The sequence below is a fragment of the Rhinichthys klamathensis genome, unplaced genomic scaffold (genome assembly GCF_029890125.1).
Source record: "Rhinichthys klamathensis goyatoka isolate OS25496 unplaced genomic scaffold, OSU_Roscu_1.1 h1tg000338l_1, whole genome shotgun sequence".
In the NCBI taxonomy this organism is placed as follows: domain Eukaryota; kingdom Metazoa; phylum Chordata; class Actinopteri; order Cypriniformes; family Leuciscidae; genus Rhinichthys; species Rhinichthys klamathensis.
The window spans coordinates 1,775,907-1,920,085 of NW_026606852.1; the positions used below are offsets into that span (position 1 = coordinate 1,775,907).

A 144,179-nucleotide genomic window follows, 5' to 3' on the forward strand; every position below is an offset into this window, starting at 1 on the left:
GATCAAATCTGTACGTTTTATAGATGAGGTCCCTGAACTTTACAATCATGCACCTCTAAAAGTGCGACTGCATGTTTTAAAGAACAAAGGAACAGCCTGAAGTAGTGTTGTGTTGTCGAGAATGAATTGGACCGAGTTGAATTGTTCTGCCACTGAGGGCATCATAGCACACCGCTTTACAGAACAGTTCACCCAAAAGTTAAAATATCATTTACTCACCCTCACGTCACTTCAACTCATCTGTGAGAAGGTGAATAAATAGGACAGAATTTCTATATTTGGATCAAAATAATAAATTTAACAGAACAAACATTTCAGATGTATAAAAGACAGCTGAAGATCATGTGAGGATACAGGGAGTGTCTAAAACAGTCGCTTTATTGTGTAAAAAAAAGAACTAGACAGATGGACAGCAGCGGGCTGAAGGGATCGTACTCTGACATGCAGCATGAGGAGCGTAGCAGAATGCCAATGATTTAAGGCACTAATACTGTTCATGATCTGACACGGCTGAATCTCTGGACAAATCAGGATTATGTTGTACCTGCAGTCGAATTAGCCAGGTTTAAGAAATGGCCATAAAAGGAAAACCAATCCCAGGTCCGTTCCTGTTTAAAATCTGGCCGTTCACAGTGGTCAGTACTTACCTCATCATTATTATAAATCTGAGACAATAAATACAGTACACCATCAGTGGAGCTATGAATTCGAGGCACATCATTTCATGGGATACGTTTGAGACCCAGCGCTGGGCTCAGAATATCATAACCTGTAATGGCCAACTGGCACAACAATAAATTAACAGCAAAGAGAGGCGAGAAGATGCGTCTATAATGTCTGTGTTTGAAGAGGGTGAAACTGAGTCTTATGATTGACGTATTATGATACACTTTAGCGATAAACCGATAAATGTGAGGAACGCCAGCGTACGTGTGAGTTTTTCGGTGTAGTGATATTAAGCTGTTATGTACATGTGCTAAAAGGAATGAGTATTACTTTAAGAGCAACATTCAGGTCTGACGGGACTCCTGCGACATACAGTGTGGTCTTCTTTAGAGTAGTCTGCACACGGATTGATGAAGAGTTTACAGCCAATCAGGGAGAAGAACAAATCACTGAGGTCACAGCCTTTTCCCTAAATGGACTGTCTCCTCGGTTATCTCACAGTAAAGGTGGTTATTAAGGGTCAAAGGTGAACACGCACACAGACACGCTCGCGCAAGACATTCACTTTTTGTCTCCGGGTCTTGAGTCACTTCAATTCATGATGTAATAAAATCCATCTTCCTCTTCTCCCTCAGTCCGTTTGGTAGGTCAGCATGTGTATCCCAGGCCGACGTTGTGTGTCTGTGTCTGTGTATGTGTGCACGTGTGTTTGGGCCTGTTTAGAAGTCTATATCCCAGCCTGAATTATCATCAGGCGGTGGGTCTTCATTGTCCTCTGGGAAGCTGTCAAAGTTACTGGTGTCCGTGGATGATGTTAGCTGCATGTGCACAAAAAATGGGAGAACCGGTTAGCTTGTGAGTTATACAGAACATAATAGTCCACATGGACCAAAACAATAGAGTACAATTGCCTTTAGATTGTTTTTGAAAAGTCTCATGCTCACCAAGGCTGGATTTATTTGGTCAAAAATACAATAAAACAGCAATATCGTGAAACATTAAATATATTTTAACATCAAACAGTTTGTTATTAATGTTAAAGGGACTTTTTTTTTTTTTTTTTACAGAATTCAAATGAGTCAATACATCATTAATCCTTCCAGAATGTATTTACCCTGATTCACCATGGTAAGCCTATTATAAGCAGGGCCTCAAACTAACTTTATGCCACATCTGCCAATGGCCGGTGACTTAAGAAAATTTACCAGCGAATGCGATAACTATTTTTTTTTTACCAGCCATGAAAGTTATGACACCAAAATTTTAGATACAAGTGAAAATTCACAATTCTCTATTCCAATTGCGATACCACAGCTAAAACTACCATCCTAATATAAATGTAAAACATTATTTAAGACAAGTAAACAGTCAAATAATCAAATTACAAGTAATAGCACAAATAAATACAGCAGAACAAAGACACAAATGAAATAAACAGTGCTTTTAGGTTTTAGGTAGATCTACATTTAAATAAAATTTAAATTTCTGTACCTGAAAACTACTGTTAAAGTAACGCTGCATATAATCTTCACTGTATAAATTTACAAAAGTTGTATAAAAGTTATTCATTCAAGAGGAGTGTGTTTTTTTTCTTGGTCCTTTGTGGTTTTATTAACATTAAAAACACAGACAGCATGAATATTGGTGCTGTCATTTTAAGACACAAGGCAGAGAGCCAATATACTTATACAATACATATGCGTTTTCTTTTTTAAACTGTTTACATTCACTTAAGACATAACCAACTATGTTTACTAGGAAAATCGCAGAGATGGGCATTTTTGTGTGAATTTGTCTACTCAAGCGCTGGAAGACGTGAAGGGGTGCTTAATCCAGTATCCGTGCGTAGTCTGAGAACAGGCTTTCTGGGCGCGCGCTTCAATGTGAGTAATTGTGTTCCCTTAAGCGTGTCTTGCGCTTGAATATTTTAATTGACATGCATGTAACGATGCAGCACTGGCCCGTCATCTGTTTGGAGCGGCGTTCATGTTCTTACAACATTGCATTGTTAGAATTCATAAAAATATGACCGGCTGTGGCGGATGTTGATGAGCCTGGGTCAGGTCAGTTTGTCTTTTTATTCAGTGGAATTTTTGTTTACAGTAAAGGCGGCACAACAACATTATTTTAGTTAGGGCTGCACGATTTGGGGAAAATGTCATTTGCGATTAATGAGGTCAATATTGCGACATTAAAGTAAAATGCACACACAGATTAGTGATCATTCTGTGTATTAATGTGTATTTCTCAACTCAAACTAGCAACAACAACTAAATGATTGATAACACCTATAATGATCAATAAACCATTGATGTCTGGATAAAAATGACGACACCCCCCACATTTTAAACGTTAATTATAGCCATCCAACATTACAGTGATTCCATCAATACAATTGAAAGCTATCAACTTTTAAAATATTTATTAGGCTTAAAAAAATAATAACAGCTTTTAAATTAAGTGAGCTTCAAACAATCCTCACATAAACCCATAATAAATGCCATATTTACCTGTGCCCTTCCTGTCTTAACAGGTAGGATTGAGGATTTATATACAGAAATTGAATAAAGTTATCAAACAGTCTGCGCTGCATGAATTATAAATTATATATAGACTAATCCTTATTAAAGCTACAAAACTTCTTTAGTCAAGAGCAGTGAGTAATTTTCTGTTCCCTTTATTCTTTGATTAACTTTACTGACAGAACGCTTTATTCGCTGCTGGCCCTTTAAGAGCAGCCGTTGCCGAGACGGGGATCTCACACGCGCCTCATTCTCTCACAAGCACAACTCTTCACGGCCATCATAAGACTGCTCTTATGTTATGAAGATAATCGACAAAACGGCATTTTGGCATAATTGTGTGTGTTATTGTTCGTTCAAGCTCGAAAGAGAACTGTATTCTGGCACGCGGTCTGTGCATGCGCATGAATCTTGCGCGCGTCTTTCTGTGAGTCACAGTCAGGACATTCACAGGCAGCGCGCTCTCTTTTGACTTCTTGTCGTGCAAAATGGTTTTAAGGCATTTGCACGAATAAGAGCGGGATAAAGTAAAACACTAGTCAAAGGATGACAAAAAAGAAGAGATGTTGTGTTCATATAAAATCGCGGCATTTTGCGTTATATAATCGCATAGGTTTGACATCGCGATTGCGATTCGATTAATCGTGCAGCACTAATTTTAGTTTAATAAACTTTATTTAAACTTTCGTTTTGAGTTAACTGCGAGTTTGAGTTAACTCTTTAGTTTATTCTTACTGTTCTTTTTGGGTTTGCTTGTTTGTTACGTCTGAGTCCTGTTTGCTGGTGCACAGTCTACTTCGGACGTGTATATATATATGGTTGCAACCATTCGGGTTTCTGCCCCGGGGGACTCCAAGGACTATTTCGCTTCCTTTTCTTTTATTTATATATAGGAAGTACATTTATAAAGTGAAGTCATTTGACAGTATTATTTGAAGTGTTTGTGTATATTTGATGTTTCATATTTGTTTATTTTGTGTAATGACCATTATGTGTCTGCGTTTCCCCCTTTTTGTGTTAATTGGTACTGGCCACCAATGTATAAATTTGTTAACTGTTTCTGTATGAGTTAGTGGTGTTCTGTGAGAAAACCGGTGAGAGAACAGGCCTGTAGTAAACCTCTGTAATAGTTTGAGAGGCAAATGCAGTGACTCGTATTTATTGTAAAAGTGATTTTATTTCTTTTTTTCTCTTTATAAATACTTTGGTTTACCTCAGTTGGGTTAACATTTGCTTTACTTGTGTAACCCCATTCTGTGGAAATAAACCCCCAAGCATTTGCAGTAGCCTGCTGCCTTCATATTCTTTTTCCCTTTACTGGTCACATCTATCACACCGGCCAACTGGGGATTGATTCATATACTCACCAATGCAGATTTTTATTGTCATTTGGTGCTTGGAAAATGTTAATTTTAGGCCCTGATTGTAAGTGTTGTGATGGTTTTCATGTGAAAAATGGCACCCGCGCATTACTCATCATATCCGTAATTAGAGAAAAGTTGCTACGGCTACTTTGTGTATGGTCTGGGAGTGGCAGAGGTTAGTTGTCGCAATGAGCGAGAAAGGCAAGTCTGCTTGAGATCCTTTCCATCTAAACTGGTTATCTCTTAAGCCTAGTGAAATGAGGCTCTATTTTGGGTCCACTTTTATTTATTTTCTTTCTATGTAAATGACTTGCCAAATGTTTGTCCTAATGCCAACACCCAAATGTATGCAGATGACACAGTAATCTTTGTACATGCTAACAGTGCAGCTCAAGCTGCTGATCTGCTATCAAACTCGATGCAAAAGATTACAGAATGGTTAAATCACAATTGCCTTCAACTGAATGTATCCAAAACTGTATGTATGTTTTTTAGTAAATCTAAAAGCCGCTGTGCAGAACCGGATGTAGTACTCAAAACAGAACACCACAATCACTTAGACGCCATTCTGCTCCAGCGCATCAACAATAGCGGACTATGATGACAGCTCGCTCAGTGCTGGTCTGTGTTGAAACGCTGTTGTCAATCAACAATTGTGGGAGGGGCGTCCGATTTAGTGATGTCACAAAATCGAACGGCTCAATTTGAGACAGAGGAAAACATATAAGGAGATTAAAACAAAAACACTGGATGGATTTTTATCATTATAGGATGGTTGTGTACAGGCACTGCCAACACACATTTCAGTACAATCAACTTGAAAAAGTGCATGTACCATTATATGTGACATATCAAGATGCTGATTAGACAGCATGATTATTGCACAGGTGTGCCTTAGGCTGGACACAATAAAAGGCCACTCTAAAATGTGCAGTTTTACTGTATTGGGGGGGGGGGGGGTCCGAAAACCAGTCACCATTTGACTCAAGCAGTGCAACACATCTCCTTCGCATAGTTGTTCAGGTTGTTGATTGTGGGCTGGGGAATGTTGGTCCACTCCTCTTTAATGGCTGTGTGAAGTTGCTGGATATTGGCAGGACCTGGAACACGCTGTCGTATACGCCGATCCAGAGCATCCCAACTAGTGATGCACGATATATCGGCCGCCGATATAATATCGGCCGATATGGTCAATTTTTTACACATCGGTATCGTTCCGATGTCAAAATAGGGCCGATGTGAACAGGCCGATAATCATTCCTGTGTATTTGACGTGCGTGTAGATGTGAGTGCGGGGGCGGGGATGTTTGTTTTTGCACGAGCGCACGTCACATAATGTGCTGGAGGCGGCAAAAAAAGTCCGTTTAACTTTGCCTTTGGTGAGGGAGCAACGATGTCGTCTGTCTGGTCGTTCTTCAAAGTGTCTGAAGAGGATCCTCGATATGACGAAGGCTTCAGAGAGATGCTTGAGGTCGCTGAGCCCCGCTATGACAAGCCAAGTCGTCGTTACTTTGCGGATGTCGCCCTGCCTGCCTTACATGATATCGTAGCCACCCACGTCCACAAGTTACTCGACAGCGATGCTAATGACATCAGTTTTACAACAGATATCTGGAGTTCCGACCTTAACCAAACAAGCATGTTGAGCCTCACAGCTCAGTGGATTAATAACAACTTCGAGATGAAGAGAGCCGTGTTACATGCCCAAGAATTCCCTGGCTCGCATACAGGTAGGCCTGGCTATTTTTTTGGACAGATGCTAATTAAATTAACCTGTTAACCGTTGCCAGTGCGGGCGCACTGAAGCGTTTTTGTTTGTTTAAATAGTTCAAAGATACTATCAGATTTAACATTAATGTTATTACCTTGACAAACAAGAACTTTACATCATAAAACGAAACGATATAAGACTCAAGTTTTAGTATTTGACCACTATTGTATTCTGAGAAACTTATCGCGACAGTTATGTCTTTATTTGTGTCAGGATGTAATGAAAAAATGTGTCGATAACTTTAATATGAATTGTGAGCGTCAGCCGCTCTCATTCAGAAAAAAAACCCTCCTGTGCTGTCGTCATGACAGCGCTTGACAAAACAACGTCCCTCAGGGCTTTTAGCTAAAAAAGAAATATAATATGGAGAAACATTTATAGATTCTCATAGGTTTACATTAGATTTCTATAGACCGGAATAATATTTATTGAATTTATACCCAAATGCAGATAAAGATCTTTTGAAGACAGTAAACATGATTGCAATGATATTTGATTTACCTGTGTTCTTTGAGCCATAACAGGTATTTTCATAATAATAGATTATTGTGTTTATAATGTAATGCTAATCGATATAGACTTTATAGATAGCCAATATATACACCCAACCCACTTCTGCCGTGACTGATCAGAATGCGGGAATGGCAGAAGTTGGTTGGGAAAAAAGACGCATTGTATCATGTGCCAGCTAGCTAACATGTCTTTGATTAAACTTTTTTTTTTAAATCCTTTTATTCCAGGTACCGCCATAGCCAGTGCGTTTGAGGGCATGTTTACAGAATGGAGAATCCGGAAAGAAAATGTGCACGTTGTCCTTCGAGACAACGCACGAAATATGGTGAAGGCGATGGAGGAGTGTGGTGTTAAAAGCCTGGGCTGTATGGCTCATCTGGGGCAGTTAGCAGTGCACGATGCAGTACTAAGCCAGCGAAGCGTTGTTGACTCTTTGGCTATAGCGAGAAAAATAGTCGGACATTTTAAAAGCTCCCCCCTTGGTACCTCTCGGCTGAGAGACATCCAGAGAGAGATGGGAATGAAGACCAAGATGCTACAACAGGACGTCCCAACGCGCTGGAACAGTACATTCCTGATGATGACAACTCTCCTGGAACAAAAGCGCGCACTGGTTATGTACGAGGCTTACCACGGACTGCCTGTATAGAGTTGACGAGAGAGATTAGCTCGCATACAGCTACAGCTGCTGACGTGATCCCGTCTGTTGTGGCACTCAAGCGTTTTCTGAACAAGACAGCCGAAACCGACAGTGGGGTCAAAACGACCAAGTCTGCACTGCTTGAAGCCATGAACAAGAGATTTGAAACCACTTTCTCCGAGCAACTCTACTACTTGGCAACAATCCTGGACCCCAGATACAAAGATCGCTACTTTGATGAAGATCTCAAGCAAGTGGCAAAAAACAAGCTAGAGAAAGAAGTGGACAAGATGACAGTGTCAGCGACAACCAGCGCCAGTGCCACATTTGGGCCTACACCAGACACAGAAGACACTGAGCCAGAAGAAGGTGAACCACAAGAAAAGAGGATGTGTACACCAAGTGAAGGGCATTCGTTCCTGGACATGTTCGATGAAATTCTGGAGGAAAAGGAGCAGGATGAACAGGCAACAGGTTCAACGAGTGTGCAGGTAGGCTAGGTTACTATACTATTTGAATCAGATAATCTTTTAATAGTCTTTCATTCAAATTAAGTTTTTCACATTTCTTTGTGTGATCAGATCATTTATTGACAGTAAAATCTCATGAAAAACTGAATGAACAGTTATTTTATTTCATTTGGTGTCATGAATACAAATGTTGAATAATAATTTCCTGATGATTTGCCAGAGATGTATATTTACACTTGTCTATATTTCTTGTAGGTGCATGGTTACCTGAGTGAGCCCACCATCCCCAGAAATGTGAGCCCGCTGCAGTACTGGCAAAGCAACATGACCCGCTTCCCTGCCCTCGCCCCAATGGCACGCAAGTACCTTTCAGCTCCCTGTACAAGCGTGGAAAGTGAACGTCTCTTCTCCGGCGCTTCAAATGTTGTCAGTGAAAAGAGAAATAGGATCGGTACAGAGAGAGCAGAAATGCTCCTGTTTGTTAAGCACAACATTTGTCTGCTTCCAAAGCCCGGGAAGGCCAAGGGTTAGGCCTAACCCTAAAGTACTTGGTAGTTACAGTACTTAGTTACTGTACTTACAGTTCAGAAGACTGCAAAAGCCAGTGTCTGTTCAGTCCAGTTTGTTCTGGCTCCATTTTCACATTTTACCTTTCAATACTTTTGGCTTTGGCCATTTAAGGCCTACTACTGTACTTTAAAGTTTTGAACTGTTGTACAATGTTCACAGAATACAGTAACTTTGTCTCAAGTGAGTTAGATGTTTATTGAGATTTGAGAATACTCAGGGTTGGCATATTTATAGTGTGAATTCAGGACTTGTATCCTTTATTAAAAAAAATGTTTATATAAATATTTATTTTTTCTTTTGAAAATCTGATGACATATTTTGCACACAGGTAAAGGTGCCCAATATCAGTCATTTCTGAAAATAAAAAATAAAAATGTGTTTTGGAAAAAAGCTCTTTATTTAATTATCATCAAAATTTGTTTTCTATATAGAGATATCGACATCGGTAAATATCGGTATCGGCCATAACAGCAATATTAATATCGGTTATCGGTATCGGCCAAAATTTTCACATCGGTGCATCCCTAATCCCAACCATGCTCAATGGGTGACATGTCCGGTGAGTATGCTGGCCATGCAAGAACTGGGATGTTTTCAGATTCCAGGAATTGTGTACAGATCCATGCAACATGGGGCCGTGCATTATCCTGCTGTAACATGAGGTGATGGTTGTGGATGAATGGCACAACAATGGGCCTCAGGATCTCGTCATGGTATCTCTGTGCATTCAAAATGCCATCAATAAAATGCACCTGTGTTCGTTGTCCATAACATACGCCTGCCCATACCATAACCCCACCACCACCATGGGGCACTCGATCCACAACGTTGACATCAGCAAACCGCTCACCCACACGACGCCATACACGCTGTCTGCCATCTGCCCTGTACAGTAAAAAAACTGGGATTCATCCGTGAAGAGAACACCTCTCCAAAGTGCCAGACGCCATTGAATGTGAGCATTTGCCCACTCAAGTCGGTTACGACGACGAACTGCAGTCAAGTCGAGACCCAGATGAGGACGATGAGCATGCAGATGAGCTTCCCTGAGACGGTTTCTGACGATTTGTGCAAAAATTCTTTGGTTATGCAAACCGATTGTTGCAGCAGCTGTCCGGTTGGCTGGTCTCAAACGATCTTGGTGGTGAAGATGCTGGATGTGGAGGTCCTGGGCTGGTGTGGTTACACGTGGTCTGTGGTTGTGAGGCCGGTTGGATGTATTGACAAATTCTCTGAAACTCCTTTGGAGACGGCTCATGGTAGAGAAATGAACATTCAATTCATGGGCAACAGCTCTGGTGGACATTCCTGCAGTCAGCATGCCAATTGCACGCTCCCTCAAAACTTGCGACATCTGTGGCATTGTGCTGTGTGATAAAACTGAGTGGCCTTTTATTGTGGCCAGCCTAAGGCACACCTGTGCAATAATCACTGTCTAATCAGCATCTTGATATGCCACATCTGTGAGGTGGATGAATTATCTCGGCAAAGGAGAAGTGCTCACTAACACAGATTTAGACAGATTTGTGAACAATATTTGAGAGAAGTAGGCCTTTTGTTTACATAGAAAAAGTCTTAGATATTTGAGTTCAGCTCATGAAAAAGTGTTGCGTTTATAATTTTGTTCAGTGTATATTAAATGTAATGGTAACACTTTACAATAAAGTCCCATTAGTTAATGTTAGTTAATGCATTACCTAATATTAACTAACATTGAAAAATACATTTGCTACAGTATTTATTAATCGTTAATGTGTTACCAGAATTGGTTTAACTAACGTTAAAAGTATACAGTAATACAGTACTTACAAATCATTTGTAAACTATTAGTTTATAGTTAATATGTATTGTAGTGTCTACATTAATAGGCTATATACAAACAGTGAGTTCTTCATTCATTGTCACTGTAATTAACACAATTATTAATGTTTAATTATTAGCTCATATGTAAATAGTTAAATGTTATTAATGCTTTGTTAACAACTAATAACCATTACCAGCTCCTTTACTACTGGTTTAAAATGTGCATTACTTGTATGGTTAAGGAGGAGTAAATAGTTCACTTCAGATTAGGTCACGAAAAAGTGGAAAATGTCCTTAAGTGCTTCAAACCAACCTTTATTGGACATTAATTGCATTCATATTAAATGTTCTTTTTAATGTTTACAAATACATTAAGCGCGCACACACACTCACACTCTCTCCCTCTCTCTCTCTGAGAGATAATACACAAGGCAACTTTTTGAGCAATGTTGCTGGGCACTTTCCCATTGAAAATGGGCAATACATTTCTATCTGGATAATTTAGATCGGTCGTGGGCCCTGTGTCTCATCTGGTTGCCCGTTGACGGCAACATTGCCCGGCAACATTACTCAAAAAGTTGCCTTGTCTATCATCACCTTCACACTCTCTATCTCTCTCTCACACACACACACACACACACACACACATTGGGTTTCCATGTTTTATAGGGACTATATATTTTGTACAGTATAAAAAAATCTTAGATTTCTCATTATTCTATTCCCTTACCCTAGCTGATGCATTTTAACGTGATCTCATGAGTATTTGTATGCATGTTTCTACCTCACAAATGTTTACTTATATTTGCATAGATGATTAAAAAAATACAGTATTGACAAATTGACAGCATTGTTACTTATTGTATATATTGTACTTATTATTGTATACACATTATTATTTTTAACAGTGGTTATGTTTAGCTTTGGGGGTAAGGTTATGGGATCATATATACTGTGTGTGTGTACACGGTGAATGCAACCTGAATGCACACAGACTCATGGGGACTTGTCACTGTGAGGAAACAAGCTTATAAGTCACACTTTTTTTATTATGTAAAAATGCAGAATTTTTTCTTTGATGGGTAGGATTATGGCTAAGGTTAGTGTAAGGGGATAGAATATACAGTTTGTACAGTATAAAAACCATTACGTCTATGAAGAGTCCCCACAAAGATAGTAAACCAGACGTGTGTGTGTGTTTGACAACAGACAACGGATCTCTTTTGAAATCAAAGACGTGGTTTGTTCTGTCTGTTTAATCCCTTAAGACAAAACTGACTGTTTACACATTAATTTCGCATCATAAAACCATTTTGAGATGAATCTGAAAGTACATTTAACCACGAAGTCGTTGTCGCACACACACAGCTGCATGCGCGTGGCGTGAGTATTTGAAATTGAAAGACATCCTTCTGTCTGCGAGTTTCATATTTTTAATATATAAGCCCACTGCATTCTAAACAACATAAATAATGCCTTCGAACAGTATTTGTAAGGAAAATACCATATTTCACCAATATGATATTACAGTATCGACTGAGACTGCTCTTGCTTTCATTTGAGGATGCCTGGAAAACTGCCTTGACATACTCTAGGTAAATGGAATGTCAAGTCACCATAATTTATATAATGGCTAGCACTTTATACAATACAGATTGTTTCAAAGCAGCTTTACAGTGATAACAGGAAAATTATGCTATTGTACAGTCAGCAGCGTCAGTACATTATAGATCAATAATATTGTCCCCAACAAAGCAAGCCAGAGGCAACAGTGGCGAGAAACGCAAACTCCATCAGGTGACAGAATGGCGGAAAATACCTTGGGAGAAACCAGGCTCAAAGTGATTAATTATCATTCTATACGTGACACAGTGGATTAGTCTACTAATATGCTAACGATGAAAGCATTGGACATAGCATAAATCGTTATTCGTCCTGTTGGCTAGTTGTGAGATAGTATATATGCTCAATCTAATACTGCCAGAAATGCAGCTGCTTGCTGCTTATTGTAATTAAAGTGAATACATTTGTTTGCATATTAAATGATAATGTTCACATTGCATGATCAACGTTAGCCAGCTGATGATGACCTCACTCAATTCAAGCTTTTTTTTAATACTTCACCGCAACATCTGCTAGCGTCCTGTTAATATATTTACTAACATTGTTCAGCATGTATAGCAAATTCAAGTCCAAAGTACTAAGAGCTGCTGTAAGCTCCATTGATGCGATACGAAACAGAATGCCTATTTCACTTCAACGAATGCATGTGCCAGCAAAGCTTTGTCACTGTATCCTCATAGCAACTACACTGTCTGCTTGCTGCTGCTGTATAAACACAATATTACATATACACTAGCTGCTAATATGTTTAGTAATTCACTCTAAGCATTAAAACAGGACTGTTAACATGACACGTGATTTTAAGCCTTGTGTATGGTTACTTCATAGGGAATTAATAAGGCAGACCACGCAATAATGCATAGTGATATAGCATAAGAAAGACCGTTCACTTATCTTAGATGTTGAATTTCAGAGGAATTCTGAAAGTGCACTGCAACTGCTACAGCAAATACTGACCAAGTATTTGAGGATTGAGCAGCAAGCTCATTGGCTACTGATACAGCAAGAACCAATCAGCTGTGCCCTATAGAGAATGATGTGATTGCAAGCAGATTGAATTAAGGACCTATCAGCCTGCACCATCTAGTGGTTCATGACAGAACTTTGTATATAATGTCAGGACTCAGGAGTATGTTTAGTTTCATTGTGTTTTTTTCGTTCTTTTTTTCCCCGTTCCCATTTTGCCTGTGTCCTGGTCGTTATTAGTTTCTAATCTATCACGCACCTGTTTCTTTTCCAGTTAATGACCTCACTGTATTTAAGGGCTGTATTCAAGCCCTTGGATCCTCTCAGTTCTTTGTTCAGTCTTGTTTTGTCTACACATGACATATATGCTTAATGTATTTTGTAAACATTTTAATGAACACTTAATACTAATGCAATTAATGTCCAATAAAGGTTGATTTAAAGCACATTTTCCATGACCTGATCTAAAGTGAGAACTATTTACGGTTAAGAAGTTGTTAAAGCATTAAAAAAAACAATCTAACTTTAAATATTTTGTTAATTACAGTGACAATGAATGAAGAACTCATTATTTGTATATAGCCTATTAACTATAGTTTGCAAATGATTTGTAAAGTATTATATTACTGTGTACTTAAGTTAGTATTAAGTGTTACCATGCTAGCTGTCATTTATTCCTGTAATGTCAAAGCTGAATTTTCAGCATCATTACTCCAGTCTTCAGTGTCACATGATCCTTCAGAAATCATTCTAATATGCTGCTCAAGACACATTTCTTATTATTTTCAATGTTTAAACTGCTTAATATTTCAGTAAAAACCGTGATATTTTTAAGGATTCCTTTGTTTATATTACTTTGTCAATTTAATGCATCCATGCTGAATAAAAGCATTAATTACTTTTTAAAAAAATCTATTTTAAACAGTAATGTACTATAGCATAGTAATTCAACCATGTGTCTATGTAGCATGTTTATCAGTGCAAATATTCGAGCAGTATGTGTAACCAAACGCTAGCTTGTTTTCACACACTGAAGCTTTTCAAAATGAGTCAAAACAATTCAAATGTCATTTTTCAATGCTATTGTGGGCTGCCTATTTTCTCTTTCAGAACAACTATTGTCAGGACAAAGCAATGTTCGAAGAGAGCAAAGCAAGTTTGCTAAAGTTAGACATGTTTATAACTAGCTATCTGAATAACATTTTCAGTTAAATGTCAGAGACATTTTGAGATTTGTAAGCAGCATAGTAAGAATGCACTTGTGCATACAGTACACTCTTTAAAAAAAGGGTTAAATATGGTTCTATATGGAACCCTTTCAACTCAATTTTAAAGAATCATGTCAAAATGCCAGGTTCTAAATAAGGATAAATTGTTTAAATGATTGCTTAATACTTTCATGCGTTTCATGTGATAAAGTATGTTTACAAGCTGCTTAATTCATAATATTCAATTACAATTAAAAATGAATTAAAACCAATTCTATATATGAAGCACCTGACAGAACCCTTTAAGATTCTATATACAACCTTTTTTCTAAAAGTGTACTTGCATAGAATATGTTTCTGGCCTTATATTAGTGTAAAATCTATCTAGCATGAGGGTAAGCACTTACATTAGGAATGATAGGGGGCGTCAGTGTCCCCTTCCTCAATCCGTCCCAGTTAAACCCTTCAAACCATCTGTGGACACATTCATTACATGAGATTATTCATGAAACTGTATTAGCTCATTCTTCAAGATCATGTTTTAAAGCGAATGTCAAACTTGCTTGTGCTTCTGGATGTCTTTAACACCGTTTTTCAAGTTTCCTAGTCTTTCAGAAGGTGTGTCTCTGAGAAGAAAAAAAAAAAATCTGCATTGGAAAACAGCTGATTGACAGTGAATGTGTTTTATAGTGTGATGGATACATACCTGCATAGCTTTTTGATTAGATTGGCAGCATTTTTGGTTATTTTTTTGGGGAATTCTATCATGTCAATGCCTCTTAGAATGATGTTGTATGTTTTCATTGGATCTGGTCCTGAAAAAGGAGGACTGAAAAATAGAGGAAATGAAAAGATTTAAAGAAAACATTGCTTTTGCATGTGTAGTATGAATTAAAAATCATAATATAAAAAATAAAATAAAATGTTTAAATGAACCAGTGTTTTCAAACACGTAGAGCTCTGTGTCTTACCTGCCGGTCAGTAGCTCGTACATGAGGATGCCGAGGGACCAGTAATCTGCGGAGATGTCATGTCCTTTATTCAAGATGATCTCTGGTGCCACATACTCTGGAGTACCACAGAATGTCCATGTCTTCTTCCCAAAGCCGATCTTCTTAGCAAAGCCAAAATCCACCTTTAAAAGATTTACACAAGATTTTAGGTTTCATGCTCGAGTCTTCTTTAACAGAAGCAACGTCTGAACTCTTTAAAGGATACTTCATCCAAAAATGAATGTTCTCTCGTCATTTACTCACCCTCATGTTGTTTCCAAAACTGAATGACTTCCTTTCTTTTGCAGAACACAAAAGAAAATATTTTGAAGAATGCTGACATTTCTCAAAATATATTTTATATTCCTCAGAAGAAAGCAGTTTGGGACATGAGGGAGAGTAAATGATGACATAATTTCAATTTTTGGTTGAACTATAGCTTTAAGTGGACCAAAAAGTGAACGGAAAAAGCATCCAGTAGACTTTGTATTCACCCTGTCCCTGAAAGTCCCTTTGGTCCACTTTGAGTGTGTGCAGTTGACATTTTTTTACTATCCCTCTTATTCTGTCATATCTTTTATTCAAAGATTACAAAGTGAACGTAGAACATTTTGTGTTCAAAATGCAAATTGGTAAACTTTCAAATTACTTTTTGTCCTAATTTTAAACGGTGTATCTGTTCTCCTTAAACGTATTTTTCTGAAATTTTGCTTAAAATGCAAGTGGTGCTCACTGCAGAGCCAAACAACGTCCAGACCTAATTGGTGGAGTTATGTTTAGCGATAGGGTTATAGGTGAGCAGCCTTGTGAAAAATGTGTTTGTTTTTTTTTTTTAAATACCAATTGGTTTGATATTGTGTTTTCTAATGCATTGACATTAAAACACTCTTAAGTGTAGCTTCAGTTTACAAAATATTTGTTTAATTACTGTATACTTTAAAGAAGCGCAATGTTCTAGATGGTTATTATTGTCCTTTCATCATCATGAAACTACTAGAAGATGAATACTGGGTGTCTTTATGGCATCCTATATTCACCAGTTTGGCGTAGCCTCTGTGGTCTAGTATCAGGTTCTCTGGTTTGAGGTCTCTGTATATGATGCCTTTGGAATGCAGGTAAGCGAACGCCTCCACCACACATGCCGTGTAAAACCGTGTGGTTGAATCATCAAAGTTTCCTCTGTGATTATGAAAGAAACAGGACTGTTTTGTTGTTGAAATCCAGACAGCAACCATACAAGAAAACAAAGTGAATAGATAAGTGTCACCTGTCTCTGAGGATAGTCCACAGTTCTCCACCTAAACACGCCTCCATTAACATGTAGAGGTATTTACTGTCCTTAAACGTCCTATAGAGTCTACGAAAACAAGAGGAACAGTGTCAAAATGCGATTTTACAAATGCAAGGGTTGAAATACATCTACATGTTGTCACATGTCGGATCTCAAAGCAAAAACTACCAACATTATATTTGATATAGACAGGGTTATTATTGTTAATTACAATTAAAACCATAAAAAAAAATAAAAAAATATTACTTGAAATAAACAAGCCAATGCAACATTTCTCATTTTTGCTTAAAGCTGAGGTACTAAAATAAACTAAAACTTAATTAAAACTATATATTGGCATATTCACAAAAATAAAACTAATACAAATCACAAGAACGTACAACAAAATTACTTAAAATTAAAATGAAAGCAGAAAATATAAAATTAATTATTTTCAAAATATTAACAAAAACTATAATAGTATATCAATGATAGTAAAATGGCACTGCATATAAACCACTTTAGTCATTAAAAACTGCAGTTTAATGTAGTATGTGCCTGGCCACTGGAGGTACCTGACTATAAAATCTGAATGCGCCTCCTGCATAATTAGTTTCTCTGATCGGATGTGCTCCTGCTGTCTCGTGTCCACGATGTGGCGCTTCTTTAGGATCTTCATTGCAAATGTCTTCACCTCATCACTCTTGAGCTGCACCTAAGAATAAAACAAGCAGAGATAGTGTATTGTCACACGCACACACACACAAATCGAATCTGAATGAATGACTATGATGAACTATTATAATGAAATACTCTATATGATCAAAAAACATTTGGAGAAAAAAAAGTGCACACTTTTACATAATAAACATAAATATTGCATTGAAAACATGATGTTCTGTTACCAGTTCAACACGCCCAAATCCTCCAACTCCAAGAGTGTCGATGATGTTGAAGTCAGACAGGTTGAGGTTGGAGAAGAAAGCGTTCTCTGCCTCATATCTGCATTTCAAAATCAGAAAAAGGAGGATGAATGGAAGAAAAGATGTACAGTTATTCCCTCTTGTCAGTCTAGCAGGACAACTTGCAAATCAAAACTCAAGTCCCATGTCATTTTCAAAGTCGTCATCCTCTGTCTGGAAACAGCTAAGATCATGATCAATGTTTCAACAACATGTATAAGGGGAGGGTGAAAATGAACCTGATTGTGACTTTCCATAAATTTGCTGGTTTTAACTGGTAAGAGATCAAGGACGAGTTTGTATCAGTTCACTTTCATAAAAATGTTTTTGTTCACCACTGATATTTGCATTCTAATTCATTAGATGTCCAAATGGCATACGGATACTGTAACATTGTAAATAAAACTGATATGGCCATATTTTCCTCCTTACGAGTGCTTATGATACAGAACTGGCCAATCAAATCCCTTTGCTTGAGCCTTGGCCATTGACACGATTGAGCTGCTATTTGGCTTGGCAAAAACTGCTTTGTAATGTCACAGAGAGGTTAAGATTTTCCATGCAGACTGCCAAGGGTCCTAAAAACCAGCGTGTGCACACAAAGTGTGCTTCAGTTATCATTCAATCCCTTTCACATGATCAGTTATTAGGCTGGCAGGGTCAGAGATGTGCATGCAGGCTGCAAAACACAGGCATATATCAATGGGTAACGCTTCCTTTTACAGTACAGTACTTACGTGTACTTACAGTGTACTTACCTAGAAAGTACTGGCTAATATAAGGTAAGTACATGGGTTAGGGGTAGGTTCAGGGTTAGTACCTAGTTATTACCCAGTAATTGTAATTACTATAATAAGTACCTAGTATGTACATGGGTAACAGGACTGTAAAAGGAAGCGTTACCGATCAATGCACAAACAAGAGTAACACCTTGTAAGACTGCAGTGTGGGAAAGAGGCATGGATACAAGCCAAAAATTCTTGCTAAAACTGTTAACAGAAGAAATTCATTCCTAAGCTGAAAGCTAGAGATGTTTAATATTTCTCACACCACTTTCATAGAGAGAACAGCAGGAGAATCAGACATGGCTTGTAAAATATATGGAATGGAAAGAAGTTTCTAAACAAGTTAATTGATGAAACAGGTTTTGCTCTGAATATAGAGAATCAGATTAATTTAAATCATATCTACTGATTTGACGTGTACTATGGCAAAATCATCTCGTCATACACAAAAGCTTGCCCTCTGAAAGTGACATTGGCGCTAGCTTCCAGTCATCTTTTTGCTCATGCACACTGATAAAAGCAACATTGTCATGGATTTCACATTTCTGCTGGACAATTTACTGATATTTATGCCCCAGGAATCAACTAAATCAATTTTAAAATGTCTTTGATTTAAATGTAAACCTTCGAGGCACTGCTGATTAAGCACGTGTGATGCTGCTCATGGTTCCTGGAATTCATTACAGGTCAACTACAGAGTGGATTGTTGATTGACAACAAGGTGGCAATTAGGAGCTTTATAGGTTCTCTAAGGCCAGCATCTATTTTGCAATGCCTTGATTTCCAGTGAACATGCATTACTGAAACATTTAAATGAAAATGTATTTTTTTAACTGAAGGATAAGTACAAATTATTTATATTATGGTTAATAATAATAATGTTCCTGTGTGTGTTTGTGTATGTATGTATGTGTTATTTATGTATACAACAGTTCTAGTTTTTGATTCTGATTGGCTGAGAAACTTTTCCAGCCATACAATATTCTACCAGTATCACTACAGGAACCGTTTCACCTTTGGTATCACTCCGATTGCAGCATTTCTCTCACAGCGAGTGTCATGGCGGATGAGCAAACACTCGTGCCTATGGCCGAATCACAGACTTTCAGCTCTTTGCAATGAACAAATCAAACAAAAGTAATTGAAATAACTCAACACAACAAATGTTTCAAGTGGTTTCCGCAAATTCAACTGAAAATGCAACTTTTAATAAATTCTGAGAAATCTTGTTTGATAGCTTCCTTTTTCTGCCCCATCCAGGTAGTGTAACCACTGTTTCTTTAACTTTGAACTTGCAAACTATGCTTCCAACGGTCTCTAGGAACATTTAGTGCCTTCGCTATCTTTTTGTATCCTGCTACTTGTTTGTGAAGGGCAATGATATCTGCTCTTAACTTTTTGGACCATTCTTTTGACTTTGATTAGTTGCATCAGGTGTGCTTGAGACAAAACCTGTTTTGCAGATTTGTGCGGTTGTGAGGGATTCTATTCAGGGGGTTGAATAATTTTGAGACTGCAGAATCGTTAAAAGTGGCATTTTTATTTGAATTTGGGGAAACCACTTGAAACATTTGTTGTGTTGAGTTATTTCAATTACCTTTGTTTGATTTGTTCATTGCAAACAGCTGAAAGTCTGTAAATGTTGCCAACAAACCTGATTTGCAATGGGGTCTTAATCATTTTGATTACAACTGTATACACAGGGGTTGGACAATGAAACTGAAACACTGGCCAATATAGTTTTAAAGGATTAGTTTACCCAAAAAATGAAAATTCTGTCAGTAATTACTCACCCTCATGTTGTTCCAACCCCGTAAGATCTTCGGAACACAAATTAAGATATTTTTGATTAAATCTGAGAGCTGGATGGCTTCTTAAGGGATCGAAACTGACCGGCCCAAAAGTTATGAAAGACATCGTTAAAATAGTCCGAGTGACTACAGTGGCTCAACCTCAAGTTTATCAAGCGACGAGAATACTTTTTGTGCGCAAAAAAACAAACAAAAATAACGACTTTATTCAACTAATCATTTCCTTCTCTGTACGGCCGTGATATTTTACGTAGTGATATTGCGCAAAGCTTCTAGGTTGCACGTCACACGTAGGCTCACTATTGGCCGACGCTGGTCATGTGTGTGATGCATGACGTACAACCTAGAAGCTTTGCGTAGTTTCACTACGTGAAATATCACGGCCCACAGAGAAGGAAATGATTAGTTGAATAAAGTCGTTATTTTTGTTTGTTTTTTGCGCACAAAAAGTATTCTCGTCGCTTGATAAACTTAAGATTGAGCCACTGTAGTCACTCGGACTATTTTAACGATGTCTTTCATAACTTTTGGGCCGGTCAGCTTCGATCCCTTAAGAAGCCATCCAGCTCTCAGATTTAATCAAAAATATCTTAATTTGTGTACCGAAGATCTTACGGGGTTGGAACAACATGAGGGTGAGTAATTACTGACAGAATTTTCATTTTTGGGTGAACTAACCCTTTAAGGTTTCACACATATATATGCACATCCTGGTGGCCAATCCTCACAGATTTGACATTCCATCAGTAAGAGTGAAGGTTGAATTAGCTGAGCAATAGCATAGTTGTGCACACAATATTGCAATCCAAACAACATAATGGGAGACATATCAGAGTTCAAAAGGGGACAATTTGTTGGCGTGCATCTCGCTGGCTCATCTGACCAGGACAGCAAACCTTTGTGGTGTATCGAGAGCTATAGTATATATCAAACTAACCATATCCATCAGGAGTAACTGTCGATGCCAGAGGAAGCTATCTGAAAGGATGTCCAGGTACTAACCCGGATTGTATCCAAAAAAACCTAAAACCACAGCTGCCCAACTCACTACAGAACTAAATGTGCACCTCGACTGGTTTCCACCAAAACTGCTCGTCGGGAGCACCACAGAATCAATATACTATGATTGGGCTGCTATAGCCAAACCTTTGGTCACTCATGCCAATGCCAAATGTCGGTTTTATTGGTACCAACTATGCACATCTGTGGGAGATACAGTGTGGTAAAGCCCCAAAGAGGCTTAACACCCAGATTGTTGCGTGTCCAGAGTAAAGCACTGGGGTTTATCAGTGATGCAATATCATGGCATTCCCTACTGTGCATGTCACTGCAAAGGACTACCGAGCCATTCTGGAGGACCATGTGCACCTAGACTTTGAAATTTACAGAAATTTACAGACTTGGTTCAAATATTGTACACTGAAGGGGGTGCCGTGTCTCAGCATGATAATGCACCTATACACAGAGCAAGACTTTTGACAGAATGGTTTGACGAACATGAAAGTGAAGTTGAACATGCACAGTCACCAGATCTAAATATTTGTGAGCCACTTTGGGGTGTTTTGAAGGAGCAAATCAGAAAACGCATTCCTCCACCAGCATCACATGACCACTGTTCTGGAAGAGGAATCCCTCTGGCCGCTGTGCAGGACTTGTATTGTATTATGGTCTAAAACCAGCTGTTTCAGTTGCATTGGCCAACCCCTATATAAATGTATGCATGTGTGTGTATATTATATATATATATATATATATATATATATATATATATATACACACACATACATACTGTATACACACACACACGAAAACGGGTACACTGATTTTATACTATAAATATGGATTGCATGGAGAGGTGGAGTTTGTCATTTTATGCCATTGGCAGCACCAAATAAAAACGCAATCTGTTTGGTTTTAGTGGTCCAAATGGGTCAAACATAACATTAGCTCAGGCACCTGTACCTGTTTAGCTGAATAATGAAGGACAGGGAGTGTCTTGATTAGGGCTGGGGCGGTATGGATTTTTTCTAACCGCGGTTGAAAAGCAAGATATTCCCGCGGTATAGCGCCCAACCCCCCCACCCCCCCGACAGACTTCCGCGCACTCACCAGAAGGTGTTTTTGCTAGACAGACTTTGTTAAATATTTTCACCTACATCCGAAAAAAAACGAGCACAATTTGAAAGAGTCCAATTTTCATTAAGCTGTAATTTGGCATGAACCAATCACTGAATAGATTTCCTTATTTAAGAATATTCTCAGATACATTCGCACTGAATTCATCATTTTCAGGAGAATACATTATGATGTTGAACGAAATGAAAGATGAACACCTTTTCCAACATGTCTTAATTACAAAAATTATATTCCATATTTATGTTAACATAATATAATGTTATTTTTTATTTAATCTATGTCGATTATATGAAAAGTGAACACCATGAGTAAGATAGGATCATAAGATGGGTCAGACATGATTTCAACCACTTTATTAAGTTTTGTTTTGTAGAAAGCCTTTCTTTAAATTAAATTTCGTTTTGTGTAAATTGTATCTTAATTTTAATCACTGTTTCATTAACTAATTGCCTGGAATTATACAAATATAGCAGACATATAATCAGGACGATGTGGAAGCGACGGTGCGATCTCTTGCGCGTGAACTGGAGCTCGTCTCATAAATGAACCGAAACTCGTGCGCCCATCGGAGACGGAGTTCACTGCTGATATTCTGAGGATACAACATAGCCAATAGGCTATACTAGGGACTTTAGCCTTTAATTATCTTTGCTGCATGCGCAGTCTCCTTTCTAGAACAGCCAAGAGCTTTCTAGCCTCGCGGGAGCAGCGCCTTGCATCGCTCATAGACCTTAAAACTGATAAAAAAAAATTCAAAAAACGAAAATTGATCAAAAAACGTTGGTGCGGATGGATGGCGGACAGATGATGAGTTTTGTGCTGCGGTTCCGTTGCGGATGAAATAATAGCCCATCCGCGCATCTCTAATACGAATGTAATGCTATGTGTCATGGAACATTGCGCTCCCCAACTCGCGAAAGGGATTTGCTCCATCTTTTGTAACACACACTATCATTAGAAAAAATCCATGTCATTAGAATCAATGAATCCATATCATTAGACACAACATGCACACATGTGCAGGCCAATGTTTTTTTTTTTTTTTTTTGCGGTGATGACGGTGACGAGCTCAGACCCGCGGTTGGAGTCACGTGACCGCGGTAATGCGGTAACCGTCCCAGCCCTATAGTCTTGATTGATGAGTGATGATTGTAAACAGTTATCATTTTCGCAATTCCATTTGGTGCCACTGGTGATGCAGAAATGACACGTGTATAAGAGAGTTGAACGCACTCGTCTCATTAGAGTGTTCGCTATCTGTCAGTGTGGCAGCTGGAGATTTATTTACAGGTTTGTAGTTTAGATTATTGGGGATGCAGTGCAGGAGGTGACAGTTGTAGATGTGTCTTAAAAACTTTAATCTATGACAGTCACACACACTACAGGCACCTCTTCATTATTCATCAGCAATCATTTACATTGCAGATGAGCAGATAAGAGGAAGAAAAGTTTCTATTTCGGTTCAGATATGACACTGAATGAATTTAAGTGGGAAATTAGTTTCTGAGCTAACCCAGAATCCCTCTTTCTCTCTCTGTATGATATTCTCTCTGATATGTGATAAGGTTTCACATTTTTCTGAGCAGATTATTTTCTCTTCGCCACACAATGATTGCATCACTTTCTCACCATGTTTCTTCTGTTTATGAACAGTTGCTGGTTCTTATATAACATGTCTTCTGCATACTAGCACAGTGTAGTGAACAGCACATTCCAGGGCCCAATTTACGGTCGAGCCCCTCTCTGTCTGTAACAGTGGACAAAGGTTTGCTACATTTTTAATGTTTCTTGGTGGACTAACACAAACAAACTGTCCAACGCCATCAGATAAAGATGCTAGGACAACAGCCAGACAAGTAAACAACAGACTTCTTACTTTACAGTTCTAGAGTTACAGCAAATATCCTTGAGCTGCCCTTTGACAATTGCATTGTTATGGTTGCCATACTTCACTCACTTAGAGAAGAAGGGGCTATTTCACATGTGATGTGAATTGACCTACCACTTTTCACTGTTCAATGTTGTTTGAAATGAATGCTGCGTTTTTAACTTCCTATTCATCAAAGAAGGAATATTTTACTTTGTGTACATTCCTTTTTCCAGAATTATTTTGTAAAATGCAATAAAATCAACGATCTGCGATTTGTTAGTTCTCTTGAACCTTTAAGTAAATATACAGGTCCTTCTCAAAAAAATAGCATATTGTGATAAAGTTCATTATTTTCCATAATGTAATGATAAAAATTAAACTTTCATATATTTTAGATTCATTGCACACCAACTGAAATATTTCAGGTCTTTTATTGTTTTAATACTGATTATTTTGGCATGCAGCTCATGAAAACCCAAAATTCCTGTCTCAAAAAATTAGCATATTTCATCCGACCAATAAAATAAGTGTTTTTAATAAAAATAAAAAAAGTCAACCTTCAAATAATTATGTTCAGTTATGCTCTCAATAGTCAATACTTGGTCGGGAATCCTTTTGCAGAAATGACTGCTTCAATGCGGCGTGGCATGGAGGCAATCAGTCTGTGGCACTGCTGAGGTGTTATGGAGGCCCAGGATGCTTCGATAGCGGCGTTAAGCTCATCCAGAGTGTTGGGTCTTTCGTCTCTCAACTTTCTTTTCACAATATCCCACAGATTCTCTATGGGGTTCAAGTCAGGAGAGCTGGCAGGCCAATTGAGCACAGTAATACCATGGTCAGTAAACCATTTACCAGTGGTTTTGGCACTGTGAGCAGATGCCAGGTCGTGCTGAAAAATTTAATCTTCATCTCCATAAAGCTTTTCAGCAGATGGAAGCATGAAGTGCTCCAAACTCTCCTGATAGCTAGCTGCATTGACCCTGCCCTTGATAAAACACAGAGCACCAACACCAGCAGCTGACATGGCACCCCAGACCATCACTGACTGTGGGTACTTGACACTGGACTTCAGGCATTTTGGCATTTCCTTCTCCCCAGTCTTCCTCCAGACTCTGGCACCTTGATTTCCGAATGACATGCAAAACTGAGCAACAGTCCAGTGCTGCTTCTCTGTAGCCCAGGTCAGGCGCTTCTGCCGCTGTTTCTGGTTCAAAAGTGGCTTGACCTGGGGAATGCGGCACCTGTAGCCCATTTCCTGCACACGCCTGTGCACGGTGGCTCTGGATGTTTCTACTCCAGACTCAGTCCACTGCTTCCGCTGGTCCCCCAAGGTCTGGAATCGGTCCTTCTCCACAATCTTCCACAGGGTCCGGCACCTCTTCTCGTTGTGCAGCATTTTTTGCCACACTTTTTCCTTCCCACAGACTTCCCACTGAGGTGCCTTGATACAGCACTCTGGGAACAGCCTATTTGTTCAGAAATTTCTTTCTGTCTTACCCTCTTGCTTGAGGGTGTCAATGATGGCCTTCTGGACAGCAGTCAGGTCGGCAGTCTTACATATGATTGTGGTTTTGAGTAATGAAACAGGCTGGGGTTTTTTAAAAGCCTCAGGAATCTTTTGCAGATGTTTAGAGTTAATTAGTTGATTCAGATGATTAGGTTAATAGCTTGTTTAGAGACCCTTTTCATGATATGCTAATTTTTTGACACAGGAATTTTGGGTTTTCATGAGCTGTATGCCAAAATCATCAGTATTAAAACAATAAAAGACCTGAAATATTTCAGTTGGTGTGCAATGAATCTAAAATATATGAAAGTTTAATTTTTATCATTACATTATGGAAAATAATGAACTTTATCACAATATGCCAATTTTTTGAGAAGGACCTGTAGATACATTTTTATTTTGATGGCTGCAACACACATCCCATGTTGATGGCTTCAAAAAAAAAAAAAAAAAAAAAAAAAAAAAAAAAAAAAAAAAAAACGTGATACAGAGGCATGTTTACCACTGTGTCATATCACCTTTCCGTTTGATTAAACTTTTTAATCAGTTGGGAGTTTTGTCCAATCTTGCCTGACACAAGACTTCAGCTGCTCAGCAGTCTGTGGTCATTGTTGACTGATTCTCCTTTTCATGATGGGCTACAGATTCTGAATAAGAGACAGATCTGGACTGCATGTGTAGAGTGTCTTCGAAACCACTCTGTTGTAGCACGTGCAGAATGAGGCCTGGCATTGTCTTGCTTCCCAGGAAAGATGTCATCTTGATGACAGTATAAGTCTCTGTACAATCCCAATATCTGCCTCCACTTCAATGGTACATTCACACGTATGCAAGTCACCCATGCCGTTTGCACTCTCATACCATTACAGATGTTTGATTTTGTACCTGTCACTGATGAAAGTCTGGATCGTCCCTTTCGTCTTTGGGACTGAGAACTCAATGTTGAAATGTGGGCTCATCTGACTACAGCTTACACTGTCTTTTGGATCATCTGAGTTGAGCTCAGGCCCAGAGAACTCTGTGGCATCTGTGCATAGAACTGATGTATAGATTTCTCCTTGCGTAGCATAGATTTGCGTTTCATTTCTTGATGTAGCGTCAGACTGTGTTAAAGGTAGGGTATGGGATTTGCAAAACGGCCGGCAGATTTTGAAAATACACAACTCAAAAGGTCCTACCTTCTTTCCTCCAACGCTGGCCCTGACTCCACCCATTCGAAGAACATGGACGTGCAATCATGCATCTGCAAAACCCAGATGCGCGAGATTGCACTTACTCTCTCTCTCTCTCTCTCTGTACCGGGGCGACTTGCACTTACTGTGACTGGGTCACGAGCTTTGAGTATGCGCACGAAGGGGACACGTGCGCGAGGGGGATGGGGGTATGGTACGACCGTTTGATTGACGCATTTTCTGTCCGATGATTCTAGGTGGTCTTGGAAATGATTGGCTGGAGTTTTTCGAGTCCTGCCCGTTCCACAGATGATTAAATTGCTTAAATTTTCATTTCAGTGCTTCTAACTCAGTGACTGTAAGTGGGTTAGGAATAGGATTTCAAGTGATTTTGAAAAAATGGTCAAAAAATAAAATCACATACCCCACCTTTAAGTGACAACAATTTCCCAAAGTTCTCCTGAGCCCATGTAGCAATATTTAACACAGTAGCATTATGGTTACTCATGCAGTGCCATCTGAGGGCTCAAAGGTCAAGCACATTCATCAGAGGTTTCCAGCCTTGCCCTCTGGAATCCCTGAATCTTTCCACAATATTATGTATTTTAGATGATGAAAAAACAAATTTCTTTGCAATCTTGCATTGAGAACTGTGATTTTTTTTTTTTTTTTTTTTTGACAATTCTTTAATGATATTTGGCACAAAGTGGTGAGCCATGACCCATCTTTGTTACCAAAGACTGAGATGCTCCTTTTATACCCAATCATGATACCTTTGCCTATTACCATTTCACCTACTTATTGTGGACTGTTTCAAAACAGTTTAATTGAGATTTTCTGTAATCTTTTCACTTTTATTTAACATCTGTCCCAACTTTTCTGGAGAGTTTTGCAGCCATCAAAATCAAAATTTGTTCATAATTACAAAAAAAAACATTAAGTTGGTCAGTGAAAACACTTTATAGACATAATTTTCTAAACCATAGTGGTGATTAAAAAAAAAGGTTGCTAATGTTTTACATGCAAGAAACCTTGATTAATATTATAAACTGACCTCAGAAAAGAAAATATATAAAAAGGTCTACTCTTCAGAGATGATTTCACCTACTTTGCTTTTGCCTCTGCATCTTCACAGCCTTTGTTGGATACGTCTTCCAGACCTCCAATCAGGTGTTTGTATGAGCTGGAAAGATTGGTAACAACAACATACTTAGAAAGATTTCATCTTTATGACAAATGTAATACCGTTTGAGGTTGGTATGATTTTTTATGTTTCTGAAAGAAGTCTCTTATGCTCACCGAGGCTGTGTTTATTCGATTAAAAAATACAGTATAAACAGTAATATTGTGAAATATTATTACAATTTGAAATTAAAATGTAATTTATTCCTGTGATGTAAAGCTGAATTTTCAGCATCATTACTCCAGTCTTCAGTGTCACGATACATCAGAAATAATTTGAATATGCTGATTTGGTGCTCAAGAAACATTTCTTTAGTCAGTTAGAAAACAGTTGTGCTGGTGGAAGCCAGTTTGTGGAAACCGTGATTTTCTTTGATAAATAGAAAGTTCAAAAGAACAGCATATTTAAAATAGAAATCTTTTCTAATATTCTAAATGTCTTTACTGCCATTCTTTTTCTTTTTAAAAGAAGAAATGACCCCAAACTTATGAACGATAGAGTAGATTTATCAAAGGCGCCATTTTATATATTCAGACTGTTCCCTGTGAGGTTAACAGCGGCCTGTATGAGAATAAGTTAATCTAAAGACTGTTCTCCGGTCAAAAAGCAGTGCGACAGTTGCATGATGTATTTATTGGGCTATCTTACAACTGACAACACTTTATTAAAGACATGTCTACATATCACCATAATATATCTTTCAAAAATTAACAAATTTTAAGTTGAAGAGAGACTCTAATGACTCTGAATAATTTCATGTCTTTCATTATTTAGAAAGTCAATCCTAAATTATAGTGAAAAATGTATATCTAAATAAAATACTGCTCATTAAAATGTAACAATCAACTGTCACACAGATGGCTGATGATTTGAGTCTCAATCAGACAGGAATGAGAGTTTTCCCAGCCGGAGGGCACATACTGTATGTGCTTCTCTCTCTCTCTCTCTCTCTCTCTCTAGCTTATTGACACAAGTGACACTTTAGCTATTTAGGCTGAGCTTAATTATTTAACTTTAAGGCAGTAGATAAGACCTTCAAACCCATAGATTCTGTGTCCCTCACACACACAAATAGAACAATCAGTGTAAAATCCACAGATGTTCAACGAACTGGAAAACTTGGACTGAATTGCTGACTGCTGGAATGACATGTGTAAAGGTTTAAGCAGCGTATATAAAGAAACACTTTGTAAGTTGCATATACTCACTCTCTGTCAATCACAAGGCAGGTGACAGTCTCTGCTGCGATGACATTAGCTGTTCTGATGTCCTCCCTGTTCAAAAGACAGACGCAATACAGAGAAACGTCATTTTATAATGCTCCGATACGTTCAAAATCAGTACAAGTATTATAAATGTAAACTAGACGAGTAAAGGAAACAAACTTTGATGTTGGCTTGACAAAGCCTTGTCTGAAAGTTTGAAATAACTTTGAAAAGCTTGGTTTGAAAAATTTTACTTTAAGTTAATAAAAAGTTATTAACGTTTTAAAATGAATTAGCATGTTGTTAGCAGAATTAGCACAATGCTAGCATGATCTCATGTATTAACACATTGATAGTAGGGATGTGACGGTGAGGATATTTTCCCACCGGTTAATTGGTGTGTGACAACATCGGTAAAACCGGTATCACTGGCGGGGGCTTTTAAATCGCTAAGTTGAAAACGAAAGTAAAATGCGCACGTCCGCACCATAGACTGTAAAAAAAGATGGACGACACCCCTTCGCTCTCTTCCATTGGTGAGAACTGAAGCCGCCCGTGTGAGTCCAGACTTGAGTCTGCGCAGTAGCGATCTCGGGACCAGACCTGTGCAGTAGTGAGCAGGAAGTAAAGCCGCGAAATCAACGCCCCGCCCTCACTCTCGCAGAATGCACTCTCCCTGCACTTTTTTTAAGTGGCCTATGTCTGCTCCGTTCCTCCGTTCTGCTCCAATTTTGATGTCTGTTGATTGCAGTACGACAAGAGGCTTGTTAAAATAAAGTAAATATGAATCTCCTCAGTCCTCCGAAGATCCCGAAAAAAAGTCAGTTGGTGCTTCAGTGACTACTTTGCTCAGAGAACCTGTCTATCACAGCTGTCAATCATGACAGTACACCACCGTTTTTTTAGCATCGAGTAACTAAAAACAAACTGATTTTAAAAACAGACACTTGAACTTACATCAGCGTGATAAAAACGACAGCAAATGATAGAAACCACCTTTGGAAAAAAGATATTTGAAGTGTAATTTAATTTAGTTGGTCTCACGTCCCGTTGAAGAACACAGGGAGGCGGGCTTTATGACCTATACTAGGACCAGTCAAGATCGAGACGTTTTGGCTTCACTTTTCAGGGCTTGTGCGGCACGCTTCCAATGGCATTCATAACGGTGTGGAGCAGAGCGAGCATTTTAAATGAATTCCTATGGAAGTTGAGCTTCAATAGGAATGAACTGAAAACGGAATCATAATCCCATTTTAAACATTGCTAGCATGAATTATCATTCTGCTAACATGTTTTAGGATGTTGCTAACATGAATTAACACATTGCTAACATGATATAGCAGGTTGCCATGTTTTAACACATTGTTAGCATGATTTAACATGTTGTTAAGCATCTATTAAAATTATTGTATTAAATGTTTTGACCCCCTCAATCAAAGTCTATGGAACTTTTTATAGTTTTGATCGTCCGTTTAACAAAAATCGTGAGTCTGATCAGTTAGAAAAGAGATAGCAACCTGAGACAGAACAGCCTGTAGGTCTGACCTGAGTTTGGTGGTTGTAGCTTTAAAGCTCTAGGAGGAGATACTGTTTAAAATTATTCTCAGAAGAACAAGAGGAGGAAGAAAAAGCGTAATAAGTAGATCAGTTTGTCAAGCCAACAAAATAATGAAACATGTATTATTAAATAAAAATAATATATAAATATTATAATAATAATATAAACTATTTATTGTAATAAAACTGCACAAATAATAACCCAAATGGAGTATTTATGTGGTGAATTATGCAGCGACCAAATTAACGATGGGTAAGACGAAATTCACATGTATGCTGCAATCTGGTAAAAAATAATCCATTTATAAATAATAATAATAATAATAACAACAATTAATAATAATAATTGTATATATATATAGATTAGAAACCAGTAGATTACTAGAATTACAAGCTATTTCAACTCTGTTAAAGAATTAAGCCAGCGTGCCTCAGAGTTTGCTGATTGTCCTCTTCCTCACTGTCTCTCCAGTCGCAGTCATCAGAGTCTGAATCCCACTGTGACCTCCTGATGCTTTGCATTATTCACTTACTGTCTGATCTAAGCACAGCTATACGTGCACATATACCACTACAGTAGCACACTTCTATTGAGACTAAAACAATCACTGTGTGACATCTGTCCCATCATTGGCAGTTCTGAGCCGAAGAAGAGCTCTCACACACGACTCTCTGAAAGCAAGAAGGGCTGGACACTAAACGCTAAACACACATACATCTGCTCCTGGATCCAACTGCAAAAATTGCCGGACACCGCACACACACGCTGCCGGATCCATTTCCAGTGAAACGCGCTTGCAGAGGGTGAGAATTCTTTACAACATATCGGCTCTAAAGCTGTCACAGCACAAATACACAATAACGCTACTGCAAAGGTCACAGCTGCTGCACGATATTACTGAACACAGAGGGAAATCTGTCATCATTTACTCACCCTAAATGACGTTCTGAACCCTTATGAATGTAGTTCTTCCGTGGAACACACATAAAAAAAAATTTGCAGAATGTTGAAATTGCATTTTTTTCTTAAAACTGCTACACAACGGGACAGAAAGTACCATTCAGAAGAATAATGAGACTTATGGAATGATTTTATATTGGTTTTGAGGAGTCAGACTATCCAGATCCCTATTTATGTTTGCTGTATGGAAAAGAGAAGTTTGGAAACTGCTAAACTTGTCTTTTTGTGTTTTATGAAAAGTCATACTGGTTTGGAATGACTTGAGAGTATAAATAATGACAGAATTGTCATTCCTTGGGACACATCCACCTGCTTAAGGAAACACAGCATGAAAAACAGATCAATCATAGCTGTCAAATGGGTTTGTGAACCAATCAGGTGTCAAATGCTTCAGAATGCACATACACACACGCATGGATTTAATCCCGGCTCCAAGAGATTCCTTTATCAAATTCTGGAGGCTGTTAAGTAGCTCCGTAAAGTTACCCACCCACATGCTGTATACAAGGGTGCTGTGAGCTCTAACAGAAGAGCATTTAATTGATCTCTAAGGGATCACAGTGACCGCGTGCAATGTTCTGATTTCCAAAACCGTGGCCTAAATTTCACCTCCGTTCACACACTCGCAGCAGGACACCTGATACACAGCGGAGCAATATCAACACACTCTCATGATAACTGTTTCCTAGTAACACAACCAAACGCAGGATTATAATCAGGAGTAAACATTCCCCTTAAAATAGACACCAGAATAGAATAGAATAAAGCACAATAGAATAGAACAGGATTTTGTATGATTAGCATAAATAGAATAAACAGAACACAGCATGAATAGAATGGAAAATATTATAGATAATAAGCATGTTAAACCAGAATTGAATAAACTGGAGCATAATAGAATAAACCTGAACTCAGAATGATTAGCAGGAACAGAATAGAAAACAGCATGGATAGAATGGAAAATAATAGAAATAATAAGCATGTTAAACCAGAATAGAATAAATTAGAATAGAAACTCCAAGAATGCATAAGAATAACTGATGATATCTGACTGGTCTATAGTCGCATACCTCTTATATTATTTCCATGTGTACTTTTGACCCTTATTCCCTGTTCTAACCGAAATTAATTTTACTGTGTCCCACTATTGTTGGCAGTTAGTCGAATTTCCTGCTGTGGGATGCTCTAATGCATAATTGGTCATAACCTTTAAAAAAACTGATAAGTAAGATCAAAAATATTTATATAACGTTTAGATTCATATACATTGACGGTTGCTCATATTGCCAACCCCACCATAACAGGAAATCTGGAGACGGTCATTTTTACACATTAAGCAGTTCAATTAGGAACATAGTCATGGAACTAGAAAGCTCCCTGGTAGAAAACACTAGAGTCTGCGTAATATAATTCCTGAATTAGCCTGTTCTTACTCAGTCGTAAGAGTGTGAGAAAACAGTGCTTTTAAATAATATGTTTGCGAGTGCAGCGACTCAAAACAGTATATTAATTAAATACTTTTTTCAATTCCATTAATGCTTCTTGTCAGCCGCCACAAGATGTCACCACATCCTTTAAAAACGAATGGGGTGAATGAATCTCACAAGAACCTGTCCAGTTCACATTTCACTGAATGATCAAAATAAATAAATCAAACCATTAAGATTTTTGTAATAATTACCCTTATTCTCAATAGTGATTTTTATCCAGTTCTCACCACTGTAATACACTGTAATTATTTTTAATAATCTATAAATAGAATAGAAACTCGTATCTTGTTTAATTAAAGAGAATGAGATTTTCTGCATTACAGTGAAGGGTAGAAATGTAAATTTAAGCAATATATATTTCTCATGAATTTGGGTGGACACTGAACATGTTCTTTGCAGGTTTTGAGAGATTCACATAATGACCTTCCTGTTTTGAGTTTAAGTTTTGTATTAAATCTGACAGTAGTATACAGTGCAATCTCACCCTTGTAGGGCTTTTTCCCCAAATGAGTCTCCTTTCCCCATTGAGCGCAAGTAGATGGGCTCCTGACCCGGACATTCCTCTCGAGTCATCGTCACCTGGACAGGAGTGAAAAGAAGAGGAGGAGATTAACATGGGTTCATCTTCACAGCATCACTGCTTGCACTTTGCACTAAAATAGACTTGCCTTTCCTTTACTGATAATGAAGAATGTGTCTCCTCTTGCCCCCTGGCGAATGATGTAGTCGCCATCCCCATAGTGTGTCTATAAGACAAAGAAAATTGGTTTGAGGATGTGGAAAAAGATGATGGAAAATGAAGCGGGTAAGAATAGAGGATGTGCAGACATAAGACCCAAAAGATTTCTAAACAGAAAAGAGGCAACAGAACATCTCTCTGGCCCTCAGTGTGCTCTCTACGACCTTGACCTCCAGACACATCAGTCTGAAATCAGATATGACCAGCAGAAAGGAAACCGAAGCCCAGAAAGACTGACACAAGCAAACAATATTACCTAGAGTCTGACCTCCAACAAAACACCCACATATACACTGGCAGTGAGAAGAGACAGGTTTTTGACTTATTATCCAGATTAAAATGAAAAAAAAAATGGAAAAAAAATCCAAAAGTAAACAAATACTACTATATATATATATATATATATATATATATATATATATATATATATTATTTTGTATTATGTCCTTTTCATGAATATGTTGAAACTAGCAGATTTTGCTGCATTAATGCAGTTCCGGCTCTTTTTCTCCATGTTTTAAATTACAGTGATCCTAAAAGTATTGCATAACATAACATTCCACTAGCATTAGAGAAGCAGAAAGAAATCATTTTTGTCTTCAAATATATAATTTGATCATTTAATAACTTTTTGCTTGAGTTGCCTTTATTTGATGCAACTTGGTTTGATGTTCATACATTTTGAGTGTAGCTTAAGTGCCACTGTAGCTAGACCGTTTGAGATAAGTGAATACTTCTCAATGGAAAGCACTCAAGTCAGTGTGAATATTCAGTAAGATGCAGATATGGCTGGACTCTAAATTGAGGCAGCTACACATATTTGATGCAATTCCTACTTTAATTGCACATATAAAGTGACACAAATACCAAGGAAGGAGGACAGATTCCATCCATGTGGCCAGACTTTCATTCCACAAAGCATTTAAGCATAAACACCTTAAACAAATTCCAGTTTCTCATTTAGGGTCAATTATTAGATAAAGAGACTCCATCCACTCTAGCTGACATTTTTTTTAACAAATCACGTCACACAATTTACAAAGGAAGGACTGGAATGAGAGTTTGACCTGCTGATACTCAGTGAGATACCATGATTGACAGGTGAGTCATTTTAATGACACAGAGCTCACAGTGCCAATAGATACTTTCATTGTTTGATGATACTTCCACACATTTGCTCTTCTGTTGTTGTTTTGTTAATGAACATAACAGATTAACATTATGAAGATTAGTCTAAACAAATGGGTCAAGGTTTGCCTGAAGTTTGTCCCTGCTGGTAGATGCTGTAAATACATATTTACGTTGCCAAAAATACATCTTTAGCCATTGAAGGTCATTTAAAAGTTTTTCTGAGTTTTTATCTCAGAATTCTGACTCTTTTTTTTCTCGCAATTGCAAGTTTACATTTCACAATTCAGAATTGCAAGATATAAACTTGCAACTGCGAGTCATAAAGTCAGAATTGCACAAAATAATAATGCAATTGTAAGTTATAAAGTTAGAATTGTAAGATAAAGTCGCAATAAATAGATAGAAATAAAAACATTAGCAAGGAGTGTTGTTATCGTTAACTATAACTGTTAATTATTGTTTTAGGTAATTGAAATAAATAAAATATAAATATCAGTTGAAAAACTTATATTCATCTCAGTTAGTTTGCCAAGGCAACACTTCTGATTTTCATTGAAGTTTGTTTAATTTGAAGTACTAACATTACTAAACAATAAAAATTACAAAATCACATACAATTACCAACACGTAAACAAAAAGTAAAATGATGACTAGAAATATAAAAATAAAATCTAATTAAAAATACTAATTAATAGGCCTACTATAATAGTATAAGTAATACTAAAATTGGCAAGTAACAATGAATATTCCAAAATAGTATAATATTGTATAGTATAGTTGATAATATAATAGTATAATCAATAGTACTAAAATAATACATATAGCAAGCAACATTAAAACAGTGAATATTCCCTTTTATTAGATCTTTCACCAGTGACCAACATTATAATGTGTAAGTCTGAAAATAAGCTTTGTTCACTCCTTTGTTTATCCTGTAGATGTATCATGGTCGCTGTCTAAACAGTACAAATCTGAGGGTGTCTGTATTAGACCTATTACACATATATGTAATTAATTATAAGAGCCAAACCAATTTCTATGTGTTGTTGTGTTATTGTTGTGCTTTGTGTAACCATGTATTATCACAAAGCCAGACCAGAGCGACTGCAAGATTATCAACAAATCCACACAGAATGGAAAACGACAACCTTTCACCCCTAAACAAAGGGAACTGTGAATGATAGACTGACTGATGACTAAGACATTCACAATGTTTACGGCTCATCTTTTCATACTATTATTGGATAAAAACATTGATTTTTCTCTTTTGATGCTTAGTGCAAAGTCAGTGGACCTCCGAGAATAGGTTATTCTCCATCTTATACAGAGAGTAAACAACTTCATGATTCACTCTACTACAACTTATTGAACCACTAAAAGACAAAAAAGTTAGGGAAATGCTCCCTGAATTATAGATGAAATAAATGAAGAGCTTTAATAACTGGAGTTGTGGGGCTTTTTTGCTGATAAAAATGTGTTTTTCCACATTTTCTGTGTTTGAAAGTCTCACAATGTGAACGAATAAACATATTTCAGCATAAATTAATGTTTTCTTGTCAGGTGTTTTCTTAAAGTGTGTAATTTCTCCAGTGTACTTTAATATCCTTGACAGCACACAACAGGTTAAAGGCAGAAACAGAGGATGAACTCAGGTGTGGTGTTTAACTGAATGAGATTGTGATCACAGGAATGCAAATGAGTGAATAGGTGAACACAGAATGCACTTGGCTTGAAAATTAACTGATGTTCAATTCTTGAACAATTCCTTATTTTAAGCATGTAACCGTCCGTCCAGACGGGTTATTATTAAACCAAAAAAATGAAGCACTCACCCCTCAGGCAGAGTTAGAAGACTCATTCGGTTCTTTATGAGTCTGTTCTTTTTTTATTTGTTCTGGTTATTCAAACCTGTTCTTTGTTTCAATAATCAGTTTGCTTTTTGTAAAACATTTCTCCATTTGTTTTTGAGGAATTTATGAACTTCTAGCTCAACCAACAGCATAGGATGAGTTAGAAAAAGTAATTAATTAAAAAATTGATTTACTATTGTTCGGGTTTAAAGCAAAGATTCAGAAGAAATATGAATTTTGATTCTGTCACAAATTGAGTTATTAGCTTAAACGTAAAGTTGACTTTTATAGTGCCACTTTGTGACTGATTTTCACAAAAATTGGTACACATTCATTTTCACAAGATGTACAAAATAAATATATCCATTTTTGTAACAGTAGGCCATTCAGAATTCAGACAAGTTAATTTACTCAAGGCTACCAGGAAAGCTGTAGCCTAAAGCCCCGTTCACACTACACGCGACCAAGCGACGCGATACCATTCATTTCAATGGTGAGCGGGCGACTTCCGGCGACACGCACGAAAGCGACCGTTGGTGACTAGATGGGGACGCGACAAAGTTGAGAAATTTTTAACTTTATGCAAATGAAGAGCGATTTTCGCGAGCGACAACCAATAGGAGTGGAGCGCACGTGATCCTTCTCCTCAGCCCCTGAGCCTGCAGTGATGGATGGCAAGAAAGCTGATTCGCTGTCTTTTGGATGTCATACTAGTCAACCAGTAGTGGGAACGCCCACTAGCGACCTCATCGCCAGCGACTGGCGACTTGCAGCGACAAAGTCGCGTGTAGTGTGAACGGGGCTTAAGTCAGTATTGCCAATAGGAACCTTCTACAAGCTTAGGCTACGTTTACCGCAGTTGGTGGAATTGGCAGATGTTCCCTTAAGCATCATGCGCTGTGGAAACACGTCAAAGCATTCTCAGGTATAAATATGTAGCATTAACGCAGGTAGGTGATTTTGAATGAATATTTCATGTCGATATACAATGGTTAAATCATGTTAAAACTCATCCTGCTATTGATATCTTTGTAAGACTGCCGACCCTTATAGAACAGCGGCAAGGGAAAAAAAATGTCCGGCGAATATCGAACCTAAACTAACTTTACCGCGCTCAACCACCGTGAGTACATTTCACGCATTTGTAATCGCTGTCGTTCAGCGGGGAGGAGAGGAAAGACTTTGTCTGCAGGCATGAACCGGCGTAGATGTCCTCTAATCAGACATGAAAACCGTGACAGAACATAATGTCGGGAAGCGTGTTTGTGAAGGCTGGGCCAGGGGGTGATATTACGTTTTGATTTGACGCGGAAGGACTACTTCAGAAGGAGCTCCAGGCTGGCTGCAATTTGATGGTGCACGTGACTTTTTTTTAACAATAGCCTACCATCGCGCTATCATCGATATTAATTAATCTATTTATTTATTGATTTATCTGAGGTGGCAGAACACAGCTCCGGCCCACTTTAACCCCTGGCCATGACGCTTTAAGCTTGTCGACTAGTCGCTGATCATGGCCTATAGAGGGCGCCGCGCAACAGGATAAGAAATCTTTGAACTCCACTTTTAAGTGACAAATAATATGACAAATAAATGCATACTCAGAGAGTGTTCAAGTTATGTTTGATTATACCATCTCGATGCTCAAAATCGATCGGATGAATGCATGTTTTAAACAGCTTATTGTACACAAGTTAATCACCGTTCTAAACTAAAGTGCTGCTGCATTGTATCGCACACACAGCTAGCACATCACACGCATTCAGGAGCTCAGAAATATTTTTTCAACACTGTTCTGTGCTTTATCAATAAAATAACTCAAAATACTGAAAAGTTATAGATTATATTTCTTAGCGACTAAAACCCACAGCTTCATTATTAGTAGAGAGACGCTGCCAGATAGAATCAATTGACACGCAATCACTCTGTCACTAATGCATTCATATAAATGTAATCTTTACTGTGCTACTATCTGTATCTGATTTAGAACGAGCAGAACTCTGAGAAATATAACGACACTTAGACAAAAGAACTGATAAAAAATAAGCTGTTATGTAGTATCAATAGCCTTGTGCGCTGTGTGTCAAATGCCATAGCTGTGCACAAGGTGAGCCGCGTTCGAGTCGTCTTATTTGTTCATTAATGACGTCATCAGCGATTAGTCAACTCGAATGCCGACTTCAAAAAATCTGAAGTCATTCAACTCGTAGTATCAGAGTTACATTAGGGCATAGGACGTCCACCAAAACAGATGCATACCAATTTTCAACTTCATGGATCATATGGTTGCAGTTATACATTTCTTTTTTATTGTAGCACCCCATATTGGCCGAATTTTATGAAGCTTGGTGAGCGTCCTCTGAATGTAATGTTGTCTTTGTGTGTCAAGTTTTGTTCAACTTGGACATTGAGTTTAGCAGCTATAGGTCAAATTGTAAAAATGCCTGACCAATTAATTAACTTGTAACTTTGCAATGCTTTGACAAATATAAATTATTTTGATATCTTGTTATGTTGTTTGGTACTTGGAACCCTGTGTGTGTGTGTGTGTGTGTGTGTGTGTGTGTGTGTGTGTGTGTGTGTGTGTGTGTGTGTGTGTGTGTGTGTGTGTGTGTGTGTGTGTGTGTGTGTGTGTGTGTGTGTGTGTGTGTGTTTCTTCAAGATCTCTTACCTCCTCAAGGACATCAGCCAGCTTGCTCAATATTTCTTCTGAAAGACCCCGGAACGTCAGGACACTGTCAGTGAGAGACAACTTGCATCATTATGTTGTAAAAAAAGAAACAATCATCTGTAAATGTGTGATGGAAGAGATCCTTATATAAGGCTGAAGGGTCTTTTGGTCTTTGTTAATATTATGTAACTTTAGTGTTTATTTCCTCAAAATAACACAAATATTGAATATACTGAATATCACTGTACACCGGACACATTTATTATCTGCCCTGAGATGGTTCAAACAGGTGGTCACTATCACACATTGAAGTGTTGCTCTCTGCCACGGAAACAACAATAATATCCCTCAATCACTATAATACAACATTTCTAAACATATCTGGTCATGTGTTGCGTAATGGAGGAAAAGGTTTGTGTCTGGCTAATTTGTATACGCTGAGCTCATTAGCCAAAAAGCCGAGGCATTATCTAGATTATGTAATAAAAGCTGTAATTTATCTAAATCTAAATGAATCATGTTTAGCATGAGATGGCAGGAGAGCCCGTCTGATCGTAGATTGTCCCTAATGAGATCTGTGCATCTTTGTCTTGTTGCATTAGCAAAAGCACACACGTTTACAGGGATGGGCTGCATCCATGTCTCACTGCTGTGTGTCATGAGATGATCATACATCAATAACAGCTCCTGCATAAATATTTCACATGCCATAAAAAATTCAACGGGCCATTAAAGTCTCCTATTACAGTTTAGCATAAGACTGCAGCAGAGAAATCTAAAGGTTTTATGGACAGGCCATTCTGAGAAAACATTTGTGTCTGAAAATTACAGGGTTTTATATTATTTGTCATTTCATTTAAAAAGGTTGATAATGAACTTTCAAGAAATCCTATTTTCCCATCTGAGATTCAAAGTATCATGGCTGTAACCATCATAAGATATTTGGAAAGCAGCATAGGGGGAAATATCTGCCTAATATTCAACAAATGTGAATAAGCCTTGCAAAATACCAACAGTTATTACATTGTACTAGTATTTTTACTTTATATATGTTATTTAAATACTGTATTATGAATAGATTCTGACAGCATTCACTTTGGCACAAAACATTTCATTTATTTTTATTTCTTACAATCATGTTACATTAAATGTACATTTTATATTTAACACAAATGCATTTTAAAAGGTTAGTACAAAAATGGATAATGACAGACTTAGCTGGTATGTGCTATCACACCACACCACATTATTCTTTATTATTCTTGAGCCTTGTACCAAAAACATCGCTGTGATTTTTCACCATCAATTATAATAGAAGTGAAACTTAGTGCTATTTGAACCATGTGGTAGCAAAAATGGGGTCATTCACTTAAATATGTCAGAAACATCAAATTATTATTTTTAAAATAACTGTTTAAGGGTGTGTTCACACTTGTAATTCACTTCTCTTGTTCTGGACCAAAATAGAAAATGATACATCTAGTCCTGCCTTGCTTAGCATTCAAACTGTCATTTTTTACACCAAACCTAAATATACAAAACACACAAACAAAACAGCTTTTATAGGCTAACGTATTTTGCTACTGAACTTACCGAACATACTAAACAATGTTGTGTGTTGGGATTAAATGCGCTCGTTGTATGTGCTGTATATGTATATGATATTTTTACCAGAACTCACAAAGAGTTTATAAAATGTCAAAACAGTGGCAGAAATTCCTCTGTTGCACACAAACGAACATCTGCTGCAAGACGACATGGTTCCGATCCCTGTTCTGAAGTGCAATGGGCAATAACACGACTATGATGAGAAAAACCAGGGCTGCGTCCGGAATCACATACTCTCTTGACTTATTTGCCTAGTACTTTGCGACCGCTAAAAAAAGTATGTTCCATATAGTATGAATGTGTGTAGTATGACTGTATCCCGGACGTAGTACCTGTGCAATGCTGTCATGATCATGTGACCTATAGCATCAGTTGCGTCGGTTTAGTGCCATTCACAAATCCTCTCCCGTGGCCTCATGGGAGAAGTATCCATTGTATTCACACTTCATAATCTCGCCAGAAAAGTAGGACATCCTAGTACTTTTTGACTACTCTTTTATGAATATTGTGAACTCAACACTGCATCTTGGATAGAAGCTATGGGGAACGCCATCAGCATGACTCGTGTCTGAAGCACATGTCAACACACCAATAAACCAATGGCAGACTGGCATTTCTCCCCTTTTGATGGCCCATACTAGGTGAACGAACTAGATGGACAGTATTTTCCCTCCCTTTGTTCATTTCCCTCCCCAACTATGGTTGGGGGTTTAAGTAGGGATAGCACTCCCCTGGGAATGGCCCTGGTTTGCCAATGCTAATAAGTAGAGGAAGTTCGCCTGCGGGCTGTCCCTCCTTGTTTTCTGTCTCTCACGATGGTCATCACGACGGCCATTACTCAGGTATCCTCTTTGTGGTTAATACAAAACGAACTAAGAACGGTAGGGCATTACATCCCCTCTAATTTGTTTGCTTCCCCTTCCCAACTACCGTTGGGTCTATAAACAGGGGCGGTCATTCCATTAGAGGAGTGGGTCTTTAGACACATCTTGCTGACCTTATTTTTCCAATACGGCAATGCTAACGAATTAAGGAAGTTCACCTTGGGGGTATTACAGCCGTACCGTGTAGCAGCTGCTTTGACACGATTATCAGGTTAAATGACTTGTAATGTGTGCAAAAGCGCACAACCTCCCGAGTGTCCGAACTCGCACAGTGTACGCCCACCTTTAGTAGAGCTACAGTTTCCAGAGGGGTTGATTTTATTGCAAGAATCTGTTGCATCTAAGAATATGTTCCATTACTACATCCTTTTGTATGAGAATCAAGGTTGCATCTCCCCCCAGAGGTAGTGTGAATGGCCAAGGTCGCAGTTAAAAAATTCATTTCAGCTCTTTGGAAATTTCAATCATTCCCTGATTCCTGACGTCAATGGTGATAATTCAGGACATGCAAATTAGCTGACATTCAGTTGAAAAACAATATATATATATATATACACTCACCGGCCACTTTATTAGGTACCCCATGCTAGTAACGGGTTGGACCCCCTTTTGCCTTCAGAACTGCCTCAATTCTTCGTGGCATAGATTCAACAAGGTGCTGGAAGCATTCCTCAGGGAGTTTGGTCCATATTGACATGATGGCATCACACAGTTGCCGCAGATTTGTCGGCTGCACATCCATGATGCGAATCTCCCGTTCCACCAAATCCCAAAGATGCTCTATTGGGTTGAGATCTGGTGACTGTGGAGGCCATTTTAGTACAGTGAACTCATTGTCATGTTCAAGAAACCAATTTGAAATGATTAGAGCTTTGTGACATGGTGGAAGTAGCCATCAGAGGATGGGTACATGGTGGCCATAAAGGGATGGACATGGTCAGAAACAATGCTCAGGTAGGCCGTGGCATTTAAACGATGCCCAATTGGCACTAAGGGGCCTAAAGTGTGCCAGGAAAACATCCCCCACACCATTACACCACCACCACCAGCCTGCACAGTGGTAACAAGGCATGATGGTTCCATGTTCTCATTCTGTTTACGCCAAATTCTGACTCTAACATCTGAATGTCTCAACAGAAATCGAGACTCATCAGACCAGGCAACATTTTTCCAGTCTTCAACTGTTCAAGTTTGGTGAGCTCTTGCAAATTGTAGCCTCTTTTTCCTATTTGTAGTGGAGATGAGTGGTACCCGGTGGAGTCTTCTGCTGTTGTAGCCCATCCGCCTCAAGGTTGTGCGTGTTGTGGCTTCACAAATGCTTTGCTGCATACCTCGGTTGTAACGAGTGGTTATTTCAGTCACTGTTGCCCTTCTATCAGCTCGAACCAGTCTGGCCATTCTCCTCTGACCTCTGGCATCAACAAGGCATTTCCGCCCACAGAACTGCCGCTCACTGGATGTTTTTTCTTTTTCGGACCATTCTCTGTAAACCCTAGAGATGGTTGTGCGTGAAAATCCCAGTAGATTAGCAGTTTCTGAAATACTCAGACCAGCCCTTCTGGCACCAACAATCATGCCACGTTCAAAGTCACTCAAATCACCTTTCTTCCCCATACTGATGCTCGGTTTGAACTGCAGGAGATTGTCTTGACCATGTTTACATGCCTAAATGCACTGAGTTGCCGCCATGTGATTGGCTGCTTAGAAATTAAGTGTTAACGAGCAGTTGGACAGGTGTACCTAATAAAGTGGCCGGTGAGTGTATATATATTTTTAGGGGTGTAACGATACACGTATTCGCATTGAACCGTTCGGTACGAGGCTTTCGGTTCGGTTTTCGGTACGCATTTTTAAACCGAACGGTTCGTTGGACCATTTGTTCTGCCCACCAAAATTTCGTTATTTCAAATGTAGGCGCGTCGCGCGTGGCAAGCGCGCTCATAATGTGAGACGCTAGCGTGACCACAACATTGCCCAGCATCAAATGGCAAGCGGAACGAAACTGAGCTACTCGTTATTGTTATTATGTGGTTGACGGACTGTTTATCAGCTTGGACCAAAGCAGCGCGAGCCGATCTTGATCAAGCGACACTGTTACTACACAGCGCTAAGAGATCCAGTAAAGAAAGCATTTGAATTCGGCACTGAAGTAATAACATCGCTGCGAGATCTAGTGAGAAGCATTCACATTTCTCCAGTAGCACCTCAATGCAGTACATGAGATCCACGAGGAGGAGTCGGATCAAGATCCAAGGGGTGGAGATGGGTAGGATTAGGGGTGGGTTTAGGGATTAGGGGTGGGTTTAGGGATCAGGGGGCAGAGATGGGTAGGTTTAGGTATATGTAAGGTGGGAGGAGTTGGATCTGGATCCGACTCCTCCCCGTGGATTTCATGTTCTGCAGTGAGGACCATCTCCATTTCTCCGTTATTAACCGATCAAACAGCGCTGACGTGGAAACCAGGAAGAAACATTGTGCCATGAATGAACTATCCAGTGTCCACAGATCAGCAACATTCACCATGGATTTACTGTAGTAACACTACTAACTGTAACCATGGGAGTTTGGCAGGAATAGTAGGCTATAATGCTTTCAGGTAACATTACGTCGGTTTTATTTTGACATTATGAATACAATTGCTGCCCTCAAATGTTAATCTGAACTAAAATAAACCTGTTTATAACTACTACAATATTACATTTCATTTTGTCCAAGGAGCTGTTTTGTTTATGCTCCTAAGAAGTCAAGTATAGCTCCATCATTGCTCAAAGTAAAAAAATATCATACTTTATGATGTTAGTTTTAATACAAATATAATTAAAAAAATTAAATCAAGGAAATTTCTCTGGCATTTCTTTGTTTTTGCTTTATCAAAAACGTACCGAACCATATTGAACCGAACCGTGACAAGTGTATCGTATCGAACCGAACCGTGAATTTTGTGAACCGTTACACCCCTAATATATATATATATATATACACTCACCGGCCACTTTATTAGGTACACCTGTCCAACTGCTCGTTAACACTTAATTTCTAAGCAGCCAATCACATGGCGGCAACTCAGTGCATTTAGGCATGTAGACATGGTCAAGACAATCTCCTGCAGTTCAAACCGAGCATCAGTATGGGGAAGAAAGTTGATTTGAGTGACTTTGAACGTGGCATGATTGTTGGTGCCAGAAGGGCTGGTCTGAGTATTTCAGAAACTGCTAATCTACTGGGATTTTCACGCACAACCATCTCTAGGGTTTACAGAGAATGGTCCGAAAAAGAAAAAACATCCAGTGAGCGGCAGTTCTGTGGGCGGAAATGCCTTGTTGATGCCAGAGGTCAGAGGAGAATGGCCAGACTGGTTCGAGCTGATAGAAGGGCAACAGTGACTGAAATAACCACTCGTTACAACCGAGGTATGCAGCAAAGCATTTGTGAAGCCACAACACGCACAACCTTGAGGCGGATGGGCTACAACAGCAGAAGACTCCACCGGGTACCACTCATCTCCACTACAAATAGGAAAAAGAGGCTACAATTTGCAAGAGCTCACCAAAATTGAACAGTTGAAGACTGGAAAAATGTTGCCTGGTCTGATGAGTCTCGATTTCTGTTGAGACATTCAGATGTTAGAGTCAGAATTTGGCGTAAACAGAATGAGAACATGGAACCATCATGCCTTGTTACCACTGTGCAGGCTGGTGGTGGTGGTGTAATGGTGTGGGGGATGTTTTCCTGGCACACTTTAGGCCCCTTAGTGCCAATTGGGCATCGTTTAAATGCCACGGCCTACCTGAGCATTGTTTCTGACCATGTCCATCCCTTTATGGCCACCATGTACCCATCCTCTGATGGCTACTTCCACCATGTCACAAAGCTCTAATCATTTCAAATTGGTTTCTTGAACATGACAATGAGTTCACTGTACTAAAATGGCCTCCACAGTCACCAGATCTCAACCCAATAGAGCATCTTTGGGATGTGGTGGAACGGGAGATTCGCATCATGGATGTGCAGCCGACAAATCTGCGGCAACTGTGTGATGCCATCATGTCAATATGGACCAAACTCCCTGAGGAATGCTTCCAGCACCTTGTTGAATCTATGCCACGAAGAATTGAGGCAGTTCTGAAGGCAAAAGGGGGTCCAACCCGTTACTAGCATGGGGTACCTAATAAAGTGGCCGGTGAGTGTATATATATATACACATTTTGCATTCCGAACTAAACAAGATAAATCTATCAAATAATCCAAGTATTTAGTATCAGGTTAAGAAGCCAATAGTAAATAGCCAAGTAGTAAATCATGGGATCACACACACAATGTTGCTTAGTAGACATGAGCCTGGATTAGCTCAGGACTAAATATGAAACCTACATTTCCTATTGGCCTATAAACCAGAACCGTAAAATGCACAAGTTCTGCTCAGCATCTAATGCATTCACACGCACTCTGCTTTTGAGTGTTAATGGCTGTAGGTTCAAAGTATAATTGACAAAATTAGGTCTAATTATTCAAATAATAAATACAGCTGCAGGGATGGGGTAATATCAATAACATTAGATGAAACCCACATTAGATGATTCATTAAAAAAAATTGCATTACTATTCATTTTTCACGTTAATACATAAGACGGAGAGAGTGGGAGATTGGGAGCTATAGAGAGTTTCTGTGGCAATGAATTATGTGGCTTCCAAGAAACTTCTCTGTTCTGCCTCAGTGTCTTTAAAGTCTTTGATGAAGACTTCTTTCATCCAGTTTGGCTCAGGAACCCAACAATGCAGAATTGAGAATTCTGTCTTTAATATGTAAAATATGCCCCATGCTCTCTTCTCTGGGTGCCATTATGCAAATTAAGATGTCAGATGATAAAGAAGGAGATGCACTTCCATGACAAGACAGCTGCTCACCTTTTCAATAACTCCATGTACTCTGCATGTTTGATGAGTCCTGTCCTCATCATGATGGTCTGGAAGCACTGTCTGTCGATGGCCCATAACTTCACACTGGTCACAGCTGAAACACACATCAGAAAACACGGCATCAGTTTGTGAACGTAATCATAATCAGCACCCAAAGCTTTTCTTACAATACGAACATGAAATTTAGACGTTTAATTGTCATACAAGTAATTCTGATTATCGATTTAATTGTCTGTTCTGTTCATGGTACTTACAGTGTACGCTTAATATAAACAGAGCTTCAGAAGAAGTCTTTATGTAAGGAATAATTGACGACGGGCCGTTGAATTATTAGAAAAAAATGTATGCACACCCGAGGTAGTAATGCGGCCACGATGCAAAGCAAAGTGTCTTTGTGGGTTTTGGCTCATTTGCTGTTGTGGGCTGTAAGGAACTTTTGAAATAACTGAAATCATTTGGCGAACTGTAATGTGGTCAAGACCTCCCTGGAACTACTTTAGCTGTGCATTTACTGGAAAATGGTTGCACACCTTAGAACATTCGTCAACCAATCAGAATCAAGCATTCGGCCCGGTAGTATTATCATATTTAACTTTCATACACAGTATAATTGAAGGCACAATGAGAATTACATGAATACTAATATTTAAGCACTAAAATATTTATAAATGATTTAATTGGTCCATTTTAAAATCCTTATGCAATATGTTGTATTATTATTATATTATACAAAGATTAATAATATAAGTAAATAAATCAAGTTCAACTTATTCACAATGCATGGGTAAGTAATCTGTGCAGTATTTATTTGGCTCAAAATCAGTGACAACCTCAAACTTCAGCACATAAATTACACTAAATACAACAAACATTATATAACTGCTGAATCCAAACCATAATGATAAACAGCATTAAATGACTAAATATTTAGAAATAGTGCAGCATAGACTGTTGGATATTTCGTCATCAAAAATGTGGACTCAAAGGAGGAATGCTGGGGCTGAAGGGATTGATTATTGCTTCTTGGTCTAATGAACTCTGACTCCTGCAGGAATGTGCACTTCTTTAAGACACTCAGGTGAGTTATAATGGATCAACAGCTGTCAGTGAAACAGAAACTACTGTATGATATTAGAAAACTTCAACGATATATTGAACCCATTTTGTTTATCTGAGAGGGCCAGACGGCTGTCAAAGTAACAAACAGGTTTTGTGAATATTATAGACATTGCTAAAGCAATAACCAAGGTGACATTGACATGTGGGTGGTTGACGTGACGCTCCATTTTTGTGTCCATAGTGACAAATATAAATAAAAATGTATAATATTTTATTAAAATATCCGTTTTTATATACAGTTTAATCTTCCAGAACTAATACATCTGTAATTAATGAGCATTATAATTCAAATATGTAAATATTTTGTTTTAAACATGACATTTGTCCACTGGCGTGACTGTCCGGGTTAGCGTTCCTTATCTTAAACCTACTTTAATTAAATGAAAAATAAGTCTAAATACATTAAAATACTTGAATAGATATTATAGTAGTGTTAACTTAATGAAACTAAAGGTTATAAGTCTTAAGGTCCCCATTTAGAATAATTATGACACATTACATTTTGTCCGCAAAACTGGTGTCCACCTGGTGTGACGCCATTCTGTAGATATGAAACAGGCATTAATTTGGGCACCCTATTACTGAGAGGGGCCCTTCTTCATCCATGAAGTACAGTAGACCTCACTGGAGCACATGGACTGCACACAAGGTAAGTTCTGTCTCAAATATTTTGATAATATTGCTATTTCTGTGCACTGCTGGAAATGGGATCCATTATGCAGTCCTTTGGTGTGACGTTATTTAAGTATTGATCTGAAAATTTTCATCAATTTATATTGATTGACTATAGAAAATAATGTAAACCTTAACACTGTTAGTCAGGATTAAAGACTGTCTCTCATATAGCTAGGCCGCAAACTGGCCTTGATCTTGAACACGTCCACTGGTGTGACAGCACTGTCCTATAGTGTGACATGAAATCAGCGTCACACTGGTGGAAATGGCTGTCACACTAGTGGATTTAGGCTCTATCAAGGGGTGGGTCATTCTTCATTTGTGGTGGCAAGTGGTGTCCCTCTACTTTACAACAGTTTAAATTCACTTTAAAGGGTTAGTTCACCCAAAAATAAAAATTCTATTTACTCACCCTCATGTTGTTCCAACCCCGTAATGAGACTATTCATTTCCTTCTCTGTGGGCCTCGAGTCAGGTTACTAGTGACCAGGTAACAGCGTACGCTTCTGTTGTTGTACGTCACACGCATCACACACATGACCAGCGCCGGCCAATAGTGAGCCTACGTGTGACGTAGCTCTACGCAATCACACTAGTTTAACTGACTCGAGGCCCACAGAGAAGGAAATGAATAGTTGAAATAAAGTCATTATTTTTGTTTGTTTTTGCGCACAAAAGTATTCTCGTCGCTTGATAAACTTAAGATTGAGCCACTGTAGTCACTTGGACTATTTTAACGATGTCTTTAATAACTTTTCGAGGCCGGCAAGTTTCAATCCCTTAGAAGCCTATGGAGGAGTGATCCAGCTCTCAGATTTAATCAAAAATATCTTAATTCGTGTTCCGAAGATGAACGAAAGTCTTACAGGGTTGAACAACATGAGGGAGAGTAATTACTGACAGAATTTTAATTTTTGGGTGAACTATCCCTTTAAATACCAATCAATTCTAAAATGTTTGCATTTTTGTATTCTGTAGGATAAGCACAATTTGTGCACTATTAATAGATAAACTTTAGTTTTAAAATACATATTTAATTGAGTTTGAGAGATTGCATTTGTAACAAAATTGCATGTTCCCACCATACCTCAGAGAGATATCATGGAATGTAATTACATAACATTTTTAACCCAAAATAAAGTGGTTATATTGTGAATATAGATTCCATGATAGACATCATGATTTTGTGTAAAGGTCATTGCAGGTGCTGGTTGATCTGAGGGGTGCATGGGGAGCACATTATTCAATTTCTTAAAGTTAGCTAAATTCCTGACAATTTCATGTGTCGCACATTATTAGTGTCTGCATGTTATGTTGATAACTTGCAGATTTTACATATTTTAATAAAAATTTAGATAAATGCATACTTATTAATATTTCCATAATATCCCCTGATCTTGAAATAATCATGATGGCAGCCTCCATTTTAGAAAAGTCTGGATTTAGGCTAATTTGTCTGTGTTGTTACTGTCTTTCCTGGTTACACCACAGACTCTATAGTAACTCCACAGACAATATACCAGTAATGTTGTATTTTTAATAAAACGCATAGGACATCAGTAATCATATAAATGTATCTCTCTTGTCTGGTATGGCCCGATGAAAAGCATATAGTCCAAACAGATTTTCCCCTTTTCTGCAAGGGGCGACATCCATTGATGTAACACCACAGACATGAATTTGGGGAACACTACTTTTTTCTTAGATATTACAAAATATGTATTTTTTAAAACAATTTAATAAAATTGTACATGTTAAATAAAATCTATATTCACAACATAACCACTTTTTTTGGTTAAAAATGTTATATAGTGCTTTATAGACAGCGCAGAGATGCAGACCCAGTTCGAAGAGCAGAGTTCCTTCAAAAGAAACAACAGACCTATTTAAAAAACATATCTCCCAGAGAGGGGAAAGAGAGCAGCAAGGAAGAACTGGAGAATATATAAGGCAGAATACAGGGCAAGAAAGCAGAGAGAGATTTATTCACTGAAGATGTACTGATTTTTTTTTTTTTTTATGTTTTGTATTAAATACGTTTGTGGATACATTATTTATTCACTGAAGATGTTCTGAATTTTTTGTTGTTGAAAGATTTTCTGATTTTTTGAAAGATTTTCTGATCTTTATTGAAACAGATTCAAACATTGTGATTGCAATACAATCCATTGTGCAGACAATTTTTGAGAGAGTGAGAAACAGGTTGCAGGTTGTTTTAATTATATTTGTTAATGCAGTTTTTGTCTAAATGTTCTTTTATCAGAGCAATTACTTCTTGTAATCCTACTCATGATGAATTTCATTCTTTTGCTCAATAAACTTAATTGTTAAACCTTTATGCAATATTACATCTGTGGTGTTATATTACATCTGTGGTGTTACTTCAAAACGTATCCGACATTTCTTTCCTTCAGAGCCATTTAATCTTATAATTTAATGTTTTTAGACTGCAAAGTGGTTTAAATATTTAGAATAAAGACTATAAAGGTAGCACAGACCATTTTTCCTGCCTTTTTATGTATATATATTTTTTTTTTTAAAAGGAAACAATTCTTGTTGTCCAATGGTGTGACGGAGTGTCCTGTGGTGTGACCAACTGAATTATAAGTGGAAAAGGCATTTCAATGCACAAATTAATGTAAAAAGTGTTGAATAGTATAATAATGATATCATCACTATGCACATATAAGGATGAAATGAAGCTTCATTAGGTTTTATACTAATTATAATGAATATAATCCAGATGTTTGGGTAAAGTCCCTATATGTACATCTTATAGTAGGATAATAACATGATTGTGAATTTGTATTGGTTACTTTTGATGTGGGAATATAGTTAGGACAAATTGATGAGGATTGTGCATATTTGTCTTATCTGTCACACAATCTCTGAATTAAATATTAACATTAAAAATGTTGTCAAACCGGTGGACAATATGTGGGACTACCACACAAAAAAAGTTAATAAAATGCTTAATAAATAAGGAAATAGAACGGGACACATTCAGTTTTGAGTTTTTCACATATTAAGCAATATAATTATATGTCATTTGACATGCATTTTAGAAATATATTTTTTTCCACTTTGGATTTGAGTTCACGTCAACCACCCATGTAAAAGTGCCTGTTTTTTTGGAAATTATGCCTTATTTTGTTAGAATGCGTTTATTGATTTTCACCCAATAACATACTGAAGTGCTTCAAACTGCACTGACAGTAAAAATTTCCAGTGGTGATTAAGAATAATCAGAAAACACTGAAGCATAAACAGTGAGCTGTCACATCTGAATACAGCCACTGACTCATGCAGAGGAATTCATCTGAATTTATGATGGGCTCAAATCTTTTAATAGTCTCTGATAACAACAGGAAATAAACAGCCTTTCGAAATATACCTACTCGGCAGTTGGCACATGTTTTTTTTTATCATGTGAAGTGCATTTATTATTTATCACACCAAGACACACACCCAAGTATAAGAACAACAGTCTAGAAGAACAGTTTGTTATTAGATATTGAGCATGAATGTAGATTTCAGATGTGAAAATCATATTATTTTACAGTAAAGACATTTTTTAATTTTAATTTAATTTATTACCATCTAATTTGTAAATGCAATGGCAGACAGAACTATAAATTCTAAGATTAAGTTATAGATTCATTCTACAGCTTAATTCTGTAGAAGCTACAATTTTCAGCTTTGAAATAATAAATAGTATAATAATTGTTAAATGTTAAATACAAATTTCCAGTGAATAACTACTTTACCCATAGTACTTCAGAGGACGAATCAGTTGAGTTGTTAATGTTACCATAAAAACAAAAACTACACCAAATGAGCTCAGCAACAACCTACTACTTCCCAAGTATTACGAATCATTTGAAATTTAATGTATCTGAATACTTTTAAATTAAAAAAGTATTACATATATATATATATATATATATATATATATATATATGATACGAATCAGTGACTGCAAATCAATAATTTATATTGTACCAAGTTCTCTGTTCATAAAAAAAAGTAAGAAAAAAAACTAAACTTAAAAGTACAGTAAACTGATGCTACAACTGTATTCAACTGTTGTCCAGGGTGAGTGTGTTTATTACATTTGCACATTGATATGCTGCCTTCATATCATATCAACGCTGCTGCATTGTAATACGTGACAAGAATCAGTGGGAAATGTCACAGGCATTCAATTTTTTTGATCATTCATCCTTCATTTGCAATGAATGTTACAGATCCACCTACCATTATCAAGGTGTTTAAGTGGATGAGATTTCTGAAGAGCTTGCTAGAAGACATGCATTCACTCATGCAAACTATTTTGCACAATTGACAGTTTGCCAGCATCGGTTGAAAAATATTGGTTTAAAAACATGACAGGAAACAACTAATCCAAAGTAAATAAATAGACAAAAAACATCTGATTTTGTGAACATTAAACTGCTTTGTGCATTTAAATGTTCCGGTGTGACTTATATGAATGCATTGAATTTACATAAACAAACAAAAGAGCAGGGCTCTAGCAATGCCAAGGTCATAGGTTCCATTCTCAGGGAATACCTAGTTCTGGCATGAAACTCTAGATGGTGCAGGCTGATAGGTCTGACTCATTTGGTAGCGATCACATCATTATCTACAAAGCACAGGTTGTTGTTGCATCAGCAGCCAGTGGGCTATAGTGTTGCTGTTAGCAGTCTGCAACGCGCTTTCAGAAACCCTCCACCTTCCCCAGCTCCACCTGTATAGATCTGCTATGGGGGTTTATTCATATGTCTTGCATGCTCACAGCTAGGGATGTAACGATTCACTCGCAACCGGTTGAAAATCGATAAAAATGTGTGACGATTCAAGTCGGTTGAAATGTTAAACGAATCGCGATACACGTTTTAAACAGCAGGGCGCGTTTACTATAGCCTACTGTGAAGTTGTGAACCTCGCTTTACAATAGCACAATAGCAGCGAGCACACACTGGCGTGAAGCTAGCGAGTGTTTTCACTTCATTCATGGAACTTGATCTTGTGTGAGCCAAGCTCAACTTCCATAGGAATGAACTAAAACGCTCGGTTTGCTCCGCTCGCGCCGCACCAGTGTGTGCCATAGACTGCTGTGCACGTGCCGTCAAACAGTAGACATGGCTTTGGCGACGGCAAGCGTAGATGTTGACGTTGACTCATTCAAATCGGAGGTGTGGCGGCATTTTGACTTTCCGTAGACTAATAATAATCACCACCGTGAGTAACACCAGTCACCTCCGTTTTCATGTAAAAGTCATTAATACTACAATTGCGAGAGCCACGGAGATCACAAGGTGCATCAGTGTTTCCGTGGCAACCAGGTGTTGTATTTATTTTACTATCTCTTTCTCTAAATGTGTTTTTTTTTTACTCTTACTAGTGTAATGATACAAATTATAACAAAATTAGAATCTTGCCTTTATTACAATGTAAAACCCCTGTCAATCTGGTACTACTAATTTTACACAGTCTTTTACATAGTGTGCGAAGGTACCAGTGTCCAGCCTCTTGACCAAACAGACAGAAAGACTGAGTTGAAACAACCTTGAAGGGAATTTTTTTAATGTAGTTTTATTATTTGAGAAATATATTTTAAATTAAAAAGAAATGTGCAGCATTTTGTCTGAGAAATAATAAAAGGGACACTTTTGTCTTAAATCGCATTTGTTAAAAAAATCGTGAGAAAATCGTATCGTGAAACCAGTATCGTGAATCGTATCGCATCGTGAGATGAGTGAATCGTTACATCCCTACTCACAGCAATGTCTGTGAATGTATTGGCAGTAGCAAGTCTTGGTACACCTCTGCAGTAGCATAGCAGATCTATTCCGCCAAGACCAAATAGCCTACATTAACATCGCCATATCCATTACATTCCAATCTCTATTACCATACCAATCTCCCGAGAGTTGTCATGACAGAAATGCATGAACTGGTCAAATGTTAGATAAAAGTGTGTGCAAAACGCACGAATGTAAATGGTGCATCAGTACCCTAAAAATCACTGTTCACATAACTGTTGGCTGTGTATTAGAATTATACCATGATTAGGATGCCTGAGTAAGTGCATATACATGCCATGCACTGATCGGAAGAAACATCTGTGGCATCAAATTACAGTGAGAGCGATCAGAGATCACTTTGATGTCGAACACACCTATAGTCCTCATTTGCCTGATTGTGTTCACCTGTTCCTTGTGTTTTGCACACCTCACCCACCTACTTGTCTTGTCAATATTTTTTCACTACTTCTGCTTCTGGATCCTATCTCTCACAGATCTTGACAGCTGCTGCTGGTGCTGATTTATAAAAACTTACTAGAACACACCACAATCTTATTGGCTCTGTTCGATCGGCTTCTCTTTCTTCCTCTGTTCAGAGCAATCAGAGTTTCTTGGGACATCCCTGCAATTAACTACAACACAGCATTTAGAACTATAGATACTGCTGATGTTTGAAAAGATGATTGAGAGTTTCCTATATCAAAAAGATAAACAGATCATTTTTAATAATAAAAATACTAAAGTTCTATTTTTAGCAAATATAAAGCTCACCAAAAGTGAAATAAGCCAAATTCACTCCTGTACAGTAGAGGGCGCAGCTCAAACAAAGCTGTTCTGCCATTCTGGATTGCAGAAGAATACGACACAGGAGAAGAAAGTTTAACACTCCTACTTAATCAATAAAAACAAAAACAAAAAATAAACAAATGTGATCTTCATCTAAAGTCATTTTTTGCTTATTAGTATGGTTGAATTGGATCATCGAAGGTCGGCAGCAAAGACCATTGGTTAATAAAGTAAGTGAGATTAAATACATAAAGAATATTTGTGTTAATTAACATTTAATTTTTACAGTTTTGCATAATATGCTGAGTTTGCATTTCAATGTTTTTATTCATTTTGAGGAATACGAGATCTGTTTTTGTGCAAGTGAGATGGGTAAATGCATGCTCAAATTTGATTCTGAATTATAATAACCATCATGTTTACACAGCGCACATCAACATGGGGACAGGAGAGGTGCCAGTCAAAAATGGGGAAAAAAATAACTTGCATTACTTGTTTGAAAAAGTAACTCACATATTTTGTTGAAAATTTAAAAGTAATGCGTTACTTTACTAGTTACTTGGAAAAGTAACCTGATTACGTAACTTGCGTTACAAGTACAGGGAACATTCTCAGAACTTTGACTAATATTCTGGCAAGGTTCTCTCAAAGTTATGAGCAAACATTCTTCCAGTAACGTTAATAGAACATTCAGTCTGTTATTGTTACAGTCTGCTGGTCAGCAGACACAATGGAGAATTAAATGTATATTCTTTAATAGCAAATCCAAAACAACACGCAGGAGAATACAGGAACAAGAATGAAAAAGCACTAACCTAACATTAAACGATAAGGAGAGGTAATGAGGAAACTAAATGAACAACAAACAGGTGAACGTAATCAGTAAACAAGGGAACAAACTGGCCAAACTAAGAAACTAGGTCAACTTACAATGACAGGGAACACAGGCAAACAGGAACAGGGAAAACGGAACTAAAACACAATGAAACTTAACAGAACATTCATGTTACAGTTATCTGGTCTTAAGTAATGTTCACGAAATGTTAGCAAACAAAATATTTTAAAACCAAACAAATATTTTTTTCTGAAAGGTTTTAGTTGGATGGTCTTTAATGTTTTTTAAATGTTTCAGAATATTCAGAGAACATTCAAAAGTATTATTCCCATAATGTTTGCAAAATTATAAAATGGAATGTCCCCTTAATGTTCGCATTCCTCAAAAAATGTTTTTAAACCATTAAAGCAACGTTCTGAGAACTTTCAGAAATAACTTCTCATAACTTATAATGGGATCGTTAGCTAAATGTTCTTAAAACATATATTTGTTTGCTGGGGTGTTGTTTAACGCACCCCAGCAAACAAATACAAATTTCCAAACTTTGTTTTGTTGCCAAAAGTATAACACTATCATAGAGAAGAAACTCCAGAGAAGTATTTTTCCTCCCATGAAAATAAATAAATAAATACAAATAATACAAATTTTGAGAAGCAAGAGACACACATCTCAGTTGCTTTCCATTGAATGCTGGGTCTACTATAAACATTTGTCATTTGTGATTTTTCTTTCTTATAGATATGCTACAGCTTTGCAGATGGGTTAGATCTATGTTCATCAGACAGATAAAATATAAACAGAATTCTGTCTAATACATCTGTCACATGAGGCATTGCTAAGACTGAGTTCAGTTTAGTGCCTGACTGACTTCATCGGGTCTAAGCTAAATTCTTCAGACTTTCATCTGACACCTATTTTTTTTCTGCCTGGAAGGAGAGAAAGAGAATAAGAGTGAGAGCAAGTAACAAAAAGAGAGGTATGAGCTACTCAACAGAGAGACAGACAGTCCTGGCAGATTTATTATGAAGTGCAAAACAGCCGTTATGCAGGCAGTGACTTTACTGTTTTAAACACCCACTCTCTGCTGTGTATTAAAGAGAGAGAGCAAAATCAACTCCTGTTTGGATCCATAATGACATTCAGCCCTGTGGCAGATCAGAATTCATCAGATACACACAACAATTTAACAGCATCCACCTACACAACTGCCAACATATGTTCATGAACACAAACATTACTTGTGCTGCATTTCAAATTTACTCCATATTTACCTGAATCTAAATCCCTCTTTTAAGCTAGATCAAATGTCTGTTTAACAAAACCCAGCACAGCTTCCATCCTCTAATTTATGCGTACATTTCAGACACCAGAGCAAATGGTGATGGCTACACCTGGACGCAGATCTCATTTCTGATCATGTCTGTATGGGTCTGCACAACATATGGAATATTTCCAATATCCACCTTTTCCTGAGTAAATGATGAGCGGCGCCATGATGGATTCTAACTTCTATTTGGATGATGTCCTGTTACTGTCTCCATAGGAACCCATTGGTAAAACGGGTAAAAAGAGGGACTGAATTAAACCTAATTAAACAGAAACTTTCTGAACATTACTAAAAATTTAAATGAGCAGGTAAGCTGCGCTGTTGTTGACTGCCACAACAACAGCAATAAACTCAAGAAATTGCTGGAAAGTATTTGCATATTATTATAATTATTATTATCATTACTATTATTATTAAATAAAATAGCTGAAATTTTAAGTACCCATTGCAACAATAAAACATTAAAACAATCAGACCAATAACCAATAACTGACGAGAATGTAAATGTGTACCTTGAAATGCAATGTAAGTCGCTTTGGATAAAAGCGTCTGCCAAATGCTAAATGTAAAATGTAAAAAACAAGCTTTAAGAATATTTTCATAAATAGTAGTGCGTTTATTATTATTATTGTTATTATTACATTACTAATTAAGTTGTTTTCCTAGCAAATTTCCATCTTTGTTGTTGGCTATATCTAACAGGTTAATTTACACATTTCTGAGTTGAGAATGAATAGCTGTTATTCAAAAAATGAAGTACCAAAAATAAACATTATATAAATGTGCATGCCGTTATTGGGTGCTATTATAGAGAATCTCTAATGGGTGCATACATACATCATGAGCAGGTTGATATGAGAAGGTTTTGAGCAGAACAGTTTCCCTGCAGGCCATCAACACCCAAAGATTCTTCCCAGCAGCGCTGATAAAAATGATGTTCTCAATTAACATGTAGATAGAAGCTGTGTGGTCAGAGGCAACGCACGTCCCAGCATGCTCTCTGATAGCACATGAGTTAATATTATTCATGAGGGAGAGGAAACGTATCACTACCAAACTTGCCCTGACACGACCCGTTCTCTTTCAACCCTACACTAACAGATTCATCTCCCCGTAAAACCAGATTTACTGTCATGATTTACAGCCATGCCATACACACATACTTTTTCATTTACAGAGAAAATAAGACCAATCAGTCATGCGAAAGTGCAAAAACAATATACACAGATGAGCCAAAACATTATGACCACCTGCCTAATGCTGTTGTACCATGCTGTTGGTCCTCCGTGTGCTGTCAAAACAGCAGCGACCTGCAGAGGCCTGGACTCTACAAGACCCCTGAAGGTGTTCTGAGGTATCTGGCACCAAGATGTTTGCAAGAGATTAACTTGTTGGTCTGGCACATCCCACAGATGCTCAATTGGGTTGAGATCTGGGGAATGTGGAGGCCTGGGCAACACCTTTAACTCTTCATCATGTTCCTCAAACCATTCCTGAACAGTTTTGACGCTCACGTGTAGGCGCTTTCAATGGTGGACATGCACTCTGATTGGTCTGTGGCTACACAGTTCTATATTCAGCAGAGTGCGATGGACTGTGTGTTGTGATACATTCCTCCCATAACCATCATTAAAATTGCGTATGACCTGTGCTGTTGACTTGGACCAGACGGGATAGCTTTCGTTGCCCTCATGCATCGATGAGCCTTGGGCGCCCAACACCCTGTTGCTGGTTTGGGGTTTGTCCCTCCTCAGACCACTGTTGGTGAATTCTCACCACTGCTGACCGGGAGCAACACACAAGCCATGCTGTTTCAAAAACACTCTGTCCCAGTCGCCTTGCCATAACAATTTGGCTCTTGTCAAAGTCGATCAGATCTTTATTCCTGCCCATTTCTCCTACATCCAACACATTGATTATGAGAACTGATAGTTGACTCACCATCTAATCTATTCAGACCTTAATATGTGGCCTTGTTTGGAGATGATCAATGATATTCACTTAACCTGTGACTGGTTATAATGCTTTGGCTCATCAATCTAATTTGACTACACTTGCAATTCCTGAAGGAGATCCCAGCGTTTGGAAGGTAGCAAAAAAAAATAGCATTAAAATTGAATGTTAAATGACTGATTGCGAGAAACTTTGAGACTGATATTGTGTTCTCTCACCTCTTGCCTCTATCCACTTTTCAGATTTCCACACCAACTTTAAAAACTTTTAAAGCTGTAGTTAGAACTGATCTGTACTATTGTTTTTTTAGCTTTTTGTTTCGGTTTCACGAGTTCACACTTACATATAACTAAATAGAGTAAAGCATATTTGGCGTTATCCAAAGAGAGGGCTCCGAGCTCGGAATTTGACCCGAACCCAGAGTACTCCCCCGATCCCAGGTTGGATTAGAATTAATTAGAAATGAGGAGATGGGGTGATGGAGGGATGCTGGAAAACTGTCATGGAACAGAGGTAAAACTGCTGTATATATATTCTCAAAACACGGATGCACTGCAACTAATCTAAACAGCAGTATCCAGTAAACAGAGCAGAGATTTCCATTTCTGCTATTTCTCTAGAGAAATGGTGCCATCATTTCAAATTTTACAACATTTTCTCAAGGACAATTCCTATTTATTTCAACGATAAGAACAACAAATATATGCAGTCTGAGTCTGAAAATGAAAGGGGGTCAGCGGGAATTGAACAAAAAGTAAAAATAAAAACAGTCACTGTTTTTGACAGTCACTTTTCAGAAAGATAGATAGGTGCCAGGTGAACACACAAGGCTGTTTTGCTATTTTGTGGCCTCTACAGTTTTCAGTTTCTTGACAAAGAACATTATGTACTATTATTATCTCAAACATGTTCTTTTCAAAAACAAAAAGGATCAAATATAGCTGCAAGCAGCAATTATGGGCCAGTCAACCCAATGGCACAATGCAAGACTGAGCAGTTTCGTTAGATTTGTTCAACACCACCAGTGGCTAATTTATGAAAATAAATAAGTGCCTTCATCATGTAGGGTAGGCATTTTTTTAATAAACACTTTGTTATACTGGTTGAAACGCTCTTCACATCCTGATTGCAATCAATAATATAAGTGGTCTAAATATGTTACAAAAATGTACATATAACTTCTGTGAAAGTCTCAGGATCAAAAACATTTTCGTCCAATCATTGCATTTGATGTCAACATGCATTTCCATACATCTGCACACTCTGCACCCAAAGACATCACACGTCATCAGCACAGTCTGTAAGGCTATGCAGAGTTTAAGACAGACAGTCACTGAGCACCGCAAACAAACAGCAGCCGCCTTATACAGTTCCTCCTGAACCAAATAACAAGCTTATTTTACGCTCACGCCATGTCATATCTGTAATTACGAGATGATAACGGGAGCTGTGTGTGTCCTGAGACCACTGATCTATATGACTGGATTGCTCATTGTGTTCTAAACTGCCGTCAAATGCCGGAAATGTTTGAGAGGCCATCTAACCATTCCCTACCGACAGAGGGCATCATTGCCTTACAGCCAAAACAATCAGTCGCACATGAATAGTTTTAAAGATATGTACGTTAATTGATACTTCAAAAGTTATCTGTAAATGTTTATGGTCTTTTCGGGCAGGATAAGCGATATATAGAAATCGTTAAGATGGGTGTGTCTACTGCACACTGCCGACTGAGGTAACTGAACTAACATGAAATAGATTTCTTTATGTACGTAATTATGCAGAAAATATTAAGCATGAACATATCTGGGATTATTAGCAGAAATTGATTTGAATACACATTAAATATTACAAAACACACAATCCCCTATTACTAAATTGCACTATATTATATTAAAAAGGTTTACCATGCATCATACTCGGAGTGACAGTATAAATCCTTGGAAATAAAGCTTAATGTCTTAAAAGTCGCGTGACGTCACCCATAGGAATAAAGCGGAGCGCGGCGCGACAGAAGTATCGCACGGACAAGTGGATCCGCACCCTTAACATTGAAATCACTCGCGTCAGACGCTCTATTCGCGTCTGGTGTGAACGCACCATAAGACTGTTCCCCGCCCCTTAGGAAAATTATCCATGATTTTTTGATTGATTAATGTTTGTATTACCATAGTTTTCCCACAAATATGATTAAATGGTGGATAACATCGTATCTATAAGGAAAAAACGAAAAAAAAAAAAAATACCACTCTGAAACGTCCTGTTAAATCTACGGAGCCCCTAAAGGGACCTTTGCAAAAATAAAAAAAATAAAGACTATGGCGCACGCGAAAGTTTTAATTTCCCCAAAACCCAACTAATTTTCCTTTTTAGTTCCCAAAAAAGGAACAAAGCAATTCGTCAAATGTCAGTCATAATACAGACAATAATAATCCAATAGTACACAAGATTTTGATGCCTATCCAAGGGTTCGTGCGGAGTGTGTTGCGCACTCGCTGCAAGCGGCACGGATGGAGGCGTCGGCGTGAACACTTGCATTTTCCTATCAACAGAACAGTGGAAACAACTTCAAATACTCCATTTCTGGTCATACAGAAAAGAATAATACAATTATTCGCAACTACTTTTTTGTGTAAACTCACAATAACAAGAAAACGCTGTGGTTTTGTAAAATAAAATAAAACAATCAGGCACGCTTTTCATGATATCCGTAGATAAATATAGGCTACCTATATAAAGCTTGAAATGTCCACTTTTAAACGGATAGGCTATGTATGAAGATATGTTTGCAGCTGACACATTTAAAACACTAGTTTATTAATACACAATTAAAAGGCCTAGTTAATTTTTTCTGACACATTTATTATCATTAGCCTGCTTTTTCCGATGCTTTACGGCAAGATGTATGCATGCGTTTGAGCGCGGAATAGGCTATATTCCTCCATGCACCAGTATTTAATAGATTTGTGTATTAATTGCTTAAATAAATGACTACTAGTCGACTAGAAACAGCTTTAGTCTATGGCATCTTTAGATTTATAAAACTTTAGTAAATAAAACCTATTTAGCCAACTTATTATTTATTGGATAGGCTATCCATCTCTTTACATTGAGTTGAGTTAGCATAATTAGTTAATGAACGAATAAAATAAAGATTAAATTAATATTCTAATTTCTAGCATTGCTTGTTCCTTCACAAAGTACTGTTTTAAGGTGACAATCCTTTATACATGTGAAGATACTGTATCTTGAAGATTATTGTATTGTATCTTCTGTTATAAAGATGAAGATTGACATTTCGTTAATTAAGCACATTGTTGTAAAAATAAATAACTTATTAGATGCGTTTTGGCTATTTTTAGCATTTTGTAATTATATCCCTAGGTAGGCCTAATGAAGATATTAACTAAAAAAATATTGTATAGGCTATAAATATATATAAATGCTATAAATGTTATAAAACATTTCTAGAGTCGAAGTCGAAGCGCTAAACGGCCCTCAAACACATTATTTAACAGGGTATTTGATTTTATATTAATATAATTGCTACTGACTTGTAACATTAATGAACACAAACTATAAACTCATCTACAATAGCTATTCTAGACATACACTTTCTTCTTTCAGTTCAACTGAATGTATTTTTTTGTATAAAACTCAAATTTGATCCTGTCTTTTTAGAATAAAAATTTAAACTAACTTTAAAAATTCAATAAATTCTTCTTCCATGTTGCGATCTGCGATTATTGATGAAAAATAAGCTCCGTCATATAATTCCTAGTTCCACATTTGCATTAATGATGCTATAACGCAAACCGGAAATTGTAATGCGTGCGCACGAGATACGTTTCTCGTGCGCGCGCAAAAGTTTCTCGTGAGCACGCGATACGTTTCTCGTGCGCACGCGATAGTCTTTATTTTTATTTTTTTGCAAAGGTCCCTTTAGGGGCTCCGTATAAATCTGTGCTTGCAAAGTCTGTGCTTGAAAATTGTTCTGCACGATCCTCTTGTTCGTTAACATTGTCAGGGTCTGAATCGGGCTCGAAATGGTTTGAAATTGACGCCATCTTTAATATTTACATCTGAATAGAGCTCGCAATTATGACGGTGCATGACATTTCCCGAACACACGCTAAAGCACTGACAATCACAACACATTGGGCCAGCTAACCAATTACAGCACCTGCATGACATCATTTACCAACTTAATTGAACAATAAATTTGCGACAATACAGTTTTGAGAAACAGTTGTGAGTGGCAATGATGCATTGTACTATGGTAGTTAAGCAGCAAGTTAAAGGGATACTCCACCCAAAAATGAAAATTGTCATCATCTACTCACCCTCAAGTTGTTGCAAACCAGTATGAGTTTCTTTCTTCTGCTGAACACAAAGCAAGATATTTTGAAGAACGATTGGGACCAAGCAGTTGTTTGGCACCATTGACTTCCATAGTATTTTTTTTTTCTACTATGGAAGTCAATGGTGCCAAACAACTGCTTAGGTGGAGTATCCCTTTAAGTCGTTGTAAACATCTCACATAGAACTGGTGATTTGATTGTGTGCAGTATGCATTAGGTGGTGAATCGAGATGGCACTACTGTTGGCTTATTAGATAAAAGTTTTATGAGAAAACAAAACAGTGCTTTTATCTCAGTTGGATGGCTGCACAGAAAATACGTCAAAGTAAATCTCATTTTTGTTCCTCACTGCTAAATTTGTGTGGGCCAAAGCAAGTTGTGTCCGAAATGCAAACTTCTTGCTACTGGGTATGTTTTCCACAAGCAAAACACATAACAGAGCAAAAATCCTGCTGTTTTATCGAGTTTTCATCAGACTGCTGGATGGCCACGGTTTGACAACTAATGTCTACACATCAAGGTTTTGTGCAGGAGCCCATCCCTCAAATTTGCATCATGATTTTCAAGCTTCTTTAATGGAAGTAAATAGACTTCAAATCTATTCTAGCTAAATAGCAAGTGGGATTCTCAACTGCCTGCCTGACTTCCTCCTGATGTGGAACAGAGATGATTCTGCTACATAGACAAACATACACACTACTATATTACCATCCAGAAAGACTAGAAAAAGATAGCACCTTTTGTTTTAATACTTTTAAATGGGTAATTTTTGCCCATCTTCTCCATCCTCTTGCTCTCTTGTACCCACTGAAAATATTCCTTCATTCTAAATTATGATGATAAGCAGCCTGATCATAGCAATTTTATAATAATAATATAATAAAAGTAAAAAAGATTAAAAAATCTTTGGGGTCTGTAAGATTCCCTTATGTTCACCAAGTTTGCCTTTATTTGGTCAAAAAACAATAACATTTTGTAGTAATATTGTGAAATATTACAAGTTGTTAAAATAACGGTTCCCTACCTGTCAGTCACTATGACGTTATGTCGACTAACAAGTGGGGTCTCACTTGGGAGCCCCAATCACCATAGCCTGGATGCCAGCCGAACTTAGCCCCGCCTACAACATTTGAGGTCGGGAAGTTCGGTCTGGACTTGATCCGTTGTGGAGCAACTATGCTCGAACCAGAGCTGTTCGGACCAATCAAATTGTCAGGGCGGGCTTTATACGATGATGGACAGATGATCAACAGTAACGTAATCATCCACGTCACCAAAGAGCGCTTGGGTTGAATTCATTTACAACAAAGGTGGCTGCCGCTGGAGAATTGAGAAGTGTAGATTCCGCCATCGAGTCTGTTATAGAAGATGTAGACAGCGCATTCATTTTAAAAGAGGAACAGAGAACCGCTATCAAGGCATTTGTCGATCAGAAAGATGTTTTTGCCGTTCAACATACGCCACGTACTCCTTTGCTCTGATTAGTTGTAGGTCTATCCAATTGAGTGTAGAGGCATTTTCTTTCCTGGTTCAGTTGAAACACGCCCCATAATCATAGCCCAATGGAGCAGTATCAGACTCATATTCTGACTAGAATCTGAGTATGACGACGTCAGGCTAAAATCACCAATCAGTTTTTTTGAAAAACGGCCAATGGAATTGCAGAGTGGAATTTGCATGCCAGGCCACTCCCCCACACATACGGGTATATTAAATGGCGGCATGCCTCCACTCATTAGGTTTTTCTTCAGAGCCGAGTGGTTGTCTGTGCTACAGAAATGACTCTTCCATTCACCTCTAAAAGAGCTGATAAAAAGCTTACTTTAATAATGTTGTTGGCTTTCCTACAGGCTTGCTTGGCTATGCCAGTGTCTTTCTCATAATATCTGTAGAGCATCCACTATGGTTCAATAATTACATCAGAGTATTGTGATAAAGAGCCTTAGTCTTGTGTGTCCAGTTAAGCACTGGGCCTGCTCTCTCTTGCTCTGCTCTGTTGTTTATAGCTGTGAAAGGACAGGGCAGCTGTAGGGTGGGTAAGATCACACCAGGTCAAAACCACTTTAAGCGCTGACATATCTGTGCTGTTTCCCCTGTGCATTCTAATGCTCTAAGCCATGACTTCTCCTGAGGACTCATTTACATGCAGACACCACTGGAAACCACCCACAACAAAAGGTGTGTGTTTGAAAGAAAGAGACAGGGAGAAAGAGATGAATAACCATACACGCAGCTATGCAAACACTAAGATGGCAACTACTTCTGAGGAAAAGTGGTGTCTGCCAGCATAAGATTTGTAGTTGCAAAAGGTTTGAAAACTGTCAGATCGCTTAGAAAACAAATAGTGCAGCTCTCCTCAAAAGCCACACAATTTGAGGTATTATTCATGTCTATAGCACAAACAATGGGGAAAGTTACATTCTGACATTTAATCGAACTCTAAGTATGCAATTGTACATGTACAGTGTGAGGGTTTAAAAACAGAAGTGAAAAGCCTTGTTTTTGTTAAAGCTTAAACAAAATTTAGCCTAAGCTCTATAATGCAATAATGTTGATTATCACAGAAAATAATAATGGCTTGTCCATCAGATTTTTATGCATGTAGAGTATGAGAGTTTAAAAACAGTAATGAAAAGCTTGTATTTTTGTTAAAATGCTTATATTTGAGATGCAACGTTGTCTAAATTATCCTTTGTGATGGAAAAAATAATCTATGTGAATGACATTTTGGTTATGGTTACAACACCATGTAAAAAAAAAGTGCTTTAAATCATGTCCCTTTTTGGTATGCTTGTGCGCATTGTGTAAAAAGTACGTGGTTTACATGTTCATTACATAAGTTAAAAGGTGCACAAGGATGAAAAAAAATGCACAATCATTTCAAAACATAATTGCATATTTTAAATACACTCACCTAAAGGATTATTAGGAACACCTGTTCAATTTCTCATTAATGCAATTATCTAATCAACCAATCACATGGCAGTTGCTTCAATGCATTTAGGGGTGTGGTCCTGGTCAAGACAATCTGCTGAACTCCAAACTGAATGTCAGAATGGGAAAGAAAGGTGATTAAGCAATTTTGAGCGTGGCTTGGTTGTTGGTGCCAGATGGGCCGGTCTGAGTATTTCACAATCTGCTCAGTTACTGGGATTTTCACGCACAACCATTTCTAGGGTTTACAAAGACTGGTGTGAAAAGGGAAAAACATCCAGTATGCGGCAGTCATGTGGGCGAAAATGCCTTGTTGATGCTAGAGGTCAGAGGAGAATGGGCCGCCTGATTCAAGCTGATAGAAGAGCAACTTTGACTGAAATACCCACTCGTTACAACCGAGGTATGCAGCAAAGCATTTGTGAAGCCACAACATGCACAACCTTGAGGCGGATGGGCTACAACAGTAGAAGACCCCACCGGGTACCACTCATCTCCACTATAAATAGGAAAAAAGAGGCTACAATTTGCAAGAGCTCACCAAAATTGGACAGTTGAAGACTGGAAAAATGTTGCCTGGTCTGATGAGTCTCGATTTCTGTTGAGACATTCAGATGGTAGAGTCAGAATTTGGCGTACACAGAATGAGAACATGGATCCATCATGCCTTGTTACCACTGTGCAGGCTGGTGGTGGTGGTGTAATGGTGAGGGGGATGATTTCTTGGCACACTTTAGGCCCCTTAGTGCCAATTGGGCATCGTTTAAATGCCACGGCCTACCTGAGCATTGTTTCTGACCATGTCCATCCCTTTATGGCCACCATGTACCCATCCTCTGATGGCTACTTCCAGCAGGATAATGCACCATGTCACAAAGCTCGAATCATTTCAAATTGGTTTCTTGAACACGACAATGAGTTCACTGTACTAAAATGGCCCCCACAGTCACCAGATCTCAACCCAATAGAGCATCTTTGGGATGTGGTGGAACGGGAGTTTCATGCCCTGGATGTGCATCCCACAAATCTCCATCAACTGCAAGATGCTATCCTATCAATATGGGCCAACATTTCTAAAGAATGCTCTCAGCACCTTGTTGAATCAATGCCACGTTGAATTAAGGCAGTTCTGAAGGCGAAAGGGGGTCAAACACAGTATTAGTATGGTGTTCCTAATAATCCTTTAGGTGAGTGTATTTCTCTGCAGTGCTGTACAATTTCCCAATAGGCTACCATACAATTGCATTACAGGAATTGACGGACAAGTTGGAATTATTAGGTAATCAACAACATGCAACAGACGCTTAAAATTTAGAAAATTTCAATTTACATGAACTGAAGTAAAAATAACTGTTGCATTTTGACATGCATGAAGAGATCAGACACATGCATGTCCCTTAATCCCAGTCCAGCTCACTTCCTGTCCCAGATGCTATCCAGAGAACCAGAGACAGAGAGCAGAGGAGTGCAGGAACACCATAAACAGCCGGGGGAGGAGAGATAGAGTGGAGGGAAAGCGAATGGAGAAACCGAGCCAAGCAGAGGAAATAAGAGAATATGCATAAAGGAGAACAATAGTTCAGAGGAAAAAGAAAATGAAGAGAAGAATGGAATTATAAATGAGAAAAAGGCTTGCAAAAAATTCACAGCACACAAGCCTGTGCATATGAGATGATCTGGTTAAAGGGAGAAAAACTGAATTATGGGACAAATGTGGACATTAATTATGGCTGTGTAAACTGGCTGCTAATTACAGAATAAAATCTAGATTTTAAAACCAACTCTGGGCTTTTTATAAATATGGAAAAGCCTAATGAAAATATAAGAGGTGAGTAAAAGAGAGACAAGTTATGTGTGCCAGAGCTAACTTAAAAAAAAGACCTTCCTGACAGCCTAGGTTATCTATGAAAGCCTGTATACTGGTTTTTATGTAAAGGATTAGGGACATTTTTGCTGGGAAAATCAAAAGTGTGAGATGTTTAAGCGCGCTCCTGAGAGTCACTCTACCGTTCTATGACACGTGAAATTAATACTTATACAATGTTTAACAATGCTGAAAGAGCCATTCTATACTGTAATGTTAATGTGTGAAAAGGATTAATTCAAACTATAGTCTCACATAGCAAGATCTACATAGTCTCTATAGTCTCAAATATACTTTATAACGGTGCTTAATTTGAGCTGGATCCTGTTCCGGGAAATTTCAGATTTTGGATTTTTGCATTCCAGCATTTGTTTTTAAACAATCAGGCATAAATAAGTGCATTACATGGGGACAGTGCGTGCTTGTGAGAAATGTATTTGGAGGTTATGTTTTACTGTTGGCCCTCAGCATATAGCCTATATTTCTGATCAACTTTTTTAAGTTCATAATCACTCTCATTGGTTGGTGTTTACTGCTTTCTGTTTTACATGCAGTAAAACATAATATTTGGAGAGAGTGTATATACCTGATGAAATATTCTAATAAAAATAAGTTAATATTGTCAAAATGGTAAAAAGACAGTCAAGCATATATTCTGTGGAAATTGATAAAAGTGGCATGGGAAAAACAGGTTGTACCTAGAGCATGGCGCAGAGCAGGTGGAGTCTTTATACCTAAAGAAAAAGATGCTACAAGCATCAGTCAGTTTCGTCCTATTTCACTATTAAACGTTGAAGGTAAGATTTTCTTCAGCATTATTGCCCAGAGATTGTCCACCTACCTATTAAAGAATGGCTTCATTGACACTTCAGTTCAAAAAGCGGGCATTCCAGGGTTCTCGGGATGCTTAGAACCAGGCCAGCTGACAGTCTTGCCTGGGCCCGGGACAAGATAATCTTAGATGGGCCCCCCCAGCCCCCCCCCCCACCACCCCCCCCCCCCCCCCCCCCCCGCCTCCCACGACTTTTTTTTATTTTTATAAAACACCATATACTTTTAACCAAACTGAATAATAAAAACACGTTTAAATGGGTACATTTTCTATAAATGTCTTCATTTTCTTTTCTGACATAGCCTACTGCAGTTCTTGTTAAAACACACTAGACATGCAAAATCTGTGCATTTTGGGCACTTTGTGTGAAATCATATTTCTTTTTTGTCCATCAAAAGTGTGCTTTCACTTTTAATTAAGCATGAGCAGCGCAGCAAAAATAGACTCGGATCTGACCCATTATCTGTTCACCGATGATGACGATGCATTTCAGCCGGCTTTTTATATCTCATCTCCATAAATATATCTAGTAGTAAAGCTAATGCAAGGGCTAGAAATCAATGAATTCTTTGCTAATACTTCCTCGTCATCATGGAAAGCGCAGTTCGCACCGCTTTCTCCTTTCCACAAGCGTTTGCTCTCCCGTGGCGTCTGTCGTTGCTATGCAACAATGAACTTAGGCGCGCCTGTAAAAACGAGCGCGCCGCGTCGCTATTATGAGCTAATATCCAAAATATTTCCATATGTGGCTCTTTCCTCCTTTCTTATCAACAAGTGGATTTACAGCATACAGCCACCACAGCAGCAGCCCCGCCGGTCGCCATGTCTCAGCGCTTTTATGAAGAGGACGCAACTGCACGCGCTTTGGGCATGCACGCGCATCAAGCACCGGGTTTGAGAAAACCCGGTACCGTGGCGTGACGTTTAAAAAAAATTAGTACCGACTTGGTACCGAAGTACCGGGTCTTTGACAACACTCATAAACGTTGGTTGCGCTGTTTCTTACCTTGCTCTACGTTGACTTTACTAACGTTAGTTCCAGCTTCACCGTCACCACCTTTTTAAAAATATTTGTTTAGGACATCTCGAAGGCCTCTATTTTCTTCTTCTCTTTTCTGAGCACCGGACTTGTGCTGACCGGACATTTTGAGCGTAACGTTAGCCTACTGAACTTCAAATCAAATGACAACATATTTTGATCAGTGGCCAAACCATTTTTGTTTTGGGGGTGTGGGGGTTCTTGACCACTATTTCAAGGACAATTAGGAAGAAAACAAATAAAAAGCTTTTATGCAACTCAAATATTAGATGTTTTTTTCCACAAATATGCCTATTTCATTTATTTTTTTAACAATTATTCCATAATTTAATGAGGGCCCAGTTCTGGGCCCCCCTCCCTACCCTGGGCCCGGGACAACAGACCCGTTTGTCCCCCCCTGTCGGCGGGCCTGCTTAGAACACATCAATGTTATCTGGCAACGAATTCAGTCAGCTAAAAAGGAGAGGAAGGAGCTCCATGTGACATTCCTGGATTTGGCTAATGCATATGGTTCAGTGCCACATGAGCTTCTTTGGGCAGCATTTGAGTACCAGAGTACCAATATCAATAACAAATTTAGTGAAAGCCTATTTTGGAGATTTGCCATTTAGTTTCTCAACTCCAAAATTCAGCACTGCATGGCAATGCTTAGAGGTTGGAATAATGGTAGGATGCACCATTTCTCCACTGGCTTTTACCATGGCAATGGAAGTAATCATTAGGGCATCAAGATGGGTAGTAGGAGGAGAGCGCTTGGCTTCTGGGATGCGACTACCACCAATCAGAGCATACATGGATGACATGACAACCATGACTACAACAGTAGCCTGCACTAATCGGTTATTGGGGAAGTTAACAGATAATATTGAATGGGCACGAATGCAATTTAAGCCCTCTAAATCAAGGAGCATCTCGATAGTTAAAGGAAAGGTAGTAGATAAAACATTCTTCATTAATGGTGAGGCAATACCAACAGTTTCTGAGAAGCCAGTGAAGAGTCTTGGGAGATGGTACGATGGGGATCTAAAGGACACAGTTCGAGTGGGAGAAGTTAGACAACAAGCAGTGGAAGGGTTGAAGAGCATAAACAGCTGTGCTCTACCAGGAAAACTAAAACTCTGGTGCTTTCAGTTTGGTCTACTGCCGAGGTTGCTGTGGCCACTGACTGTGTACAAGGTTTCTTTGACAACAGTGGATAAGCTGGAAGCGTTAATAAGTTCATACATCAGGAAATGGTTGGGAGTTCCACGCTGCCTCAGCAGAGTGGGACTTTATAGTAAAGGAATATTGCAGCTACCAGTCTCTGCTTTAACCGAGGAGTTTAAGTGTGCCAAGGTCAGACTGGAAATTACCTTAGTAGAGTCACGCGACAAATGTGTAAGGGAGGCAGCCGCTGTTTTAAAAACTGGTAGAAAGTGGTCAGCAAAGAAAGCTGTAGTAGAGGCAAAGGCTGACCTTCAAATTGGGGATATTGTGGGACAGGTACAGCATGGAAGAGGGGGTTTTGGGCTCAGTCTAGCTCCTCCTAAATGGCACAAGGCAGGCCCAGCTCAAAGGAGGAAGCTGGTAGTCAACGAGGTGCGAAAGCAGGAGGAGAGGATGAGGTGTATAAAGGCCATTTCCCAGGCCAAGCAGGGAGAGTGGATGAGATGGGAGAGTGTGGAACAACGCAAGATGGGCTGGCAAGACCTTTGGTCAATGGAAGAGAGTAGGATCAGTTTCCTTATTAGGTCAACATATGATGTTCTCCCATCACCGCAGAACCTAAACCTCTGGGTAGGAGAGGATCCCTCTTGTCCTTTGTGTTCATCACCTGCCACATTAAGGCACATTTTGACAGGATGTAAGGTGGCTCTTAGCCAAGGTCGGTTTACTTGGCGCCATGACCAAGTACTGCGATGTTTGGCTTTAGCATTGGAAGGCAAGCGTAGTATGACCAATAAGTTGCCGCCTGTTCTAGCAAAACATTACACGCAGAAGACAATATTCCTCCGCCCAGGCGAGCAACCACCAAGAAAAGGTGTTAACACCAATTCTCGCCCAGGACAACTGGAAGCTGCTAGGGACTGGAAGATGCTGGCTGATCTTGATCAACGGCTTATTTTTCCACCTGAGATTGCCACCACTAACCTACGACCAGATATTGTTTTGTGGTCTGGATCAGCACGCATTGTTCAACTGATAGAGTTAACAGTGTCATGGGAGGATGCGGTAGATGAGGCATATGAGAGGAAGAAACTGCGGTATGCTCATCTGGCCACTGAAGCAGAACAGCGATGATGGAGAGTCCAGGTTTATCCAGTGGAAGTGGGGTGTCGAGGTTTTGTGGCACACTCTACAACCCGGTTCCTCAGAGACGTCGGATTCAGTGGCCAAGAGTTGCGTCGCACAGTAAAGAACTTATCTGAAGCAGCAGAAAGGAGCAGCAACTGGCTGTGGTTGAGACGGAAAGATTCTAGCTGGCTGTGTACAGGCCGCCACGCTACGGTTTCGTAGAATTCTTGGAAAACTTGTAGTCTGTTGGTTTATTTGTATAGGTTGTATAGTATTTACAGTCATTACGTTCCTGTGTATATTGCGTGAATGAAGGGTGGTTGGGCAGATATTGTGTTTTACGGTAGGTGGTATGCCATACGGAACCGTTGCCACTGAAACTGCATTAAAGGGGGGGTGAAATGCTGTTTCATGCATAGTGAGTTTTTTACACTGTTAAAGAGTTGGATTCCCATGCTAAACATGGACAAAGTTTCAAAAATGAAGTTGTAAGTTTGATGGAGTAATTCTGTTCCAAAAATGCTACTTCCGGTTTGTCACAAGTTTCGGAAAGTTTTTTTCGAATACGGGCGTGTGTGACGTCAGAGTCGCCGGAATTTCCTTATACGGGTCTTAAGGGGATTTCTCCCGGAAGGGCGCGCGCGCATCTGTAGCCTAGTGCGTGCGAGAGTACGCCTATGCCCATCAGAGCGCTGGGCTCGGCTGCGCTGCAATTAAAAAAATGGCACCAAAAAAGTGTGTTTTTGGTTGCCAGGGCAAGACAACACTGCACAAATTTCCAAAGAACACAGCGTTAAGGGACCTGTGGATGGATTTTGTTTTTCCAGAGCAGCAACGGAATTGTGCAAGTGTTTTTGTTTGTTCCCTTCATTTCGACGGTAATAGTTTTATAAACAAGGCCCAGATCAACGCCGGATTTGCAGATCGCCTAATACTTAAAGATGGAGCAGTCCCAACGATAAAGGTTCACGGTCGTGCGTTGGAACCGCAGGCGGTGAGTAAAACTGCTTCAAATGTCTGTGAGTTGTTAACTATCGGCGTGTAAGCACAGCAAGTAAACAACATGATCACATACAGTTAATGTATCAATGGAGCATGCGATGTATGGTGTGTGTGTGTGTGTGTGTTTAAATACATTTGTTTAGCTGGCCACTGTAGGTGTCAGTTTGTTTATTGTAAAAATAAATCATGTCCTCATAAACCATGAGTCTGTCTGTTTACAATACACAAATGTTGTAAAACTCGCGCATGACATGGTGTTCTAAAAACACTGCGCTCAAGTTCAAATCATTTCTATTTAAAAAAAAACGCTCGAGACCTTATGTTTTTCACCCATTTCACTGCATATCTCACGTTTTTGTGAGCAAAAACGCGTTCTGTATGAACGAGCCCTTAGTATTGTTTAGATCCTTGTTCTGCATGGGATTACTATCTGATTGTTAACCATGGTTTATTTTCGGATGTCACTCACAGCTTCTAGACGCTCTCAACGCAAAAGCTTCGCACGCTCGTGTCGTGATTATTTAGCTCCACCCACACGGCACGCCTCCACCCGCTCGGGTTTTTCCGGAAAGACTCGGTACAGCCTATCTTTCTTTTATAAATATAATAAAACTAAAGACTTTTTGGAGATATGAAGGATGCAATACTCTATAGGTACTCAAGATTAACATGAGATTGAGTGAAACTGAGTGTTTCACCCCCCCTTTAACGCACCAGTGGGGCTCAACAGCCTTAGTCAAACGGGTTGGCGCGTATGGTTGGGTTGCGGAGAGATTGTGAGATTGTGGTTAGCTCTCAGCAGCAGGAGGGATGTAGAGGTCAGTAAGCTGGGCTGAGTTGAGAGGGGGACGGAGGGGGGTGACTCTGGGACGCCAGAGTCACTGTCGAGCCCTCTTGAGGTGTCGTGGGCTAGTCGACAAAACACTGAGGACGGAAGGTGCCCACTTGAAGACCCTAGAGATGTCCCCTACTCGGCTCAATCCAGACGGTTGTCGTGCTGGTCCACTAGGGAGACCACACTGTAGTTGCAGCCGTCGTGTGTGCTGACGCGCCAAGTACACTGCAGCCGTTAACGCCGGACAGAAGGGGAGTCACACCACCATATGGAAAGAAGCATAAATGGATGGCAGAGATGGGGACTCGAGTTTGAGACTCGGACTCAAGTGCGACTTAAGTCGCACACACAGTGACTTCAGACTCGACTTGAGACTCGTCCTCGAAAGACTTCAGACTCGACTCGGACTCGAGCTGCGGGACTCGTGAACAATGTTTATTTTTAGGAAACGTCTGATGAGCTCGCTGTTATCCCCCTCCCTCCGTTATAACCTGCCTACGTAACCACGTACTACGTGGCCTATTGCTGGCAGCGCGCGCGCGACCACACATGAGAGGATAACAAACAAAAAGTTCGACTGCACCGGCCGCTGCTGTGCCATTCATCGTTACCTTTGGGTTCAAAAACTTCAAACAAGACGCGCTCAAAAGAAGCGCTCAATGCAAAATATGCAGTATCACGACAAAAGATTCTGGCTCAACTACATCTAATTTTATCATGCATCTGAAAACGCACCCTGATAGGTGAGTAAACATGTTTAGCTCAGCATTGACCATCTACCGTTAGCTTGCTTATTGCTTTAGCTACCTAACGTTACGGGAGGTTAACTCCGATTGTCTTCCTTATGAAATATGAATGAGCGTTTGTTTAATTGCCAAACTTGTGGTGGTCGATTAACGTAACGTTAATCATTTACGTGCCGCTGGCTGCCCGTTGTCTACAAACAGGTTACAGGATTATTGTTGATCATGTTACGTTACAGTTTCATTTAATTATAACGTTACACTGGTTTGAGAGTCTGGGATGTGTTGACTTACAGTATATAAGCTATGATTAGTTGCATAGGCAGTGCAGCCAGAAGAAGCCAGAAATGTTTTGTGGCCCATACCTAGTGTGTTAAGAGAAGAGAAGGTTAACCAGTCTGTTCTCACCCTTTGGATTTTTTTATTTCTAAACATTTTGTTCTTAACAAGTTACATCCCAAAAGTTGGTCAGTTGCTTCACATTTACACTAAAGATTTTGAGCATTTGAATGTTTTGGAAGTGCACTGTAGTGTTAAAAATTTCATTTGAATGCAATAGTTTATTTGCATTTAGCTACACTGATGTTTTGCACTAAATAGGAGTGTGTCAATTTTAGTGTTGTGAGTTATATCATTTTCTATATTTGGTCTTATGTCTTGGTATGTTCAAGCTACAAGGCAAAATAAAGAAATTAACTAAAAGTAAAGCAATGTTGGTGTTTTTGTCATGTTGTAATAGCCTGTTTACACTGAATATATACCAAAATCAAAGCTGATACTGTATGCTAATAGATAAAGGAGTCATAATAACATATGGTACCACTTTATTTTGATAGTCCACTTTATACATTCTACTAACTATAAGTAACTTTGCAGCTGCATGTCAACTAACTCTCATTAGAGTATTAGTAGGCTTAATATCTGCTAATTATATATTATAATATCTTATTTTGTTGGTTCCTCAACAGATATTCTACTGACTATAAGTAACTTGGCAACTACAAGTCAACTTGTTCTCCAAACCCGAACCCACATCATAACCTGACAGTCTACTAATACTCTAATGAGAGTTAGTTGACATGTAGTTGAAAATGTACATGGTTAGTAGAATGTCTAAAGTGGACTATCGAAATAAAGTGTAACCTAACATATTACATGCTTTGAATTCCTTATATAAAGCTATGCAGTGTTCTAAGCAACCTGGATGGGTCGCTGTACGTGATGCAACACTTATAACCACAAGAGACTTGAGACTTGACTGGGACTCTAGCTCAGAGACTTGAGACTTGACTTGGACTTTAGCTCAGAGACTTGAGACTTGACTTGGACTCTAGCTCAGAGACTTGAGACTTGACTTGGACTTTAGCTCAGAGACTTGTGAGCATCTCTGATGGATGGAGAAGCATAGTTTACTGTAAAGCTACGTCTTAGTGTTGCTTATCTTGGCGAAAGCCGAGTACAAATCAGCAAGTTTTAACATCTACTCTCGTGTAATGGAAATCATTTTCCATATCCAAGAGAAAAGCTGATGGTGTATCTGATCAAAAGACATCCCAAAGATGGAACTGCTAATACTAATTAGGATAGAGGGAGACACGAGCAATGGGAGTTAGATCAGTCAGAATCAAAAATCCATGTAATTGAAAAGGCAACGACGTCCTCGTTGAGAGAACATCAGTGATCAACTGAATGATTTTTGGCTCTCAACAATGCCATTTTTGTTGTGTTTATTTTGTTTTTGAGAGGAAAGCACGCTGTGCATATTTACATATTGATCTGAACGTCCCTTTCAGCAGCATGGACGGCATCTGGATGTTTGTTAACGGTGTATCGCTGCAAAGGTATTTTTAACTTCTTTTTACTTCTAAGCAAAGAAGGAAAAAGAACTTTGCCGTGAGTATTTCGGAGCATCGAATCGCATGTAGTCTCTTGTTTGCAACATTTGCACGAGTGCGAGCAAAAGCAATAAGTTGCTGGCTGCAGTTCACTACATGGCCACTGGTGTCACTAATAACAACGGTTTCTGAATTCTACATAAAGCCCCTTTAACCCTCTAGGCGCCACAGTCGAGTTTACTCGACAAGATGCGGCACTGAATAAAACGGCCGATTTTGTCAAATTGGGTGTCAAATTTCATTCGACCTCCCCTCCACTAGATGGCAGACATGTCATACTTCATCCCCGAATCAAAAAAACGTCATGCTTCTATACAAAATGTTCGAGTTAGAGCGCATTGAATCAGTGCGATCAAAAGCGGAGCTAGTGTGCGAGTGAGCCATTTTATCAATGAGCCATTTTGTCTCCACAATCGCAGCGACAGTATTGTGGTGGAGACTTTGTCTAATACCACTGGGTATGTTAGACGAGGTCGAAGTATTCATAGGACAGTTAGGGGGCAACGTGGAGGCAGGGTGGGGAGTCGCAATGACAATGAAAGTAGTCGGAGCTGTGCACACTCGGCGCGCGCGCGAGGCAGATCTGGCCACGCTGCTCGTATCATCTCACTCATGATCTGTGCCTTGCCGTGGCGAGTGAGCGTTTGAACTAAACAGGTCTTGTTTACTTGTGTTTGTATGTCATATGAATAATATATATGTGCCCCATACATGGAATCAGAGTGCCTACTGTATTTAGTAAATGGAAAATCTCTACAGCAAAAGGCCAACCACTACATGCATTCGGTTTGTTTCTACCATTTATTAGTAATGATTTACACAGTTTGTTTACTACTTACTATATACCTGAGCATTCAGTATTGTGCAATATAGCATACAGAAGGTGATGGACATTTTGGGGGGAAAGATGTGACTTTTCATGAAAATTCTATAATCCAAGATTGCCGCCACCATATGACGTCATAATATGCAAATTAGATGGAAAATGTAACCCCTACATAAACTTTGGGTCATCCTTAATATTTCTCTAATTTACAGAAAGTCTCTATCTTTTATCACTTTTGAAATGAAGATGTCAAAATCGAACGTTTTAGGAAAAAACCTCTGGCGCCTAAAGGGTTAATACAGGGTTAGGGGTATGTTCAAATCACAAAATAACCAATAACATTCTAGAATGTCTGAGCACAATTCATTTGTTGTCTCCTAATATTAATTCATCCCTCACATCTATCTCAATCTGGCCTCCTGTCTATTGATGAAATAACATATTATGATCACAGATGGAGTGATTGGTTGTCTTCAGTCATACTGAGAATTATAATCTCACGCTGGCAGACTGGAAAATGTGGCCTCGAATAAACTCAAGCTGTGTTCATCAATGTATGTAGTGGGGGGAAAAAAATCCAAAATGTCCTTTGCTTAATCAGAATCAAAATCAGGATAATTGTATTTATTACTGTGGTCTGTGTGAACTCACTTCTCACAGTGGCCGTCCTGGTGCAGTTATAAAGGATGGCGAGCTCTCCAAACACCTTTCCTGGTCCCATAGTGCACAGCTTCAATCCTTCTTTAGTCACTTCAACCTTTCCCTCTGAAATAAAACACACAAGCTGTAAATAATACAAGAAACACTTTCAAGACATATTTAATCGGGAGTTCAGTCTTAAACCCAGAACATAACAGTTTGTGAGCAGAGCAGAGATTAGAGATCCCTGGGAAAAGCATGATCCCGTCATTTCAATCCCAAAAATCCCAAATAAATTAAAAAATAAAAAAATAAAGGAAAAGAACAGACAGAAACGATTGGCTGGATATGATTTATGCTATGCTGACTGGTGCTGTATCATGATACATGAAAGAGCACACATCCCAGCCTTCAACACACCTTTATTGTGACTGCACAGTAAAATACACCTGTTGTGCTCTCTCTCTCTCTCTTTTTGAGTTGTGTCAACTGTAGATGGGCTGATATGATACATTACGAGCAGAATAACAGGAAGTCAAGCACCTATTCTCATTTTTCAACAGCTGATATTCACTTTTCACAGTTGAGTAAACAGGTGAAAGACCCTGAAAAGACAATGTTACATGGACGTTCTAAAATCAATTAAAAGCGCAAACAACATGTGGACATGTAAACGCGTTAAACCATTTTTTTTTTCACTGACATTTTGAAATACTTTGAGGTTTATAATGCTTTATTTAACATCTCAACTCATCTCTAAGTGAAATACTGTAAATGGATGCTTACATTTGACGTCACCGCCAATAACCTTTTTTTGTAAATACAGTCTTGTAAATGCGGTTTACTTACATTGCCAGGTGATCGCTCTCCATGTAAACCGGTAAATTGGGTTATTCCAATAAACTGATTTTTGGTAGTTATCAGCATATTGGTGTGCATATAAACATGCTCAGTGAGATATGAGTATTTTAGAGAGTAAGAGATAAGAGACTGATGGACTATTTAACTTCTTAATACTCAGCTCTGGCTGAACATAATTATTGGGAAGAATGACTATCACCTGGCCTTGACCTAAATAATTTCTCTGCATTCAGTTCAAAATTTTACTTTTTGCCACACTCGCCAATGGCGAATCAATTGAGAAAATCACAGGCAATAAAAAAATGGATTTAACATCTGTGGACAATGGAATTATTTCGATGGTTTAGTCATTTTGTATAATTGCGTCAAACAGCACAGATCATTGTGTGACTCGATGAGATGAGCCAGTCTCTGTCTGTCTGTGATATTTCTGTTTCAGTGGCTTAATGCAAAAAATATTCCAGATATGCGTCACCACATAGAGTTTTTGAGAAAATAGAAATTAGGCATTTAGATGAACTTCTGATAATAACATTTCCATTGAGGTAAAAGATGCAACAGATTTGAATAATGTGCATCACTTACTGTACATCAGGGAGTTTTACTTAAAGCATAAGCATGTTATGTAGAAGTTCCTAATAAAGTTACAGTACCTGTCATGATTCTGTCCTTGAGTTCTCTAGTTCTGAGACAGGATCATGGCAGACCCATGTTTGTGTACAACACATGGTCTTTGGTTTGGGCCATGTGCTTGTGTGTCTCGTTACTTAACCCCGCCCCCTTGTTTTCCTCGTTTGTCATGATTGTCTAGTTAGTGTCACCTGTTCCCTTTATTGGTTCTTCTATTTAATCTCCTTGTGTTTGCTGTCTCGTGTCGGTTAATTGTGACCCATACCTCTGTGTGATCATTGTGAGTTTTTGAGACCTTGTGATATCCTGTTCCAGAGTATTGTCTAGTTATTGTTAGTCACAGTCTAGTTTATTCTCTTTGTGTCTTGTCTATGTTTTGCCCCCTCGTGGGTTTTGTTTTCCCTGTTTTTGTAAATAAACTATTTGTTATACTTCTGTTTGCGCTTGGGTTCATCTGTATTGATCGTGACAGAATTAACCGACCTGACCAGAACCCAGCAAACAGTACGCCACCATGTCTTGATCAGCAATCGGACCCTCTGGTAGAATGGTGGCAGGAGACGATTGCCGATAGTAGGAGGGGCAAACTTCCGTTCCCTCCCCAGGGTGAGTGGTCCCTGAGAGAGTACGCCCGGGTCGTAGACGAGAGGAGGGTTTTCTTGCCTGACGCCCTACTAAAACGCTACCTCATCGCGGGCCTAAATGAGCCGCCTCCTCTGGCTGAACGGGAGAAACTGGTTCGTCATCCGTTCCAGGAGATGATTACCTGTTTGGTACAGAAGGAATCACGGACTTCCATCAGACCGTCATCACCTGGTATGCTACCCGTGATCCCGGAGGGTCGCGTCCTCACCGTGGCCACGTTGGTGAACCAGACTCGTCCCAGCGCGACTTCGGAAGCATTCTCCACAGCTACAAGTCTTCGGGGTAAACGAGAGAGACGGCTGTCGTGGGAGTCGGCTTCAGAGTCATCCTCCACCGAGACTACAGTTCCTGCTGTGGTTCCCTCTGAGTCTTTCCAACCGGTTTCAAGTCCGGTTTTGGCTTCTGCTCCGCGGCCGAGGAGAAAGAGAAGGAGGGGAACTTTCAGTTCTCTGTCCCTATCTTCGCCTGAGTCCATGAGGACTCTCGAAACTGCTGCAGAGAGCACAGGTCCACAGTCAGCACTGCTGAGAGTTGTTCCTGAGGCTGCTGCAGAGAGGATTATTCCGGATCCTGCAGCAGTGAAGATGGTTTTCGAGTCTGTTGCCGCTAACGATATCTCTGAGTCAGTTTCAGAGAGGGCGGCAGCCGACACAGCTGCAGGAGCACTCCTCCGGGCAATTTCAGCTGGTCAGGACATGCCGATTGCAGTTATGGCCAAGACTTTATCTAATTACTTGTCAAGTCTGGTAAAAATTCTGGAAATTCCTGTCAGACCCGTTTCATCCTCAAGTCCTGCGTCCACAGCGGAGGAGAGTGCGGGTTTTAAGTCAGTTGCAGAGAGAGCGGTCTCCATGGCTACTACAAAGAACTCTCTTTCTGAGTCAATGATGGAGTGTGCGGGTTCCGAATCTGTTTCAGAGGGTTTCAAATCTGTAGATGAAACCATGGGTCCTGTTCCAGCATCACCGTCCGCCGAAGCGCCTCTTATTCCCGATTACTTACCACCGGCTAAACCTCTTGTCTTCGTTCCATTGCCGGCTGCAGCAGTCCCCACTGTCACCCAGCCTATGTATGTTTCCCCGGTCTCCCCTGTTAAGGCTCAACCCCGGACTGTGTCTACCATTTCCCCACCCAAACCCGCCCGGGTTCCTCGTCAGAAGTCTACATCCCGTAGACCCAAGACCAACGTCCCACCCACCCACCTTGGACAATCCCCCGTGAACTTTGTTGTGCCTCCGCCTCCCCTTCCTTGTTTACTGTTCTTAATTTTTCACCCTAATCCTGTCATTCGGTTTTCATGTATGCCTTTGTTATTATTGGTTATGTTGTGTTGGTTCATGTCTATGTCTCGGTTATTCTCGAGTTTGGTATCCTCTTGAGAAGCGTCTGGTAGCCGCTTTTTAAGAGGGGGGTTCTGTCATGATTCTGTCCTTGAGTTCTCTAGTTCTGAGACAGGATCATGGCAGACCCATGTTTGTGTACAACACATGGTCTTTGGTTTGGGCCATGTGCTTGTGTGTCTCGTTACTTAACCCCGCCCCCTTGTTTTCCTCGTTTGTCATGATTGTCTAGTTAGTGTCACCTGTTCCCTTTATTGGTTCTTCTATTTAATCTCCTTGTGTTTGCTGTCTCATGTCGGTTAATTGTGACCCATACCTCTGTGTGATCATTGTGAGTTTTTGAGACCTTGTGATATCCTGTTCCAGAGTATTGTCTAGTTATTGTTAGTCAGTCTAGTTTATTCTCTTTGTGTCTTGTCTACGTTTTGCCCCCTCGTGGGTTTTGTTTTCCCTGTTTTTGTAAATAAACTATTTGTTATACTCCTGTTTGCGCTTGGGTTCATCTGTATTGATCGTGACAGTACCAGACAAATGGCAAGTCATTCTGTTTTATTTACTCACCAAAGCCAAATTTGACTAATTTATGCATTCTGCGATTGACTGAGTTTAAATTTTGTCCTCTGATTACGACTTCTCAGATGATTCATCAAATGAGAACAAATACCACCTTGTCACCAAAATGTTTCCAATTTTTTTTCAGCCCTGAGCAAATTGACATCTTTTTGAGCACAACTTTAAGAACTATAAACACAATGCAATATTTTGATATAAATTCATGTAGTTAAGTTCAAAGAACACATTTACGCTACCCCTCAAAAGTTTGTTTGTTCAAAATTAACAAAATTTAAAGTCAATACATCATCAATCCTTCTTCTAAAATGTGTTTTTGTCTTACCCTGATTCACTATGGTAATCCATATTTTACACCTCTCGGAATGGCTTTGTCACCGGAAATTGCGTACATACTCGCCTGTGCGTGTCTCATCATATCCGTAAATGGAAACAAGCTCTGGCTACTTTGGCCCTGTCCCAAATGACACACTTCATATGCACTTATGGTCTTGTGGACTTAGCAATGGCCACCACATGCTCGTGTCCGTTAACTCCTCAAGACAGTAGGGTGTCCCATTTGTCATTTTAGGTTTCAGAAGGGTGCTCGCGAGGGCCCCCTTTGTGGTCGATATGCACCCACGATACGCACTTTTGCCAAGCCTACACTGAAGTGAGCTCCCCCAGAGACCGTCAAAGTAGTGTTTTGTTTTGACACGAGAAAGTGCGGACTCGTAGGAAGACCACAAGTGTTTATGGTGCCATTTAAGGGCCTTTGACACGTGTATGGTGTGGGAGGGGCAGAGGTTAATTATCACAGCGAGTGAGAAAGGTTGACATGCATGGAGCACGAACCTCCGGAGAATCGCCCGTTTAAAAAATAATAATAATAAAAAGGAAGTACCGTGTCTATTAATGGGTAAAGCTACAGTAATGTATTCCGCTAGTCAGCTTGAGATTCTTTCCATCTTTTTAAACTGGTTATATCTATTAAGCTAGTGAATATTTTATGAGCAGTAGGATAACCATATTCATCCACATAATCAAGCAGAGCCGAAGCACAACCAAAACCCAGTTTTCAACATTGATAAATGTACATTTTAAAATAACTGTTTTCTATTTTAATATATTTTTAATTGTAATAATTTTTCACAGTATTACTATTTTTACTGTATTTTTGATCAAGTAAATGCAGCCTTGGTGAGCATAAGAGACTTATTAAAAAAAAAAAAAAAAAGAACATACTGACACCAAACCTTTGAAAGGTAGTGTAAGCTAAAATAATCATTACACAAAATGCTTTAAGATCACATTAAAATGAGAGGTTAGAACATGCAAATAACTTCTCATGTAAAGTCAGAGTGTGAGATAAAATTCAAAACAGGCTAAGAATTGATTAAAAAGTGACCAACAACAAGCCATAAAAGTCCAACATAAAATAATACTGTGACTATCTGAGTGTTACGATGCAGAGCAGGAAGCAAGAAGCAGGATCCAAGTGCAGCAGTTTTTTTATTAAATAAACTAGAACTTTGACATAGACTCAGACTTCGGAACAGAACAAAGGACATGCAACCTAACAACAATGACTGAACTAAAACACAGGGCTATACACAGACAACCAAGCTAAACAAGATAACAAAGGGGACGTGGTTAATAAGAAACACCAGGAAGACTAATCAACATAACGGGAGACAGCTAAACATGAAAAGACAGGGTCTTGTCAACATGACAGACAAGAACAAGACACAAAACCCACACCGTGACACTGTTCATATTTAATATTTAATTCCTTAAAGGAGAACTCCGGCGCAAAATGAACCTTTGGTCTAATTACACATTGTTACCTAGTCAACCGTTATCTGAGATTTGTTTTCATGATTATCGAATGTAAATAGTTGTATCTCTAAAAACAGTTTAGCCTATAAAGCTAGTATAACGCTAGTATATTGGGCATAGTGTAATGACAAATAAAAATCGCTTGTTAATACCACTAACAAGGCTGAAAATAGACCCACACTAACACGGTAGCATAATGAGGGTCCCTACCTTCAAACCGAAGCATTGAGAACTTTGTAAGTGTACAGACAGTTTAATAAGAAGATATTTTAAACATACAGTCAACTTCGTGTATACAGGCAGAAGCCATCTTTGAAATACAGCCTTTACCAGTCGATCTACGAACGCCGATCCAAGTGCGCTGGTGAGAATGATAAGGTGAGCGCGAACAGCAGGCTTGGATCGGCGTTCGTAGATCGACTGGTAAAGGCTGTATTTCAAAGATGGCTTCTGCCTGTATACACGAAGTTGACTGTATGTTTAAAATATCTTCTTATTAAACTGTCTGGACACTGACAAAGTTCTCAATGCTTCGGTTTGAAGGTAGGGAGCCTCATTATGCTACCGTGGTAGTGTGGGGCTATTTTGAGCCTTGTTAGTGGTATTAACAAGCGATTTTTATTTGTCATTGATCTATGCCCAATATACTACCGTTATACTAGCTTTATAAGCTAAACTGTTTTTAGAGATAAAACTATTTACATTCGATAATCATGAAAACAAATCTCAGATAACGGTTGACTAGGTAACAATGTGTAATTAGACCAAAGGTTCATTTTGCGCCGGAGTTCTCCTATAATGGCTCAAAGTTTATCAGCTCCGCAGGACATATTCAAAGAGGACATTCATAAAATCATCAAAGTTATTAAGCTTAAATATCTACAGCATCCCTTACGAAAAATAAGTTTATTAAGTGTGCTATTACTATAGGCTACTTCTTTAAAAAAAAAATATATATATATATATACACTCACCGGCCACTTTATTAGGTACCCCATGCTAGTAACGGGCTGGACCCCCTTTTGCCTTCAGAACTGCCTCAATTCTTCGTGGCATAGATTCAACAAGGTGCTGGAAGCATTCCTCAGGGAGTTTGGTCCATATTGACATGATGGCATCACACAGTTGCCGCAGATTTGTCGGCTGCACATCCATGATGCGAATCTCCCGTTCCACCACATCCCAAAGATGCTCTATTGGGTTGAGATCTGGTGACTGTGGAGGCCATTTTAGTACAGTGAACTCATTGTCATGTTCAAGAAACCAATTTGAAATGATTAGAGCTTTGTGACATGGTGGAAGTAGCCATCAGAGGATGGGTACATGGTGGCCATAAAGGGATGGACATGGTCAGAAACAATGCTCAGGTAGGCCGTGGCATTTAAACGATGCCCAATTGGCACTAAGGGGCCTAAAGTGTGCCAGGAAAACATCCCCCACACCATTACACCACCACCACCAGCCTGCACAGTGGTAACAAGGCATGATGGTTCCATGTTCTCATTCTGTTTACGCCAAATTCTGACTCTAACATCTGAATGTCTCAACAGAAATCGAGACTCATCAGACCAGGCAACATTTTTCCAGTCTTCAACTGTTCAATTTTGGTGAGCTCTTGCAAATTGTAGCCTCTTTTTCCACTATTTGTAGTGGAGATGAGTGGTACCCGGTGGAGTCTTCTGCTGTTGTAGCCCATCCGCCTCAAGGTTGTGCGTGTTGTGGCTTCACAAATGCTTTGCTGCATACCTCGGTTGTAACGAGTGGTTATTTCAGTCACTGTTGCCCTTCTATCAGCTCGAACCAGTCTGGCCATTCTCCTCTGACCTCTGGCATCAACAAGGCATTTCCGCCCACAGAACTGCCGCTCACTGGATGTTTTTTCTTTTTCGGACTATCTCTGTAAACCCTAGAGATGGTTGTGCGTGAAAATCCCAGTAGATTAGCAGTTTCTGAAATACTCAGACCAGCCCTTCTGGCACCAACAATCATGCCACGTTCAAAGTCACTCAAATCAACTTTCTTCCCCATACTGATGCTCGGTTTGAACTGCAGGAGATTGTCTTGACCATGTCTACATGCCTAAATGCACTGAGTTGCCGCCATGTGATTGGCTGCTTAGAAATTAAGTGTTAACGAGCAGTTGTACAGGTGTACCTAATAAAGTGGCCGGTGAGTGTATATATATAGGCTACTTTCTTATTTGTAGGCTATTTCTCAGAAATATACTTAAAATTGCACTTAAGTATACTTGACTTATACCAACAGAAAAGTCTAAAGTATTTTGGTCTACACTTTTAAGTATATCTCTATCAAAAGATTTAAGTATTTTAAGTATATTTGGCTTGTAGTTGTGTTTCTTCAATTGATTGTGTAGCCCATTAAATACTCAAATACAGGGACAAAGTTGTAAAGTTTAGCCCAGGGTTTGATCACACTGAAAAGTTGTAGTCATTTTAAGTGTCTCAAATGTTTTCCCCAAAGCTAATTCACACACCACCACAACAGGAAGTAATAATGTGCAATAGCATGACCTCTAGTTCCTCCTCTGACAGACAGGAAGCTTTGACCCTCGGGGTCAAGGACATTGTTGTGAACAACGGATTACATTTCCCAACACACACTAATGTGCTTCTTTGGCAAAGAAAGGAAAATCTCTTGTGATGCCACACAGCGACATGTTAAGGGCTGCATGGCACTGTAAGATGACAGGTAAGCCTCCTTCTGGCTTGCTCATAAATTAATGTTTACTCTGTCGTGGTTATTAAGCACTATTGTTCAGAGCAGCTCAACTACTATTAATGCCCTACAGCCAAACATCTATTACCTATGATTCACACAGAGATAAGAGGAAGAGAGAGACAGACAGAGATGTTCCCCTGACATGAGCTCTACTAAACAAACATTAATAACACAGAGACAGATGCTAAGTGATCAAACAGACAGGAATGAAATAATGCATGAAATGAAATAAAGAGAGCGGACTGTAGATAAGGCCGCTGAAGACAGATATTAAATGATGGGAGATTGTCTTGTGTTTACTCTGCAGGCTGAAATGAACTCTCCATGCTGTACATCGGAGCAAAACAAAAACATTAAGCAGGAAATTCAGAGCGGGACTTAATTTTATCCATCGGGATTTGATTGGACTGGGAAAAGTGACATATTTTTGTATTTTCAAATTGGTAGGCCTATACGTTTCCCTGCTCATGTGGCTTTGGTTACATCAGCAGAAAAGTAAAAGCCATTTCAGAGCAGTAATAGACAGACCAATATATTGGATAGGCTGATATATATATATATATATATATATATATATATATATATATATATATATATATATATATATATATATATATATATATATATAAGCATCATTTACGTTTGTTCAAGTTCATGTTCTCACAACATTGCATTGTTAGAATTAACAACTAGCGATTGGCACTGTTTCATATACTCGCTAACAATGTTTTTTAAATCGCATTTGGCGCTTGGCTAGTGTTCATTTTAGGCCCTGGGGTCAGTTGCATAAACATAGCCATTATATTCAGACTGTGTCTTAAGTACTAGTATGACAAACTAGCGGTTAGTCAAGGGGCAATCAGTCTTACATTTTAGTATCAAATTAGACCAATCTATATTTATATGTAACTGACTTAAAACAGTAATGAACAGTTTAAAAGTAAAAAACAAACAAAAAAAACCGGCCACTGTTCTGTACATTTAAATACCGTTTCAAAGTTTGGGTTAAGAATTTTTTTGGGGGGATTGGGATCAAACGTGACTGTAAAGACAATTGCTGCTGAAAATTCATGACAGGGCCTTTAAAGTAAATATTGCATAAAATAAATGCGTCAATACTTTTACAAATTAGAAACATTAATAGAGAAACACTGTACTGGCACACTTATTTTACACAATTTACTGAAAAATTCACTTAAAACATTGAAAATATTTTGTATTTATTAATTAATGTATATGTATTTAATAGTTTTCATTAAAAAATTTAATATAGAATTTAAAAAACATGGTCTGTTGACTGTCTGTCCTTCAGACATATTCCCACACTAAATTATGCTAAAAAATGGATTAAAAGTAAAGAAAATAAAAGTTTTAAAGAAAAATAAGCAAATGGAAAACCATTAAACAGGAGAGAGCAATATGAGTGAAGACACAGGAAAAGAAACAAGAGCACAAATGTAGACCAGTGGAATAATTAATGGGACATTGGACATTAAATTGGGTGACCAAATCACAAGATGGCATCTGTCACATTGAGTGAGCAGAATAAAAAGAAGCCAAGAACAGGCAATATAGCGCCTGGTAAGAGTAAAAGCAACTCTTAAAAAAAAGTCTTAAAAGTCTCTTAAAAAATACCAAGTGTTACAATATTTACGGACAGATAAAAGATAAGATGATGGTAAATTTACAACCCAGTCTGTCAAAGTGACAGATAATGATTATTTGTAGCACCACCTCTGCACTCCTTTCATACTGGTTAACGTGGTTCTGACGGTTATAAAGTGATTGAAAACTAACTGCATTGGAGAACAGAACATTTTTCAATGAGTGAATTCTATTCAAGTTTTTTTTTTTTTTTTTATCTGGATAAATCCATTCAGCAGGAAGCGATGAAGTGGTTTTTGGAATGAGTCATTGTTGGAAAAACTGGTTACAGATTAAGGCCCCCTTGAACTTAGAGGACTATGGGCCCTCTAGTCAATCTGTCCTTGCACATTTGTCATCATTAATGTCAGCCTGAAATCAAAAGTGTCATATTGTGCTCAGTCATGTTATTCTATATTATATATGTGTATACACCTTGCTCAGCCTCTGAAATGGCTTTTCTTTCCTGCTGAATCATGAATCACTCTTACCTTGCCCCTACAAATCAACCAGCTGTGTAATGCCTACTGTTGTTCAAACTCCAAAATCCCACCATACATTTTTTTCTCATTGAATATCACATTTGAAAAATAATGTATATCAGATTACAGAAAGTAAATATAACGGATACATCAGCCATTTCTACATATCGCACTGGATAAACTAAATGCATGTGTGTGAACATCATAGAAGAAAATGTTACCATCAGTTAGTTTTAATTGTAGAAGAAAACTAGTTAATTAAGCTTTTTGTGCCATTTTCATATTCCGGGTTTACATTTGTCTGTGTCAATGTCACAGGATGTGATGTTTTCCTGCACCATAGTATACCGATGATCGAGGATCGGAGTCTCATAATTATTCATGAGACTGCGTGTCCTTATCCTATGAGAAGACGCCTTGCTTAAATATTCACGACAGCATGCATTCATTTCCTATGACAGATGCTTCAAACTGTAAGATCACAGAGTAAGTGAGAGATGCATTAATGAATCAAAAATTATTTTGTTTTTGCTTTGTAAGAGTTTCTGCGTCACATAAGTTCCATTCAATAGAGTATTAGACACAAACACGATTCATCCACAGTGTGAGTTACCAGTCCTTACGGTCCAATAACCGATCAAACGGCTTATTAAAAAAATGACGATACATTATTTATTATATATACTTATTAAAGATACAAAAGTGCATTCATTTATATTTTCAATGCAAAGTACAAGTGTGAACGGCTGTGCATTTATTTGTGCATTAAAGGGGTCATATAATGCCATTTTTGTACAAGTTAATATGAATGTTTAGGGTCTAAATGAAAACTTTGTAATATACTTTTATTAAAAATTCTCATTCGTATTTTAAGAAAACGTTAATTTTACCTGGTCAAAAACAGCTCTGTTTTCAGCACGCCGTTTCAGTGCATATGCCTTTAAATGATAATGAGCTTCGCTCACTCCGCCTCTCTGTTCTGCTGGCGTTTTGACAACGCACGTGGAGTGTTGCCTTGACAACAGTTGAGGGTATATTTTGGAGAAAGAATGGCATCGGGAGTCTCTGAGGACACATCTGTGCAATCGTATCAATTTGAACCGGAGTCGCACCCGGAACAAGATGACGGCCGCAAAGAAGTTTGACAATTAAGGCTCGAACAGGACGTTTCTGAATGGTTGGTTAACATAATGTCACTTTGATCTATTTTTGTATGCACTGGCAGGGTAGAGTAGTGAGATACGAACGCTGTGTGTTTACTGATGTATAGATTAGTTCATTGACAGATTGACGTTACAACTAATGGTCATGAAAAACTTTTTTCCGCAATTTGCAAAGATTAATATAAAGGTTAATTAAACTTTACACTCACTTCTTCTGGAGGTGCATAGGGAACATAAATAGTTGGTACCGATTCTTTTTTCAGGAGCAGCTTCTTAGCAAAACCAGCTTTATACTGACCCTCGTTTATAAAGCAGTCGGGTGAGAAATGATTCGCACAAACATGAACGCATTGACGTTGATCGTGGGTAATATTCCCTTCGAAAACAAAACTCAGCCACTGCGTCTTCAGCGGTTCGGATTTAGGAACAAAATGACTGCTGTGTTCGTTATTACACCCAAGAACAGAACACCACAATCGCTTAGACGCCATTCTGCTCCAGCGTATCAACAATAGCGGACTATGATGACAGCTCGCTCAGGGCGGGTCTGTGTTGAAACACTGCTGTCAATCAACAATCGTGGGAGGGGCGTCGACCATGTGAGGTCACACGGTCGAACGGCTCGATTTGAGACTGGGAAAAACATATAAGGAGATTAAAACAAAAACACTGGATGGATTTTTATCATTATGATGGTTGTGTACAGGCACTGCCAAAACACATTTCAGACAGTACAATCAACTTGTAAAAGTGCATGTACCTTTATGTGACCCCTTTAAATTATAGCTGTCACAGGATATGGTGAACGTGATTTTACCAAGTACAACAGGTTCCTTCACCATTGTTGTTGATCCTGGTACAACATTCCAGTCAATCAATCAGATTTGAGGGACAAGTTTACAGTTTATGTCAAGTTCAGGCTTACAACCATGGGTTAGGTGCTTCTACATTAGGGCTATTCACCTATCATTTTCCTCTGATTTTAGTGATAAGTTATGGGTAAGGTTAGGTTTAGGGGTAGGGATATGGGAATGTTGTTCCAGGATCAACAAAATCACCACGCCCACTTTTGCAGCATTTTTCAAAACTGTGATAAAAACTAACTAATGCTAAAACAGGGGGTTTAATGACCCTTTAAAAGCATATGGGTCAACCACTATTTCAGATATGGAAAAATGAATTACGATTTGATGAAAACATTTTCTATTTAAGATTATATGCCCTAACGAGTCGAGCTTGGGGTCAATTTTAATTTCATGTCTTTAAATAGTAACACTTAATTCTCTTTTGCAGGATTTTTGTGGTTGGCTTCTCCTCTTGGTTACTGGTAAACGACTTTTGGGTGGTATGAAATCATGCATCAGATACACAAGCTGCAATACTGTATTAGAGCTGACATTATCTACAGTCCTTAAGCATGTCTTTATTTATTCAGATTGGGGCTAATTAGCATGGCAACTTCAGCACACAGGCTAATATGACATTCAATGCACAATAATAGAATGCAGGGCATAATTTCCTGTCTAGGTTCTCATCTCGTAAGGCCAAACTAATTATCACAGCTGAAAGGTCTTGTGTGACTGAGAACTTAAATACTCTATCCACCCGCTGATATATCTCATCAACATAAGCTTTATTTGTACCAAAAAATACAGGACTCGCTTAATCTGATTGTGGGCATCAAATGCTGGTCAGTTTAGCTCGGATCACTATTATTGATCCTCTAACCTCCATCACTGACCTTTTACTCTAGAATGAAGACCTCGGTTTTAGTGAATAGATGACCTGAATGGAGGATCATTGAATAGAAGTAATTTTTTATCTCACAAGCGCTTTACTGCTTTGCCTTTGCAGTCTGTATTGTGCATTTCAGCCAGTCTCACATGTAAATAACTAAATCTGGAAGACAGAACCCCTGCTATGAAAACTTTGTTTCTCTTTCTAATAGAAAATCTCAAAGGAATAGTCCTCATTCTCCCTCTCTCCCATCTCAGTTCCCTCTGAATCTTTTGCTCTTCCTGATCAGCTGCTGTTTTCTATGACAGAGTTAATGCTGAGAGAATAGATTTAATTGATTAAAAAAAGTTTTTTGCCTATGTTTTATTCTATTTTTTGTATTATTACAGAGAAAAAAATCCACTCTGTCACTCCTTCTAATTGGCTTGTGCCAGGATATGGTGTGTTGGGCATGTGCCCAATTTGTACCACAAAAGCATCGAATCTCTGGAGCATGACTAACGAAATCTCTTAATTCAAACCAAGTGTTCCTCCTTTCCCTTCGGAACACAAAGAGGAAAGACAGAGCAAATCCTGTGATCCTAAGAAAACAAAAAAGCTCTTTTATCTCATTAAACCACAGAAACTGAAAGATGTATTGAAAGATGTAATGACACCTGCCTTTTGCACCAAATGTCACCAAAACCAGATCAAATATTTAATCAGAATTGTAAATGAGTATCAAATAACACTGATGTTAAAAAAATATCTAAAAATAAGTGATCGGCCATGTTTGCGAAGCAAATAGCATGGACAGAAAAGTAAGCTCATATTCTCCTGCTTCAAATGTTACACTAATGTATCCCAGTCAGATTCTGTTGTTGTACTTGCAAAAAGTGTTTACATGCATTTAATAATATAGGTACAGCATTTTGACTAGGACATATTCTCATTCATAACATTGCTTAAATGCACTAGGCCTAACTAATAATTGTGGTGCAAAGAAACATGAATCATTACTGAACCTGCATTAATTAATTAATTAATTAATTAATTATCTATGTATGTTAGTTTTTTTTTTAAACAACAACCACATAGAGTCTGGCCAATCTACTCTACTCTACATATCAGTTTCAACTGTAAAAGCCCATATCAATAGAACGTGTAACGTTTGGGGAAGTCTAACAGCTCTCAGAGGCTTTGGTTGCTCTGACTGGATCAATTTAACAGGCACCTATCAATGCATATCTAATCACAGGGTCAATATTCTGGACCCCCTCAGAGGATCTACAGCAGAAACACCAAATGTGACTGAGTTTGACCTCACGCACTATAGACACTTCTTAAAAGTGTCATTTCACCCAGGAAATAGGCCTACAGGTTTGGTCTTTTCCTTACACAACAAAATATCATATGGCTTTAGATTCTTTGGAAGACAGATCATAAGTGGTACAGAAAACTGTTTGATAATTTTTTGGCAGCCTGGCAGTTACTTGCCATCAGGGTTCATTGAATTAAACAGAATTACTCAAACATTGTGCAATATTTCTCCTTTTGTTATTCATAAATCTATTCAGGGTTCAAAGACATGGCAGTGAGTAAATGATGACAACATTTTCATTTGCATCTCTCTCTCTGTTCCCGTCTCTCACCTTCCATGACGTAGACGAGGGAGCCCACGTCCCCTTCTTTAATAATACAGCTGTTTTTTTCATAGTCCACTGGATACATACAGTCCACTATCTCCTGGATCTGAGACATCTCAAGATTCTTCATGAAGTCATTGTCCAGGATAGCTGACTTAATCAGTTCCTTTGACCTGTGCAGTGCAGAAAAACAGTGTTAGGTAGGGCTGTGACAATACTTTAACATAGCAAAGACAATGACCATACCAAAATACTTTGTAAAACAATGCATTATGCAACAATAAACATTTCAAGCAGTACCATGCCACATTATGGTCATATGACCTCATTATGATTTATTTTGTGATGTCTACTAACTCTAAACTTATGGCAATAAAAAAATAATAATAATAATCACTATGAGTAAAGAAAAAGTTGTACAAAATAATAACTGATACTGTCAATATTATACATGGGTGAGTTTCCTTCACCATATGGAACTGCAAGGTAATGCAGAACACATGCATTTTTGAATATAGAATCCAATGCAATGTGCTAATATGTTGTATAGATTTTGGCAAATGAAGTGCAACATCCAGGTATTATAATTCGCAAACATACATATATATATATAATATAATATTATATAGGCCTATATATATACTCACTGTAGAAATAGTAAGAGCTGCATGATAGTAATCTGAACATTGCCAATGAGATGCTTAATCAACAGGGAATGTGGGTTAAAAAAAAAGTTGAAATGAAGAAGATATTTCAGAAGATGAAAGTAAACAGACAAAGTCTTTTAGTCAGTGCTGGACGTCACAGCAAACAAAAATCAGAAGACTGGCAGAAAATGAGGATTTCAAAGGTTTGCATCACAGACACACAGATACACAAATACACTAATTTCAACTAAAAGTCAACGTAACCTTAACCTCCCACACAAGGACTGAACACAATGAACAAAATATTTCCAAAGACATGAAATATCAGATGCAAAACTCTTTTTGTTCCCATGATGAAATACTTCGCTAATATGCAGAAACTGACTTATGAAGAGTGTAAACACTGTGGCTCTGTTTGCACTATAAAAACATTGCTCTTTTTTTGTTTGTTTGTTTTTTTGAGCAGCCAGAGAGAACTTCTTGCACTACGCTTTTGAAGCGGGATCTGTTTGAATGAAAAATGGCAGACGGGGGGCAGAGTGTTCTGGAAACCTGTTTGGAAATGCAACTCAAGTCATTATTTATGCAAATCCATTTAGTTCAGCAAAATGACATTTGCTTGCTCATGTGATGGTGGATGAAAAAACCTGGTTTGATATGGTGGAGTGTTCTTCAAATCTCACTATCTCTGTTTATACGACACTTCCGAACATTCCTCAACAAAAAGACTATCATTGTGACAGCAATTCCCTGTTTTTGTAGACCTGGACTCACGCCAGACATCTGATTTAGTTACTAAAACCCACAAACGCTCACCTATGAACCACACTGTGTTTACATTCCACAGACACGCTCCGCTGTGAGCAGAAATAGGACTTTTTTTAAGATCTCTGCAGTAGTTTACATACAGCTTCTTTCACTTTCACACATGGATAGTCTCACCCTGAGGAAAATTTTTATTGACTTTAACGTGGGAGATATAAAAGTAGAAACAAATTTGACAATTGCTGACATGCAATCAAATTAAAGAGCAATAAAATGAATTTGAATGGCATTGCTCAGTTCATGTGTTGTTGGAGGAATTTGATGAGGAATATGTGAGATTAGTAGGTTCTTCAGGAGAAATATCCTGAGAATCAAGACATTTCAGCAAAAGTCTTATTAATATAACTGGTTTAATTTGCTGCATAAAAAAGTAGCCATAAAATGCATTTAATATCTCTCTGCTTTAACGTTTGTGCTCTGTTTTGTGGTTTAGTTTTGTGGTATTTTTGCATGCCAGTCTGTGACGTTGGCTCTCTGGAGGAACAGTCAGAAGAGATGTTTTGCATCCAGTAAAAGCACAGAGATCACTGGCCTCATTTAAGACAACCTCTGGATCATCCATAGCCTCTGTTTGTTTGACTTGAATTTTTACTCGCTGCCTTTTTCAGGAGGATTATTCACGTCACACAGGTCGACAGACTGTCTCTCCCTTAAAAGGACAAAGTATGCCAAGGAAAGAAAATTTGGAGAAAGCTGTGGACGTGGAACTGAACGTCTTGTACAAAGACACTGAATAGATCTTGCACATAAAAATTCCTACAAGAAAGTTGTGCATTGGTAGGCATTTTGTTTGTCTTGCAACATTTTTCGTCAAGGGAATAGTATTAAAAAATACTGGGGGGGAAAAAACTGAAGAATGAATTCTCTATTACCGGTGCAGAGGACTGTCCGGAGGGTCTGTATTGATTCACATATTCTGCCCTCTCTGCGTGGCTGCTGTGGCCTCATTGGAAAGCCATCAGTTGTTCTGTGGTCATCAGATGTGTATGCTAATGAGTTAATGGCCATATCTTCCTCTGTTTATTATGCCCATTTTCTAGACAGAATGCTAAAACAGGAAACAAAGTCTCATGGCAGATAACAGCTCATACTGCACATGACATGGCCATTCATTTGTCTCAGGTTATTATGCAAAGTTGATTTATTTCTAGATTTGAGCTTACTCTGCAGAATTAAGAAACAAATAATCTGTCCTTTTCCTTTATATTTTGAATGAAAACTGCGCTGTTGATGCTTATGACTATAAATGCCGAATGCATTGCTGTGATGTACAGTATATTGATTTTAGCCATATTCTGACTCAGTGGAATAGAATCTTAAATTTAATTTTATACCTGCTGTCACGGCCGGCTCTAAGCCGCGACAAATGAGGGAGGCAACGAGAACAAAAGCCAGTCAAAGAGATTTTATTTACAATAAAGAATAAGCTACATAATGAACGCAAAACACAATAAACACGTTCCAATAACACAGGCCTGTAAACACAACTTCCCAACTAAAACTAATACATAAAGCAAGCAAACAAAATAAAACAACAACAACCCAAACTAACAAAAACCAGAGGGTAACCGAAGCCACCTCAAGTCAGAGAACCATTACCTTTTATAACCCTCTGCAGGTGTTCCACATTAATGACCTCAGTAGGACGGGCCTAGAGGCACGTCACACACCCCCCCTTAAAAAATAAACCCACATACAAACAAAACAAAACACTTCCAACAGGGTACATCCCAACCTCCTAACTAACATCACAAACTTCCTAAAGCCTATCTAGTCTTCAGTGGCTTGCCGAGCTCGGGGCGACTTTAAACACTGAACTCAGCATCCTCAACAATCCCATAACCAGGACTGCCGAAGAACACTGAAGCGTACCCCCACTCAGGATTACCACCCAAAACAAAAAACACCCCCCCCCCCCATAACTAAACTGGGATGTACACACACAAAACAAAAATAAACAAAACAATGTTCCTAGACTACAGAACTCCCGAATAACAACGATGTCACAGCATCTTCCAGAATCCACTCATCTCCACCCACCATAATACTCATCGACCTCGGCACCTAAGAGACAAGCTTGAGACAGAGAGAAACAGAAAAACAGGAAACATCGTGGCAACACATCATACTCGTGACAGAGCATCCGCAATCACGTTTTCTGTACCCTTGATGTGTCTTATATCAAGATGATACCCTTGTAGAAAGATACACCATCTCATGAGTCGCTGGTTTGGGTTCTGCAAAGAATGAAGGAATGTTAGAGGATTGTGATCTGTAAAAACCACCAATGGCCCTCCCCCTGAACCCACATAAACCTCAAAATGGATAAGTGACCAAATTAGAGCTAATGCTTCTTTCTCAATAACAGAATAGTTAAGTTGATAAGCATTAAACTTTTTAGAGAAGTACCCCACCGCACAGTCTACCCCACCTTCTGAGGTCTGCAGTAAAACAGCTCCAGCTCCCACATTACTAGCGTCAACTTGCAATTTAAAAGGTTTATCCAGTCTAGGTGCAACCAAAATTGGAGACACAGTAAGAAGAGACTTAACATCCTCAAATGCTCTCTGACACACAGAGGTCCACTCAAATTTGATTCTATCTCGAAGCAGGTTGGTAAGAGGAGCTGCCACAGTAGAAAAATTCTGACAGAATCCCCTATAAAACCCAACCATCCCAAGAAACCTCATTAATTCCTTTTTAGTTGTAGGGGTAGAAAATTGATCAATTGCTGCCACTTTAGCTCGAACAGGACATACATGACCCTGACCTACAACTTTTCCAAGGTAGATTACAGTGGCCTTAGCAAATTCACATTTGCTCAAATTAACAGTGAGGTTAGCCGCAACCAGACGATCTAACAAAGCTCTAATCCGACTTAGATGTTCTAACCAAGTGTCACTATAGACGACTACATCGTCTAAATAAACTGCACAACCTTCCAAGCCAGAGATAACTCGATTCATTAATCGTTGAAACGTAGCTGGAGCGTTTCTCAGGCCAAAACTCATAACCTTATAGGAAAATAGACCTGACGGAGTAACAAACGCAGAGATCTCTTGGGCTCTAGCTGTTAGAGGAACCTGCCAATAACCCTTTAGCAAATCAAATTTGCTAACATAAGTAGCAGACCCAACTTGGTCAATGCAATCTTCGATTCGTGGCAAAGGGAAGGAATCAGGCTTAGTTAGTGCATTTACCTTCCTGTAGTCTGTACAAAATCTATGAGAGCCGTTGGCTTTTCTAACCAGAATACACGGAGACGCCCAGCTGGAATAAGAAGGCTCCGCTAACCCATTTTTCAACAAGTATTCAACCTCAGCCTCTAGGTGTCGCTTTTTCTCCAACGGAACACGGTAATAGTGCTGATGAACGGGTTTTGCGTCCCCCACATCAATATCATGATCAATTAACTTCGTCTGTGTGGGAATATCTGAAAACAGAGACACGTACTCATTTATTAAAGCGGACACATCAGAATATTGAACATCAGGGAGATGTTTCAACATCACCCCCAAATTCTCAAGGGCTTCTGTGTTTTTAAAACAGCCCTGTGTGACTGATTCACCCGGATCCAGACCCTCATCATCGGAAACAGGCCCCGCAGGAACACCTCTTAAAGATGTTTCCACCCCTGCGTCAACCAAAAGCACAGGCTTCACTTGGGATCCTTCTGGATTTTCAAAAGGCAAAAGAGAGTTAACAGTCTCCTGGGTAGCATCTTCAACAGTATCACGCACATAATAAGGTTTCAACAAATTCACATGGCAAACACGTGCCTTTTTCCTCCTATCAGGAGTTTCAATCAAATAGTTCAACTCTGAAACCTGACGTAACACAGTATAAGGGCCTACAAATTTTGCCTGAAAAGGAGAACCCACAACTGGCACCAAAGCAAGCACCTGATCCCCAGACTGAAAAACTCGAACCTCTGCACGACGATCAAATAACCGCTTCATTCTATCTTGTGAATGTCCCAGATTCGCTTTTGCCTGTGCACAAGATTCATACAATCTCCTACGAAAATCACTTACATAGTTCAACAAATTTCTCGGTGGATTAACATCCTTCAAATCCTCAGACAAAAGTGACATTGGACTGCGCACCGAATGTCCAAATACAAGCTCATTTGGACTAAACCCTGTGCTTTCCTGTGAAGCTTCCCTAGCGGACATAAGAAGCCAGGGCAAACCGTCCTCCCAATCACCCTTCATGTACGTGCAATAAGATCTTAAAAGAGACTTCAGTGTCTGATGGAAGCGTTCTAGCGCCCCCTGACTTTGAGCATGGTAAGCGCTAGCCTTCTGATGTTTAACACGCAACTGTTTTAATATTTGAGCAAATATCTTCGAAGTAAAATTCGATCCTTGGTCTGTTTGTATGACTTTAGGAATTCCAAACAGAGCAATGAATTGCGTTAAGGCTTTTAACACGGTCTTTGTAGTAATGGAGCGTAACGAATAGGCTGCTGGAAACCTAGTTGTTTGACACATTATCGTGAGCAAATATTTACTACCTGCTTTAGACTTAGGTAATGGGCCCACACAATCCACAATTAAATATTCAAATGGTTGGTTTACCACTGGAACAGGAAAGAGTGGGGCTGGTCTCAGAGTCTGATTTGGTTTTCCAGTCAACTGACAAGTATGGCATGTTTTAATGTATGCAGACACGTCTCGTTTAAGCTTGGGCCAAAAAAAACTTCTCAAAATTAATTGATACGTTTTTTTTTACTCCCAGATGTCCTGAAGTATCATGAGCTGTTTTCAAAACAAGATCACGGAGATTTTTTGGAACAACAATCTGAACAATTGGGTCTCCTACAAAATCTTTACCATGGGGCACCCACTTCCTGACTAATATTTCTCCATCCAGATAATACCCTGAAGGTGTATCTTGCAGTACATCTGGAGACAGAAGTCTGTCAAACAAGACAACAAGCGAGGCATCTGCCTGTTGTTCTTGCACCAATTCACTACGTGAGATAGTCAAAACTGTTGGTATTTTTGTCAATGTCTTACCATCTCTCTCAACATCTGACTGAGTCACAGATAAAGATTTACTCCCAGCACGGGTTACAACAGAAGAAACAAATACTTCTGGAAAACTCTGGGCATTTTCATCCGACACCTCTGAAACCAATAAAGAGGGAGACACTATCAAAGCTGGCGGACCAACGGACCACACTCTACTTCCAGCTAAATTGTTTCCAAGAATAATGTCTACACCTACAACTGGTAAACAGGGGCGTATCCCAAGTGTTACCTCTCCATGCACCAAATCTGAAACCATCATCACTTTATGTAGAGGAACGGATACTACATTCAACCCTATTCCTCTAATCAAAACATTGTTTCCAGTATACGATTCACTGGAAAAAGACAGGACGTTTTCAGAAATAAACGATTCCGTTGCACCTGTGTCTCTGAGTATCTTTACTAGTTTATTCTCTTTAGAGCCTACTAATGAGACATAACCTTCTGTAATAAAAGGTGAAAAACCAGAATTCAAGATTTCACAATCATTTTCAATAGCTGGTCCGAACGATGATTGAATAGATGTTACCAATCCTACTGATTTTGCTCCCAAAACAGCATTTTGGGGCCTTCTATTCCCTGATAAATATTGAGCTTTTGCTTTTAGCATCGGACATTCATTTTTCCAATGCCCTTTAGCCTGGCAGTAATTGCATACATCCACTAATTCACATTCCCCAGGTGAACGCAATGATCTACCTCTAAAGATATCAGGATTTTCCCTACTTTTATCATGTACAGACCAATCAGGTTCTCGTCTAATTTCTCTGAATGCCCTTTGTCCAAACTGATTTTTGTGAATTAGAGCATATTCATCAGCAAGGACCGCAGCATCATACGCCGTATGAGCTTTAGTCTCAGTTACATAAGTAGCAACACGAGGTGGCACTGAATTTTTAAACTGCTCTAACAATACTAGATCTTTCAGATCACTTAAAGTCTTGACACCAGAAGCAGAACACCAGCGATTAAAATGAGTTTGAATTTCTCTCACAAATTCCACATGCGTTTGTCTTTCAGATTTTTGCCAACCTCTAAATCGCTGTCTATATGCCTCTGGTACCAATTCATAAGCTTTCAAAACAGCTGACTTAACACATTCATATTTTTCCGAGTCCTGAATGCTTAACGAAGAAAAAATCTCCTGAGCTCTTCCCGTGAAAACGCATTGCAATAACAAAACACGCTCTGAATCGGACCAACCTCTAGTACCAGCTACTCGCTCAAACAGTGAAAAAAAGGTATCAATTTCCCTTTCATCAAATTTAGGCACAAGTTTCAAGTTTGTGACCACATCAAAATCAAATAAGTCATGCTCACTACCCTCAACAGACAATCTTCTGGCTTCTCTAGAACCTTTTCCAGCATTTATCAAATCCAACTTATAACGCTCAAGCTCCAATCTCTTCCTTTCAATATCATGTCTTGCTTCAATTTTTTGCTGCTCGATCTTTTCCTTAGACTTCATTTCTATCAGAAGTAAATCCTTCTGTTGCTCATAAGTCAACGACATTCTGCTAGCCTGAACAGTAGACACTGTCTTTTCATCTTCAAGTACATTCTGTTCTACCAAAGCAGATATCAAGATCGATTTTAGACTTTCCTTTAACCGTTTGTCAGCAACAGAAAGCTCAACATTATAATGATTCGCAAGCGCTAACAATTGGTCCTTCGAAAACTCATTTAAAAGGTCTTCTGACGGATTACGAATAAATTCATCAATAGTGGAAGTCATTTTTGTCAGCAACAGAAAAACTAAGAAACTAACAAACAAAAAAAACTAAGATTACGAACGAACACTGAATATTGTATATTTTCATACATTCAATCAGTAGCCTAGACTATTCAATTCATAAACTTACCGCATTCGTTTCCTGATAGCCCACTCCAATCAGCACGTAGCGGCAATTATAGTCATTTACACAGTGTTTCCCAAATTCAAACTACAAACAAAATCATATACTTTACGTCCTAATCAATTGTTACTCGAAGCCTCCCAAACAAACTAAACAGCGCATGCTGAACACTCGCTCACGGAGTCGGAGATAATGACAAACAGGTGTTCTCAATCTTCACGAACGGCTGGACGAGCCCCCATATTTGTCACGGCCGGCTCTAAGCCGCGACAAATGAGGGAGGCAACGAGAACAAAAGCCAGTCAAAGAGATTTTATTTACAATAAAGAATAAGCTACATAATGAACGCAAAACACAATAAACACGTTCCAATAACACAGGCCTGTAAACACAACTTCCCAACTAAAACTAATACATAAAGCAAGCAAACAAAATAAAACAACAACAACCCAAACTAACAAAAACCAGAGGGTAACCGAAGCCACCTCAAGTCAGAGAACCATTACCTTTTATAACCCTCTGCAGGTGTTCCACATTAATGACCTCAGTAGGACGGGCCTAGAGGCACGTCACACCTGCACAACTGAAAAAAAAATGTTTCTGCAATTTTTGTAATAAGTCACCAAAGAACAGCGGCATGAATTTAATACAAGGACAATCCAACTGCATAAATCTGGTTATGAAGTCCCAAGTTAGTCCAGCCATACTGGCATTTAATGTTCTATTCCTGTATACAAGTACAGGTCAGTGTTGTTAACTAAAACTAAAAGAAACTATACAAAATCTGTTTCAGTTTTTGAAGAAAATACTAAAAAAACGTAAAAGAGAAAATTAGGACTGTTGAAATGAGGCAAAATCTGCTAAGGGGTAATTAAATGTAACAAATCGTAATAATTGACCATCTTTTATTGGAAACATTTGATAATTGCCTTAATCTTTCAAACAACTGATAACTGATCAAACTACATTTTATAAAAATATCAAGTTTATAATACACTCTAAACAACGCTTGGTTGTTTTAACCTAAATTTGGGTCAAATAGGGACAAACCCAAATGTTGGGTTAAAAATGTAATTTAAAATTTTAACCCAACTTCAACTTTCACCTGTAATTTCTTTTAATTACATTTTTAACCCAACATTTGGGTTTGTCCATATTTGACCCAAATTTGGGTTGAAACAACCCAGCATTTTTTAGACTGTATATATTACATCAGCATATGAGAGTCAAATTGGATGACTAGGGACTCATCTCAAGATCATTCATTTATCTATTGCCAAAATTATGAAAAAAAGAACAACTGGTCAAAAATAAAAAATTATTGAAAATATTCAAATCAGAAATGTCAGATTTTGCATAGTTCCGATGTAAGATGTGCGATGTGCACTAACCCGGAGAAGTTTTTCAATTAGACTGGCATTTATTATCTTTAGCATGCAGGGTAGAGTATTTCACTCAGTTCCCTGATTATTCATATTCAATTTCAGCAAGAAAAAAACTAATTTATATTCATGTGCATTATGTATTATTATGCACGTTATCTTCACTGATAAACAGCATGTTGAAGCCGCTCAGGCTGACATTTTCTTCTTCTCGGCGTGATTGATGCCCATTAGTGTGTTGTGTCAAAATTTTGACTAAACCGCTCAATTCATGCAGTATGGATTGGTTTTACGATCTCTTTAAGAACTTTTTGAAGCATCAAAGTGGTAGTAGAGTAGCTGTCAATGTAGGGACAAAAAGCTCTCAGATTTCATCAAAAGATCTTCATTTGTGTTCCGAAGACAAACGAAAGTCTTACGGGTTTGGAACGACATGAGGGCGAATAATTAATGACAACATTTTCCTTTTTCGGAGAACTAACCCTTTAAAAATAACAAGTGTAACGTTATTCTCCTGAAGTCTGAAAATAAAACACGAAGGACATTTTACAGCTCATTCGGTCAAGGATTATTTGTAGCACAACATTATGATTTGAAATTATTTGTTTTAATCTTTTTGACTGGAGCTTCGCCAAACCGGAAGTGCCTCCTATAAAGCAGGCTAGTTGGGGAAAAAGGTGGATATAGAGAGGTCAAAGAGTCCAATTCAGACATTCCTATATCGGTACAGGACTTCAGATTTCTGATATTTCAAAATACCTCAGACAGTGCAGATGTCAGAGACCAGTTCAGAAGAGACATTTCAATCAAGACTTCAAAAAAACACTTCTGGTCTTTCATCATTAAAGCCTATCAAATGCCACTGCAGAGGAAAATGCAAAAAAAGAAACCGAAACAGGAAGAAAGAAGATGCAATTATGAGACAAAGACTCAAGACTCAGACTTTGAATGACATTCAAATGGCAAAAACACTGATTCTACCGAAGGAAAGATCACTCAATATCGTGACATTTGAAATCATTTGCCTTTACTTCTAAAAGAAAGCAGCAGGACATATGATGCATTAATGTATGCATTAGCAAAGAAGGACAAGCGAAATAAAAATATTAAGTCTTCTCCCTGACCACACACACAAAGATATAGAATCCTCTTCAAAAACATTGAGCATTTATAAGACTAAAGCAATATTGATGCCAGTTCGTTCCCATCTGGCAGCCCAACCCAAGCTGATAATCATTCCTCGAGGTGCTCATCAGCTCAAGCAGAATAGAAGAAAAGGCAGAACAAGCTCCGCTGTGGTGTTCAAGGGGTTTTTCTGTTCAAAACAAGGTGTGAGCTGTCAAATGTCAGTTGCAGAGAAGATGGAGGAGGCCACAATACTCAGAAACAGAAGAATGATGTTCATCTGCTGCCAAACCACTGGATGCAAAATAATTAAGGGTATGTGTGTTCGTGACAGCAGGTTGAAACACAAAGATCCTTCACGTTCAGACGAACTGTTTAGTCTGGTTAGGCCCTCGGGTCATGGCAGTGTCTATTTCAGTTGAAACATGACACAGTACTGTGTGCATAATAACAGATGATCATGTAAATAGTGTCCGTGATCCACCTGCTGCACGATCTCATGCTGCTTTGATAAGCAAATTATCAGTCCGTAAAACAAAGCAGTTATTAAATGGCAGACTTTGGGTATGTCCCACCACGTCCGTGCTCTTATAACTACTCTGTTCAGACACAATATTCCTGGTTCCGATTTTTCCTTGTGGAAAATCAAACTTTCTTAGAGCGTCGCAATTAAGATGCGTCTGCAAATGTCAATGAATGGCATTTTGAACAGAACATAAAAAGGGTTTTTTTTCCGGATTTACACCAGACATCAGAATGATTTCAACAAGTTACCATGGTAACCAACGCCAAAAAACAATCAACACCATTGATAGACCAATTTTTAGTTGGTAAACATGGTGACGTTTTTTTGTGGGCGGAGCTTAGGTGGAGGCAGAACGATCCCTCTGGCCGCTTCCCTAACGTTAGTTTGCAAGTTTTGTTAGCTTGTTTTTTTAACAATGACTGGAGAAAATCCGATTTTATCTTAATGTGCAAGGTCACTCAGTGTCCAGGACCGCGATTGTTATTTGCAAAAGTTCATTTTAACGGACGGAACTAGATTGGCTGACCTGTACTGTACTACCTCCGGTTGAGTGGCCTGACTTCTACACCTATCCGATAGAGAAACCGAGCGTAAAGAGAAAGTGAGGCAGTTCTGCCTAGCCAGCGCAAAGAAGACGACAATGTAAAGAGTGACATTACGGTGCAATTTTAATGATGTGAATATTTTCTAGAAATAAAAATTTCAGATACAGCATATTCATTTTTAATCCATTCTTGCACCCAACAACACAACAAGATGACATTTAATAATAATAATAATTTAAGCTCCTTATTATGTAGCCGAATCTGTGCTGGTTTGTATTGGCCGCCTCCAGTTTTCCGTTTGTTTTGCCTCCAGCTAGCGCCGTGACGTAACTGTGACGTCGGCTCGAAATTGGTCTATTGCTGCTTCAGTAAATGGTAATTTGGCACGGATGAAAGATTGTGTTAAAATAACTGTAGTTACTATGTTATTTTAGCAATGACTATGATAATATTTAGGTAATGCACTAAAGAACAACAGGTGAGTTCAGTGCAGTATATGCATACTTCCCTATGGAGTAGATATGCAAAAAGCAGTAAGTCAAATCAGTATAGGGTATCAGAATATACAATATGACACACTAGGCAAATATTTGGTTTATGGAAACTGAAGCTTCTTGTTTCCTTGTAGGGATCCTGCATGTTACAAGGTTTAAGCTATATAAAGCTAGCTATCTGATCAGATTCATACATAAACCTAGAGAACCATGAGCTGGGCAGCTTTTATTAAAGTGTAATAGAAACCAAGAAAGTTGTTCTTGTTACACAGCAGCTTTTTTTTCTTTGTGGTTGTTGTTAGGCTACTTCATAGGTCCTATAGATTAATGTTGTATTTGTAGAGCTTTATGTAGTGTTTAATGACTTGAAACTCAACATTCAACATTGACGTTATCAAATAACACATTAATGTAAACTGACCCGTTTCATATTTCCATGTTTCTCAGAAGCGGAAGTCGTCGGTAAACTTCTATAAATAAGAGACTAAATATATTTTTAGTGCTCCTATTTGCTCAAATAACAAATGAAAAACTCCACAATATATTTTTCACAAATTTCAAAAAGAGTAAAAAATAGAGATTGATAATGTTGATCAGAAGATATAAGATGTCAATTTTACCATCACTCCCGCAGCCGCTGTTTTAAAAACACACTCACAGCAGTGTTATATTTGATGTAGGCTACAGGTAGGCCTAATATATTACAAAGTAGGCCTATAGTGTTGTAAATGTAGGCTTGCATACATTTAAAACAAAATTAAATATAAAAAACTTTGCAGGATTTATATGCTGGTGGCCGTTAAACCGCGTCATCACTGTGAAAGGGGTCCATATAATCATGTGTTATATTATGACTCTAGTGTTGCGTTATGATGACCATAGTCTTACGTTACAGTTTACATTGGATTTCAATATTAGTTTTATTTGGTATTTGATGATGTTAGCCTATTGACGGTCGACTGTATATACTTTTATACCGTATTGATTTTTTTTATTTTTTATGTTAACCTACTTGGCACTCTTGGGGACGTTGGGCAGTGTCACGTGACTCAGCTGCTGGACGTTGGCTGGTTCGGCGCTGATCGCCTGTCGTTTGGTGCGCTGATGCTCCTGAAGCTCCGAGCGGGTCTGGACCTGTTGGGTCGCCGGGCGAATAACGGAGCGGTACTTATCCAGTTCGTTCTGCAGTTTCTGAATCAGTTCGTCTTTCTGGTCCAGTTCGAGCTCCAGTTCGTCAATGAGAGCATCTCTCTGTCTCAGTTCTTCAATTTTCTCCTGAAGCGCGTATTGGAGGTCGCGTAAAGTCCCCATCATCATCCCTTTCGCTTCTAAACCAAATAAAACCGAACAGAACCGAATAAAACCGAACAGCACAGCACTTTTAGTAACTTTACTGAGAGGAAAGAAACACTGAGCACTAACGTTAAACCAGCTAACGTACTCTGAAAGCAACTAGGCTACAACTAAAACGAGAAGAACCTGTGAGGGGAAAGTATCAGTGTTTCCGTGTACAAAAAAAATGAAAAGAAAAAGGAAATAATCAGCGCCTAATCCAACAGAACCGCACAAATCCTCAGCACTGACAGAAGCGTATCCGTGTGAGCGCGCGTCGCTCGTGGGCAGTGACGTGATGAATGAGTTGAGCACGAGAGTGCACAGACCGCTCGCGCGCGTCACAGAGCGCGGGATTCTTAGACAGTCAGTATTGATGTTCAGCTCTATACAGCTGATAGCTGTGCGACAAAAACTTTACAGTGTACAAAAATACTGCAAAAGTAGGCTATATAAAAACAAGTTTCAAAATAAGTAAGAACCAAACACAGAGAACATGGGGTTAGCTAAAGTTGTAATTAAATAAATGCTTATTTTCTGGCAGCGGTTTTGCCTGTTGGTTAAAAAATAGAATCGTGGATCCATATGCTCTTGGAAAATCTTCTCCAGATATGAGCTCAATGAAGTCATAGAAATTCCAAACTAAAAATCCAAATGATAATATTGTATATTATTTTCATAATATTTATAACTGTTGGTCGAAAAAGTGAATACATAAAAAAAACATTGCAAAATCAACACATTTAGGCTATTTGAAGAAAGAGAAAAACGTATCTGATTCTCAGGACAAGATCGGGCAAGTTGTCACGTGTTTTATGTTTTCATTTAACATAATAAATTGATACAAATTTCTATTGGCCAAAGAATGGTTACCACCACAGACACCTTGTTGAAGAGCCCTAGTTTTACTATTTACTAAAGTCCTCTTGGAGGGCTCTGTAAACAGCCCAGCAGAATGTCCAACACACAAGTAGTTTGCATATAAGTATGGCTTGATTAGCTGGAGCAGGTGTGTTTAATTAGGGTTGAAGCTAAACTGCTGTGGCCCTCCAGAGGCTGAATTTTGCACCCCTGCTATAGGCTGTTTCATGGCAGGTTTCTGTTGTGACAACCCCAACTAATGTGATTACATTCTCTGCTATTGAGACATTTACATGTTAAATGAACTGTCTTATTCTTGGAAAAATACTCACTGGAAATGATCAATTGCCAAGATTTGTGGAATGTGTCTAAACAGACAGTGCCTTCGCATTTAAACTTAACCTGAGAAATATTCACTGGAATAAAATGTGGGACATAGCCCCAGTCACCTTATTCATAGTTACTGACATTGCTTAAATAGCTTGACTTACCTCAACTTTGAATAGCTGGTAGAGATGCATAACGTTTGAGTTTATAAAGGACATAAGGCGCCCTCTGGTGTCAGACTATGAAAGACACACAGGGACAATGAAGTGATGTGATGGCAGATTATGCTTATTGTGAGAGGTGTTAAACTTCAGAGCCCAGTCTAAGCAAAATGATCTGTTTTCAGGCTATTTACACATGAACAAAACAGCAGAGTACATTAAAAAAATACTCACTCTCAAGTTGTTTCCAAACCTGTATGCTAATTTCTTTCTTGTGTTGCACACAAAATAATATATTTTGAATAATTGATAATTGAACAGTTGATGGATCCCATTGACTTCCATAGTATGGGTAAACAAATAGTATGCAGTCAGTGGGTTCCATCAACTGTTTGGTTACTTCTTCAAAATATCTTCTTTTGTGTTCAACAGAAGAAAGACATTCATACAGGTTTGAAACAACTTGAGAGTGAGTAAATGTTGACATAATTTTCAATTTTGGGTGAACTATCCCTTTAAAGAGACACTAAGGCAGTGTGAGCAGATGAATATGAGTGAAACAAACCCTCATCTTTGGTATCTGAAACTGAAACCGCTTGACAAAAGATCCCAAGGGCCCACAACAGCACCCAGACGTCTACCATTCTTTGGATAGTTATTGTAGTCAAAAATAACACACAAAGAACAATTAAATATTAATAATATCTAAAAAATAACAAATGAGGAATGCAAGATTATTCCTTCTTTCTGCCGCTCATTTTTGTCCCTTCATCTCTTTCTCGCTGTCACTGCCCTTGAAAGGACCTCTCCCAGAAAAACAGGCTTTAAATTTCACCTTAATAAACTCTTCCTGCAGGGTTCTTCCTTTGTGGATCGATGGAAAGAGGATCTGTTGTAACATGACTAGTGTGGCTGCTCTTTTCTGCCACAGACTCACATCTGCCGCCATTTTGTCTCTTTGGGACCCTTACAAGTGCACCAGCAATTTTTTTAGATGACACCAAGATCTCACTAGCTACTAACGATAATTCCAGCTCAAATCTTGAGGAGACAAAGTCTTGACTACTCCTTAAGTTTACTGTAAAACAAATGTACTGAACTAAACATCGTTTTATTAAACGTTGTTAAAAATGTTTTAATTTATTATATATATACTGTATATATATATATATATTTTATTTATTTATTTATTTATTTATTTATTTATATGGACTCTAAAACTGCTAGAAAATATGTCTAACCAAGTTTTGTCCAAATTTTAAGTAGATATCAAGTGAAATAAAATGATGTCCAATTTCAAAACAATTACTTTAAAATATTTATTTTGTGTAATATAGCCAGAGCCGGACAGTAACGGAGTGCATTTACTTGAGTACAGTACTTAAGTACAATTTTGAGGGATCTGTACTTTACTCAGTATCATTTTTGGGGAGTACTCATGACTTTACTCAGGTACATTTGAGAGGCAAATATTGTACTCTTTACTCAGCTACATTTCTATCCATAACCGTGAGTACCCGTGACTACTTCTAAAAAAAAAAATTTAAAAAGGAAAAAAGAAAAATCTCGGAAACCCTCAATTTGTTGTTTCCCTCTCAAACGTGATTGGATTGTGCAGGCACCACTGATTGGGGCAGCCTATCAACAATCACCTTCAGCTTTCCGCCAAAGTCAACTCCATGGTCAGATTTAGATAAGAGACGAAACCATGGACGAAACAATGGATGAAGACGCACCAGGTCCATCCCGGGAATGTGCCAACCCGTGGCCCCACCTCGCCAGACTATTTCAATTTTCTGAAATTTCAGAATTTTTCTTAAATGTTAAGTAAAGCAACATGGTAAAAAGATGAAAATGACTTGATTTTACTTTCAATTCCTTTTACATTCTCCAAGGTATTAACATTTTTCATAACTCCATGTAGGACGTGTCTGTACATAAATGTAAGCACTGTGGCAGTAGTATGCAATATTTAGAAAATGTACTCTTGATACTCAAGTACTTTTAAAAACAAGTACTTCAGTACTTTTACTTAAGTAGACATCTGACTGTAGTACTTTTACTTCTACTTGAGTAAAATTTAGCAAGGGGTATCTGAATATAGCTGTTTGTGAATGAAAAAGGTCTGCAACCTTTTAAAGATAAAAGTCCACGACAAATAGCCTAAAGTTATTGTCTCCTAAAAGAAAGAATTGATTCTGAACTGCTGAAACGAGTCGTCAGCAATTCCAGTCTGACTTCCTGTTACAAACCTAAGTAGCAATGTAACAAATTTGCATAATCCCAGCCTATGGTTTTCATTGGCTGCCTGCGAACAACAACTACTTTGCCTCGTCCTCAAACACTAGTTGTAGCTGAGACTGGAAGAGTTTGTGTTGTCGACGTTACTTTAGTCAAGAAAACGCTATTTTCAGTGCTGCAAAACCACTTTGCATGCACTTCAAAAGGGTGAGGACTTGTGCTGGAATTGATGCAGAAGAACCGATGGCATTGTTACTGTTTGTATCACTGTGTATCAAGTGCTGAGGAAGCTTCCGGAGCTGAATTTCTGATATGGTAACAGGCTTTTTGTTCTCCGACACACGCTGTAAGCGGAAGAGTCAGACCAATCACAACAGACTGGATTAAACTTCTGACCAATCAGAGCAGAATAGGCTCGCAGAAAGTAGGGGTTTAGAGAGCTAAATCTTTGAATTAACCATTTTCATAATCTTTGAGAAATGAGGTTATGTGAATATGAGAAATGAGATGGTTATGAGAAAATGTAAGTGTTTTTGACCTTGGATGCATGTAAACCTATTGTAGGAGACCTTTAAAACAAAATTAGGAACTTTTAAAGGTAGGGTAGGCAATTTCAGGTAGGCTAGCAATAGCGAGCTAGCTTTGAAAGCATGAGATCCCACCCTCCCTTCAGAGCGCTCTTCAAAGACAAACCTTCTTCAAAACACATGGACGGTGTGAAATTACCTCTTGTTTTAAAGCACATAATATTACTATAATAATTAATCTAAACAATTTACAGAGCTCTTGTACCACCTGACTTCTGCAGTTTAATTTAGCCGTTGATTAAGTTGACATAGAAACGCATAAATCTGAGTCTGAGGACGTGAACGTCACGGATTCCCCTCTGCATAAACTGCATAAGCTCATTCTTTTGGTTTAGGATGAACTGTTAAAGGCGGCTGATGTTTGTTTGTGGCGCTCTGTGACTGTCTGTCTACAACTCTGCATAGCCTTCCTGAGCGCGCTGATGATGTGTGATGTCTGTGTGAGCAGGTGCGAGGAGGTATGGAAATACATATGTTGGTAGGCACATCAGGCCGAATGCAATGATTGGACGAAAATGTTTTTGGCCCTGAGTCTTCCACAGAAGAAATCTGTACATGTTTAAATATTTAGACCACTTATTTTTTATTTGATTGCTATCAGGACATGAAGAGTTCCAACCAGTAAAACAAAAAAAAAGTGATTATGAAAAAATGTGCCTATACCCTACCTTTAAAATAGCATAATAGGGGCACTTTAACATTATAAATAACACTGTATACACATTAATACACATTAAGCATCATTTTAATTTAGAGAAATGACATTAACTGTAACTGCCTGTTTTAACCAAAAATTATTATGCTGTTTTTCTTATATTGATACATATTGTGGACCATAAGGAATTGTATTAGAGCACTTCTCTATTACTGACAAGTTGCTAAAAGTAGTATTGTAATTTTCATCATTAATTAAAAACTGAGGGTCAGATGATGCATCATAAGGCAAAGTTTGTTTATCAGCACATGGTCTCAGTGCTCATTAAGCTACAAACAGGTTTTTATTCCTCTGCTTCTTCCATAATGAAATCATTAAGGTAGAAGTAATTAGGCCAGCGCATCTGTCTTCATAGTAACTTCACACGGTCACAAACACGTAAATGCACATACTGTGCTCTAGTCTAAGCATCCCAAAAAATGCAATTATAAAACTATTAGGTTTGTTATCAGATAGGTTATTATTAGTGATGTGATGGCCCTTTTAAAGTGAAGGGGGGAAACAACAACAGAAGAGCGTCTGCCCTCTTATGGGCTTCTCTTCATGAAAATCAAATGTGAGGTGATGCTGATACGTTTTCCAAACGGTCTTTTGAGCTGATTCAGCCCCAAAGTATTTGTTACTTGGATTTTACTTACGGATTTCCACATCTGGGGTGGGATTTGACTCATGCAAATTAGCTGGATAATTATATGCAAGCCTACTATGCATTCAAGATTAAGCAACAACAAAAAATAAACAGTTGTAAGCATATTTGAGATAATTTAAAATATTTTAATTTGAATTTTTGAATAAAATAAAATAATGAAAAGCACTAAGTCACAAAGTCCTAAACTTCTGAATTGCCATCCTTAGAAAGTTCGGCTAAATCTTACACAAAGATGCTCAAAGAATCAGATGGATAGGGCTGATGGGAGGGGAAGCATATGGTCAAACAAAGCACTTTCTAATGGCGTATTAAATATCCTGAGACAGGCTCTTGGGCGCTACACGTTCAAACCCTAAAAGCCGATAATGCACGAAGCTTCCTGTGCTCAGAGCCCTCTGGGATCTGATGATGATGATGATGGTTTAGATCAATGATACACTCTATCTCCCCCACCTCCTCCCTCTCTCTGAAGCTTCACAAAGATGCTCTGTCATCATGACTTTCTTCATTCATGCCCTGAATCCTCAACCTCAAATACTCTTAATGATGCACTGATGGAATCAAATCAAATAATGCCAACAAAGTGTCAACTATTAAAAGTCATGACCCAAACCATGTGTAAAACCATCAAGCATTAGTTGCATGTGTGAAATCATCTCACCTGTCCGATTTGGCAACTCTCCTAAAGCTTTGGTTTGATAAATCCTGGTGCGTTTGCGGTTCTGCTGATATTCCCTGCGCGCGGTGCGTTCGCGGTCCGATCTGCGCGCTCGGTAAAACAGACTGACATTTGTGCAGCTTTCTCTTCAGCTCGTGGATTTCGTCTTCTCGCTCCAACAAGCGCCTTTCCAGATCTCGTATCCTCTCCTCCTTGAGCATTAAAATCTTGGCAAAGTCTTCCTCTAGGTCACTCATTCTGAGGTAGTAAAAAAAAAACTTTAATCCCCTTGAAATTAACCAGGCGCGCTCTCAAAATGTAACACGCGCCCAGACAAGCTCTGGTTGTGAAGCTCCAGTGTAAAACAGCTGATCTATCCACGTGTTTACAGTTGGAAACGGGAGTCGGCGTCGGTCCCGCTGCCGGTTACTTGTGTCCCAAACATCCCTGTCCAAAAACACACACCATAGTACCGAGTACAGACTGTCTCCTCATCCACTGGATCTTCAAAGGCATAGGCGGAGTTTCACTTTTGTGCTTGGGGGCTAAAGTGGGGGGTGGGGGGTGGGGGGGGGGGGGGGGGGGGGGAATAAGCCGCATCCGAAACTGTAGGCTATTCTATATAAACCACGATAAGGTGCAATTCCACGGACATTTTAAAGCACAGAGGCGATATAAATGCGCTTACACTGGAGTCGCAAAGCTCAATATGTGAACTGTAAGGTCAGACACTAGACGCGCACTGATCGATATGACAAGTTTGACAATTGCCGTGTCCGATTTGTGAATGAATCAGATGAGTCGGATCTTATCAAACGGTACGTGATTTGGATCTCTTGAATGAATCGGTTGAACAATCTTTTTCATTATACCGTAGTTGAATCGGGCCAAGCTCTATTGACTCACTGAACTGAGAAACGAAACTTATTTTTCTAACAAGCCCGATTCGTTATGGACCCAAAACCAATGTGTGAACTGATTTGGATCGTACCAAGGATTTGACAGAGGGCGGGGCGAAAAGTTAGTTACGCCCACTTTAATAAATAAAAGAAATATTACAGAATAAGTTAGACTATGTCTATTCAACATAGCCTACATACGAAAAAAAGTTGTTTTTAAATAAATAGCATAAAACATTTTCAGCCAGGAGATTAAAAATGTAAATTCAAAGGCTATATTTATAATCTATTTTATAGCCAATATTTTATGAAGTGAATCATGGCAGCAACAAACTGAACTAGGACACAAATAACAGTAATTGTAACAAATAACAACAGTAACAAATAATCTTAATTGTTTTGAAAAGCAAATCTTTGTGGTTTTAAAGTATTAAATGCCACGCTGGAATGTCACAGGACGACGTGATGGCGTAAAGAACTGCTGAATCGTTTTTTTATTGAACCTCTAAAGTTTAGAGTCTAAACGAACCGATTAGCTGAAATGAATTATATCATTAATGCCAAGTGCAAGTGAGGAAGACATGTAGGCTAATGCAGTGTTTTAAGACTGATATGATATCACATATTTAAGATAAACTACATAATTATACCTGCAATATAGGCCTAATAGTTATTTAAAGCCTAATAATGAAATTAATGTTGTGTTTTATCCACACGTGCAAACAATGATAAGACAATTTCGGCTGGCAGCCCCCAAATTCAATGCGGCTCATCATCCCCGCGTCATGTGATGAATGGGTGACGTAATCTCGTGAAACCTGACACTTGAATTACATGCTGTCATTTTTAGGCATCTTAGATCTAAAATGATTCAATCTAAAAAGAAAAACTCTGTTTTGCATGAATCATTAGCTGAATAATTAGCCTATTTTGTATTATGGCAGCAGCATTATTTCTTTCTATGACCACTCTGAGGGACATACAGTAGACTATTGTGTATTCATGACCATCCAGCCATGATATGAAAGCATCATCCCTCTTCACATTCATGAGAGAGGGGCTGTAATTCAAATGCAGGGATAGAGAGAGAACAAGAGAAAAGAGAGACTAAAAATATATTGGTTTTCTTTGAAAAGCACCCAATGCTCCGAAAACATATTTTAATAATATTTGTTTAATCATAACCAAACAGTACAGTACACACCTATTATAAAATAAAAAAAAAGTTCAGATTCTAAATTTTGATTTAGTTTTGTTATTCAAGCACTGAAAAATGCACACTATTAATGCTATGAAGTCATGGCAGCCAATAAAACAATAAGCCACACAAAGCTGTGGGATTTTTCACCCAAAAGAATCTGTCATCATTTACTCACCCTCAAGTTGTTCCAAAACGGTATGAATTTCTTTCTTTTAACGAGCACAAAAGAAGATATTACCAAACAGTTGATGGGCCACATTGACTTCCATGGAAAACAGGCTATATGGAAGTCAATGGGCCCCATCAACTGTTTGGTTACCCATTCTTCAAATGATCTTCTTTTGTGTTCAGTGGGTAAGTAAATGATAACAAATTTTACATTTTTGGATGAACTATCCCTATAACAGTGCTTTACCTCTTGGTTAATGCTGTTTTACTATTTATCCATGGTAAAACAGAGCCTAAATTGGCTAATTGTTTTTAGCTGTTTGACAGAACATCAAAGTGGGATCATAATAAGAAACAATGGCTATGGATTCACCATATGCACCATATGCACATATGTGCGTTTTTTTTATCACAGTTATATATTTTGTATAGTGTTATTATAGTTTATCATTATTAGGTGAGCAGGATTCAAAATACGTTGTCTTTGGTGTGATCACAGGGATGTGATAGGAGCTAATTCTCTGTCCGTCCTGCTGTGCGAATGATGACACAGTGATTAGCACAGGACTGCTGTGCACCTGAGGGACTGATTGGATTACAGGCTGGGGTGGGGTGGTGCTGGCGCAGACATTACTCATCCTATTCCTGTTATACAGTCTCTCTCTCCAACTCTCTCAGTGAAACCCAATCGGATGTCTCTGAGCTCCAGGACCAGAGGACGTTCTGTCAGTCATTGATCAGTTCTGCCGCTATGCCCTGAAATCTGGGATACAGGAAGTCAGTAAGGAGATATGGTCAATACGGCAGGCTTGATCAAGGGTTCAGTGATCATTTATTATTGGTGATGCTTGCTAAGTCATGCAACACTATTATTATTATTGTTCATATGGTACATGCTACAGATTTGAATGATACCTATTCATGCAGCTTAGTCAAGTCTGGATGGATGGATGGATGGGCTGAACATGATTTCACCAAGTAGCCTACAACATGTTCCTGGATCAACATCTTTGTTGATCCTGGAGCAACTTTCCAATCAACCAATCATTTGAGGGACAAGTTTAAAGTTTATGTCAAGTTTAGACTTACAACCAGGGTTAGGTGCTTCTACATGGTGTAATTCACATCATTTCCCTCCGATTTTACAGATAAGTTATGGGTAGGGTTGGGTTTAGGGGTATATGGATAGGGTTAGGACAAAATTAAAAACATATGTTAACAAAATATGTTGATCCATGTCTTACTTGGCAAAATTGTGTGGATGGATGGACAGTTTTCGGCAGACAGATACTGTAGTAGAACAATAGAAAGATAGATTCAAGACTATAAAAGCGGACTGACTTCAGTTATCTGTCCATACAGGCCAGTGCATTCTTGTCTGCTGTAGTATGTGCATGGCAATTTATGAGTCAGCTGTTAGTAAATACAGTTGTCACTCATTGACACTAACTGTGTGAATGTAGATGAGACCTTGGCCAACAGCCTAGCAACTAGAAACCCCATGAAAACCATTCAGAACACATGGCAATGGATTAGCAAACACTCCAGGATCAAGAAGGCAATAAAGCAATATTCATTTTCTTCAGAGAATGTAAAGACAGTTTGATTATGACTGTCATATCAGTTTCCAGTGCTGATTTAAATATGTAAACATTTCTGTTTCTAAACTGAGGAGTCAATTGTCTGAGCTCAGAGGTGGGGTTGCCCTTCTCAGCAGTTTCCAGATGCATCATTACAAAACAAGGCTTGAGAAATGTCACAACGTAGAAGTCAGCTCAGAGCCCACGAGAGAGAGTCGTGCTCATGGTAATTACTGTCTCTCTGTCTGCTTATATTTGATCGACTGTCAGTTCACACGGTCTGTGCTCACATTCTCTAAATGAGGAGATTCAGGTTGATATAAACTGAACTGACTCCTGCTTTCATCTCTCTCTCTGTCGACTTATTCTCTCTGTTTCTCATGCTGTTGTCTCCCCTCAGCTCAGGAATGTTATATTTTTAGAGGAGTGTAACACACCGTTCTCAAAGGGGGAAGGGGATATTTTCACTTACATGTACTCAGGTGTCTTGTAGAGGCATCTTATTAGACCTTATTCTTCTAAGGAAAATAGTTGATGATAGGACGCCATCCAATGGACAATTCAAATGGCTGATTATCTCTTCTCTCTCTGAGAACTCAGTAATGTTTTCATTTCATGGACTTCCATTTAAAAGGGCTGTTTATAACTTTAAGTATCAAGCCATTCCCCCACTTTTATGTTGGGCCTTTTAGGGGAACAGTTTGTACACCGTATTTAATGTAAACAACCAGATCTTTGACCGACTCACTCACTATCTGACTCATTCATTTGCTCTCAGTGCTGTCATGGTGGTCAGCATGCAGAGACAATGCCAAAATATCTTCTGCTATGTCGGACCGTCAGCGCTCCTCTTCCAGACTGCCCACATCTGGTGAAATTTATGGGTCTCAGCTTTGGAGTTATTTCCCTGTGTCAAAAATGGCCTTTCATTCTTAAACTGTTCCTCAAGAGTTGAGCAAAAAGCTTCTCGGATGGTAGCCAGACAGTCTATGCTCACCTTTGTCATCTCAGGTCAGGCCCAGTTTAATCCTGATGTCTTCTTACTATACTATAGGTCACGTTATCAGATCCTTCAAAACACGATCGATAGATAAATTAGATAGATAGATAGATAGATAGATAGATAGATAGATAGATAGATAGATAGATAGATAGATAGATAGATAGATAGATAGATAGATAGATAGATAGATTGATAGATAGATAGATAGATAGATAGATAGATAGATAGATAGATAGATAGATAGATAGATAGATAGATAGACATGTACCATGTGGCTGTGTTAACATTGACATTTTATTTGTGCTCTAAAGGCTAGTGTATGAATTATGTGGTGCAGAGTGATGGTGTGTGTGTGTACACACGTGTGTGAGTGGAGCGTAACAGACCTTAAATGGTGCGGCTGTGCACTATAACACAGCGGTGGGACCCTCTTCCTGGCAGGAACATAAAGACAGCAAACAGATCCCCCTACCTCAGCGACAGAGCAGCATAGCAAGAACACAGTCACAACCCTTCCTCAGATAACCTGATCTAATTGTAGCTGCAGTGGAAAAAACAGAATATCTGTCTACATCGCTGCCCCTTCCTGTGTGTGGGCGCTCCGGTGTTTACGGTGGTGAATGTCTGTGTGTGTGTGTGTGTGTACTTGTACATGTTTTTCTATCCTGGTGGGGAATTCAACCTGAATGCATACTGACTCATGGGGACTCGTGCCACCGTGGGTCCTCATGAGGAAACAAGCTTATAAATCATACGGAATGAGTTTTTTGAAAATGTAAAAATGCAGAAAGTTTTATGTAGGTAGGTTTAGGGGTAGGGTTAGTGTAAGGGGATAGAATATACAGTTTGTACAGTATAAAAACCATTACGTCTATGGAGAGTCCCCACAAAGATAGTAAACCAGATGTGTGTGTGTGGGGGGTGGTGGTGTGGGTGTGTGTCTATCACTCAAGTGGGAAAGGAATCGTTGGAGAAAGGTCAGCATGCAGATGTCTAAGAGACAGAGACAGGGAAGCTGTCAGAGAACATAAGCTGCTGTGTATTTTCGAGGAGCGGAAAAACACGTGGAAGTTAAGAAATGCTCAATACATACCGAGGACATCCTGCACAGGCACTGGAATGGATAAGTCCTGGTTTTTATCACCAACTTTTAATTTTTGTGTAGATTAAAGGAAGCACTCTCTAGATTACAACTAATGCTAGTTAATGCACATTTTTCAAACGTTTAGAGCATTGGGCTTATTAGAAATCAAATGTTTGGGATAATATGCTAATTTGCTAAAATGCTAATAATATGCTGTATCCTTTGTATGTTTCTTTTTTTGTTCATGTACATCTATCTCAAGTTGTAGATGTTGCAGGTATCAGTTACATTTTCTACAGTTGCTCAGATTAGCATGATGTGCTGCGATGAGAGATAGATGTCCATGGCACACTTTGTTATTCAATTCAACACATGATTAACACAGAAAATAATTTGAACTCATGATGTTTTATTAACAAAGTTCAGGAGGAGCACGTTCAGATAATCTACCCAATCAGCACGAGAGGAGGCTTATATATATAATATATATAGCTGACTTAACTCTGTTTCACAACAGTTTTCCAGCATCCCTCCTCCACCCCAACTCCTCACTCTTGACTATTCCTTTCCCACCCAGGGATATGGGGGGGAGTGCTCTTGGTTCGGGCCAAATTCCAAGCTCGGAGTCCTCTCCTCGGACAGCATAAACATATTTTATACTATATCTGATAATATAAGTGAACTAGTGAAGTACCAAAGTTTGTAAAAACAAACAAAAATTGGGTTTGCATTAATGCACTTGCAATGTAAGTCACAACAAAGCAAAAAGCTTGTATTTGTGTTATATCTTTACTATATACATATTTTTCTGTAAAATGTGGTATTTGAACTTTAAAGCTATCCTTTTAGCGCCTAAAGGGCAGATAAACGTATGTGCATTACCAGCACAAGTCCTGTAAGTGGATTTTGGTTCATGTAAAAAGTTAAGGATAGTTTCGTCAAGCCCCTTTTATTTATTTCAGGGCAATTGCGCCATAGACTTACACAGTAAACATGATTTTTGGTTGTTTTTGCAAACTTTGAGAAGTGTCTAAACAGTGTCTAAACAGTCACCAAACAAGAATTGAGTGGAAGTCTGTCTGGTATAATAAAAATACTGTACATTTCATTAAAGTCATTGAACAAAAACTGTGAAAAAAATAGAAAAAACTTGTTTTGTGAGGAAGCTAAAGATAAACTTAGCTGATTCTTCATTATTTTTTGTGGTATTATCATCTGCAGTAAATCAATGTAAAGGCTGAGGCCAGCAGTGTCGAAACATTCTGTTTAACTCAGATGGGATCTGGGCAAACTTATCCAAAGCATTTTTTTTTATCATATATTCCTAGAGGAGGCAAGCTCAAGTTTAGGAATCAGATGTTATTTTCTTAAGCGTTTATGTTCTGAACAGTGTCCCTCCACAGTGTGAGTTCTCAAACGGATAGGGCTCTTGGGTACATTTCAGCTGGACTTGACTTGTACCAGCATGTTTTTCTGGAACTTCTTGCATCAGTATTTATTATTTTTTGTGATAGGAGTGAATAGGGGTAAATTCAGGTTGATTGGACACTTTTTGCCATTGAGATTAATTGGAGAAGTGTCCCAATCAACCTGAATTCACCCTATATATAAGTCAATGGTATGTATTCATTTAAATAGCCAAGTAAACCTGTGTGTGAGTAGACCTCAGGCAGGTATGTCAGGCATGACACTGTGGTGTTATGGAGAGCAAGCGTTTGAGCAGTAAGTCAGTAGCGGTCAGCTGTCCCACCAAAATACCGATTCCCTCATACAAAATTGTCCTCGTAAATGTCCAGCTTCCTAAAGATAGATGTAGACTGCTATAGGGGCTTCCATAAATCATTGCCGTGTTAAAACAAGGATTAAACTTTGACTCACAAACAACAACACCTATGAAAATCAAGGCCACATGGCATGGACACAAGACAACAAACCTACCCTATTTCCAAACAGTTCCAACATGCCCAGTATAGCTCTGTTATGTCATGTGAAGGAAATGGTATGGTGGAATTTCCAATGGAATTGAGTCCTGCTGGTCTGCTGTTCACTGCAACGCTGACCGCTGAGTAAACGCAGAGGAGCTGTGCCTTAGGTGTTTTAGTGCTCAGGAGGGCCCTCTGACCCCTGACCACTGCTGAGCTTGATCTAGTACAGCCTCAAGATCTACTGCAGCTTCCGGTAACACATTCCAGACGCTCAACACCTGTTGAACATGCTGAGAGAAATAGAGAGGGGAAAACACAAATGACTAGGGAGAGATTAAAGAAATGATGCAGAAAACCATGAAAGAAGGACAAAAAGTTCAGGTACTGAAATTAATGGATTAATCAGACCAGTTTGTGAATTTATTCATTGTTGAGTTTTGAACTTTATGTAAATGAAAGTGTATAGTTGTCAGGGTATTCTAGGATGGGATGATCTTGATTTTATTCTCTGAGGGCTTGTTGACAGGCACTAAAAAAGTAAAGTTGTTTCAGAGCAAGCAAGTTATTATGTATTGATGAAATGAAGAAAACAAAAATTATTTTCTGTAGAACAACATGCACCGATAAATTGTGCGTTTTCATCATTTTGAATGTCCTTCTGGCTGTTTTGCAGTTCATTTGAATGGTCTATTTAAACAACATGACATGATGACTTTGCGTAAACATACACGTCACTTTCAAGTCAAGTGGCGTGTTATCTATATGCATTTTGAGCTATCCGCGTGTATGTCCACGCCGAAACGAACCGTCATCTTTTGCGTGTATGTCTACGCCGTTAAATGTCCGAGTGATTCCGCGTGTATGTACACGCCGTTAAATGTCCGAGCGAAACGAAGCAAAATCTAGATCTACATCTGGGGAGCGATATTTTTTTCCTAGGATGGTAGGGGAAGACTCATAAATGCTATTAACCCCAGTGACGGTAGGTTTAGGGACGGGGTTGGGGTAGGTCATATATTTATATACAGTAATATAACGTTAAGTCAACGGCGTTGATTTACACGCTGAAAAGCGATTATGCGTGTTGATAGCACGGCAAAAATGGAAATACGAATTGGCGTGTCATACATACGCCATTTCATGAGATCAGTCTGATTTAAAAGACCTCTCAGAAACGGCATTCATGATTACTTATAAATAATTATAAAATAAAAGTTCTGGATGAAGTGTAGCATGACACACTCTAGGACACTACAATAACAAAATCCGCATGAAATGGATAAAAAAAACTCAGTGGAGACCCTGCTGGCAGAGCTTTGCAATAACTTCCAATGCTTGTGTAACCGGTCCCACTCGATAGAGATTCAAACCGGGATCTCCGGTGTGGACAAGGACGCTAAAAACTGCAGCCGCTAACGCATCTCTTGAGGCCAGGGGAGTGAGGTTTACACAGGGGCGTAGCAAGCTTTTCAAAAGTGCGGGGGATGGATGTGGTCAGGGCCGGATTAAGAATTCAGAGGCCCCTCCATAGGCAGGACTGTAGTGTAGTTTGTCCAAGGATATTTAAATTTGGCATTTACAGTAAATGATCGTTGTTTCCCATTGTATTTTGTAAACATATGTTGTGTGGACCTCTGTCCCTCTAGGGGGGTTCGGGGGCATGCTCCCCCAAAAGAAAATTTTGTACATTTTAAGGTTAAATGCATCAATCTGGTGCACTTTGAGAGCTCAAAATTAAGAGCTTCAACCGGCTTCGACCCATGAACTGTGCACATTGAACAAAGAAAAATAATTGACTTGTACCTAAAGAGAGCTCAAACATCTTTTAAGTTATGATACAGAGTCCCAGTCTACATTACATTATCACTGGTGTTTTAGAATGCCAAACATTTATTATAATAATATAATAATGATTTATATAATTATTCATATGATGGAAAATCCATATAGCCTATAAATGTATGCTACTGTAAATGAAATGAATATTTCAAAAGTATATTTTATATTACGCTATAGAATAGGAAAATTACAATACTTTTGTCCTAATTTCTTCACTTGCAAGATATAAACCCTTGAGTTTGAATTTTAGAGAAAACACCAGATCACCATGCTGAATGATCGCGTGAGCAAAGTGCGCACTTTTCTTTAAATCACGCAGCACAAACAGAATACCTACTTAATTAAAGTATTGTGCTGTCTAGTCTAAAAAACAAAATATAATACCGAAAACGCTCGACAGGTCAACAAAACATAAGCATAATATCTTCCCAAACACATATCAAGCTTATTTAAAAACCTTGAAAGCATAAACACTCGTTCAAAGTACCTGGAAAAAGGAGATGTAAATAACCATAACCATAAGTTCCCGCCTCCTCAGCACAAGTTGACCGATAAATAACGCACCAAGAGAGGCGGGACTTAAGGCAGAACAGCCAATCATCAGCTAGTCACACTCAAAGCCGGTGTCATGTTTGAGAGGGAGAGGAGGAGCCGCAGCGAGCGCGCACACAGAGCGGCCAGACAAACGGAGGAGCGACTGTAGTTAAGGCGTTTGTGCAAAACTGCGGGTGTTGAACCCTCTCACTGGGAAAAGTGTGGGTGTTAAAACACCCACATCCCCCACGGGTGCGACGCCCCTGGGTTTACACACACAACTCTTACTGGCCTACGTCCGTTACACTCACCCACTAAACCTCACTCCCATCCGGGTGACGTCACCACATGTAACCGGTACTACTCGACCCGCTCCGAGTGGAATTCGAACCGGGGACTCTGGCATGGGAGGTGGGTGCGTTAACAAGGACAGACTAACCTAAGGAGTGAGGTTTACACACACAGCTCTTACTGGCCTACGTCCGTTACACTTGCAGGGCAGAAGGTGATAATACAAATCAAGAAAAGGACCAGACGTTAAAGTGCTGCAAAATATACCTGACTATAAGATATAGCTCATTTTGTGGATCATCTGGAGTGTAATACACAATTCGCTCCATGAAAACATGTCAATCTCATTGTAATCCTGTAGATAATGCAACGCATTGCCAAACAGATTGCTCTATCAATCAAATAAACACAGATAAAATAATTTCCAAACATTTCCATAAATCTTTCCTTCCCACATTCTGCCTTTCTTAGGAACACTGTGAAACCCTTGATAGTGGTATACTAGACATGTATAGTAACGTGTCTCACATCGTTTGTGCTACAGACATGAATGATGCCTCAAATTGTGCTATTACTTACAATTACTTATACTACAATTACTTTTAACAATATTCACTTCATAGCCACTAAAGGGACAGTTCACCCAAACATTAAAATTATGTCATAATTTATTCACCATCAAGTTGTTCCAAACCTGAATGAATTTCATTCTTCTGTTGAACACAAAAGAAGATATTTTGAAGAATGTCAGTAACCAAACAGTTGATGGGCCACATTGACTTCCATAGTATTTTTCCCCCATAATAAGTGAGGCCCATCAACTGTTTGGTTTTTCTTCAAAATATTTTCTTTAATGTTCAGCAAGTGAAAAAAAATTCAAACAGGTTTGGAATGGAACAACCTGAAATGATGACTTTTCTTTTTTGGGTGAACTATCCCTTTAAATGGGCATTCAAATCTCTCTGACTTGCACTGGGGGACTCAAGTAAGACCCCATTTACACCTGGTATTAAAATGCGATCTGTATCCAGATAAGTTATCCGGATAATAAAAAATGCATGTTAATGCAAGGTGTAAATACGTTGTGATCGGATTGTGATTGGATCTGCCTGACCACATCTGGAGGTAGTCTGGCTCGCATTGTGTTCGGATCTTTAGGTGTAAACGCAATCCGTACGACGTGATGGCATTCGTACCTGCCAAAGGTCATTTTTTTTCTGGAGGACAGAGATCCGAACTCAATGTGGATAACGAGAACGCATTAAAAATACAAGGTGTAAACGCAAAGGTAAGATCAGAACACTTATTATCCGGATAACTTATCTGGATACAGATCTCATTTTAATACCAGGTGTAAATGGGGTCTAATATCCTAGATATTGGAATACCATATACAGGTCCTTCTCAAAAAATTAGCATGTTGTGATAAAGTTCATTATTTTCCATAATGTAATGATAAAAATTAAACTTTCATATATTTTAGATTCATTGCACACCAACTGAAATATTTCAGGTCTTTTATTGTTTTAATACTGATGATTTTGGCATACAGCTCATGAAAACCCAAAATTCCTGTCTCAAAAAATTAGCATATGTCATCCGACCAATAAAATAAGTGTTTTTAATACAAAAAAAGAAAAGTCAACCTTCAAATAATTATGTTCAGTTATGCACTCAATAGTCAATACTTGGTCGGGATTCCGTTTGCAGAAATGACTGCTTCAATGCGGCGTGGCATGGAGGCAATCAGCCTGTGGCACTGCTGAGGTGTTATGGAGGCCCAGGATGCTTCGATAGCGGCCTTAAGCTCATCCAGAGTGTTGGGTCTTGCGTCTCTCAACTTTCTCTTCACAATATCCCACAGATTCTCTATGGGGTTCAGGTCAGGAGAGTTGGCAGGCCAATTGAGCACAGTAATACCATGGTCAGTAAACAATTTACCAGTGGTTTTGGCACTGTGAGCAGGTGCCAGGTCGTGCTGAAAAATGAAATCTTCATCTCCATAAAGCTTTCAGCAGATGGAAGCATGAAGTGCTCCAAACTCTCCTGATAGCTAGCTGCATTGACCCTGCCCTTGATAAAACACAGTGCACCAACACCAGCAGCTGACATGGCACCCCAGACCATCACTGACTGTGGGTACTTGACACTGGACTTCAGGCATTTTGGCATTTCCTTCTCCCCAGTCTTCCTCCAGACTCTGGCACCTTGATTTCCGAATGACATGCAAAACTGAGCAACAGTCCAGTGCTGCTTCTCTGTAGCCCAGGTCAGGCGCTTCTGCCACTGTTTCTGGTTCAAAAGTGGCTTGACCTGGGGAATGCGGCACCTGTAGCCCATTTCCAGCACACGCCTGTGCACGGTGGCTCTGGATGTTTCTACTCCAGACTCAGTCCACTGCTTCCGCAGGTCCCCCAAGGTCTGGAATCGCTCCTTCTCCACAATCTTCCTCAGGGTCCGGTCACCTCTTCTCGTTGTGCAGTGTTTTTTTGCCACACTTTTTCCTTCCCACAGACTTCCCACTGAGGTGCCTTGATACAGCACTCTGGGAACAGCCTATTTGTTCAGAAATTTCTTTCTGTCTTACCCTCTTGCTTGAGGGTGTCAATGATGGCCTTCTGGACAGCAGTCAGGTCGGCAGTCTTACCCATTATTGCGGTTTTGAGTAATGAAACAAGCTGGGAGTTTTTAAAAGCCTCAGGAATCTTTTGCAGGTGTTTAGAGTTAATTAGTTGATTCAGATGATTAGGTTAATAGCTTGTTTAGAGACCCTTTTCATGATATGCTAATTTTTTGAGACAGGAATTTTGGGTTTTCATGAGCTGTATGCCAAAATCATCAGTATTAAAACAATAAAAGACCTGAAATATTTCAGTTGGTGTGCAACGAATCTAAAATATATGAAAGTTTAATTTTTATCATTACATTATGGAAAATAATGAACTTTATCACAATATGCAAATTTTTTTAGAAGGACCTGTATTTGTTTTGGATGAACTCTTTTGACTTCGACCTGTAAGCAACTACCCAGTGTTACATAGACAAGCACAGAGATTATATTTTCTGCAAAATGTAATACAATTACCCTTTTCCTGTTAATTACAAATGAAAGATTGAATATTAAAAGAGGTGAACATTATACAGTAGGCACCATTATTCAAACAAACACGTGCAGTTCTTTTGCCCTCCATTCTCTCTCAGCTGCCGCATCAAGCAGTGTCGTGTTGCGTAACAAGACACGGGCCCAATCAAGCACACTGACTCTCAGTGTGATTCCCAAAAGTAAGAGATTTTCAATCATGTTTCGTTCAGAGAAGCATCAGCACAGCTTCGGGGGACATGAGGAAGAATAATTTACTACAGAGATATCTTGTGCAGGATCAGTTAATCTCATACAAGGTTAATTTAAGGAAAGGCAATCCATGAGATTTCAAGACAAGAGGCCTCATCAATGTGAAGGATCCTAGAGCGTTTCTTTCATCGTAGGGGCAGAATCAGCACTCTTTAGTGTGCCATGTTCAATGTTGAATCTTAGCCTGCAAACAAAGCTCTGATAGCATCAGATATTTTGGGTCACCGGCTGACCCTACAACAGACATCTAATAATATACCATATTTGCTCACATGAACCAAATATTTTAAGCCAATAACCTGTAAACCTTGTATACATTTATCTTATTTAGCATTACTTTTACATTATGATCAAGCAAATCAAAGTTACCTCAAGTTTGCTCTGAAGAATGAGAAGTCTGAGACTGCAACCTCTTTTGCCCAGCCATGATAGACTTCATAAGCTCTGAATTGTTGGCCTGAATAATATTCCCAACATTAGGCCTTGCTAATAATCTAAAAAATCTATAAATTCTTCTTTACAAAAAAATCCCTTTTATTTGCCCTTTTAGCGCTAAAGGCCAGATACACTGGTTATGCATTACCAGCATAGATTTTGCTCCATGTATAGCACAGTTCTTTACATCACATCTTTATTCAACATAGTGCAATTCCCCCATAGACTTGCTGTATACTGCATTTGTCCAGGATCTTTTCAATTTTGCATGTATTTTAGGATGCCAGAACTTTAAATGTCTAAGATGAATAATCACAAATTGTGAAAAAAGACAGTTGATGTAGCACAGTCTGCCTTGGCTTTTACCCAAGATGCCACTGTGGTCACATCATACAATCTGAAAAGCAACAATAAAAAACACCCAGCTTAAGTTTTTATTGAGGTGAGTAAAAACAGAATGGAAGACAGAAGCTAAAATCAGAGAGAAACACACACGTAGAGGCAGACTTTCATATTTTGAGTTTAATGGTCCTCTTACTTACTGTTCCCCGCTGTGGAAGACTGTGTATTTGTTCACATTGAGAAACAAGAACACTAGATGTGCGAGTCAGACACGAGAGTAAACATTGCCCCAGGACAGAAGACCAAAATAAAAGCGTGATTTAATATACGAAGATCTCTTCAGACAAAACAAAAAGAGTCTGGGTCTCATCTCGGTCTGCACATGTTTGTGTAAAAGCCTCCACATAAAGTAGTCCTCCTTGTGTTTAAAGATGGTCAAAAATGGAATGTACTGCACACTCAGAACTCACATTTTAGGGAAATAGCTATCGGAAGGCGTTGCTTCAGATTTGTGTGCATGACTGAACTGCCCCTCATTAGGCCACATGTATCCCAGCATTCCAGGAAACAATGGGAGAGGAACAGGGTGACTAGAGAAGCCCTTGGCATAAACTCACAAGCTATTCCTTGACCAAAACACTTCACCGTTTTCCCAGCTGACCCAAAATAGAGCACACTGTAAATCTCCCACCGCACCATCTCTCTCACACACTGCTCACAGTATTCACTATATACACACTCTCAACAGAATAGAGTTCTTAAAGTGTATCATTTGTTACCACTATAAACACAAATGCCTGTTATCTAACACTTTCCCCATTCATTATAGCATCCAATTAATATACCCAGAGAGAGAGAGAGAGAGAGAGAGAGAGAGAGAGAGAGAGAGAGAGAGAGAGAGAGAGAGAGAGAGAGAGAGAGAGAGAGAGAGAGAGAGAGTTATCCTTTAGCATCCTCATTCATCTCACTGCCAGTCATGTGACTGATCAATCTATATTTAATCGACTTGTCAAATTTTTGGAATAATTAAAACTTTACAGTTTTAAAAGGATACATTTATTTGGTCAAAATACATTAAAACAGTAATACTGTGAAATGTTATAATAAAATAACTTTTTTCTATTTTAAAATTGTTTTCATTTTAAAGAATAATTTCTGAAGGATCCTGTGAAGACTAGAGTAATGACAGCATTCAGCTTTGCCATCACATGAATAATTTACATTTTAAAATACATTCAAATGAAAAACAGCAATTATAAATTGTAATAATATTGCACAATATTACTGTATTTTTGAAAATCAGAGACTTCTTTCAAAAACATAAGCCAAACCTTGATCTTCTGATAGAACACAACACCTATTGACCAATCAACACTCGGGACCATAAATAGTTATTATTAATATAAACATTCAAATTTGCATTAGGTTTTGTTGGGCATCCCACCACTTTAATGAGAAAACTTTAGGAGTATCACAATCAAAATCGACTGCAGGCGGTAGATCCTTTAGCACCTAAACTCTGGAATAGCCTATCTAGCGTTGTTTGGGAGGCATACACTGTCAGTTTAAATATAGACTGAAAACGCATCTCTTTAACCTGGTTAACACACTATCACATTTCTATAAATTAAAATCTGTTAAATAGGCTGCATAAAGTAGGTCAACCAGGGGTGCGTTTCCCGAAAGCATCGTTAGCCAATATGGTCGCAAGTTCCGTCGTTACCAATAGAGTTCAATGGAAATTGCGATCATAGTTGGATAACGATGCTTTCGGGAAACGCACCCGAGAACCAGGAGCACTTTCCACAAACATCCAATGTACTAGTTACATTGTAAGAAGAATGGCATCTATGCTAATTTTAGTCTTGTCTGTCTCATCCTTATCCTGAGGTTACTGTATAAGCCGGATCCAGTTCATATCCAGATCAGATGAAGGACCTGCACCCAGACACGACCACAACACAGCCCTGAATGCCAGCAGAGACCATGTCAACTAGACTATCTCCTGCGAAGGCCTCATCGACATCGACACGACAGCCAAAGACCATGAGAACCACACAAGACCTCTGCACTGACCTATAACCAGCTTTGTCTCCATACTGGCGTGATGAATCCGATCGGCAAGCAGAAGGATCTGGATGAAATATTTTGAATGATATCAGTCCACAATCTGTTTTCTGACTATGTGATGCAGCCTGGAATTAAACCACACCACGTTCATTCATTCCTTTGTTCGACTGAGCCTGGTTTCTCCAACGTTTTTTTCTCCATTCTGTCACCTGATGGAGTTTGGGTTCCTTGCCACTGTCGCCTCAGGCTTGCTTAGTTGGGGACACTTAATATTCAACAATATTATTGATCTGACTGTACTGACGCTGTTGTATGAGAACTGACTGAGCTGGACGATGACATCACTGTTTTCTGCAGAGCTGCTTAATAGCCGAATTGAACTAATTTAATAATTGATGATCTATATAATGGAACTGAATCAACACTGAACTGACTTCAGCTGAAGAATGACACTTTTAAATCTTTTTAAAGCTGCTTTGAATCACTGATCACTTTGAAACAATCTGTACAGCACTTGACTTGACAATTTTGTCTTCTTAAGTAAAACAATACTAATAAATCAACCAAACACTATCCACAATGTGTCCACAAACTTTATCATTGAAAATAATTTTTAAGCCATGTGGTTACGTAATTGTAAAAGAATGTCAAATAACTGAAGTGATGGACTGTCTCGTGAAATCTCAGGAGGTGGTGAAAATCCACTGGGTTCCAGACTGGAGAAAAGGGTGATGAAACAAGAGCCACAATACAGAATAACACTCGGCCAGGGAAACACACAGGCCATAAGAGCTGGATTCAGCTCCAACACAAACACACACACACAAACACAGTTTTCTCAAACGCTTTGGCTCAATTTTCGAATGAGATTTTTCTCTCTCTCAAAACAATAAGTTCAGATCTCTGAACAATTAGTTTCTTGTTCACAACAGATTTGAATTTCGTATTGATTTAAGCAAATTGCATGTGTGTAAAAGAGTAAGTACCATTGTCTGCTTCTACTATTTGCACAATAACTAAATGCTGAGATGATTCTCAGTGAGAAGTTGTAAAACTCTTCACAACCTCTGAACATTCTTTCATCATGTGAGCCATCGCATGCAAAATTATCCATGTGGTGATCAAAATCTGTCAGACATTCATGTATATTCCATAAATATGTGACAGGGGATGTTTGTAATGTCTACTAAGTTGGCAAATGGCCTGCCGTTCTAATGAAATAGGAATCACAATCTCAAGTTTGGAAACATATGGAGTTTTCCCAGCACAATCACTACCATTTTAAACATGGAGGAACTTCACAAGCCTTAACAGTAGCAGCTATACATTTATTTTTGTAGAAATGTGTTACGTCAACTGAAAATTCACAGTTGCTTGTCGTGGAAGAGCAATATGAAGATATGGAATAATGTGTGGTGGTGTTAGTGGAAGACATAAGAGAGTATCTAAAAATGAAAAAGCAACTGTGAACATGTAACACATTTCTACAAAAATAAATGTACTGTAAAAACGAAAATGCTATTTTTCTGTATTGACTTCCCATTAAATGTTAACCTATTGAAATATGTAAGCTCAGTGTGATATACAGACGTTCTTGTATATAGAAAGCAGCCAGTGTCAACAAAAAAGTAGGAAAAACTGAAATTTGTATATACCTAATATTTGAAAAAACATGAAACATTTTTAACAGTGTTGCTCACACAATGACTGACACAATAACTAGGTTTTGAAGCATCAAAATAAATGTTTTGGGTGAGTTACTACATGTTGCAGACATGCAATAGGGTTCTGATGTTCCAGCAAACAGTTGTGACAATTGCACTTACAGTTTAGAGAATGTTAAGAGTGTTAGAAAAATGAGCCAAAACTGTCATTGTAAGTGTTTAACTGTGAGACCATTCAGCACAGTCCTAATAAAATTCATTGTAAAACTGTCACGTCAATCTAATGAGATCTGGTTCAGCACTGGCCTCTAGTGGTCATATTGTGTTATAGTATTGTGTAATGTAGGCTATAGTTGCCTGCAGTGCCACTCAGATCAATATTTCCCAGGCCCTCTTGATCTTGATCATACACGTTAAAGTTGTTATTCGTGCTGCTCCATTGATCTAGACATAAAATATGCAAACAAAATATACACACTACTGAATTTCAACACAAAAACAAACAAAATACTGCTGCAAGTAAGAATAATACTTATGATATTAGTGTGCTGTTTGCATACTTCAAAATTGCATAGGGCCACTTATCAAATGTAGATCTCCAGGGGGTTATACATATTTTATATATTTTACTATTTTATTTAAGTCGTATAGCCGTTTACTTTTTATTTTATGCACCATCATTTAAGCAAACAATTTCAGAAATGTCTCAAATAATGGACTCAATCTCTTCTATAAGTGTTCAGGTGACGCCATCTAGTGTTTATGAAGAGAATACACAATGTAACCTGGTATTATGTATTGGTGTAGACAAAATAAATAATTACATATATTCATAGTGATCAATACACTGTTACCCCTTGTCTATTTCTGATTGATACAAAAAACAAATGACCTACAGATTTTATTGTTACTGATGACATCATCAACATGTTTCTACATTGTAATAAACATCAATGTCTTTAAATAAGTCCCCCTGTAGTAAATATAATTGTTTTCATTTTTGATCACCAAAATGACATATTTAAACTCGTTCCCCTTGGAAAAAAATATATTCATGCCTTAAAATAGCTTGAATGTAACTTTACGTCCCTTGCCTTATTAAGTATACGCGTTATATGAATATGCAAATTAGCCCCGCCTCAACTCACTCACACCAGCTCAGAGATCCACTCGTTGACAACCACACGTTGAACTGATTGGTTACAAGGTAGTTTGTGATGTCAGAAACACCAGCGATTTCGTTTTTGAGACTGTCTTTGGTTCACTGCAGTTTTAAAGGGTTAGTTCACCCAAAAATTTTTTTTAAATTATGTCACCCTCATGTCGTTCCAAGCCCGTAAGACCTCCGTTCATCTTCGGAACACAGTTTAAGATATTTTAGATTTAGTCCGAGAGCTTTCTGTCCCTCCTTTGAAAATGTATTGGTATACTGTCCTTGTCCAGAAAGGAAACAAAGACATCATCAAAGTAGTCCATGTGACATAACGGAGGTCTTACGGGCTTGGAACAACATGAGGGTGAGTCATTAATGACATCACTTTCGTTTTTGGGTGAACTAACCCTTTAAGGAGAAAAAACTGAGCAATTGAGTTGACTTATGAATTTGTGGTCTTAAGCATATAAAAAACACCCCATAGACATAAACGACATTAAAAGCTTGGGTTTCACCATAGGGGGACTTTAAAGAATTTGATGATATAATCTACAGTGACGTATCAAACTGCTAACATGAATAATAGAAGATACACATATATACAATTCAGCTCTAAGATTTAAAGTGGGTGGTTGCCAGGGTGGACCATGATTAGATTCTCAGATCATCTGTGCTTACAATTGCATTTGAGAGAGTGCATCTTTCAGATTTATCATTCTTGAGGCCCAGGGTTTGGTCCATCTTATCTATATTTCTGCTCACAGCTGTCAGTGAAAACAGTTGATCTAAACTCATGTTAGGTCTAATCAATTATTACATCAAGCCAAGAACAATCCCATCCTGCTGAGGATAATTGAACAAGTAATCCACTTGATAAATTCACATTTAGGCTACACGTAGTCTATGATCATTCCTTCTTTCAGAATTCATAATTGGGGAAAGAATGCTGGCTGAAGGAAGCCATCAGGCAAAAACGGATGCAGGAGCCCACCGGAAGATGCCAGGTGCACCGGGCCAGAATGAAAGATCACGTTCCCGGAGCTAAATGTATGGTGGAGGGAAGATGTGGACCCACAGGTCGAGCTGATGTTGGGCAGAGAGTTCGTGCCGGGTTGCAGGGAACTCTCGGCACCGGGGTTCTGCTTCTTCCACTTGGTTCTTCGGTTCTGGAACCAAATCTTGACTTGGGTTTCAGTCAGGCTCAGGGAAAGCGCGAGATTTAGTCGCTCGCATACGGATAAATACCGCGTGGCGCGGAATTTGTTCTCCAAAGCCACCAGCTGTTCGTAGGTGAACGCGGTTCTGGCGCGCCGCGGCTTCGCGCAGCTGTGATCTGAGCGACGCCTCCGCTGGCGCGACACATCATCCGGCGCTGGAGTGATTCTCTCTTCACCTGCTTCATCCGGATCTTCACAAGGAGAAAAGCCCGATCTTAAGCTTCTGAGAGAGGCTGAAGAGTCCAAGTCAACATCGGGATCAGGAGGATGCAGTCTGACGCAGCTTTGATGGTCATCAGCTGATTGATCTCCTGCCAGTAAAAAATCCATATGTCAAGTGTCTTTCTGGTTGTTTTTAGTAAATGTATTACATTTTAGTAAAACCGAAGAAGAACCCCAGACAAGAGTGGAAATGAATTTATCTAGCCTATTATCAATAATTATAATAAAAAACTATCACATTTGACCCCTTGCCTTATCTGAAAGTTTAAATCCGTTTTAAAAGCTTGAAATTGATCACAGGCCTTAAAGGGATAGTTCACCCAAAAATGAAAATCCCATAATTTACTCACCCTCAAGCCATATGACTTTCTTTACAGCCAAACACAGAGTTAGCCTATATAAAAAAAATATCCTGTCTCTTTCAAACTTTGAAAATAGGAGTAAACAAGCTGATATTTTGAAGTCCAAAAAAGTGCATCCATCCATCATAAAGGTTATCCATTCGACTCCAGTGGGTTAATAAAGGTGCGTTTTTTAAGGTGCGTGTATTATTCTTTAACTTATATTTATACGTTTATAAACTATGATCACTAGCTTCCGATTATGGCCGTAGTGACCCGACGTAGGAGTATTGTAAGCTTAGGTGAGATAGACCAAATAGGGCAACAAACTCAAGCTCCTCTGACATTTCTCAATAAAAATTCTCCCTTTAGACTTGTAATTCGTGACCAGTGTTTTGTTTTGCTCTATCTTCTGCGCTTCCGCCTTCGTCAAAACATCATGCGTCAGGTCAGAGGTCACTCTTCCGCCGGAGCTCGATTTGTGTACGGCCGTTACTGGAAGCCAGTGATTATAGTTTATAAAGTTATAAATATGGACATTTTTCCTTCGCTTCAGAAGCCCTTTAACCCCCTGGAGCCGTATGAATTACTTTTATGATGGATGGATGCACTTTTTTGGGCTTCAAAATCTCAGTTACTATTCACTCCCATTTCAAAGCTTGGAAGAGCCAGGATATTTTTTAATATAACTCCGATTAAGTTTGGCTTGAGGGTTAATAAATTATGGGATAATTTTCATTTTTGGGTGAACTAACCCTTTAAAGTTAGACTTGAAAAGAGTGCTGCTAGGGTGATCTGTTTGGTATTTTGGCTGGCATTAATGAGATATTATTTAAGAGTAAAATTATAAATCTGAGGCGCCATACAGCGCCTGTATAGGTGAGAATGCATATAGGCTATGAATAAAATGACTAAGCTTTTTTATATGAATTATTGTTTTGAATTGGTCTAATAATAATAATCAGAATTTCCAATTATTTTAGGCTAATGTAGGGCCTTTAAGTATACAGACAAGAATATAGAATTCAGATAGCCTAGAATTCAACTGATGTATAGCCTATATTTTCAATGCGGTCAAAAACAGTTTACAATAGGCCCTACAATAAATAAATAAATAAATAAATAAAAATAACAGTAGCTAGATAAGAAATTAATTATCAAAATAAATATTATGCATGTAATGAGCTGAAGAAAGTATAGGGTAACTGGCAGCTATAAAGAGCTGACTATTAAACGAATGAATGAGGAATAGGGGGAGGCTGTAACTGTGTGTTGATTTCCAGGAAAGACTGGCGTGGAATGGACCATAATCCCCCAACAATTTCTAAATCACAAATCGCCTCAAATGTCATGTTGCGGAAAGAAACCCTAGTTAAATCCAGCTCTGCCATCCAGCCATGACGCGCTAATGGAGTTTCATATTTGTCGGCAGATCAATAAATGTCATCTATTTAAAGGGAAGTTTTAATCGAACGATATTTGGGATCAGACATGGCAGGGGCTTGAAGTTTGGAGCCGCAAGCTGCTGGAGGGAGATATGCAGCATCCAGTAATGGGATATCGATCAAAGTGAGCGCAGGCATCCTCAATGGGACGATTTAAACAATTATCTGCCCTGACTGTCCCAATGGCAATCACTTACTCAGCTGCGGCTGCTTAAAGAAAACGCGGTCTTGGAAATGAGAAGGTCAAATTCTACACAAAAGATCTATTTGGAGGAGATCTACAGTGAAAAACGTCATGTATAACCGTTTTTTACTATATAGCCTATGTGAAAATAATTCATACAACTCTAGGCGTAAGCCTATTTGACAAAATAATAAGAATTTAGTGTTTGTTTGTTTGTTTTTTTCATTCACAAATAGCATATGGGATATGGCATCTCTAAGGTGACCCAAAGACAAGGTTGTGTATGTCTCAAAAAAAATGTATTAGGCTTTTTTTTAACATGTAAGAATAGGTTTCAACAGCGTTTCAGAACAATGTTTTGTTAAAAGTTGGATTAAGTTAGCCAGAGTCCGCGAACACACGTCGCGAACGTCAGAAGTATCACGTAAGAATTATTTGTTACATAATTATAGTTATACACATCACACAGGCTATAAGTGTTTTGTTTAAAATGCGAGATGAAGCTCAATCAATTGCGGCCAAAAAAGCAGTTTTTTTAAATCAAAAGTTAACCCGCTTTAAAGTCACCTAATAATTCTCACTTTGATTTTTATTATGAATCGTATTTCATTCTCACCAATATTATTGCAGATGGAAAGCGATCCTTTCCCATTGTGCTCTCTCTCCAAACTTCCAAATTCTGTATTTTCTGAAGATGATGTCCGCTCTTCCTCTGATACTGCTGCTGTCCTTTTACTTGTAAACTTTCTGGGATCCAATATGTCAATAATCGAAAAGGAAATCCGATGACCTGATGTTGTTTTCATCCCGGACTCCTGATATTCAAGCATTTTGCAGTTCCAGTAGTCTCTCTGATCTCTTACTTGTGTATGCTCGTACTAAGCAGGCAGCTTCTCGTCGGATCAGATGTCAGTGGATGAAGGTGTGCTCGAGCTCTTTAACAGGTCCATTAGAGGAGACGCGTGAACACGAGCGTTTAACGGGATCCCTTTCGATTGGCTGAGAGCATTCAGTACTTAAACCTGCGCTCATTTCAATCAATACAATGACAAGTTCCCAGGATGACAAGTGGCATAACTCAAGAAACTGTTGCATCTAAACCTTACAGCCTACACTCTTCAATGTTCGTTTGCACTGTATGTTTACATACAAGATTTGTATTTGTTCTTGGGTGAGCTGTATACCCAAGTGTATTTATCAGAGATTTGTATTGTAATTTCTGTCAAAAATTATTCAAAAAGTAACAGTTTCAGTAACAAATGAGAAATAATATTGCATCCCTCAATAAAACTGCCAATATTGCTGTCAAATATTTTTTTTTGCTGGCAAATAGATGATTATGTATTATATGGGGTCAGTGCAGTGTGTTGGCTTATTTCATGGAGTCAATAGCTTAAGCCATTCAGTATCTTAACGTTCACTACGTGGCATCAATCTGCCAAAGCTTGTGATAGATCAATAAATGTGTGTCCGGCACTGATAAATGAGGCGCTACTGTTACTGCTAGTGATTATAGCTACTTCTCTAATTCAGTTCCCCGAAATACATACATAAAAATAAAGCTACTGATTCCGTCCAATATATAAAAGCCTGAGATATTTACAGGGGCCAAAGGGATCATTAACATAAAAATGACAAGTCTGCCATCAAAAGAAGACATTTTGAAGTGTTTTTCTTGTTCAAACAATGAAAGTCAATGGAGTTAAATCTTGTTTGGACCACACCATAATATCTCCTTTTGTGTTCCACAGAAGAAAGAAAATAATACAGGTTTTTTTGTTTTTGTTTTTTAAAAACACGAAGGAGAGTAAATGACAGAATTTTCCATTTTGGTTGAACTAACACTTTCTAATGTCACTGCTTTAGATAACAAAATATCCACCCAAATTCAAAGGAAGATGAAGATTAACTACAACCGTGTGAATCTGAGGTGAACTAACTTCATACGTCCAAAAAAGATAATAACAAAAATGCCAATCTCCACAAGTTAGATATTCAAAAAAAATGTAAGCAGCTTTAAATGTCCAAATACTCACAGTAGATCATAAAGACAAGTGCATTTGCAGAAAACCACACACACGCACCATATCTAAACCTTGTCCACACCTCAGATCACAGATGTGTATTCCTCTCCTCTCCTTTATGAAACAGAGCGACTCCACCTCCCCTGCTGCCATTCAGTGCATTTCTGCTTGTTTGCTGACAGCCTGCAGTGTATATTTAGTGGTTGTGACATGGTCAAACTTCAGACGATCAATGTCCGAACAGGGACTGTTTGCTTGCATTAGCATGTCTAAGCCCGGTGCCTTGCACTGACTGAGCTCCATAAGAAAGGAGGCTGAAGTCTTTCCTGCAAGTTTACAACTTCCTCTCTGTAGACCTGACACTGTGCACATCTGTTTACACAGGACCAAAGCACAAAAGTGTGGCCCAGGGGGCACAACATAGGCTCAGGTATACTGGAGATAAAGAACACACAAGAGGTAAGGTGGAGAGTTTGAGGACAGCAGCTGCTGGGGCCAAGAGGAAAACTATGGGTGCACTGTTTGGGGAGAGGAGCACACTTACGGACAAACCTCCCCACTGTTCCAGCATCCCCACCTCCTGACCAATAAACTCATCAGAGCACTACGAAGGTCTGCTAAATGTCGAATCATTCATGTAGTCGCGTCTCAAGGTGGAGCTCTGTTTACGGATGGGCATGTACTCTTTGTTTGACTTTGTCTCTTTATCCTATCCAGAGTGCAGATGGACAATAGAATGGGAAACTGTTGAAATGTCACTCTTTTGAAGATTACAACTTCAAGGCACTAAAATCCTGTGGATTCGCCTCTTTAAATGGGGAAAAGAGACTTTAAAAATCTTACGAGGGGTGTAAAGAGTTTAATCGGTCTCTGAAAAGCGATGCTCGTTACAGTGCTTTAAAGTAGCATTGCTTTGATTTTCCTAGAGCGTTCTGATGTAAATTTCTAGTTCATTTATCCCGAAGCACTTGCAGATTTTCCATAAAAAACATTTGTTCTGTAGATAATTTCAGCCTTAAATGTGCTATTTTGGTTTTTCTAAATGATTATTTTTAGTAATTCTGAAATGAAAAAATATTAGCTGACGGTGATTGAGTCATCTTAATGTTTGCATACATAACTGTGATTATTCTGATCATTGTTGCATATACTGAACTATTTATAGCTGCCTTTATGTGTTGATTCTTGTGTAGTCATTTCATTCATAGAGAACCAAAGCCTAAAACTTGATCTAATCTAAAACTTTATGAATTGTTTTGCTGCCTCGTGATGCCGTTTCCTTCAGAAAATACAAATATTTTTCAGAATACAGTAAAACAGCACTAATTGCATGTCATTTAAAAGCATTCAATTTGCAGAATTGTTCAAATGTGTCTAAAAAATAAATAGCACAATACTTGTAACACTCCTCACAATTATCTTAAAGAACACTTTGAATCCTATAAAACACAAAGGAACTGGAAGCCAATTACTGTGCATATGCAGCATATGTGTCAAAAACACAATGGACAGAAATCATTAGACCAAAACTTTTGGGCATTATGTGAGAGCGATGTTTTAGGACGTCTAGGCGAACACAAGGTCGGTAGCACTGTTTGGTAATTGCACAAACGCTTCTACCTGTTCAGCAGCAGGCGTAATGAAGGCTTGCTGGCAGCGTCCGGGACGGGTGAGCGCGTCTGGCAGATGCTGACATACAGCAGATGTGGAAAGTGGCTGGGTGATTTGTTAAGGGCCTGGATCATAGCAAAAGAGGGCAATTACACCAGGGGACACTGTCACACATTCATGGACATTGGCCCCCTTTTTACAAACACACACTCTTTCCCTGAGGTAAAGGTCAGTTCACTCTACAGACTTTAAACATGTTTACATTACAGCTATCACACAACTGGCAAAAGACAGAAGAGACAACTACAGAGAATCCAACTATGGATTATAATAAGAATTTTCTTAAAATTGTCACAAAAAAAAGGAAAAAAGTTTGACACCGGTTCTGAATAGAATAGAATATAGAAATTTGATTTCCAAATCAGGGCTGGTGGGAAAGAACATCCAATGACATTATGGTTAAAAATGAAATTCCTTGAATAAATAAAACAGGTAATAATATACGTTGAATCTTCACCTAAGCTGAATTGAATTGGTCTCTCTTTGTGAAAGAAACAAACAGAGAAAATAATTACCTTAAAATTGTCAAGAAAAGTGGTGAATGAAAAAAAGTTTGACACCGGTTCTGAAAAGAACAGAACAGAACAGAACAGAACAGAACAGAACAGAATAAAATAGAATAGAATAGAATAGAGTAGATTAGAATAGAGTTTTGACTGCCAAACCAGGCCTAGTGGAAAAAAATAAAACAAATAAAATACCTTGAATCTTAAGCACCGGTGCTGAACAGAACAGAACAGAACAGAACAGAACAGAATAGAATAGAATAGAATAGAATAGAATAGAATAGAATAGAATAGAATAGAATAGAATAGAATAGAATAGAATAGAATAGAGATTTGACTTCAAAACCAAGCCTGGAGGAAAATTACATAAAATGACATTGTTTAAATCTAAATCTTTAAATAAATAAAACCTTGAAAAAGTAAAATACCTTGAATCTTAACCTAAGCTGAATTGAATTGGTCTTTGTGAAGAAAGAAAAATTTGTCAATAAAAACACAAATGGTGTTCAGAAAAAGTGGTGAATGGAAAAAAAAATTTGACACCGGTGCTGAATATAATATAATATAATATAATATAATATAATAGAATAGAATAGAATAGAATAGAATAGAATAGAATAGAATAGAATAGAGATTTGACTTCCAAACCAAGCCTGGTGGAAAATGACATAAAATGGCATTGTATAAAAATAAAATGTAAAAATAAAATTCCTTAAATAAATAAAACAAATAAATTACCTTGCATCTTAACTTAACCCAAGCTGAATTGATTTGGCATCTGTTTGTGAAAGAAACAAACGGAGAATAGAATGTTCTTAAAATTGTCAATAATTGTCAGTTTGACACCAGTGATGAATATAATATAATATAATATAATATAATATAATATAATATAATATAATATAATATAATATAATATAATAGAATAGAATAGAATAGAATATAATAGAATAGAATAGAATAATAGAATACATTGCCAAACAACTGCATTGAGACTGATGGAAAATAATATAAAATGATAAATAATTTGAAATATAAAATGCAAAATAACTCAAAAATAGCCATCAAATAAAATGATCTTCCTTAAAACGTAATTCCCAATTATGAGATGGTGGGTAAGAGAAAATCTTATCCGAAAACCTGAATTTACCTCTACCTTCCGCCATCTCTTTCATGGTCTTTCAATGTCAGTAGAAATGATAGGAATCTGTGAGCAGTGTATACTTCTATTGGCAGCTGTCACAGTGGAAATAAACTCACATCTATGTTTTGTGTCAGGTGTTTAGAGATGCACACACTAAATGTATGCGGAGACGCCAGACTTCATTGGCTGAGATCGCGTATAACCACAGAGAGACAGGATGCCGTCCGGACTGCAGCGTAATCACAGAGTCTTCTGTCAATGGACACTTGGGTTAGCGCACTGCTAATGTAGAGTGTAAAAGAAAGAACTACACACGGTTTAAGGTTATGGGCCGCAGTCGATGTGATGTTCTGTCACTCAGCGCTTGCATTGATTGCTCATTGTTCGCAGAAGGTCGCATCATAATTCATTAAATCTTAATGAGTCCCCCTGGAACCACCTGCACGCCTTTCCTCAATTGCCCCTTTAAATTACGAGCGACTCTCATGCTCAGCGAGCTCAAAAATGAAGATATATTCTCCATGTAAAGAAGAGAGCTATTAGTAACATTTAAACAGCCCTCTTTAAAGCCAGGGGAGGCTGACTTTATGAAGGGCAATTAGGTACTCACTATAATTGATAATTCATACTCATCACAATTAGGCAGTATAAATAGGGTGTCTGGGATTAATGGTTATGGCTGTTCGGAGAGCGAGAGACACTGGGTAGACCTGGTCAGGCATGGCTGATGGAGTGGAAGGAGGCAGAACTGAATTCATCTCTATTTGTGGAGGAAACAGATTGTGTTTGTCCCTTCAACACACACCCGAATCATCCAATGGTTCCCTCACCTTCAGATTGATTTGTTGGTAATGCATTTTAAAAATGCCTGCATTGCAGCTTAAAATGGGCAAGCTCTGTTTCTCGAGACATGGGACAAAACGCGCCCCACAATCTTATCTGCAATTATGAGAAAATAAAGGCAATATTTTCATTTTGATATTAATAAGTGATAACTAGCTTTATAAATGTACCTTTTTTTTATTTCATTATTATTACTCACTATCCATAAAACCAGCTGTCCTCGAACATAACTAAATAGATCCAGTACTTCATATAGATTAAAATATATTAGTTAAGATAAGATAATCTTTAAAGGCCTCCTGGAATCAAAATGTAAGTTTTTTAGCTTTTAGTATGAATATGTTAGCCTTAAGGTTATGAATAAGCTGGTGTGCTCCAAAATAATGACAAAATTCGCATTTAGGAGATATAAGCATTCAAACCTCGGCTAAAATGGATCACAGATTTTTATGACATCACCACGGACTTCAGCTTCTCATCACATCTTCTGTCCAATCAAATGCTCTCTAGCTCCGCCCCCTATGCTATAAATACCACATGACCAAAGCGACCGTTGACACGTCATGGAGCAAAATGGGTTGGAGATGTGTGTTTGTTTGAATTCCATTTTCCAAATGTACGTTGGTTACAAATTGCGCTCGGATGCTCTTCCATGGTGCTGTCAAGAACGACTTGCAGTCTGTGAGAAACACTAAACGCTATTGGCTATTTGAAAAGGGGGAGGAGCCATTCAATATGTCCCGCCTTAGCTTCCTGTTTCAGTGGAAATTACATCACCGCATCATACAAAGCTGCGCCTTATAAAGCACTTCAGTGAGCCTTTAAATAAAACATTTCTACATTCTTCTTCAGTGATGGCCTACCTGACTTTATATTATTTGTATTCCATTTTACCTTGTTTGATTTATTTATTTTTGATTTGTCCTATTCTGTTTACTTGTGTATTTTGCTGCCTTCTTGACCAAGTCACACTTTGAGTTTTATCCTGTTTAAATAAAGGTTACTTATGTCCTGAGTCCAATATCTTTGTAAGGTGCCCTTACCATTTCCCAAGACTTTCCAATATTTATGAAAATATTTATAAAATCTGTTACAAATTCCATCTTCAGCCAGAAGGTCCGATATGAATTCAAAACATAAATGAATATTGATTTAATCCAAAATAATTCCCTAATTTTTCAGTTCTTTAGCATGTTTTAGTCCCAGTGCTCAAGAATCATTTAATGTTTTAGTCCCAGTACTCAAGAATCATTTA

General features: G+C 38.6%; 2 protein-coding genes across 3 annotated transcripts; both read right to left on the reverse strand.

Annotated features, from left to right (window-relative positions):
* Window positions 1–345: 345 nt before the first annotated feature.
* prkg1a (protein kinase cGMP-dependent 1a) lies at window positions 346–114,327 on the reverse strand. Of its 2 annotated transcripts, none has more exons than XM_056272439.1 (18): window positions 113,791–114,327; window positions 93,827–93,993; window positions 78,579–78,692; window positions 46,806–46,911; window positions 39,409–39,472; window positions 33,686–33,763; window positions 33,502–33,596; window positions 29,013–29,078; window positions 27,730–27,804; window positions 17,284–17,380; window positions 16,954–17,093; window positions 16,376–16,465; window positions 16,146–16,287; window positions 15,088–15,251; window positions 14,823–14,945; window positions 14,680–14,742; window positions 14,524–14,590; window positions 346–1,484 (listed from the first exon to the last, which is right to left on the reverse strand). In XM_056272439.1, the coding sequence occupies exons 1-18, from the start codon at window positions 114,042–114,044 to the stop codon at window positions 1,386–1,388; spliced, it is 2,004 nt and encodes a 667-aa protein (XP_056128414.1). In that variant the 5' UTR covers window positions 114,045–114,327; the 3' UTR covers window positions 346–1,385. The 2 variants fall into 2 exon arrangements, with proteins under 2 accessions (XP_056128414.1, XP_056128413.1); XM_056272438.1 differs by lacking the exon at window positions 113,791–114,327 and adding an exon at window positions 107,269–107,671.
* Window positions 114,328–133,818: 19,491 nt separating this feature from the next.
* On the reverse strand, window positions 133,819–137,605 carry nkx1.2la (NK1 transcription factor related 2-like,a). Its single transcript, XM_056272448.1, has 2 exons — window positions 137,353–137,605; window positions 133,819–134,855 (listed from the first exon to the last, which is right to left on the reverse strand). Exons 1-2 carry the CDS (start codon window positions 137,564–137,566, stop codon window positions 134,254–134,256), a joined length of 816 nt encoding a protein of 271 aa, XP_056128423.1. The 5' UTR covers window positions 137,567–137,605; the 3' UTR covers window positions 133,819–134,253.
* Between the last annotated feature and the right edge of the window lie 6,574 nt (window positions 137,606–144,179).

Bases quoted from the DNA above. Each gene is read 5' to 3' on its own strand.
- prkg1a (XM_056272438.1), bottom strand. From the start codon at position 107,573: ATGATGATGGGGACTTTACGCGACCTCCAATACGCGCTTCAGGAGAAA. The intron at 93,994-107,268 runs GTAGGTTAACAT...TGCACTGCACAG, and splicing joins AACGTCCCCAAGAGTGCCAA to GTCAAAGGAACTGATTAAGT. The intron at 46,912-78,578 runs GTGAGTTCACAC...TGTGTGTTTCAG, and splicing joins CAGGACGGCCACTGTGAGAA to CTGTGACCAGTGTGAAGTTA.
- nkx1.2la (XM_056272448.1), bottom strand. From the start codon at position 137,566: ATGCTTGAATATCAGGAGTCCGGGATGAAAACAACATCAGGTCATCGG. The intron at 134,856-137,352 runs GTGAGAATGAAA...TTTTACTGGCAG, and splicing joins TTCCATCTGCAATAATATTG to GAGATCAATCAGCTGATGAC.